Genomic DNA, 144,179 nt, shown 5'->3' with positions numbered 1-144,179 from the left:
GTGGTCATCTCAGGGAAGCAGTCTGAGGTCCCACACTCCAGCTCCTCCAAGTCAAGCACCACTGCCAAAAGTCCCTCTCACAGGAAGAGACATGAAATATAAAGGCTGTTCTTTACATCACTTCCTGTGTCTCACATGTACCAATGGTAGCTTAAACTTGGCTTTGTACAGTCCAGGGAGTCAGTCAGATGTTTCTGATTTGTCACTTGCTAGCACATGTGGGTCATAGACCTTTCTCCCCCACACTTAATCCTTAAGTGGGAGTGTTTACATTCCTGGTTGCTAAGATTCTAAAGCCTAAGCAAGGTGGAATAAATCTAAAATTCACAATCCCCCCTGATGATGATTGGGAGACTAGTCTCCCCAATTGATCACTAAACATAAACATCTTGTACTTCTAAATCTTTTAAGTACAGGTGCATACAAAATTTTACCTTCTAAGAGGAAACTATAATAGTTAGAGGAATAGAAGAGAGACAAAGCAAAACTAATGTTTTGCTGAGTGCATTGACAAAAAACAATTAGGGGACAGTCCCCTTTTGGCATAAGAGTATACATTCAAAATAAATGTTCAATCAACCTTCAGTTCAATTAACCACACCCAAAGTTCATTCTGGATCTTCTTGATGTAGTGTAGGTTTTTCAGGAATCTTCTACAAACAGTTCATTCTCTGGATTTTAGGAGTTAGTAAGCCTCTTTCCTTAAAGATCTTTCTCAAACAAAAAGGTCAAATCTTGGATTTTTATGAAAATACAATCCCCCCTGAAGTGGGTGTTGAGAAAAACACCCATTTCAGCTCAGGTTGCATGGTTGAGATATGGGAATGTATGAATCAACTATGAAAAGAGGAAAAAATCCACCCAAAACATAAAGAAAAATGGAAGAAAGCTAAACTTTGGGGAAAAAGAAAAAAATTCAAAGTCAGAATCAAAATATCAAAATTATATATATATATATATATATATATATATATATATATATATATATATATATATATATATATATATATAAAATTTTGAGTAAACAAGAATAAATTCAATAGGCCCTTGTATTAGGGTCCAATTAAAGTAATTTTCATCCCACAAGTCTGTAGGACAGAATGCAGCAATATTTCACTTACCCATTTGCAGCCAAGACTGCAGGAAGTTGCCAAACTGTAAGAGAGAAAAAAGGACTAGATTTCTGTGTGTGTGATAGGGAAGTGTCATTCCCTGGTCTGATTTTTTTGTCATTCTCAGGGATAGGGGGAACCAGGATGATATCCAAACTTCGGTACTTGTCTGTGAGTATTTCACAAAGAGGGTGGATACAAAGGAATCCTATGTCTTAACTTAATTAACTTAATTTTATTTAATATATATAAATATATATATGTAAATATATAAATATAAAAATAAATTAACTTAATCAAATACATCAAGCATTACGACCTCAAGTCTCACACTAGGTTCAAGTCTTTTCATATTGACTTAGAAGTTCATCAATCCTACCTGGATTGGTTTCTTTATTTTGACCTGTGTGCTCTTTTTGGCACTATTCAGGTTAAGTCAGTGCTTCTATGGCACTGTATAGATGAAGTCTGAGCCCCTTTTTTGATCCTATTTTCTAGAATCAGACACAAACATTAATCATAGTCCCATAACATTTATCAATAAATGGCAGGTTTCCATAGTCTAAAGCTTTTGGGTATGCATTAATATTATTGCAAGCATAAATTTTTTAAGTTCTCTTGCTGCAGAATAAAAAATAATATTGATCGTATGTACCTTAAGTATAAGAAATGAGAAAAGGGAAAAAATAAAATATTCTAACCAAAATAAAAGGAAAGCAAAAATAAAATAAAATTCAAGAATTCAACATGATCCCATGAACAGTATCCACTTCTATATAGATTATTATCTCCAATGCATGTGATAGGATACAGTCAATCAGTTTTAATAGAAGAAGCTCTCTTTACATGTGAGCAATGAATCCAAGAGTCCTTCTCTGCAATTTTTATAGATGTTGGAGTAGTTAGCAATATCTGGAATGGCCCTTCCCAGGAAGGCTGAGTTGCTCCAGTGCTCTGGAAGTTTTTTATATAAACCTTGTCTTCTGGGTTCAGGTCATGAAGTGAAAAGTCTAATGGTCCTGCTTGTACTTCAGCTCCGGATTCATGGAGTTCATGCAGTTTGTGCTGTAATTTCTGTATACAGGAAGCAATAGAAGTATCTCCTCCTAATAGTGAGGTATATGCAGGGGAGAGAGGATTAACCTGCATAATTGGATGTCCAAAAAACATCTCAAATGGTGAGATGTGTAGGTCTCCCCTGGGCCTGCTTTTAAGATAAAATAAGGCCAGAGGGAGAATTTCAAGCCATTTTAAATGTGTCTCAGTGCATAATTTGCTAATCATAGTTTTAAGCTCTATGTTCATTCTTTCAACTTCACCTGAGCTCTGGGAATAATATGGTACATGGAATTTAGGAGTTGTCCCCAAGCAAGAATATATCTGATTGAGAACAGAATCAATAAAATGACTTCTCCTATCTGAATCAATATGTGCTGGCAGGCCAAAGCAAGGAATAATTTCTTTTAAAAGCACCTTAGCAACAAAAGCCACTGTGGCTCGAGCTGTAGGAAATGCTTCCAGCCATCTGGTCAATTGACCTACTATGACTAGAGAAAATTTATAATGTCCAGCCTTTGGCATTGTTATGAAATCTATCTGCAGGTGCTCAAAGAGTATGTAAGCCAGAGGACACCCACCAAAAGCTTTGCCACAAAAGGCATGTTGGTTATATGCTTGGCAGGTAGAGCAGGCTGTACATACTTTAGAGGCTATAGTAGTTTTATCAGGGGCTATCCATTCTCTTTTAACAGAGTCTACTATGCCCTGGGTACAAAAGTGACCATCCTTACGAACAGATTGGCAAATTTGGTGATAGAAACTTCTAGGGAGCAAGGGTTTTCCTTCAGATGACACCCATACTACATTAATCTATTTTTCTTTTAATTTTTGCTTCCATTTTTCCACTTCTTTTTCATTATAGGAAAGTGATAAATTTACATCATCAGTGATTGTTAATGTTAAAATTAATTCCAGCCGTTCTATGGCCACTAGCTTTGTAGTGGTATCTGCCCAGTCATTTCCCTAGAGTCAGGGTCAGTGACACCTGTATGGGAAGAGCAATGAACCACAGCTAGGGCTTCAGGCAGCTGTAGAGTAGAAAGAACTTCATTAATAATTTCTGCATTAGCTATAGATTTTCCAGCTGAGGTTAAAAATCCTCTCTGGAGTGTGAGATTTAAAATGGTTGAGGTCTTAAACTATAGTGATTAAAATAGTGGAAGATGTAAATTGTGATAGATATAAGAGAGGGTGAGTAAACTTGACCACAGAAATATGCCTCACTACAGTGTCTTGGGTTTTTAAATCAAATATAAGGTGGTCGCCAGGGAAATATTCCCAATTATTCAAATACCCAAGTCAATTGGGTTTTATAGAGATTTTTAATTAACAATACAATGAGTAATCAAAGAAAGAGAGAGAGAGTAAGAAAAGGAATAAGTATGAAGGGCCTCAAGCCAATATGGCCTAGACCTGAGTCTTGAAAGAGAAATCAGTCAGTTTTTTAACACTCACCACAAGGTCTGACTAAACAAGGATACTAGTGACACCAGGCCAGCGTCCTTCCTCAAAGAGTCTTCCAGCCAGAGATTGTTTCAAAGGGCCTCTCTCAAGAGCCTCCAGAGCTCCTACCCCAGAGGGACAGAGCCCCTCAGAGGAGCTCCTCAAGGAGCTCTCCTTCAGAATGAGAGTCAGAAATTGTGATCCCTGAATGAGATCCAAGCTCTTATTTTTAAGGGCAAAATCTCCTCTGTCACCTCCCCTAAGTCCTTACATCTACCAATCACTATAGATGTTTCTAAGGGACCGCCCATTTTGAATTCACAGCTGAATAGTTTTTATCTCTTTAGTAAGTCAGGAAAAAATGCTGCTGTGTCGACAAATTTCATTACAAAAAACTTCTGAATAAGTTATCACCCTTTTAGGTTTAAGTAGTTTACAAGTTGCCCCACCTTTATAGGTACTTAGTATCCCATTGTATCAATTCTAAAGCAGTCATGACTCAAAGAACTTCCTGTCCCTTCCATAAGCATGGATCAAAGCACTTTCATTGTTCTGAAGGAGTTTTCTGTCCTAAAGCAGTCTTAAGTAGGGTGGAGTAGGGATATTCCCAAGGCAAGGAGTTTTCACACTTAAGTAGAATTCTCACTATCTGCTAGGGAATTTTTTTAAGTAGAAGATTCCCCAATGGGGAAATTTCCAACATTCATAAGTCTGAGAAATTTTGAGGTTTACAGGAGCCATAGCATACTGTCTGAGTGACAAATGCCAAAAGCATATCTAGAATATGTATAAATTATTGCCTTTTTATCCTTGGCAATTATACAGACCTGTTTCAGGGCTATGAGTTCTGCCCCTTGAGCACTAATATTAGAGGGCAGTGAAGCTGACCAATCAGTGGCAAATTCTGTGACTATAGCAGCTCTAGTGTAGTATATGCCATCCCTCATAAAAGAAGAACCATCTGTAAATAAGACTATATCTGGGTTGTCTAAGAGAGTGTCCAAGTGATTATCTCGAGGCTTTTCTGCCATGGGCACTAGTGTTTCACAACTGTGTAATGGTTAAGAGTTGTACAGCGTTTTAAAGTAAGATTTTCATTGTTTAATAGGGGTATTTTATACCTTGTAATTCACTGATCAGAAAATGCCTGTGTCCTATGCCTTAGCAACAATGCTTCTACCTCATGTGGGCACATAATTGTCAATGGGCATCCCAATACTAGATCAACAGTTCTTTTCATTAGTAAATCTGTTGCAACTACTCCGCTAAGACATGGTGGTGCTCCTGAAGCTACTGGGTTCAGTTGGGCTGAATAATAAACAATTTGGCACTGAGAAAGTCCCAAAGTTTGAGTTAAAACACCTGAAGCTACCCCTCTCCTCTCATGTATATACAAAGTAAATGGCTTGTTGTAATCTGGGATGCCTAGAGCAGAGGCAGACATGATAGCCTTTTTTAGATCTGATAGAGCTGACAGGTGTTCAGGCTCTAATTTAAGTAGTTCAGGAACTGAATCCCTTATTAGTGCTATAAGGGGCTTAGTCATTTCCCCATAGCATGGAATTCATTGTCTACAAAATTTGCTGTTTGCTGTTGCTCCTAGAATTGCTCTTAACTGTTTCTTAGTGGTAGGAACACTCAATTTTTGGATATTTTCAATTTATTTGGGAGAAATAGAATGGGTACCAGCAGCCAGAACAAACTCCAAATATTCTACTTTGGTGAGACATCAATGAACCTTATCCTTCCAGATTTTATGCCTTCTTTTGTGCAATTCCAAAAGAAGATGTTAACTATCTTCCTGACATGCTTCTGCATCTGTTGAAGCCAAGAGTAGATCATCTACGTATTTGGTTGATTTGCTGCTTTAAAATTTTTTATTATCTGTATCTTGACTCAAAATTTGTGTGAATAAACTCGGGCTTTCCACGAAACCTTGGGGCAAATGGACCCATGTATACTTAAAGTCCTTCCAGGTGAAAGCAAAGATATGCCTGGAATCCTCATGTACGGGTATGGAAAAGAAGGCTGAGCACAAGTGCACTATTGCAAAGTATGTAGCTGTTCTAGGAATAGAAGAAATAATAGTATTTCTATTGGAAACTACAGAGTGTCTCTTGATAATGTGATTGTTCATGGTTCTCAAATCCCGTATGAATCTATAGAGGTGCTTGCCATTGAGCCCCAATTTTGGTTTTTTAATAATCAGAATGGGCTTATTGTATTCATATTTACAGGGAATTATGATGCCCTGATTGATCAATGAGTTTATTACTTGGGTAATGTCCACTATTGCCTCCTTTGAGAGAGGGTACTGAGGAATGGAAAGAGGTGGGCTAGATTTAGTTTTAATCTGCACAGGAACAGCTGACTTAAGGAAGCCTATATTGGAAGATGTGGTCCAAAGAGACTCTAGTATATCTGCAGGTATTGCAAAGGTGGGATGCTCTTTTTTTCTCCTGACTCTCTGAGAGAATTACAGGGAGTAAATTTAAAGATTCCTCAGATACTTCCAATGATAAGGAACCATCTGTAGAGCAAGTTATTGTGGCTCTAAATTTGCATAGAAGGTCCCTCCTGTATTAAAAAAGGATACTGAGGAGATATTTATAGTTGTAATAAATGAGATACTCTGGCTGACTAGAGAGATACTAGGGGAAACCTGATAGTGCCTAGTTGTAATAGGGAGATACTACTACTAGGGGAAACCTCTAAGTGCCTAGTTGTAATAGAGAGAGATATACTAGGGAAATACTTGAGGGTGTCTACCAAATCCCTATATGGCTAATTGATTAATATTTTCCTACCCTCCTCCTCCCTTAATACCACCCTTCACCACCCTCTTCTGAAGCCTTTAGCTTCACCTCTCCCCCTCCTTCCCTGAGGGGAATATGAGATTTATAAGGAAAATACTCTTTTCCTTTCTCAAGTAAGGGGGTTTATTGGGAACAACAGGACAAGGATAGAAGATGAGGTGAGAGGGATGGGGTTATCCCTATTCTATAATGAGGATTAGGAGGATTTGGGGAAATGTCAGTTCTGTCACAGCTGTGACACAAAAGTCTGTCAGGGAGTTATGAACGACAATTGATTTTTCTTCTGTCTTCTTCTAATCGGTCCAGTATATAACGGTCAGTTACCAACATCAGCTCCACCAAAGCCTCAACCTAGGTCAGAAGAAGCCAGTCTCTCCCTTGGTCAGAATCCAAGGCAATTTCTCTGTTCATATTCTGGCTAGGCTCCAACTGACTTTCCTAGGAACATTCTATTTGGAATGTTCACCTTGATTGACAGATGATGTCCCCAGCTTTCTGTCTTGCATGCATGAAAATTCTCTCTTCTTTCATGCCTCTTCCACACTCCCCAGAAAATTTAAAGGGGAGTCAGGCATCAAGAGGAAAGAATGTTGTACTTCTAGGGGTCCTACAGACACCGTCCTAGGAGAAAACTTTTTTACTCTGTGGGGTATCCCCAACACCCCCATTACATTCTCTTAGGCAATGGAATTGCAATATAAATCAGGTGTACTCTTTAATACAGATCTGGAAGCTCCAGTGTCCAAAAGACAATCATAATAGGTATTACCCACCTTTAAGGTAACATGGGGCTCATCAGTATGGGGGGAGGGGGGCAGTGGATAGGGACAATAGGTAGTAAGACATCAGGGTCCAGAAAAATCAAAGGTTGTATACTCTGATTCCTATGCCCCAGCTCCCCCTCCCCCAGCACCTTCATAATATTTGGGAAGTTCCTTGGGCACCCTCTTGAGGGGCATTAGCACTCTGAGTATTTTTTGGATGAGTTCTACGTAAGATATAATGTTGTTGGGTCATTTGGTTTGAGTTATCATTTTCCCAATTTCTATTTTTAGAATCATCATTCCTAAAGTTGTGGTTTCTATTATTATTATGATGGTTATTTCTATGATAATTATTTCTGTAGTTGTTATTAAACTGCATGTTATTTCTGGTTGCCTTGAATAAATTTCTACACTCTATCATTTTGTGGCCCTTCTTCTCACAGAATTGGAAGGTAATGGATTGCTATAGGGGGAAAATGCAATTGGTTGAGTGTCATGCCCTTTTTCCAGTTTACCAATCTTATCTCAAATATTTCAATTCTTTCCTAATTGTCTCTATGAAATCATTAGTCTCTTCCTTTTTTTCTTTGTTTCCTTTTGAAACATATACAACAGTTTTTCTCAGATCATCAAAATCCATTTCATCCCATCTTGGGCAATGACTTCTATAATAAACCCTGATCACTTTGCAAGAGTTATTGACAAAGTATCTTCTAATTTATCTTATGTAATTTTCTTTAGAAAGGTCAAAATCTAGGTATCAACCTCCAAACTCAATGAGTCTATCCATGAATATGGAGGGTGTCTCATCATTTTGCTTAATTTTTTCAAATTCTGTCCATTTATCTGTGCTTTCAGAGCACTCTCTCTCATAGCAGTTAGAATGATCTCCCTATAATGATATAGTTGTAAATAATCTTTAGATTTGTTATAGTCCCATTTGGGAATTTGTGATGGTCAGTGAGCTACATTGCTTGTTGACATGAGAAATTATTTGATTTTTCTCACATTCCATTAAGAAAGCCTGGAGCAGATTTTCAATGTCTTTGTAAGACAGATTATACTGAAAAAATATGCCTGCCATCTTTTTCATTACCATAAAGAGACCTTGTTCATATGTGGGAACATTTCATGTGAATTCATTTATGGCTTGGGGAGTAAACGGTATAGGGTGCCTTAGAGTCACCACATCCCCATTGCGTCTTATTTTGGGTACTTCTCTTAGGGGAAAGAGGCCTCTTGTTGAATTTGGTAAGGGTAAGTCAGTTTGACTAGAAACAGCTTTGTTAGAAGGACAAGATTTCCTTGGGGCTGGAATTGGTTTTGGGGTGGGAAAAGGAACAGAAGAAACTGGTGTAACAGTTAAAAGAGTGGTTGGCATAAACTGTGACCTCGGAAATATGGTTTCAAATAAAAAATATAGTGGTCACCAGGGAAAAATTCCCAAATATTAAATATACCCAAGTCAGCTGGGTTTTATAGAGATTTAAATTAATACAAATTAAGGAATTAATGAAAGAGAGAGAGAGAGAGAGAGAGTAAGAGGAATAAATGAGAAAAGGGCTAGACCAGCCTAGGCTGAAGCCCTAGGAGAAAGATCAGTCAGTCTTTAATCATTCACCACAAGATTTGTCCCAAGCAAGATTCAGGAAGCTCAACTAAGTTCAGCCATCGAGCCCTTCCTTCAGCTTTGGCAAACTGAGTCCTCTTCAGAGAGAGGATTTCTTCAGAGAGCCCCCTTGCTCTTAGCTTCTGACCTCCTTTTAAAGAGAATTTTCTCCTATGTTACCTCCCCTAAGTTCTCACATCTACCAATCACAGTAGATGTTTTCACAGGACTGACCATTCTTAATTCACACCTGAGTAGACTAAAACCTCATACCTCTTTTGTTAAGCTTGCAAGTTTGCAAGTTGCCTAACCTTCATAGGTACTTAGCACCTTTCTAAAAATAGACTTAGCTTAAGGCTTTTGCTTCACTATAAGTATGAGTTAAGTGTTTTTTCATTGTTCAGTAAAGAGTTTACAACTTTATCTTTCCCTAAAGTATGCTTAAGTATGGGTGGAGTAGAGTTCTCACATTCCTGACTAAATCCCTTCATTGTTTAAAATGGGGAAGGGTCTTAAACAAGTGTTCTGAGGTAGGGTCTGAGAATTTTTAAGATTCACAATGAGATTTCAGGAGAAGGGTCTTGGGAAGTAACATCAGCCAAGAGTTGCAGACCACAAGAGAAGCAGTTCTGCAGCAGAGCTATAGGAGAGGTATTTTCCATCTCCATTTAGGGGGAAGGATTTCCCTCATTTAGAGGTTCAGAAACAGGCTTGTAAAAGTCAGACATGTTTTGGGTGGGGTCAGCATTTGCCATTTGACCCTGTAAGAAGTATTTAAAATTATTGAATTGGTTTTGTACGTCTACCTGCATTTTAGCTTCAAATTTTTGCAAAGTAGTATTTCTTGTCACAATATTTAGGAATATAAAAATAAAATGGCCTAAAATCATAAGGAATGGGAGACATTCTGAAATCATCAAGGTTCCTAATTGTTCAAATGCCATGAAAATTTCATAGAATGTAGTATTCATTTTTATATTTTTAAAAACTTATTTATAATTCTGGTTTTAGTCAGTAGAAGTTGCTACTGGCTAAGGGTTAAAGTCAGGGTGTGAAAACAAAAGGTAAGGGTGTAGTCTCTTTTTAAAAGCCTTTTAATCCAATCAACTCTTCTAGGGAAAGGAAGACAGAAAACAAAGCCTTTTGCATGAGTGTGAGGCTGAGATTTTTTCAAGTTTGGGAGGGGTCATAAGCTGGTCTCTTCTTCCCCTTCAGGGTAAAACTGCCAGGACCATGTGCTTCCCACTTTGAGCAAAGCCCATTTAAATTTTAAAAACTAGACAGGCTGGAAAACCGGAAAGTAGACTTTAATACAACCACTCTCTCTTAGAAAAAAAAAACAAAAACACACAAAAAAGCTTGCTGAGCTGACTCACTACCTTTACTGTGGTGGTCTAGCAATTTTTGTTGGGAGAGATCAAAGCAGGGCTCCTTTCTCCAGGTTTTCCTCACTGCTAGTTAAGAGCAATCTAGCCAGCTAGTGTTGTCAGTGAGGGTTGGCTTTTTGGGTTATTTGTTCCCTAAGGCAAGGGAGATTTGGAAACAGTTTCCCCAGCTAAGACCTCAGGGCCTTGCCGCTTAAGTTTAAAAATGGCTGTGTTCAATTCAATTTAAGGAGAAAAGGAAGAGAATGTTTTATACTTACCTGATCTAGCAGCTGTTTTAAATTATAGGCTTAAGAGTAGGTAGTAAAGACAGAAAGAGGAAAGAAAAATTTCCAGGAAATTGAGAGTAGTCGTTACAACCTTCATGGATTAGCCAGATTTTTTTTAAGAGTAAATTTTAGACACAATGTAAATTTGTTGGCTATTATGGTTCTCTAAGGTCTCTTGCAACTCTAAAATTTATAATCCCCCATAGAAGAGTTGTTTTTACAAGAAACAGAAGCACAAATTTCAGAATAATACATTTGATTCTCACAAAGAGCATTAAAAAGTAACACTGTTATCTTGATTGGGAGACACGCAATTCTTTCCTCCAGTTTATTAGCTTGTAATCCATGCATTGAAATTGCCATTTGGTCTTCTTAGGAAAGAACAGCTCTTGGTGGGGGCTCTTTCCAGACTTATTGACTGTTCTCCAATCATCCAACAACTTCTTGGCTTGTGCTTCATAATTTTGACTGCTGTCACACTTGCAGACTCATTAGCAATGCAAAAGGAGGACAAGCTGCTGAGGGCTTCAGGGGAAAGGAAAAAGCCTTCAATCAGCTCTGTCATGATAATGGCAGCATAGAGCTCCAAAGTCATTTCCACCTCTTTTGTGCTCATTCTTTCCTACTTTTAGGGAAGGAAATTAAATATGGCTATCATATTGTGAGCTTTGTAAGAAAGTTCAGAACAAGCCAACATATCTAGGAGTAGAGTCTGTGCAGAGTTTTGCAACCAGCCAATCCAGCATGGAGGACCGAGGAATAACAAAGCTCAGCAGGATCTTGAACCCATCTAGGAGCATGAATTTCACTGGACCAACATTATATAGAAACTGTGTTGAATCTAAGATTACTCTGTCTGAGTACCAAGGTGGTATGGAGTAAGTGTGTTCTCAAGTGTTGGAGATAAATGTGTAGACTTCTGTTCTTGTTCTATCTTTGAAGAAAATACCTCTTTGTAAAAAAAATAAAAATTTAAAAAAAGAGTAAATTTTAGGGTTGAGACTGAATATAATTTTTAGTGGTCACCAGGGATTTAAATTCTAAATCCCAATGAAATACTCAAGTCAGGATGGGATTTTATGGTGGTTTATTTACAATAGAAGGAAGAAATTTGGAATGGGCAGAGGGAAGATCTGCTCTGGCCTAGTCTGACACAGGGGGAGTTCAGAGGACTCAGCAAAGAGGCCTTCCCAGAGAATATTGCCTTCAGAAGGCTAAGAAAAAGGGGAGTCAACTTTATCCCTCACCACGTGGTCATCTCAGGTAAGCAGTCTGAGGTTCCATACTTCAGCTCCTCCAAATCAAGTGCCACCGCCAAAAGTCCCTCTCACAGGAAGAAGAGTGAAATATAAAGGCTGTTCTTTACATCACTTCCTGTGTCTCACATGTACCAATTGTGGCTTAAACTTGGCTTTGTTCAGTCCAGGGAGTCAGTCATATGTTTCTGATTTGTCACTTGCTAGCACATGTGGGTCACAGACCTTTCTCCCCCACACTTAATCCTTAAGTGGGGGTTTATACATTCCTGGTTGCTAAAATCCTAAAGCCTAAGCAGGGTGGTAGCAAATATAAAACTCACAATGTGAATGGAATGAACTTACCCATAAAACGCAAGCAAATAGCAGAGTGGATTAGAAAGTAAAACCCTACCATATGTTGTCTACAAGAAATACACATGAGGAAGGTAGACACACATAGGGTAAAAGTAAGAGGATGGAGTCAAATCTATTGGGCATCAACTGAGAAAAAGAAGGCAGGAGTCACAATCATGACAGCTGACAAAGCCGAAGTAAAAGTAGATCTAGTCAAAACAGATAGGGAAGGTAATTACATCCTGATAAATGGCAGTATAGAGAATGAGGAAATATCAGTACTCAACATATATGTACCAAATGGTATAGCATCCAAATTTCTAAAGGAGAAACTAGTGGAGCTCAAGGATGAAATAAATAGAAAAACTATACTAGTGGGAGAACTGAACCTTCCTCTATCAGAACTAGATAAATCAAACTAAAAAAGAAAAAAGCAAGAGAAGTGAATGAAATCATGGAAAAATGAGAGTTTGTAGATATGTGGAGAAAAATAAATTGACAAAAAGGAATACACCTTCTTTTCAGCAGCACATGGTACATTCACAAAGATGGACTAAGTACTCGGCCATAAAAACATTGCAAACAAGTGCAAAAGAACAGAAATAATAAATGCAACCTTCTCAGATCATAATGCAATGAAAATAATAAGTAGTAAGGGTAAATGGGGAAGCAAATAAAAAATTAATTGGAAATTAAACAATACAATTCTACAAAATTGGTTAGTTAAAGAACAAACCATAGAAATAGTTAATAATTTCATTGAAGAAAATGACAATGATGAGACATTCTTTCAAAACCTATGGGATGCAGCCAAAACAGTACTTGGGGAAATGTATATCCTTGAGTTCATATATTAGCAAATTAGGGAGGGCAGAGGTCAATGAATTGGGAATGCAAATTAAAAAACTAGAAAGTGAACAAATTAAAAATCCTCAGATGAAAACTAAATTAGAGTTCCTAAAAATCAAAGGAGAAATTAATAAAAATGAAAGTCAAAGAACTATTGATTTAATAAATAAGAATAGAAGCTGGTACTTTGAAAAAAAATAAAATAGACAAAGTACTGGTCAATCTAATTTAAAAAAGGAAAGAAAAGCAAATTGACAGTATTAAAGATGAAAAGGGAGACCTCACCTCTAACAAAGAGGAAATTAAGGTAATCATTAAAAACTATTATGCCTAATTATATGGCAATAAATATGGCAATCTAGATGATATGGATGAATATTTACAAAATATAAATTGCTTAGATTAACAGAGAAAGAAATAGAATACCTAAACAACCCCATATAAGAAAAAGAAATTGAACAAACCGTCAAAGAACTCTTTAAGAAAAAATCCCCAGGTCCAGATGGATTCACAAATGAATTCTATAAAACATTCAAAGAACAACTAATCCCAATATTATACAAACTATTTGACAGAATAATAAAAGAAGGAGTTCTACCAAATTCCTTTTACAATACTAATATTGTACTGATTCCAAAGCCAGGCAGGTCAAAAACAGAGAAAGAAAACTACAGACCAATCTCATTAATGAACATAGATGCAAAAATCTTAAATAGGATACTAGCAAAAAGACTCCAGCAAGTGATCATGAGGGTTACTCATTATGACCAGGTAGGATTTATACCAGGAATGCAAGGATGGTTCAATGTTAGGAAAACCATCCATATAATTGACCATATTAACAAGCAATCCAACAAAATTCACATGATTATTTCAATAGATGCAGAAAAAGCCTTTGACAAAATACAACACTCTTTCTTATTGAAAACACTAGAAAGCATAGGAATAGAAGGGCCTTTCCTAAAAATATAAAGCACTTTCCTGGATGCAAATCCCAGGCATTTATTATCCCTGTTTCTAAGACTAGGAAGCTGAAGCCAAGGGAGGCCAAATTCAGACAGCTATTAAATGTGAGAATTAAATTTTGAACCCAGTGCTTGGTGCCCTTGCTTCAATTTCTCACCAAGTAACTACTCATTTCATGCTGATTTTTCTGTTCACACAAGGAGAAGGTAGAACATAGAGTCAGAAAAGAAAAGAAGAGAAAAGCACACCTTGTGTTTTTGGATCAAATTCATTTCTCTAAGCTACTGGAAGAACTTGGGGGAGAAAAGGGAAAAGATTCGAAGAACAGAGAAAGGAAAAAAGAAAGGAATGAGGGAGGCCCTGGGCTAAGCCAGGTTACTCCAAAACAGGATAGAAGAGGTTTTTAAACTGGAGAGAATTCAAGTAGTAGACACCAAGGACAAACAATGTTTCTAGCCAAGAAACATAATATGCTCTTACTTTTTCTGTGAAGTCTAGAACTGAAAGTTTAGTAACTGGGACAATGAAAGTAGATGCTTTCAGTGCCTTTCTCATGAATAAATGAGCAGCATAAAGTGGTTTATATTGATATTTCCCAGGATAGCTTATATATTCTTTTAAAATATATTTTTCATACTCTATTAACTTTAGAACTATTAGGAACTTATGAGATTTGTTTGTGGTGATGATATTATTGTGTGAATATATTTTGTATGTATGGGTATATAAATGCATAGACGTGTGAAGAAAATTTATTAGTAGAGACAACAAAAAGTAAAACAAAATCTCTGAGTCAAAACAAAATAGGTTTATTGAGAGAAGGCTGGTCTCACAGACAATAAAGCCAGACTCTGGCTGGCAACTGAAGACCCCAAGCCTTGTGAGTATCCTCCTTATATAACCAAAACTGATACTAAAGATATCATTTTCTAGATATGTATAGTTCCCCAAGAATCACATATATTTATAGTTGCCCAAGAATCAAATATAGAGCTCCCCAAAGAATCACGTATCTCTATAGTTCCTTAGACATCATGTAAAATCAGATAACATAGGTGTGCTATCTTTAAAGGTATACCACAACTTTACATAATAGAGACAAGAGAGAAGTGACAGAAAACTCTATGCCTGCTGTGTGATTTTTCTAAATGATTCTTTCAGAATTATGCTTACACAAAATGCTTGCATGATTAAGCTACAGATAGAATTATATCTCGATTATTTTTAGAAAGGTTTAAGATCTATGATGACAAAATAACTAAATTAGGAAAAATTGCTGATACTGATATAATCATGAGTGGGGTACGGGATTTCACAGTCACAGACTTATACACACACATATGCAAGAAAGGAGGCAGCATATAGCTTTTTGAGTTCAAGTCTCACCTCTGACATATACAGTTTGTAAAGACTCTGGGCAAGTCACTTAATCTGTGAAAATTACTTTAGGTAATTTTCTCAAACTTTTTAAAAAATGTTTTTAAATTTTTAAAATTTTATTTAATTAATTTAGAATATTTTTCCATGGTTATAGGATTCATGTTCTTTCTTTTTTAAAAAATTTCATTTATTGTTCATTATTATTTATTTTTAAATTGGAAATTTTTATTTAAATAATTGAGAATATTTTCCCATGGTTACAAGATTCATGTTTTTTTTTTTAATTTCATTTATTGTTCATTATTTTTAAGTTGGAAATTTTTATTTAATTAATTTAGAATATTTTTCCATGGTTACAGGATTCATGTTCTTTCTCTCCCTTCCTCTCATCCCCCTCCCATAGCCGAAAAACAATTCCACTGGGTTTTACATGTGTTATTGATCAAGACCTATTTCCATATTATTGATATTTGCAATCATACCCCCATTGACCCATGAGATCAATTAGTCATTTTTCTTCTGTGTTTCTACTCCCACAGTTCTTTCTCTGGATGTGGATAGTGTTCTTCTTCATAAATTCATCTAGATTGTCCTGCATCATTGCATTGCTGCTAGAAGAGAAGTCCATTATGTTCGATTGTGCCATAGTGTATCCATCTCTCTCAGACTTCAAAATACAGAGAAGGGACTGACCTGAATCCACAGAGAGAATTTCCTCATCTGAGAGTTTCTTTAATCCATGAAATCCCAGGTCAGGTTTCTGTCTATTCCAACACACACACACACACACACACACACACACACACACACACACACACACATCTTTAATAATTAGCATTTACTTTAAAGTTTATAAAGCATTTTCTATACATTGGGCAGAGATGCCAGGCGTAAAGTTGAGAGAACTTGCGTTCAACTCTGGCCTCAGACACTTTTTAGCTGTGTGACTCTGGACAAACACTTAACCCCACTTGTCTAGTCCTCAGCACTCTTTTGCCCTGGCACCAGTATTTACTCTTGATTCTAGGACAGAAGGCAACGTTTTTAAAAATGCATATAGTAGAGTATCTTGAGAATATTCCAAAGTGCTAATGGATATTGATAGATATGGGCATATATATAAATATATAATCACAAATGCAATTTACTAGGTGTGTACATGTATGTATTGTAATATTTAAAGGGACTGTTGTGAATTGAAGAGGGACAGGGATAATATATAATTTAATATAACATACATAATATACACATTGAATATTCTGCATTCCTAGCTGTGTGATCCAATTGGGGATTTCACTGATATAGAAAATTCAGGACAGACTCTTTTATGCTGCTTACTTATTCAGGTCCCTTAGCCCCCCACACCTAACCCTTACCTCTCTTCTGCAAAGGACTGTGTTAGAAAAGCAGGCAAAGTGAGTGACAAAATACAAAAAATAAGCCCTGACCTCCAGGTGCTTCTATTCCACTGGAGGTCCAGGGAGGGAAGGAGGAGCATGCTGGATAGTGGATGGAGCTTCCCTTGCTATGGGATAGCCAAACTTTCTCTTCTTTTCTCAGATTTTCCAATTGTCCCAATGAATACCATCGGATGGTTCATAATTTAACAGAATAATCTGCCACTGAACAATGTAAAGCTTAAAATTTAGGGAAACTGACGCAGGTAGAAATTAGTTTCTCTTTGCAAGGAGTATTATATTTTTAGAGATTTATTGAAGATTAAGGATTAAAAAAAATACAGGATAAGAAAGCATGTGTCTAGGCCCAGGGGCCTAGACAACCTCACCTACATTATGAAAAGAGCCGTGTCTGCTTGCAAGGGGAAACAGGAAGGAAGAAAAGCCCGCCCGCCGTGGGCGGAGACCCTCTAAATAATGATTTTGCTCTCTGACCAGGTGAGAACCCAGTGAGATTACAAAGCACTCTGGGGAAGTGGGGCAAGGCCTTCTGGGGATTGAAGTCCTGGATTCAAGTCTATTTTTACAACAAGAAGGGGTTCATCAAAAGCTGTGTGGATGACATATTAATTCATTTACTGAGCATAAAAAGCCCAAATTAAAGGAAGAATTTTAGGTCTCTAATAGCTGAACTAATGTTCAGATGAAAGAAGTATTTCCTATTAATGACGAAATTTTTATGAATGCTGCTATTCACAGACTACATTGTACTAATTCCATCAGGCCCTGGAATACTATAAATCCTGCTCAATGCAATTCATAATAATACAAAATAGATTCACTTAAATATCTAAATTGAAGAAAATAAATTAAATGAAAAATGTCTGTTTCTTAGATTCTTATATGCAGCTAGTTAAACAGAATATCAAAACCTCTCACTATGTGTACCTTGGATAAGCCCTGTAGACAGATAATAAACTGGGCTTAGAGTTGAAGAGGAGGAAGTTGGCATAGATTACATTTGGGAAACAATGTGAGAGAATTTATTTCTAATATATACTGAATTATTACTATAATCTGGGTTTGGAATTAAAGGCTCCAGTTAGTCTATTGACATTTACATTTCCTTTGTTCTGTAGCAAGGGAAGGTAAAAGTTGTAAGAATGATTGGCAGGGATTGAAACTTAGAATCTTTCATGAGCTGGTTGGGTCAGAGTTCCAAGGAACAGTTTACCAACTGAGGCAGTCTGGAGCTGAAAGGTGAAGAAGGAAGGTATGTAGCTGAGACTTGTTGAAAATCCATCTATCAAGCAATTGGCCTTTGAGGATCAATTGGCTGAGGTTGAGAGGAAATCTCCTGTCTTCTGGTGGACAGATAGACTGGGAGAAGACCCCTACCTTGCTGAGACCATCTGAGGACACCACAGCTTGGATTCCTGATTATCTGACCAACCATTGACTTTGTGTGTGTGAGAATTCTGGGTTTGCTGTGGGATTTATTCTTTATACTCTTTAGTTAAGAATCTTAAGTTACAAAACTTAACTATCTTAACTTAAGATAGTTAGACAGTGTAAGCACAGATAATTCAATATGGTGGGTAAAAGTCAGATGCTATCCTTCCCCTTATTCCTTTCCCAACAACTTTCCCTTCTCTGTTAATAAATTCATTTTATTTATATGTGATTCTTCCCTTGTGTATAAACCTTTCCCCTTTCCTAAAATCACAATAAGTTGGGCAGACTTAGCTAGGTTAAGAAACCTTAGGTTATATAGAAAAACAGTTAAGTTTTATATAGAGAAAATCAAATAGACTGGAAGATTCCATCTAGCACTCAGCAAGTGGAACATTCCATGGGGAGGCCAGCGGAACTCTGGGACTCTAACTGAGCTGGGAGAGAGATTTAATTTTTAAATAACCTTCTGCCACATGGTCTAAGTGGCCATATTGGATTTTTTTTAAGTGTTTTCCCTTTCCTTAATTGTATATAATTAAGGTGATCACAGTGGATTATAATATCACAAATTCCATTATATATACATGATTAACAATGAGAGTAAAACATGTCTGAGGACATGTTAATGGATCTTTTGGTTGTATTGTGGGAGTGTGTTCTGCATATCCCATATATTGTATTCATTCTTTTTCCCAAAGTATGTTATATGGTTCTGGACTGTCAGTGGATGAAACCATGCATGGGAATAACTGTGCAAACTGTCTTGTCCCATATCCCCATACTATGTGATTGTCTCTCTGTGTTGTGTGTAAGTGTAGAGTGGTGTTCTTAGGAACTGCATGGAATGTTTTCCTCCAGTAAAATCTGGTTTAATAGATAAGGGAGATGATAATGCTTTTCCTAGTAAGTATGTGACCGCTCACCATCACCTATGGGAATGAGGTGGGGTTGAGAATTTTGATGGACCACCACCAATTAGATATTTACCTACTAGAAATGTCTTGGGATTTTCAAGGGAGGAACTAAATGATGAACTCCTAAAATAATATTTAGAGCCCTGCTCCAGAGGACTTGGAGGTCTTTGATGATTGAGAAATTATTTGACTAGCTTAATTTGTGTAGATACTCAGAAATACTGCTTCTTGAAATTTCAGTTATCACAAATGATTCCACTTTCCAGGCTATTGAAAAATACTAGTTTAATAATATTCCTTTTAGTGATGATACTTAGTTGTAAATCATGGAGCCCTATGATCTCACAAAAATCTAAATGATAAATAAACTAAAAGTTAATGGAAAGTGGCATGATAAACATACTCAAGCAATATACAGTATACAGACAGGTCTCAATTAGTTCAGATAATGAATCTGATGTAATGGTCACATTATTTGGATTCACTCTACATATTTTCATCAGGATAAAATAAATGACCATATTTTACACAGTTATAACTTTGAATAATACCATGTTACCTGTAGTAATTTGTGCATGAGGGATGAGTAAAAACGGAAAAATGGGTGAGTTGGCAAAAATGAAAAATAACAGACAGTAAGTTGAAATGGCACATTGTTATTCCAGAGATCCCAAAAGAATATGAGGAAGGCCACTACTGCATGGGAATGATCTGTGAAAGATTTATAAGTAAAAAGAGGGTAAGAATTGTACAGCAAGAGAAGGCATAAAGAAATTGCTTCTTTGTTGATATAACAAAGGGGAAGTCCATATTTATGAATGTTCCAAAAGAATCAAATGACAATTGGGGGACTATTGATCCAAGAAATCTATACAATCTTACATCTTCCACATCTTTAATTGTAAGACAGAAAATTATCTACTGTGTGGAACAGATATAGGTCTCTCTTCTGCCAGCACTAGATTAACTCTTTAAAAAATTATTTCTATCCAGAAACAGTTAGAAGAAATGATGGCAGATTCAAAGCTTTCCTGATGTGTTGGAAAAGCTTATTTTTTTTCAATCAATTCAATGAGTTATTAAGCATCTACTATGAACAAGATAATGTAGAGGGTGAAATGGCACAGTGAGTAGAGAACTATCCTTGAAGCCATGAAGATGTGGGTCAAGTCCCACTGTGGACACATGCTGGCTTTGTGACCCTAAGCAAATTGCTTATTATCTCAATGCTTTGGGCATATTTCTAAGGCTATCAGTTATGGGGGAAAAAGTGTCGACCTGCATTGGTAGAGAGTGTTTCCTTATCTGAGAGTTCTTTATATCATTAAACTGACAAGCCCAATCCCTAACCCTTATGAAAGAGAAGTCCAAGTCCTGAGAATACAAGAAAAAAAGAAAAAAGAAAATGGCCCCTGCCAATGAGAAGCTTACCATCTACTAGGGAGCCCTCCTACTTTTTGTGGGTGCAGAACTCACAGAATTGAAAGTCATATTCTCTTAATACATGCAACCATATAATACTGAGACTTAGGTACCCTAACAAGTGACTGATGCCATGACTAATAAAATAACAGTTCAATCCAATTCAATTCCACAAACGTTTTTTAAGCATCATTCGGGAAGTTGTGTTCTGTCACTTAAAAGGTTTTCATGAAAATAAATAATATGATTTATATTTTTTCTTAATAGTTGAGATTTAGTTAAAAGGCATAAATTATGTGTCGAGGTGTTTTAATCACAGGCTAGGTGGCACAGTAGATGGAGTGCCAGCCTAGAGTCAGGAAAACTAAGCTTCCTGAGATCAAAACTGGCCTCAGGTACTTGGTGACCCTGAGTCATTTAAACCTATTTGCCTCAGTTTCCTCATCTTAGAAATGAGCTGGAGAAGGAAATAGCAAACTGTTCCAGTATCTTTGCCAACAACACAAAGAAGGTGACCACAGCAACTACTATGGCATCTTCCTGCTCCTCAGAGCAAAGGAAAATAGAAAGAAAATAATGTCTTTGAGAGTAGCATTTTCTAAGTTCCTGAGGCTAATTTCCATGTTAGAGACGTGATTAGGTTCTCCTGTCCATTTCCCAACATTTAGTAGTCGTTAGTCTCTAAATGAAGTCATGTGGTAAACATTCGTGGCTCCGATGCCACTAAAAGGTGAAGGCAAAACTTGAAACACAACTCATTTTGGTGAGATTTACTGAGGGAAATGAGTTATTGAAGAGATTAATTACCACACTAGATGGATCTCAGCTGGATGGAGTACTTAGAGTCTGAATGCTGCTCTCAACACCCTCAGGTATTTCCTGATGAAGGACACACATCCCTCAAGGACTATAAGATTTCTTTTATTCTTGTGCCAGCTTTCTCCATGCCATTACAAGATCTTCAGGGTGACATAACTTCTTTACCAGCAACATGGTTCGAGGCAGAATTGCTCCTGTTTGTATAGTGGAAGAGTTTTTGCCTTTGATGTGAGCCCTTATCAGTGAAGCAAGCCCTTTGCTTTTCAACTCTTCTTGGAGATTTAGAAGTACTAATGTTCCAGATGGCACATGCCTTTGTGCCTTAAAAAGCTTATGAAAAACCTTTTCTGGGTGTTAATTGGCAAGAGCACATAAGCTAGCTTTTGGACAGTCCTTTTGTACTTGTGATTAGTCTCTGATACTCAACAGCCTTAGGTGTAAGCAGCTGTTCACAAAATTCACAAATCTTGAAAACATCAAGGAATTTTAGTAGCCATTTTGTCCAATTTGTGCCTGAAAGAGTGTATGTACACACACACACACACGCACACACACACACACACACACACACACATAATACAAGTAGCCATCTAACCTTTTTTGGAAGATGTCATGAGGGAAACTACTCCTAAAGGCATCCTCCTCCAATTCTGGATACATTTCGTTATTAGAAAGTTTTTCTTGACACCAGAATAAAATTTGTCTCTTTCCAACTTCCCTGTATTGCTCCCAGTTTTGTTCTCTGGAGCTAAAAAGAACAAGTCTAATCCCTCTTCCAGGTTATAGCTCTTCCAATTCTTGATAACAACTACTATGCCCTCCTTTCCCTACTCAAGTCTTCTCTTTGAGACCAAATAGCTGTTCCTTCAACTGATTCTCATGTGGCATGAACATAAGGCTCTTAACTAACCTTATTCCTCTCTTTTAGATTAACTCCAAATTATTAACATCTTTCAAAAAATATAATGCCCAGAAGTGAACATGATACTTCAGATCTGGTCCCATGAGGACAGAATCCAGTGGAGCTATCATTTCTTTGTTCCATTATGTTATGCCTCTCAGTGCAGCCCAAGATTACCTCAGCTTTCTTGGCTGCCAGATCACACTGATATTTCATATTGTGCTTGGAGTCCACTAGAACACATAGATCTTTTTCAAATAAACTGCTACTTCACCATGTCTTCTCTGTCTTTTCCTTGTGAAGCTGATTTTTTTGAACCCAGATTTAAGACTATATTTATCTGTTTTAAACTTCATTTCATTAAGTTCTGTCAGTTGCCATAGGCTGAGTTCGAACACTGAATAGGTTTTTATTAAGTACTTACTGCGTGCCAGGCACTGAGGTCTTTTTGGATCCTGATTCATCCCCCAACATGTTAGTAATTTCTTCAAGCTTTGTGTCATTTTGAAAATTGGATAGACATTCTATTTTGGACTGAAACATTAAATGGTATAGGGCCAAGTCCAAATCCCTGCAACACTCCACTGGACTTCCTGCCAGACCGATATGGATACATTAAAAACTACCCTTTGAACCTGTTCATTTCACCAGTACTATATTGTTCTGGTGGTAACTGTTTTGTAAAGTCTGGGAGTATGTAAAGATTAAATTAGTTTCTCTACTAAAAGTATTATATTTTATGAGGTTTATTAAAGATTATTAGAAATCAAGGATAAAGAAATACAAAATAAGAAGAGCACGTGCCTAGGGCACATTAGCCCATTCACAACCTACTCACTACATCTTGCCTGCCAGGTAGAGAGATGGGTGTGCTTAGAAGTGGAAGAAGAGAGAGCCCATTAAATACTAAATTGTGTTCTTGCACTCAGGTGAGGACTCAGGTGTGATTATAGGGAATTCTGGGAAGTACCAAGGACTTCTGGGGATTGAAGTCCAGGGTTCAAATTTCCATTTTTACAAGTACAAGACCTCCTTAATTCCATCTTAGTCAGTTGCCTATTTTCCCACAATTCTAACTTGCCATCTTTTGTCATTTTAATCAATTTGCATGGACTAAGTTCTTCATTATTTTAATTTGCATACCTTTCACATTAGGGTTAAGTCTTCATGTGGTTATTTGTAATTTGCAATTCTTTTGAAAAGTGTTCATATCCTTTAACCAACAATTTATGGGGGAATGGTGTTCTATGGATGTTGGTATTATATATTTGTGACAATTATCTCTTTATTTTGGATATTAAACTTTTATGGATATGTAATGGCATTTCCCCCTCCTATTGCTATTTCTATTCTAACTATATCTTGGCGACTTAATTTATACAAGCCTTTTAATTGTATGTACTCTATAAATTACTTATTTTATCTTTTTTTTATTTCTTCCATCATTTCATTAAAAATTCTGCCTCAAGTTAGAGTAGTAAAAGGTCACTGATCTTTTTTATTTTTCAAGCAGTATGACATTTTGTATTCAGGTTAAATATCTATTTTTATCTTATTATAGTATTTTGTTGTTCATTTCAGTCATGTCTGATTCTTCATGATACCATCTGGGATTTTCTTGGGAAAATACTGGCATGGTTTGCCATTTCCTTCTCCAGTGAATTTTACTGATAAGGAAATTAAAGCAAAAAAGAGTTAAGTGACTTGCCTGGGTTCACACAGATAGTACTGTAAATGTAGAGTAGTTTGGGGGATGTATTAGATGTTTTAATTATGGGTCAGTATCAGAAGAATAACTTTGAGAAGGCCATCTGTGGGTTTATAGGCCCAGTCCAGGCAAAGCCAGTTTTAAGGTAACAAACATAATCCAGATTATATCAAGATTAACTTAACTTTTCCATAGAACAGTACCTAAGGCTGGATTTGAATTCAGGTTTTCCTGGCTCCAAACCTAGCATTCTATCCACTGTTCTACCCAGCTGTTTATGGTGAAGATTTTAAACTAAACCTAATTTCTACCAAAGTGTTTTCTAGTTTTCCAGCAATTTTTTCTCAAAATTGCCCCTTAGTAATTTATGTTCTATAGTTTACCTAACACTGGATGAGTGGTTTTGATTTTTTTCTTTTTGTTGATTGCCTATCTTATATGTTTTTCACATGTAATTTGATAAATTGCCTGTACGCATTAGCCTTCTTGTAAACAAGTACCCTACTTTGACTACTAACTCAACCTTTTCCTTCTCATTCAAAATGTTTTTTTTTTCCAGAATTTTTTATCTTCAGCATTTTATTTTTAAGGTTATCCTCTACTGAAACATTTGAGTTGTATAAACAATTTCCAAGAGACAAAGTGAGACTAGGAACAAAATGATTCAAAAGCTAGATAGGGCAATCTGCCACAGTTTTCATAGAATCTCTCTTCACTCTGTGTTGGTGAAATCCTCTAAACTAATATAATGGTCTGGAAGCATAGTGCATTAGAAAGAACATTGAATTTGAAATCAGAGGACCTGGGTACAAATCCCAACTCTACCACTATACAACCTTGGGCAAATCATTTAATCCCTCTGGGCTTCAGTTCTCTAGTTTTTAAATTAGAGTTAGGCTAAATAATCTCTAAGGACTGTTTTAATTCTAAATCTATGATTCTGTGAAATTCAACAATAAATGTCTAAGCAACCAAAACTGTGTGAGTCTTTGGGGATTTAAAGACAAAAATGAAATCATCAACTTTTCAGTGTGACCCGTAACATTCTCTCCCTCTTATTTGTCCACATTAATTTTGTAATAATTATCTTGTGGAAATGAAAACTAAAGCAAGTTCTGGACTTTCTGCCACTGAGTTGGAACAAACAGCAGTTGGAGTGTTAGAGAGAAGATATTAACAAGACTGACAGTGGTGGGGAAGAGGCAACTGGAAGTGGCAGTTGGTCTTGTGACCAGTACTTCCTTACTGGCCCTGGAACTGGAAGGAGGCTCTCTCCCAGAAGCGTCTCTATTCCTGAAATTCCCAACTGTGATCATGTTCATCGGACAAAAGGACTTAAGGGAAGCAGTTTGGACTGTAAGGCCAGTCTTTAGGGCGTCAGCCTGAAGAGGCAGGCCCAACCAGCTCTGAAAGTCAGAACTTTTATTCATCTTGCTGTCTAATGCTAAGACTTTGCACTTAAGAAAACTAGCAGAGATTAGCTTAGACAGGAATAACAGAAACCATTCACCAGCCTGTGAGGCCTGGCCTCAGCTCAAAATCTGAGAGAGACTCAAGCCTCATCTAGGGAAATCTTTCTTCTCTCTTCCATACCTCCCCAATCCAAACTTGTTATTAAGATTTATCTTTATTTGAATATCACAGTCAGATAAGAGGACTAACATTTCAGGGGACATAGAGGGAGCTGAACCTCAGGATAGCCATAAAGGGTCCTTACTGGATCCCTGTTGGGAGGCCTTTGTCCGGGGAGGCTTGTCCCTCAGGAGGGTTCCATGCTTACCTGCTCTGGGGTATCTTGCAACATCAATCTATAAAGAAGACATCTCCTCAGGCTATCATAAGTGGCCCATTTCTCAGGAATCCCATTTTTCAAAAATAGCCTCTTGGTTTTTACCTCACCGGCAGCCATATTCCCTCTCTCCCTTCAACTCCTCTATTCCCTGCTATAAAACCTTCCGGATCCCCTGTTCATCAATCCCACCCATTTTTCTAGAAATATTACAATCTAATTCTACAAAGAAGTTAGTCTTGTGGTATTTTGATTGATAATGCAGAAAATATATAAATTCATTTGAGGAATATAATTTTTATATTTTCTATTTATTCTATTTTATTCTAATAATCCCACCAAATCTTGAAGTTTGTCCACCAGTTATTTTGTTGTTTGTTTTTAGTTGTGTATGACTCTACGTAACTTTTTTGGAGATTTTCTTAGCAAAGATATACTGGAGTGGTTTGCCATTTCCTTTTCCAGCTTATTATACAGATGAGGAAACTGAGGTAAACAGGATTAAGTGAGTTACCCAGGGTCACACAACTGTGTCTCAGGACAGATTTGAGCTTAGGTTTTCCTGACTCCAAGTCTGGCACTCTATCCATTGTGCCACTTAGCTTCCCATTTAGTTCCTCTCTTATTTTGATAGTTAATTTGGGTTTCCTTGATACTGCAAAAAGGTTTTCCTTTATACAAATCATTTTTTATCTTTATTACAAGTAAATAAGAATGTAGTTTTTTTCACTGATAATCTTATAGCCTGAGACTGCTGAAATCGTTTCTTGAATCCATTCATTGTTTTTGGTTGAGATGGCTAAAAGGTTCTGTCGAATTGAATTGATTTGTACACTGTATATTGGTACCTGTTCCCACACAGCTCCTCTTTCTGACAAGGGTTTTATAACTTTGTTTTTGCCATTTTAATAAATGTACAAATGCGACTTCAGAATTGTTTTAGTTAGCATTTTCTTTCAGCTGTTGTTGCTGTGCATTTTTTACATATAAACTGTCCAGCTTTTGAAAAAAACTTAAAAATTTTTAGTTCCAAATTTTCTCCTTCTTCTACCTATTGGCATGGCAAGAAATACATGCATAAGACACATATAAAATTCATGTAAAACATTTCCATCTTAACCATTTTGCAAATAAAAAAAAGAAAAAGAAAGGAAAAATATGCTTCAATCTGCACTCAGAATCCATTAGTTCTTTCTCTGGAGGCAGATAGCATCTTCAATCATAAGTTCTTCAGAACAGTGTTGAGTCATTGTATTGCTCAGAATACCCAAGTCTTTCACAGTCATCATTTCATTACTGCTATTATTGAATAATTTGTTCTCCTGTTTCTGCTCACTTTATTTTGCATCCGCTCACATAAGTCTTATCAGATTCTTCTGAAATCATCTCCATCATTCCTTACAGAACACTAGTATTCCATCACAATCTTATACTACAACTTGTTCAACCATTCCCCAATTGATAGGCATCCCCAGTTTCTAATTCTTTGCTAGAAAAGAGCTGCCATAAATACATTTGTACAAATAAGTCCTTTTCCCTTCTTTGATCTCTTTGGAATGCAAAGTAGTGGTATTGCTGGATCAAAGAGTATGCAGTTTTATGGCGCTTTGGGCCTAGTTCCAAATTGTTCTTCAGAATGACTGGATCACTTCACAGTGGGGTATTAGTATTTTATATTTTCCACATCTCCAGTTTCCTTTTTTTTTCCCTTATCCTCTCTGAGAGATGACAAGTGGTAATGCATTTCTTTAATCATCAGTGATTTGGGGCATTTTTTTCATATGACAATTGATAGCTTTCATTACTTCTTCTAAAACTGCCATGGACTATTTTTGGAGCATTAGTCAATTGGGAACCCCCACCTTCTTTGACCACCTGCACAGACAGGTCAGTTCCGAAGTCAGGCCGAGGATCGAATAAAGGGGGATGCAATAATTCCTGCCCGAGTCTTAATTACCTCGGCCTGGAAGCCGGCGTGTATCAGCAGCAGCTGGGCGTTATTTCTGTGGGGGCGGGACCAATCTAGGAAAGGAAAGGAAAGGAAAGATATCCGGATCCCAAAGTCCACAGATCGAGGACGTGGCATTAAGGGTATAGGGGCAGGGCGCGGCGCCCAGCCGGGGCAGGGGGTTGGAGAAGGGGGATTAACGTTTGGCTCTAAAAGGAGGAACAAGTCCCAGGAGGCGGAGACAGCACAGGTAGCGTGGTCCACACTTGGGCGTTTCCTGCAACCAGAAGTCCCGCCCCTAGGCCCACAGCTGTGCGGTATATGAAACGATAACTACCGCCTCCCGTCGTTCCCCGCCCCCTTTAGACCTGAGCGCCACCTCTCGAGCGAATCGGCTGTTCCCGCGGCCAAGAACGCGACGGAAAGTGACGGACAGGGCTGAGACGTTTCGAGCCGACTCGGCTCCCGTAGTTTTCGAACTTCTACCGCGGACTCCCTCTATGATTTGCTTCCTGGCCGCGGCGCTCATGGACCCTCTCGGCTAGTATGAATTTCTTCTTCTGCCTAATCGCTGTGGGGGGTGTTGCCGTCTTCGTAGTGCTGCGGCTGTGGCTGGTAGTCGGCTTCCGAAGAAAGGGGCTAAAGACAGTGTCCGTCAGGGTGCTGGTGGTGGCCGGGTCCGGTGAGTAGACAGAGGTCGTAGCCTCGCCGGTCACATGACAACCCTTCTTCTGGCTTCCCTTCGGACTACAAGCCCCAGAATACAGTGCTTCCTTGTAGTTTCTCCCCTTTTGCTTGAAGCGTTGCATGCTGGTCTATGTGGTTTTTTGAGCTACTAGTCCGGAATGAATTCACTCTTTCCAGGAAACTTTGAATTCAGAATTGTTAATGATCTGAGTGAATAAGATAACCCTTATGTTCTATCTTAGAATCGATATTAGGTATTGGTTCCAAGACAGAAGAGCGGTAAGGACTAGGCTGTAGGGGTTAAATGACTTGCTTAGGGTCACCCAGCAATATTTGAACTCAGGACCTTCTGTCTCCAGGCCTGGCTCTGAATCCACTCAGCCACCTAGCTGTCCCTCAAAGTGCATCGATTTTAAACATAGAAAATTGAAAACCATGTACCCACAGATGTTAAGTAAATTGACCAGGGTCACAGAGCTAGGATTCAAACTTTCCCGCCTTCTGCCCACTGTACCCTCCAACTACCTGTGCTGAAACTTTCTGATTCCTCCTAATTGAATACAGGAAAAGCCCCAAACATAGAACTGGGATTTAAGAGGTCTCACATAGATTCCTCCATGTGAGTTTCCACCCTCTTACCTGTGACTTGGGGTCATAGGACTGCATTTTTCAAGCTGGGAGGGACCTGGACCAATACTTTCCTCATAGAAATGAGGAAACTGAGGCCCAGTTAGGTTATGCCCGCCCTAGGAAGTAACAGAACCAGGCTTCAAATGCAAGTCTTCTGACTACAGATTCAGAAACTGGCCACTAGCTCTTCATATATATATATATATATACATATATGTGTGTGTATGTGTGTGTACAAATATACGCAAAAATACAAATGTATAAATATATGTGTATGTCCCTAAATTTTTGAAATCCATGAATGTAAAAAAATTTTTTATATATGTGTGTATGTATATATATTTATATCTAAGTAAATGTGTGTGCTAGTGTGGTTTGAGATAGAAAGGCAGAGAGAGTCCTGGTCCAGGAATTTGATGGAGAATTTCATAATACCACAGGTTACTGACATTCAGGTCCCCCCCTGCCCTTCTGTGTTTCCACACTTACATATGTATAAGACAGGTGATGGAACACATTTCTTTTCCTCTTGGTAGAGAGATTAGGAGACTACAAATAAGGAATATTGTATATATTATCAAATACTGTCTCCACTCAGGACCAGTCCAGGCCTTCATCATCTCATGCTGCTTGTTGCTTCCCTGCCTCAAGTCATTCTCCTCTCCAATCCTTCATCCATTTAGCTATCTTCTTGATTCCACCTCAAGTCCAACTTTTTCCTGGCACTGCCCTGTTCATTCTACTCCAGTCACCATTTGTTAAAATAAATCTGTAATAATGAGAGACTGAGACACAAAGTTGGACCTTATTTATTTATTGGCAAGGCTAGCCATTACCAATAATAAAGGTCACTCAGTAATTAAAGACCTTTGGCGTAGTCAGAATAGCTTTTTTATACTTTTTATACATTTAGTGACTACAGAAGTTCCAGAAATGTCCTCCAAACTAAGATTGTGATTGGTTCTTAATTATGCTAACTGACCACCTGACCATGAGTTTTCATCATTTTAACCAGAAAACCCAAATTAGGCCAACATCCTCTTGTAATGATCAATCCCACAGAACCCTCCCAGACCAGGAACTTTTCCAGAGCTTGTGGTGTTGTAAAGGGAGGTATCCAATTAGCCTTCTTTCTAGAACATTCTCCAGAAGGTCTCTTATCCACCTGCAGAATCCAGCCTTAGGAAAAAAAAAATCTTGTGATCGGGTGGAATCAATTTTTATTCATCTTTCTTATCTTACTGAATTGGCCTTTTGTTTTGCTCACTTATTGAAGGTTGGCATTAAATCTGTGCTATAATACTCTAAGTCTCCAAGACATAAAGCTTGGTTACAATGATAAAGCTTGATTTAATTGGTTACTATTATGACCTAACAAAATTTTAAACTATAAATCAATAATCAGCAATGTGGAATCAATTTCACACTCAATTGCCTCCAGGATCATTAAATCCTCTGGTTTTTCCTAACCTGGCCCTTTCCTGCCTTTCCTGTCTCCTTACCCTTTGCTCTTCCAGTAACACTGGCCTCTTTGCTGTTCCTTGAACAAGATGCTCCAGCTCCTGGGCATTTTCACTGACTGTCCCCTTTGCCTGGAATTCTCCCTTGCCTCATCTGTACTTTCTGGCTTCCTTCAGGACTCAACTAAAGTCTCACCTTCTGTAAGAATCCTTTCCCTGTCCTCCTCCACTTTAGTGCCTTTTCTCTGAGATTACCCCCACTTATCCTCTAAAAAGCTTGTTTGTACCCAGGCTTACATGTAGCCTCCTTTGTTAGGCTTTGTTAGGCTACACCCCTTGAGAGCAGGGATGGTTTTTTGCCTTTCAATCCACAGCATTTAACAAAGTGATCAGGATAGAGTAGGTACTTAATAAATGCTTATTGTTTCAATTTTACAAGTATGTATACATAATTGTATATATGTATGTAGCCATTCATTATTTGTTTTTCCTTGAGAATGTATGTTGGGGAAAGGTACTGGGAAGTTTTTTACACCCATTAAAAAAAAGACAAACATTTTCAGAAAAAAAAATAGAATAACAAAACTTTTCTACTCTTACATGAAATGTCCAGTGTTGGTAGATTATTAGGTGGAGTATTATGTAGGTAGATGGTTATCCAGAAAAACTGAGAAGCAAGGGAACTAGGTCGCTCAGTGGATAGAGAGCCAGCCCTGGAGATGGGAGGTCCTGGGTTTAAATTTGACTTCATTCACTCCTAGCTGTGTTATTGCTCTTCTGCCTTGGAATAGTACTTAGTATCAATTCTAAGATGAAATGTAAGGGTTTTTAAAAGAAAAAAAAACAACTGAGAAGCAACTAATAACTTAGGTAAACATAGACATTTGACTCTGTGAGACTGGAGTCTGCAAAATAAAGGAAAATTTACATCTAAGTCCTGATTAGTGCAAGTAACAAATCCTCTGAAGTGGTCACATGTATTTGAATTTGCACTATTTGAAGTTACCATTTTGTAAAATATGGACATTGGTTCTAGTTCAGTAGAAATATACTGGGAAAATTTGAATAAGGCAACCTCTTCATAAACTTCATTATTTATTTCTATTCATTGAGAGACCTTGCTGTGTGTAATACCTTTAAAGTTTTCTTTAGGCCTTTGTGGTGGTAGAGTTTTCAAGGATTAGCCTAGCTCTCAAGATAATGACAAGTGAGCATGGCTTTTTTATGTGGCAATAGAATTTGTGACTGCTGAACCCTGAAGATGTAAATTGTTAATTAAACCCTTTGAAACTCAGCCAAAAAACAAGGATCTCCACCAAGATTTTGTGTATAGGAAGAAAGGAAACAGGCATTTATTAAGCAACTACCATATGTGAGGCACTGTGCTAAACATTTTACAAATATGATATCATTTAAGCCTCCCAACAATACTTCCTGGCCAGTAGGGATGGCTGACCCACTGGCAGAATGAGCATAGCCTGTGCTAGGCTGAGAGGGGCAGAAGGATGCAAAGAGAAAAAAAAAAAAAAAACAGCTTCTTCCCTCCTGGACAGATAGACCTGCTGCTTGTCACCTGTTGATTCACAGTGTATGAGTAAATGTTATAAGTTATAGAAGTATGTGTTAATCGCTCTAATCTACACTATTATTTTCAGGTGGGCACACTACAGAAATTCTGAGGCTGCTGGGAAGTTTGTCCAAAGACTATAATCCAAGGCATTATGTCTTTGCTGACACCGATAAGATGAGTGCTGTTAAAATTCGTTTGTTTGAAGAGAAGAGAGCTGAGAGAGATTCTGAATCCTTGGTAAGTCAACCATGTTTCCCCTCTCTCCCTCTCTCCCTCTCTCCCTCTCTCCCTCTCTCCCTCTCTCCCTCTCTCCCTCTCTCCCTCTCTCCCTCTCTTCCTCTCTCCCTCTCTCCCTCTCTCCCTCTCTCCCTCTCTCCCTCTCTCCCTCTCTCCCTCTCTCCCTCTCTCCCTCTCTCCCTCTCTCCCTCTCTCCCCCTCTCCCCCTCTCCCCCCCTTCTATATACTTATATATCTGTATATAAGTTCTCACATTTCTGCTCTCTTTGCTTTGCATGAATTCATGTAGGTCCTTCCAAGTTATTCTGAAAACATCCTTCATGCCTTGTCAATTTCCTTTTCTAAGATAGGTTTAAGTATCCTATTTCCTCTTTATGTTGATCCAGACATTTTATATTTTTATAAATGTTCGTCTGTTTTACTTAGATCATCATGTTTTACTTAGATCATTCTATTCTTTGGCATATAGTTGGGCAAAATAGCAGAATAATTGATTTAATTTCTTCTTGATTGGTGGTGAGTTCACCCTTTTAATTTTTGATACTGCTAATTTGAGTTCCTTTCATTTTTTAAATCAAATAGCCAGGGTTTTTTTTTATCTTAATTGGTTTCTCTTTCCCTGCCCCCTCCACAAAACCAGCTCCTACTTTTTATTTATTAGTTTACTGGTTTTCTTACTTTCAATTTTATTAATATCTCCTTTGATTTTTAGGATTTCCAAGTTGATGTTTAATTGGGGATTTTAAATTGCTTCTTTTTCTAGTTTTTTAATTGCATGCCAATTAATTGATATGCTCTTTCTCTATTTTTTTGATCTACGAATTTAGAGATATGTTTTCCCCTAAGTGCAGCTTTTGGACACTTCCCATAAATTTTGATGTGTTTTCTCATTGTTTTCATTCTTTAGTGAAATTATTGTCTTTATGATTTGTTCTTTGACTCACTCATTCTTCAGGATTAGTTTATATGGTTTCTAGTTAATTTTTAGTCTTTTTTTTTCTTTGTAGGCCTTTGTTAAATGTAATTTTTTATTGTATTATGGTCTAAAGAGGTTGCATTTAATATTTGTTTTTCCACATTTGGTTGTAAGGTTTTTGTGCCCTATTACATGATCAGTTTTTGTGTAGATGCCTTGTTCCTTTGAGAGAAAGTATATTCCTTTCTATTCCCATTCAGTTTTCTCTAGAGGTCTATCATAACTTTCCTAAAATTCTATTTGTCTCCTTACATTCTTTCTTATTTCTATTATTTATATATGTGTAGTTTTGAGAGGGGAAAGTTGAAGTCCCCCTCAATACCTATTTCCTCATTTAACCTTTCCTTTAAGAATATGGATACTGTACCATTTGGTGCATATATTTTTAGTATTAGTTTTACTTTATTGCCTATGGTACCATTTAGCAAAATGTAGTCTCCCTGCTTATCTCTTTTAATTAGATGCATTTTTGCTTTTGCTTTGTTTGAGATCATGTTTGCCACTCCTGCTTTTTTTTTTTACTATAGCTGAAGCATAATAGATTCTACCCTGACCCCTTAACTTTACTCTGTCTCTCTGCTTCAAGTGTGTTTCTTATAAACATATTATAGGATTCTGATTTTTAATTGCATTTTATGGATGAGTTCATCCCATTCACATTGACAGTTATGATTACTATTTATACCTCCATCCCTTTTCTCCCTTGTTTATCCTTCTCTCTCTCCTTTAACCCTTTCCCTCCTCAAAATTGTTTTGCTTTTGACCACTGCCTCCTCCAATCTGCCCTCCCTTCTATCATCCCCTCCCCCTTCTCCATCCATCTTCCCTGCTTTGCTTTGGATCTGATTTTAGTTGAAATGCTTATGGTGTTTCTTCATTGAATGTTTTGTTGACTACTCTGCTATCCCTTTAAACCACGACTTGGCAATGTATGATGGATTAGGGAAAATATGAAACCATGATATATAAGAGCCTTGCCCTGACACATTTTGTGAACACCAGTAAAATATTTAACCTCCAATTTATACATCTGAAATACGGAGGTAGTAATACTTTTATTATGAAACTTACAGGTTTATAAGAAGGTACTTTGTAAATCTTAAAACTATAAATCTCAGCTTAAAAAATTATGAGGCAGCATTTTGGACATATTTTTGGTGTATTTATGGAAAAATACATGCCAAAATCATATCTACAAATACTTTTGTGTGCTGCCTTTTGACCAACAAAAATTCATAGCTATCTTTTGGGGGTGATGAGGGTTAAAATTCTTTCCCTATTTGCAAGTGAACCTACTTCAGATAAAAATAAAAGGAAAGACAAATATTCTTGCCTATTTGAGGCAAAGCGAGCCTTCCGAAAAGAACTGAGATAATTCTCCCTTCCTCTCCCCATTGTTGTGACCCATTTGAGTAGACCTGCTGTTTCTATCTGGTGGATTGGATGAAGTATTCATGAACTCTTCGTGAAGGTCATCAGGGGTTTGGTCTTTGTTAAAATTCTCTACATCAAGTCTTATTTTACAATTAGATCCTGTAATGCCTTGGGCCTCTAGCTGGATGTGCTGGTAGGTAGAGCAGACCAAGAAATCAGATGATGGCAGCATGGTTAGGGCTGCCAAGCAGAACAGACTGGCCAAGATGGTAAAAAGGGAAGAAGCACTGTCGCTCAGCTCCCCTGACCCTTGCATCACTTGCCTCTGACCACCATACGGCTCAGGCCTGGCCTCAGAGCCTGGAGAAGTCAAGCAGCAGAGCCTCAATGTGCTTGCTTTCATCACGATCCCCAGAAGGGAGATGGGAAACTCATCCCGAGCCAAAAAGCAGGGTGTTCACTTGAATCTCAATCCCAGACTGGGGAACTGAGCCTCAAGACTTGGCCATGAGGTGGAAGGGCCCATGGCTCTGTTGCTTTACTTTGAGAGGCGGGGAACGTGGCCTGAGCCCCAAGAAGAACAGCTATTATTTCAAGGGGGGTACACTAGGTAAATGATTATCTGATCAAAAAAAGGGAGGAGAATAACAAATAACCCGTTTCAAAAATGAAAACAGAATTCACATCAAAGGAAGATGAAATGTAGGTAAAGCAGAAACTGTGTTGATTAACATGTGCCAACAAAACTGACAGCTTAAGAAATGGATGAATATTTACAAAAAATGCAAAATACTCAGATTTACAGAACAAGAAATAGGGAATATAAATAATCTAGTTCCAGATAAAGAAATCAAACAAACCATAAAGGAAATCTCAAAGGAAAAAAACAGGAATAGATTGACTCACAAGTGAATGCTGTGAAGCAGTCTGAGGACAATTAATTCAATATTACACAAACTGTTTACTAAGATAGGAAAAGAAGTCCTACCAAATTCCTTTGATTTAATTATGATCTAGATACCTAGACCAGGAAGTCAAAATAGAGGGGGAAAGCTACAACTGTAAATAAAATATTAGCAAAGTAGCTAAAACAACATATCACAATGATGATGTGTTTTTTTTCCCCCTCTTTCTTGACTATGAGCAGGTTGGATTTATACACAAAATGCAGGGTTGGTTTGATATTAGGAAAAAAATCTAATTAAATGCATTAATAACTAGAATAGCAAATAATATGCCACTATAGACAGAAAAAAAGCTTTTGCAAAAAGATAACGCCTATTTATATTAATAACTAGCATTTCTGTAGTCTTAAGTTTTGAAAAGTATCTTATAAATATTACCTCATTTTATCTTTGCCACAACCCTGGGAGAAGATAACTATTCTTTTCCTCATTTTACAACAGAGGACATGAAGCAGACAAAATTTAAGTGACTTGCCCAAAGTCACACAGCCACTGAATGCTTGAAGCCTGATTAGAAATCAGATTTTCTGACCCCTGGTCCAGAGCTCTATTCACTCTGTACCACCTACTTGCTTTTAAAACATAGAAAACAAGACTTTTATTTAACATGATAAATAATATATGTTTAAAACCAAGAGCAAGTATTTTATGTAGTAGGGAAAAACAAGTTCTTTTCAGAAAGATTAGGAGAGGAAACAAGGAGAGTCACGGTTAACACTTCTCTTTGGTGTAGTACTAGGAACTAGTTATGGCAATAAGATAAAAAAAAGAAATTGAGAGAATAAGCATAGGTAAAGAAGAATCAGAATTAACTCTTTAGGCAAATAATATGATGATATACTTAGAAAATCCTAAAACACCAACCAAAAAATTATTTTAAAAACCCACAAATTTAGCAAGTCCACATGAATCATCAGCATTTCTCTATATTAGCAATGAAATGTATCAGCAAGAGATAAAAAGGGAAATTCCATGAAAAAACTACAGAAAAGCACATCATACAGTATTATAAGGCATACATTATAAGAATACAATTACAAAACACTTAAATGTTAGGAAATAAAAATGGGTCTTAGTAATTGGAGACATATTCGTTGTTCCTGGGTAAACCAAGCCAATGATTAAAAATGGACTTATATTAAGTCATGGAAATAATTACTGAGTCACCCTAGAATTCTAGAGGTAGAGAGAATGTTTTTGTTGTTGTTGAAAACAGTTTGATAGGGGCAGCTAGGTAGCACAATGGTTCAAGCACCAGGCTTGGAGTTGGGAGGGCCTGGCTTCAAATCTAGCCTCAGATACTTCCTAGCTGTGTGATCCTGGGCAAGTCACTTAACCCCATTTGCCTAGCCTTTGCTGCTCTTCTTCCTTAAAATTAATACTAAGACAGAATGCTTAGTTAGGTCTGTTACCAACTTTAAGCTTAACAAAACTAAAACAAAGGACTTCTTACCTCCTCTCTTAGAATTAATATAGGGTCCCACAGCTAGGAAGTATCTAAGGCCATGTTTGAACCTTCTGTCTTAAGGCCTGGTTCTTTATCTACTGAGTAACCTAACTGTCCTCTTTAAATTTACTTTTAAATCTTTATCACTTATTATTATGGGACAATATGGGTCATACTTTTCAACCATTCTCCGTATTATAAGCACAAGTTGGCCTTTCACAAATGACATTCCACAGGAGACCACATCTTCTTTCATGCATACATTTGTATGTGTGTATGTATAAAGTATATCAGATTTCTTGAAAGATATGGCAGCTGAGTTTATTCAGTCCTTTGAAAGTTAAAATTAAGCAAGGCATAAAACAGGGAACTTAATGTTGCTGAAGGTGTTCAGCAGAATCTTGAAGGAGCTGCAGCATGCCCAAGTCAAAGGAGGATTCCTTGTAGGGGTAAAGGTCTTATGCTTTCATTTTCACTTAACATTGGCTTGGTTGCATGGAGCTCTGGATCATTGCAGAGCCTCCTAAGTGAGCTGAATAATCATTCGAAGGGGTTTGGCCCAACTCCTCACACAGCGAACGCCGAGGCCGTTTATCCAGATATATACAGTTGAAGAGATGACTTGTTGGAGCTCAGCCATCCACATAGACATCTTGGACCAGAGCTGTAAATTGTAGAAAGTTGAGCACAGAGCTGAAGAGCGAAAGGCCAGGTTGGATTGTCTGGGAAAATGACAAAGTTTTTTTAATGACCCCCAGTTTCTTCTTGAACTAAAGCCCTATATTTTTAATACCAGTATTCTTCCATTGATAATGTAGATCAGTCAGTAATGGAGCTACCATCTTTGAAGAAGTGGCATTGTTAATTGTTAATTGTTAATCAATTATTATAAATAATTATATAAAAATATATATAATTATATATTTATATATATAAAAATATATAATTATAAATATATATAAAAATATATAATAAAAATATAAATAATTATAAATAAAAAATTATAAATAAATATTATAAATAAAACAATAATCACTTGTTAATCAAATGATAACAGAGAAGTATATGGTGGGTGAGTGGCAGTAACATTACAAGGAAGTAATTAAGGAGTGTAAGAAAAATTCCATGAAAGAAATAAATACCTGATTGAAAAAGATTGGTCTTTTGACAAGGGCAAGGGGAAAATAGTGGATAGCCCAGATGCTTTAATTGGTTATCTCGGGATATCGAGAGAACTCACAAAAGGCCCCTGACAGTTTCATTGGATCCTTTTAGAAATCCTGTAGCAGGATTCTAGCAAGTATGGAGGGAATGCCCACATATGAGATCCAATTCAATATATTGTTTACTGTCAAACTATGTTTGAGATTCTACATTTAAATGATGTTGATAATAACTGGCTATTATTTCTTTGGTTTATACATTCAAAGATTAATTTTAACTCTTGTACATTTTTTAGTTTAAACTTCCATGTTTTCTGCCACTTTTGGACCATTTCAGGTCTTTAATAAATAAAAATTACCCTGGTGTTTTTCTGAAAGGACAACTGAGCCAAATGCAGCTTCCTAACAATATGTTACTTTGGTATAAAATTAGGACCATGTTTCTTTCTTTCTTAATCTCAATTTATTAAGATGTTATAAATGAATCAGAAAATTTACTCCTTCCTGAATCATTTACGATAATGATGGTTTGTGTTTTTATAGTGCATTTCACTTAAGTATCTCACTTCAGAAATATTTTTACATTACTTTTTACAATGCCTTGGTGAGAAGTCAAGGGTAACATTTTCAGCAAAGCCTTCTTTAAAAAAATATATATATGAAGCAAAATTTTCACAGAACTTTAAGACAGAAACAACTAGCCATTAATCATTTATTTGGATGACCCCAGTGCAAAGGAATGCTTTGTAAGGTTTGAGTCATAACTAAATTTGGTGTAGGATGATCAGTCTAGAGATTGCAAACAGCTTTAGTAGTTTTCTAAAACTAATTTAATATTTAAATGCTGTGTTCTACCAACCTGTATCAGATCAAATGCATACCAAACTTCTTAGCTTCATTTTAAATTGGTAATATTATTTTATAAATTTAGAAGATACATTTTTTTATTAGAATCTAAAAATTATTTACCCTGAAATTAAGTCAAGGCTGATAACTTTGATTGCACTAGGTTCACAAAAGAAATGCTTTAGTTAAATATCTATGCAGTGATTCATTTATCTTCCTTGGGCTTGTAATTTTATATGATTTCATAAATCAAGAAAGATAAAAGAGAAGTGATAATGCCTTGCTTTAAAACCAAAAAAATGTCCTTTGACATCTTTGCTGACTTTCCTTGAAGACTTAGGTAACCTTCTAAAAGCAGGCTTCCTCTAGCAATGAATGAGACTATACAAGAAAAAGGAGCTAACCCAAAAATAGTCAGGAGAAAAGGGATAACTGTGAAATTACACATGTAAAGAAAATAATTTGAAATATCATCTAAAGAAAACAAAAACAATTTCCACTGGGATTAGCCAAAATGAAATTTTCCACTAAGAGTAGGGAACTGCCGAGCCAAAACTGCATCATAAGAAAGAAAATGAAGCATGAAACTAAATTTTTTTGTTCACAAAAGATTGTGATCACTTTCTTGGCAAGGCTCAGGAGGAAAGTCCATACCTGCTCAGTATGCAAAGAAAGGAGGTGACAACAATGAATGCGCTCATTGAAACAATAATGTCCTTTCACCATTCTGTCAAATTTGGCTGCCTCCCAACCACACTGGCTTTCTCTGTGTTCCTCACACAGGACACTTCAACTTTGTACTCTCCATCCCATATGCCTGCGATTAACTCTTTCCTTACTTTTGTCACATAGTCTTCTGCTTCTGTTAAGGTGCAACTCAAACACTATCTCTTATGTGGAAGCCTTTCCTGGTCCTCCAACCACTGCCTTTTCCAACTTACTTTTATATTATATAGTAACTAATGATCTCTTAAGTGCCAGAAGTGATATTTGGCAACTATAAATAAATAATAATAAATGCAATCCCTGCCCCCCAAATCTCATCCTTTTTGACCTTTCTGCAGCCTTTAAAACTGTTGATCACCCTCTTCCCTTTATTTCTCCCTTTTTCCAAAGTTTCTGTGACATTGCTGATTCCGTTATTCTCCTGCTTATCTGCCATCTCCTTCTCAGGCTGCTTTTGCAGGAACTTCATCCAGGTCATGTCCACTAGCCAGGAGTATCTCTCAAACTCTATCCTGGACTGTCTTCTTTTCTCCCTTTATCCCGCTCTCCCATTTCAATTGATTTCATCAGTTCTCATGGATTCAGTTATCCATCCCTATACCTAACCTCTCTCTTTATCTACAGTCTTGCATCTTCAACTACCATAGCAGGTGTCCTGCAGACATTTAAAATGAAATATTTCCAAAACTTAAATCTTATTTCCACCTTCCAGCTCCCCGTCCCCCTCCCCCCCCAGTTCCCTGTTATTGTGGCAGGTACCATGATCCTCCCCCTCCCCCACTGTTTCTCATCCTTGATTCTTCACTCTCTCTCCCTCCCATATCTAATTGGATGCCAGAGTCTGTCAATTTTACCTTTGTCTCTTCTCTCCTCTGACACTGCCTCCCCTTCTGGGGGCAAGCTGTCCTGGCCTCTTGCTACCTGAAGCCATTCTCCACTCAGCTGCCAAAATGATCTCCTTAAAGTGCAGAACTGGCCCTGTTATCCCTCTCCTCCTGAAACGCCAGTGACTCCCCTTCCCTTCCAGAATCAAAGAAAATTCTCTTCTTGGTATTCTGTCACTCCTTGACCTTTCTAGTGTTCTCACACCTCTTACCCCACTTCTTCAGGCCAGTATCTGGCCTTTTCCTTTTTCCTTAAAAAAGCCAATCCATCTCTAGAGTAAGGGCATTCTCACTGGCTCCTCCATGGTTGGAATGTTCTTGTCCCTCTTCTCTGCCTCTCGGTTTTTCTGATTTCCTTCAAGTTTTGGCTAAAATCTGACCACCTTCAGAATACCTTTCCCAAAACTAAATTCTAGTACCTTCCTTCCCTTAATTATTTCCTATTCTTTTTGTATAGATCTTGTTTGTACTTAGTTATTTGTATGTCATCTCCTCCCTTGGATGGTGAGCTCCTTGAGCACAGACTCTTTTTCTTTGTAATCTCAATGCTTAAGAATAGTGCCAAGCACAGAGTAGGCACTTAATACATATACACTAACATATAATACGTGTTCATTGCCTGACTGATTGTATGTATTATATATGAACTACTTCTTATCTCCCTCATTAGAACATAAACTCCTTGCAAGTAAGGGTTATTTCATTCTTTATATTTTTAGTGCCATCACTTAGCACAGTGCCAGGCATGTTGTAGGTGTTTATCAAACACTTGTTGATTATTTCATTCTCTTCCTCTTTGTATCCCATCCCTCTTTCCTTCTATCTTTGCCATATATATGTTATAAGATGGACCTCATTAGAAATTCTGCATACAAAAATTTTAAAATTTATATTTGCTGAATAAGAAATAAATACCCCATGCATTCTAGCATTGCAGAACACATTTTTCTTGGATTTTCATCACATTAAAAAAAATAGCACAAGATGTTATTCGCCCCTTTTCATTTCCAAGGCCCTGAATCAAATGTCCTAGATTAGTATAATGATCTCTAAATAAATATATACATTTGAATCTGTATATAAGAGTTTAAATAGCATTCTCTTGCCTTCCGGAAATCAGTTTTGTATTGAATAGCATTCCCCCAACAAATGCCTGGGAGAAAGGTAAATAAAGTACTGTGAGGTCTAAGGAAGAAAAAATCATTGTTAAATCAGGGATCATGGAAAGATTCCTGGAAAACATAACATTTTACTTGAACTAAAGATGCAATAGAAGTTCAACAGGAAGATGATAGGATCAGGGTGGCGGAGGGGAGAGCAAGTGTCATTCTAGGCCTAAGGATTATCAGGCCCAAAGGAAGAATGCAGATTTTATAGGGGGTGACCAGTATTCTGAGGACAGACTTCTGGCACATGGGATATGCAGGAAACAGGGAATGGACCAGTTTTGGAGGAGTAGGAGATAAAAATGGAGAGGAGGATGGCGGAGATTGTGGGCCGTTCTAAATACCAGGCTAAAGAGTCCAGACTTATCCTGTAGTCAGCACAGAAGAGCTGAACGTCTCGCCAGAGGGGTGATGTGGGCAGAGCTACAGAAAGGAAGATTGATAGGACGTTGTATAATGGATGGGAGCAGTGAGAGGCTGGAGCCTAACATAGCCTTGGGCAATTTTCCAGTGGCATCATCTTCCCTCTCTACTTTAAAAGGCTGATGGGAACAAGAGCCATAAATTCTGCTTCCTCTATAACCCTTAACTGCTGTTCTTTGATCCCAGAGACTAGGAAGGAGGTAGAAGGGTAACGCAATGCCGGAAGCAGCTTCAACCAGCATGATTCACCTGAGCCAGAAGCAGGCAGGCACCATTTTGTATGCCATGTGCCCCTTAAGCCATCTTGTGAAGCCTTCACAGAATGTCTTTAAATAATTGAAGGAAATGCTAAATTTCAGTTAAAGGGGAGTAAAAATGAGGGCTTACTCAGTTCAGTGAAAAGCTTTATGGTGAGCAGTTGGGATGAGGGATGTTATATTTAAAATAGTTGTCTGCCATAAATTGTGGCAGTTAAAAGAGTTGGGGTCAAACTGTAAGAGTTAAAATGGTTGAGGTTATAAACTGTAGTGAGTAAAATAGTGGAAGATATAAATTATGGTAGATATGAGTGAGTGAGTAAATTTGTGACTGCAGAAAATATGTTTTACTACAGTGTCTTGGTTTTAAATCAATTATAAGGTGGTCGCCAGGGAAATATTCTACATAAGTCAACTGGGTTTTATAAAGAATTTAATAATACAATGAGGAATTAAAGAAAAGAGAGAGAGAGAGAGAGAAAAAGGAAATAAGTATGAAGGGCCTTAAGCCAACATGGCCTAGACCTGAGTCTTAAGAGAGAGAGAGATCAGTCAGTCAGTCTTTTATCACTCACCACAAGGTCTGTCTAAGCAAGGATTCTAGTGACAGAGTTTCCTCATAGAGAGTTCCAGCCAGAGTCCTCCTCAAAGGGCCTTTCAGCCAGAGACTGTTTCAAAGGGCCTCTCTCAAGAGCCTCCAGAGGGACAGAGTCCCCTCAGAGGAGTTCCAGTGAGACCTCCTTAGAGATTGTCCTCCAAGAGCTTCCCTTCTCCAGAGCCTCTCCTCAAGAGATTCTCCAAAAGGATTGTCTTTCAAGAGATTCTGCTTTTTCTTATATAGGGGGTTTTCTCCTATGTCACCTCCCCTAAGTTCTTCCATCTACCAATCACAGTAGATGTTTTCCAAAGGACAGCCCATTCTGAATTCACTGCTGGGTCGACTAATCCCTTTAGTAAGTTTGAACCAGAAAAAACTTCTAAATAAGTTTTCACCTCTTTGCTTCTGGCAAGTTTACAAGTTGCCTGACCTTTAATAGGTACTTAGCACCCCATTGTATTAATTCTAAAAATAGGCATGGCTTAAAGAACTTTTTGCCTCATTATAAGTATGGGTTTAAGTACTTTCATTGTTTAGCAAGGAGTTTTCTCCCTTAAAGCAGTTTTAAGTATGGTGGAGTAGAGGTCCTCCCATTTCTGATCCAAGTAGAGTTCTCACTGTCAAAATGGAGAATTCCCCAATGTGGAAATTTTTAGCATTCACAAGTCTGAGAAATTTCAAGATTTACAGGGAAAAAGAGAGACGGAAAAGGGGATCCAGTATACTAACTCAGGCATATACACTAACATACAATATACCTCATGTAAGGGCAGCAGGACCCTGGGGAGCATAGAGATGTGCAGCAAGAAGGGGGAGCTCCAAGTGCCCTTTTGAGAGTGGGGGTTCTTGGATTTTTATTTCAGGTGCCCTACCCTCCACTCCAGAGCTGACCAATTTACATATTAGTTCAGGACAAAATGTTATTTTGAAGGATTGTTATGAAGAAAAAGGATGAACTGGTGGTAGATGAAGTTTTGGGGAGAAATAGCTGTACTGAACTTTCAAAGATGATATTGTCTATATTTTTCCATGAGTATGTTGTGTAAGCTTACAGATTCTCTTAATACCATCATGATGACTTCAAGACCATCAGGCCTAGTCTTATAAAGATGGCATCTCTGCATAGATTCTATAAGCTACAATCTCCCTAAAAAAATTATCATGGTGGTGCAGTCTGATTACGTGGAGTATACTTGTTCTCTGATTCTCTACAACCTCTCAAACTCTCTAAAAGAGAAATGATGTGCCACAGATGAATCCTCTTCAGCTGTTTCCATGGTCTGGGACACTTGGAAGCCAAAACAAGATGAAAAACCACCCTCACCCTAGGAAATGCCCTGATCCTGAGCTCACTGAGCCCCCATCCTTCACAGTAGGGGCAGGGAGGCCATGTCAGGAGACCCAAGGACACAACACAGGCAGCTTCCATCAAAATCCCCTCCTGCTCACTCCTCCCTCTTCCTGTGCCACAGTGATGGTGCCTGCAGGCTGCAGAAGCTGACCTGGAACTCAACAGCCTACTCTGTCACCACTTTTCAGGGGCTGAGGGCTGCAACCTGGAAGCACCAGTGCTGCAAAGCTTTGACCTTTCTGAGCTAGAGAAAGCAACTTCTCAACTGCCTGTGGCAGGCCAGATACCTGGAGAACAGAGGGAGTGAGACAGGTCACCAGGACACCATGAATGTGGGAAGAGCACAGCCCCTCACTGGGGCTATTTCTGACCTCCTAAAAGCCAATTGGGGCAGAGACCTAGGCTATGAACTGCCCATTGTGGAGGGAGCTTGAGACATTCCAAGCTCCAGCCCTGAGGAAACCACAGTCATTGGAGAGGAAGTCAGAAGTGACTGATAGGAAAAATGGAAAGGAGGGAGTGAAAATTGAAAGTACCGAAGATTTCATGAAGAATAAATCTCAAAGACCTTGCATTTTTAAACAGACAAATCAGTGGGAAAAACAATAAAAGAAGGAAAGTGGCTTCCAAATCTATTAAATGAGTTCAGGTATCTATGAATAAACATTTTTAAATGAAGAAAAGTAATCTAACACTAGCTTAGACAGAGGAAGTGCCCTGTAGAATTTGAGGAGAACATGGACCCACATTATGCTCTTCCTGAGTGGTTTAAAAGAGAAATGTCAATTTTGAGAGCAGAATTTACAGTCAAATCGGCAATGGCTAGCCTCGCCAAAGAAATAAAAGAGAAAATAATAGATTGGGAATGCAAATAAAGTGGAAGTGAAAGACAACTTAAAAGAAAAGTGAAAACCAAAAATGTTAAAAAAATGTCCACTATGCAAACAAAATATATGGATCTCAAAGACATATTACTTGGAGACCACCTAAGATCATAGGTTTCCCAGAAAAACATGACAGGACAAAAAACTAACACCATAATGAAGAATACTGCCTAGATCTGAAGTAAGCAGAAACAAAAGGAAATAAATAGGAAGTAGATAAGTTGGGAACAAAAACCCCATAGAAATGATAACACTAAAACCTGGTTTTTTGAAGAGACAATCTTAAGTGATTAAAAACAATCAAGAAGAAAATTACATCAATTAAATAATGAACAAGGTGAAATCACCAAAACCCAGAAGAAATAAAGACTAAAATGTAGCATGTAGTTTTATGCTAACAAAACTGACAATACAGAATACCTTCAAAATATAAAATATCACATCTATCAGAAAATCAGATAGAGATCTTGAATAACTCGATCTCAGAAAAGGAAATAGACATAACTGAAAAAGAAGCTATCGAAGGGAAAATTTAAATCTGAGGGATTCACTGGAGAATTCTGTCCAACTTTTAACAAAAGTTAGTCCACATAATTCATAATTTATTCAGAAAAACTGAGAAAGAAAGCACTTTACCAGAATTCTTTCATGAGACAAATATAATCCAAATACCTAAATTGGGGAAAGACTGTAACACAGAACACTAGCTCAATATAATTAATGAACAGGGATCTTTGGTGAGGTGCTAAATCTGAAAGTCTAGCAGAAATGTGGGCAGTTTAGATCTGTAATTGTTGGTTTTGAGAAGAAATTGATTGAGCAATGACAAAGCCTGTGGAGGTGAGTCAGGAATCTGGAACTGTTGGCCAAAAAGGAGAAGGTGTGGGGCGGCAGGTCCCTCAGCCCCTGCCCAGAGCATCCTCTAGAGTAGCTATGGAGCGTGCTATCTCAGGAGCAGCCACCAGATGGTGCTTCTAGCTGGAACTGCCAGCCCCTACCTCTCACATGCAGAAACCCAGCTTCCCACGATCTGCCCACTTTTTTCTCCACTTCACCTAGTATTCAGAACGTAAAGGAATTTTTATTGCATAGTATTTCACAAATCTGGACCTAAAAGAGTGCTCAAAGCGTTCTTCAGCACAGAGATTACTTGGAACTCGATAAAACAGCATTTGGCAGTGGGTTCTAGACTTGTCCGATGATTCTGAGGAAGTCCTTCGAGCTTCACTCTGTATGATAAACTGGGTAGAGCAGCGTTTTCTCTTTCTGAGACTCCTCCATTTGCTCGGTCTTAGTTTGGTTCAGATCAGCAAACCCTGAATTGGTCACCTTCGGCAGAACTCGGAGTTCTTGAGTTCTGAAGCCAACCAGGCTAGTCCTAGAACCACAAAGCGCAGGCTCTTTCACATGGCACAACTTCCCTTCGCAGAGGGATGCCCTGAAGCGAGGGAGAGGTAGGAAACCCACCGGGACCTGCTCCAGTGAGGGAAGGGTAACAAGGCACATCACTGATACTGATGCCCAGCTTGCCAGAGCAGATCCCTTTCCTTCCCTGCTGATTCTTGTGATCTGAAATCCTGAGCTCAGGCTCCTTATTCTGGAGGTCATGCTAGGTAATTAATTCAACCAAGTACTTCATTATAGGAATCCCACATATTGGCACTTGGACATTCCCTGTGCCCATAATTCTAATGCCTGCGCTCTCTTGATTATTTACGAGTTATCCTGCACATACCTTGTTTGTAGAGAATTGTCTCCCCATTCCGTGATAAGCTCCTCAGGAGCAGGGCCTGTCTTTGGCCTTTTTGTGTCTCCCTAGCACTTAGCACTGGGTCTGGCACAGAGTAGTCATTTTACAAATGATTATTGACCAACTGACAATGCCTAAAATAAAGAAAAGCATTTTTAAAAGTTTTTAAAAAACAATAAAATAATCATTTTTGGTTTGAAACTTCATCCAAATTTGACTATTCAAAAACTATATTCTTAGGCATCAAAACATATTTAAAAAATCTTAAAGTGGCTTGTGTCTCCACTTACCTGATTTCCTTCTTCCCAATTTCGGGTGCTTTCCACCCCACCTCAAATGCACACTGCCAAAGTTTGTGGGTTTGGCAGAGAGATTTTTTTTCCAGCATTCCTTCCCTCCCTCCCCCCAAATTTCTGATGGCTCTGTAAGCAGGCTATCAGAGGATTCAGTCTTGAGTCTTTTCCTACAAAAATTACTGTCCCAGACTCATCTACTCCCACTCCTCCTCTCTCCCTGCCCCCAGGCACAATTGGCACTGTCTCCCATCTTATCTGTCAGGTGCCTTGGGTGTCTCTGGTATCCAGGTAACTGTGGTCTCTCTCTGGCAGCTTGGACTTCCCCAGATGACTAAGGAACGCAGTGTCTGCCACCCCTGCAATTACAGTGACAGCAGCCCACACCTGGAATGTCCATAGGGCAAGCTCATACCATCTGTCTCCGCCTTGATTGACAGTCTTGTCTCATCTTTTTGTTTGAAAAGATCCTGGTCAACAGAACAATGAAAGATAGCACAGTCTTGGCCACTCCAGTTATGTTAATCCCTTGAGGCTACACAAGCCACAAACTTTCCTTCCTTCCTTCCTTCCTCTCACCCCTCCCTGAGGAATGCTAAGCAAGGCAAGCCTGCCTAATAAGGTGTAATATTATCCCAGAGTCTAGGTGACTTGTCCGAGGTCCCATATCTTGGGATCTCACCCCAGAGTCTTTTGTCCAGTGCTCTTTCTACAACCGGTGCTGTTTGGTGATCTGAGACCCAGGAGCCTGAGTGCGACATAGAATTGGCATATTTAATAGTAGAATAAACAATTTGGAATTCTCAAAAAAAAAATTAAAATAGAAGGCTCAGAAGAATGTTAGCTTTCTCTCAGACAGAAATGATAATTTCCTATCTAGATATTTGGGTTGCATTGATGAACTAATGTAAAAGTATACTTCTAACTTCCTTTCCTCATGAAGGCACCTCTTCCCAAATCCCTTTATAGCCAAACTACTTTAACCTACAGGTATTCTTTAATAAAGAAATTGGTTTGAGCCACCAAAATCATAAGCATCCTTTGCTTGAGTAGGTAGCAGAGTTCAGCCAATAGGAAAATTGTTGCTCTCTCTCCTAAAGGATAGGTGAGAATTCTGGAATGCAGATATGAGAAAATTGGGAAGAGCTGAGGATTTGGGAGATATTTATAGTGGAGAAGAAGAGGAGGAGAGGCAGGATGGCCAAGACTTTGAAGGGCTGTTGCATGGATGATAAAGTAAGATTGTTGTTTTGACCCCAGCAAGTAGAACCAGAAACTAAGAGAAGTTGCAGAAACTAGGTTTTTGATGTCAGAAAAAATTCAAAACAATTAGAGCCTCCTCAAAGTGGAGTTAATGAATTTAGGTCACCACCTCCCTTTAGTACTTCAGTAGTTAATTCAACATCTATTGTATGTGAAGGGGGAGAGTCAGGGGTTCAAAGAATTTTGTGGTGATGTCCTCCACATCTGTCTTTTGAAGATAACCCCTCCCCAAGGACTTAACACATTCAAATGGAGCTTGTATATAAATAAATATATGGTGCTTGATAAGCAATGGCTGGAGCAAAAGTGCAATGAAGGCATTCCTCTAAAAGAATTTGAGCAGTTTACTCAGGAGGAAAAAATTTGATTTCAGGGGGAAGCAGGATCAATCTGCATCCTTTTTTTAAGGATGGTGAGACCTGAGCATGTTTGTAAACAGAAATGAAAGGGTAATTTTTTTAAAATGCAGTCATTAGAGATGAGAAGGCAAAGTCCCTGAGGAGACAGGATCACAGGAACAAGTGAAAAGATCAATCTTGGCAAGAATGAAGGGCCACTTCATGCAGAGACCAAAGGAAGAAAAGGAAAAATTAAGTAAAAACAGAGACTAACTGTGAGGTGGGATAGGAGGGAGGGAGATGAGAATAAAGGATAGATCACTTGAATCTTCCCAGGAAGGGGGTCAGGATCTTGGAGAGTGGTATGTTGATATCTGTTTCTAATGGTAAAATCCATTAGGTTTCAAATAAATTTAACACATTGGAACTTTGGATCATAATTGGCTTTGATTTGATGGGGGATAATTATAAAAAAGGCTCACTTCACAATTGGTTTTCATGTGGGACTTCTGGGCTATTGAGGAATATACAGAAATGAATGTACAACTTACTGGGAGAAAAAAATGATGCACTTATAAACATTTGTAGACTAAAGAAGTGAATTGTTGGTGCCCCTGGAAGAATTCAATTTATGATCAAAAGAAGAGTTTGCTTCTAATTGAGCAACATGTATTTTTTATTTTCTATCACTTAAGCAGACTTTTCCAACTCTAGTTTTGTTTGGGATGTAAATTAATGCCCATTTCTACTTTGATAGGATCCAAATATTTGCTATTTTTTGTCAATACCTCAGAATTTTTAAACCAAAAATATAGTAACTCAAAATGATACTTTAAAAAAAATTTTTTTATTTAATTAGTCAATTTAGAACATTATTCCTTGGTTACATGAGTCATTCTTTCTCTCCCTCCCCTTTCCCCACCCCTTCCTGTAGCCAACACACAATTCCACTGGGTATTACTTGTCTCCTTGATCAGAACCTATTTCTTTGTTGTTGGTGTTTGCATTAGGATGTTCATTTAGATAAGCAATCATATCCCCTTGACTCATGTAATCAAACAGTTGTTTTTCTTCTGTGTTTCTACTCCCACAGTTTTCCCTCTGAATGTGGATAGTGTTCTTTCTTGTAAATCCCTCCAAGTTGTTCAGGATCACTGCATTGCCACTAATGGAGAAGTCCATTACATTCGATTGTACCACAGTGTATCAGTCTCTGTGTATATTGTTCTCCTGGTTCTGCTCCTTTCACTCTGCATCAATTCCTGGAGGTCATTCCAGTTCCCATGGAATTCCTCCATTTATTATTCCTTTGAACACAATAGTATTCCATCACCAACATATACCACAACTTGTTCAGCCATTCCCCAATTGAAGGGCATCCCCTCGTTTTCCAATTTTTGGCCACCACAAAGAGCGCAGCTATGAATATTCTTGTACAAGTCTTTTTCCTTATTATCTCTTTGGGGTACAAACCCAGCAGTGCTATGGCTGGATCAAAGGGCAGACAGACTTTTAGAGCCCTTTGGGCATAGTTCCAACTTGCCCTCCAGAATGGTTGGATCAATTCACAACTCCACCAGCAATGCATTAACGTCCCCACTTTGCCACATCCCCTCCAGCATTCATTGCTTTCCATAGCTGTCAAGTTAGCCAATCTGTACTGGGTGTGAGGTGATACCTCAGAGTTGTTTTGATTTGCATCTCTCTGATTAGAAGAGATTTAGAGCACTTTTTCATGTGCTTATTAATAGTTTTGATTTCTTTGACTGAAAATTGCCTATTCATATCCCTTGCCCATTTATCAATTGGAGAATAGCTTGATTTTTTGTACAATTGGTTTAGCTCTTTGTAAATTTGAATAATTAGACCTTTGTCAGGTTTTTGTAATGAAGATTGTTTCCCCAATTTGTTGCTTCGCTTCTAATTTTGGTTGCTTTGGTTTTGTTTATACAAAACATTTTTAATTTGATGTAATCAAAATTATTTATTTTACACAAAATGATAGACTTTAATAGTTTTAATATTAATAAATTTAATAGTGCCTCCTTTTCCCCACAAGGTGGAGTGCTAACTTCACATTACTGTACAGGAAGACTCTTTGTTTTAACATTACACCCTTTTATTCTTGGAACTTAAACACCGCTAAGATATATTGCTTTAAAATTTTGCAAGTGGTGCTGAAAAATAGACTAGTTTCTGCTCTTATCTGCTTTTAAGCTGGGTTGCAATTCATGATTTAAAAAAATATTCAGCATTTATATTGTGAGAACTAACATAATGTACACTTGTAACATTCTCTATCTTTGTAAAAGTTTCTTTTTTATCATGGAATTTAATTGTAGAAAGAACCATTTGACATATAAACTAAAATCTCATTAACCTGGTCTATTTTGTATTAGAGGACAGTAATGAAAACTGGATTTAAAAAAGTTTTATAATTTTTTAACTACTAAAATAGGGATTGGTCAATAGGAGTTTCAAGGATGCCTTTCTCATTGAAAAATCATGATTTGCAAATACATTTCTTAGACTCACAGTACTTGCTCTAGTCAGATTATATCTCTGAAGTATTATGTTTAGTTTGGGGCCAAGAAGGACATTGATAAGTTAGAAAGCATTCAGAAGAGGGCAACCAGATTTCATGTTACACAAAAATTGGTTGAAGAAACTGGGGACATTTAGCCTGGAAAAGAGACTTATGAGGGGATATGATGACTATCCTCAAGTATCTATCTGAAGGGCTGTCATGTGGAGGAAGGATTAGGCTTGTTATCCTTGGCCCTATGAAATTGGTTGGTTGGTTGTTATCCTTTGTACTCAGAGGGGACCAAAATGACATCACTATGTTGGGGTCAGTGTACTGTATGTCTAATTGTGGCCAGTCAGACCAATAGAGCTCAGCAGGCTCTGCCACCAGTTGGGCACCAAGTAGGAGCAGTAGGCAGAAGTTATGGAGGCAGATTTGGGCTTCACATAGGAAGAAACTTCCCAACAATTAAAGCTATCCAAAAGTGGAATGGATTGCTGGAGTGTTAGTAGGTTCCTGCTTCCTGGTGGTCTTCAATCAGAGCTTAAATGACCCCTTGTTGGAGATATTCTTATTCTGGTCCAAATTGGTACCAAATTTTGATTCTCTTTGATATGTGTCGCTTTTCCAATGCTTTTTAAGAACTGTTGTCATAAGGGCAGTTAGTTGGCTCAGTGAAATAAAAACCAGGATTAGAGATGGGCAGTCTGGGTTCAATGTGGCCTGAGACACTTCTAAGCCATGTGACCCTGTACAAGTCATTTAACCTCCATTGTCTAGCTCTTACCACTCTCCTGCCTTGGAATCAATATGTAGTATTGATTCTAAGTTGGAAAGTATGGGTTTAAAAAAAAACAACAACTCTTCTCTCAGGTAGTTTAAATATGCCTTCTGAGAGTTTGTTTGTTTTTTTTTTTCACTTCATTCATTTGCTTAGTGAACCCTGTTTGCATAAATAGGGCAAAGATAGATTTCATTTTGACCCCTGTTTGAATTATCACAAATGTTCAGGTTTTACTTACCTTAAAAAATTTTTTTTAAACATTGTCTTGACTTTGTAATTTCCTCAAGCTTCAGATCTATTTCCTTTTACTGCTAAATGTAGACTCGTCAGTGCCTCTGTTTCTTGACTGTCCCTTCACAGAATAACAAGATCTTGGAGTTGAAAGGGAGTTCAGAGGCCATTGAATCGAACTCAAACCTGATTGAGAATCCCCACTAGAGCAGGCTCAGCAAGTGATCCTCCAATTTTTACTTGGAGCCCTCTGAAGAGAAAGCAATACCTCCTCAGGCAGCCAGCCGTACTTTGAGGGGGTCTCTGATTGTAAAAGTTTTCCCCCTACGTTCTCGCCAAAATCTGCCTGCAACTTCATGTTTCTGGTTCTGATTGTATCGTGAGGTCCTGTCACCATTGTTTGCCGCCTCATCTTATAAACGTCCTTCGTAGAGTGTGCACCATCCAGAACTGCCCTGAGGGCTCCATATGTGCTTTAACCAGGGCATGGTGTGATAGAACTGTCACCTCTTTTGTTTTTCTCTTGTAGCCCTCAGCCCCTTATAATCCAGCTTGTGACCCATCAGTCTTCACCTTCTTAGTCCCCCAGACCTGAAATCTTTGAATCCTCTTTGCCTGTCCCTTCTCCCATCCAATAAGTGGCCAGGTCCTGTCAGTTCTGCATTCGTGCATGCCCCCTCCCGGCTCTGAGAGTGCTTTTCTTTCTCGTGACTTTAAAAAGCTTTCATACTCTGTCATTAGTAAAATGCTTCACCTCTCGCAATCAGCTTTGTCCTGTATAAAATGAAACTAATAACATATGTAGGACCTACCTACCAGATTCTCGTGAGAATTAAATGCGCTAACATATGTAGAGCACACTATAGAAGCTGGCTCTCATAGAGCCTGCCCTGCATGAGTTGTGATAATGAATCCTTCCGATAATCAGTTTTAGTCAGACAATCTGACATAGTTTACTTTGGAATATATATTACATAGGATAGCATTTAAAATGCAGTTGCAAAAGATAAGTAAAACCACTGCTTCGTTACATAAGGTTTATCTAATCATTTCACTTGGTTGTCACACCAAGTAAAGATTTTTTAACGTCTTCGGAGTTCCACCATAATGCTGTATTCATAAAGAGGATAAATTCATTCCAGGGAGCTGCAGGATTTGGGAAGATCAAAGGCATGATTTCATAGACCAACTTTTGATTTGTGCTTTTGTGGTTGATGATGCCGTCAGGATTCCTTGGTAAAATGATGTCCACATAAATCACTAGAATGTGCTATTTAATTCATGTTGTGGATCAGCTTCCAGAGAGCTCTGTGGTTCTTAGCCGTGTGGTCATTTTGAAGCAGACTCTTTAAATGACTCGCATTCATACAATACTAGTGTTTTCTTTAGCATCCCATTAAGGTTCAAGAAATCTTCAAGTTCTACAGAAATGTCCTGTTCTCCTTTAGGTGTTCACTATCCTTCCCCGTACTTGATCATTCCACTAACCAGTCTTCCCCCTGATACCATCTAGCATGCCACAATATGTGTGTTTAGTCAGTCATTTCACATGCTTGCTGTGGGAGTGGTGAAAGTCATTATGCTAGATTCGGAGGAGGCGATTAAGCCAAGGGATGGCCTCGGTGCCCTCGCCGAGTGCCCAGCTCCGTGGGGGAAAGTTACCCACGAGAGGAGAACGAGGAAGGTGAGCCCAGGTATGCCCATGGTGGTCAGCCTCCACGTGGACTGAATAGAGGGAGGTGAACCTTGATGGCAAGCCCTTCTTCGGGGGCATTGCCCATTGGCAGGGCCAGAGACAAACAAGGAGTATGTGGGGAGGGGACTTTTTAAGATGGGAGACCCAGATTCAGAAAGTCTAGGCATTTACTGGACTCGGCCCCTGTCCCATCAAAGCCTTTCAGAATGTGATTTGCCCAGGAGTCTGGAAAGGCATTGGCCAGCTGGAGGAAGGGGGATGGAGGGCAGGTCTACGTGCTCCTTCCTAAAAAAAATCTCAGATGTAGTGTCAGAAGGTACCTAGGGCTTTTATTCTGTTTTAAAAGTGGGAGCCACAGCAAGGTAGTGGAGGTCAGCCTAGTCATTCCCTTTGGCTTATTCATGGTGGCTAGAGCCCTGATTGCAATGCACACACACCTTTGATCTCGTCACTTTGTGTCTATTTTGAAAATGAAAGTTACTAAAATCAAAATACACTCCTCCGATTCTCCCTTGTATTCTTTTGTATCATGCACTGGAAAGAACTTATAACCGTGCCATCCTGGGGAGTAGCTCAGGACAAAGAAAAGGAGCACTCGGTCTCTAGCATAGAGCCATCGTGGCCCCACCTTCTGTCTTTCCCCAATCCTAGAGTTGGTGCTTGACTGTTCCTCCCTTCTCCTTTTCTGTTCCTCCCTGTTTCCACTGTCCAAGGCTGAGCGGGGGAGTTCTGCTGTATTTAAGGTGGTGTGTGCCTTAGGAGGCAAGATCCTTGAGTAAATAGCCTTTAGGGTTTTTTCTTCAATCTCCATTTTCAATTAATTATAAGATTCTGGAGTTGGTTACAATCTTAACTATCCTCTTGTCCTGGCCTCCCCTTTTATAGCGGAGGAAATAGAATCCCAGATAAGCCACAAAGGTAGTTTGTGATGGAGTAGCTGGATCCAGAACTTCTAAATCCAGTCGTCTTTCCTTTGCTTGATGGGGATTCACAGAGTAATGGAATAGGTAGGTCTGTATCCTGGATTCTGTTTTCTGAAGGGAAGACCCACGATAGCTGGGGGACCTCTTCCGTTTGGGAATCAGCTTTCCTTCTCAGGCATCTGGGAGAGAGAAAAGGTGAGACTCATCATTGGCAAAACTTTTCCCCCTAAACCCTTACCTTCTGTCCCCTTCCGGCCTTTCCTCCAGCAAGCGGATCTCAGCTAGTTTTAGGAAGCCACCCATCTAATTACAGGGATGCCTGGGAAGGTCTGTTCAGCTGGCTTGTCCTACATTCGTTACCTCCACATGCAGCTCATTAGAGCCCGCATCTGAGTTCTGAGAGATGCTGTGCTGTCCTCCCCACGGGCCCTCTGCCGAGTGTCAGCCGTGGGACCGGGCAAAGGAAGCGCCTGCCTCGGTGATGATTTACGTCGGCGACAAACACGAGGAAGCTTGTCTCCCGGGCTCCTTCAGAGCCTCCAGAGGAGGCTCGGAACAGCTTCCTCTCTACGCCGCTGACCCCAGAAAGACTTTTTTGGTCTGAGTTCCTAGCACCCCTTTGCTCGTTCCTCGGGCTGGCTTCCAGCCATTTTCCTCTGTCCTCCAGGACCCGCTCCCCAAGGAACCTGACTTTTTTCCCCCCATCGGGTCCTGAGGGATGGAGGTTCCTGTCCTCATTCCCACCTGCCCTGGGAGGTGATCTTGTAGTGGCTAAGATGGGAGGGAGGACCCAGCCGTGCCAGCCTGGTGTGCCTCCCCGAGCCACTGATAGGGTGCACCGGAGCTCTTCATTTGTCATCCGCTGTCCACGAGCTCGTGGCTTTGACAATTTCAACAAAACATTATTAACCACTTAGAATTCTTGATGAACATATTACGTTTAGGAGGCAAATGGATGGTTATAAGTAAAAAACAATCTGTTTTTAGAAGTTCAATAAAGAAAAATCATAAACATCAGTCTCCTAGGTGTAGTAGTATTAATGCGAATCCTCATTGGTCCGGAGTTTCATTCTTCTAACAATAGTATTCTGCTTATGTTTTCAGGAATTCACCCCTTTGCATACATGCAGATAAAATTCCTTTAATAGTATGTTGCCTGTCTGACTTTTCTGACTTTTGCTTTAATAATTCTCAATCTCCGGGGACACAGTAGATAGAGCCTCCCCAAGTTCCCCAATTCCACTATGGAATGTCATAGAGAATCTGTTAAAAGAACTGGGAATCTGTAGCCTGGAGAAGAGAATGAATGCATGAAGTCATGATCCTAGTAACAGCATTTATAGGGCATCGGCTGTTAGATCCTATTTGATTCTCACAACTACCCTTGGGGGAAAGACATTCATTCCTGTTTTATAGATGAGGAAACTGAGGCAAATGAAGATTAGGTGACTTGCCCAAGAGAGTTAACTAATGTCCAAGGCTGAATTTGAATGCAGTTCTTCCTGATTTTCCAGGCCCAGCACTCTACCCAATTGTGCCACTTTATTATTATTAAAAAAAATTTTTTTTAACCCTTACCTTCTGTCTTAGAATTGATACTAAATATTGGTTCTAAGGCAGAAGAATGGTAAAAAGGCTAGGCAGTGGGCGTTAAGTGACTTGCCCAGGGTCACATAGCTGGGAAGTATCTGAGGCCACATTTGAACCCAGGACTTCCCGTCTCCAGGCCTGGCTCTCATTCCACTGAGCCAAACTTTATTATTATTAAGCTTTTCTGGGTAGAATGCTCTGTGCTAAGTACCACTGATTCTGATTAGAACAGCCAAACAGACCCTGAATTGAAGGAGCTCACATGCTGCTGGGGGAGATGACACATTAAGAGAAGACTCCAAGGTGACCTCTATGGCAGTCTGGGGTGTTTCACCTTGGAGGGTATAACTAGGAATCAATAGGTGGAAATTACAGAGAGATAAATTGAGGGTTGAGGATTTATGGAAAAACATAGAATTAGAGCTATCCTAAAGCAAAATGAGTTTCTTTAGGGAGGAAGGGAGCACCCCATCACCAGAGGTCTTCAAGCAAAGGCTGGATGACTATTTGTTCAGTATGTTTTAGAGAGGATTATTTTTCAGGGGTGTGCTGGGCTTGATGGACAGCTCCAGAGTGATTCCATGACTGCAGAAGTGTATTGGGGTCCCATATGTTAAGGCATTGACATTCTAAGAAGGTGGAAGAGGGATTCTTCTTCCCCTTTGAGCTCAAAAGCCCTGGATTTCCTCAAGCCCAAAGGACAGAGTCATGCTGACTTGTTTAATCCTTGCATTACCTGGAAATTTAGATTTTTTACCCCATTTTTTGACTGAGATTAAATGATTGCAGAGATGCCTTCTTCCCTTAAAATTATTTGCTACTGAACTTTTCAGTTGTGGCCCAGGTTGTTTTATTCAACTCAGTGAATCAAATAAGCTTTGTGTTTTAAGAGTGTTCAGACAAGAAAAAAAAAAAACTAAGCAAAGGAGAGGTTCCTGCTGATGCTAGCGAGTGGTAATATTTCACTGTCGTGGCAAAATAAGTCAGGTTGGGTGTTTTTTTCTTTCCTCTCAGTACACAACTCACCGCGTGCCCAGAAGTCGCGAGGTCCAGCAGTCTTGGAGCTCTTCCGTGTTCACAACCTTGTATGCCGTGTGCTACTCTCTTCCTCTGACTTTTCGACTCAAGCCAGACTTGGTACGTAAAATTGGGGGGAAGAGGGGGGTCACGGAGTGAAAATAGAATAGAAAATATCCGTGAAGCCTCAGGCCAATAGCCACGTACCTCGAGGGTCTCCTGTGCTGACTCTTTGCCCAAAGAAGTGGGGGACAGGCACCACTTAGGGAGCCTCGCTGGACAGCAGAAAGAGCACAGGCTGGGAAATGTGGGGGCCCTTATTGGCCACAAAAGATTGAACTATCGCTTGTCAACAGAGTCTTCCTTGGGAGGCAAAGCCTATCTGCCAAACATGGAATGTGTGGACAGAATTTTGTAGCTTCTCCTCTCAGAAAAGAAAGATTGAAAGTGAAGCGGTAAATACTGTAACTGGCCCTTCCTCTGTAGTTTAGACTTGGATCTGGAGCCTGGAGCCTGGGTGGTTAAGGGACTTCCCCAGAGGCAGAACTTGAATCCGGGTCTTCTGGCTCTGAGGTCAGCTCTCCATGCGCTATACCACATGCCTTCTCTTTTATTCTATTTATTATAGAATCTACTTCATTGGAACAGCCTAATGGGAACTCTTGGCCTCTGGGTTTTCAGGCATTCAATGACGAGTACATATTGGCATAGCTCCACCTAAGTAGATTTCATTTTAGTCATTTGAAAGAACAGCATCATTTCGGTCATCAGCCATTGCCGGCTACCCAGGCTCAGTCTTACCCTTCTTCTGAGGGAGAACTTGTAAATCTAAGGTTTCTATTCCTAGATTTCTCCAATTATTGATGAAGTTGGGATTTATCACCCACTTCCCAGACATGTCTTGGGGATCCAAGAAAGCATCAGGCGTTTGAATTAGGATTAATTCAGAAGAATTAGGCATTTAAAGTTGTAACTCTTCTTTGGGAGTTGACCGTCCAAGTCAACATGTAAGTCGAGATCCCAGCACGGACCCTCTAAACTGGAAACATTCCATGCGTGTTTATCAGACTTGTAAATTGACATATAAAGGATACAGAGGGGAGGTGGGATGACGGGGGAAAGGGAAGACCAGAACACTCAAGGAATTTCCAGAGAATTAAGAAAATGAGAATTGTCTAAACCTGCATTAAACTTTGTTAATCAGAAGTGAGCATTCCAGATTGTAACTAGGAGGAAGGTTGCATTTACCTTTGACAAGATGTGCACATCAAAAAGGAAATTCTTTCCTCTTGATGAGACTAATTTATAGGAAGAGATTTCTCAAAGCTGCTTACTAGAAAAATGACTTGTGCCTGTATTTAAACTGATTTTATTTACTACTTTTTAGAATAAAAAACTTTTTTAGAATAAAATAACTTTTCTTTGGAATAGAATGAAAGTCCCATTTTGGGGGAAAAAATAGCCCTTTGGGGTTTGAGATGATCTGAATTGTCTAGTTTGCTCAGATACACTGGCAAGGTGTGCACAGTTTGTTTTGACTTTAGCTGGGTTGCCCCTAAATTACCCCAGAAATATCAGTCAGATATTGCTTTTCCTCATTTATAAAATAGATACAAAAATATACATTGACTTTAGAGGCCTGATGTGAGTGCCAAATAACTGAAAGTCTTAATACTACTTTGAAAATAGAAATGCTAAGTAGATGGGGTGGCCTGGTATATAAATTAAGAATGGGCACTTTGGGAAGTACATTTCAGTCAAGTCAAGAATTCATTAATTCCCTTTTTAGTGCAATAAGTAATACCCTAGCAGTCTAAAAAAGTTGATGTTATTTTCTAGAAGCCTTTTTCTCTTCCTTGAGAATAACTAATGTTGAGGATATTTTAAATAATAATGATTGGTCATATTTTAAAATTAAATAGAGCTATATGTTGACTCTTCAAAACACATTTTTTTCCCTCCTTTCCCTTCAAAGGGAGGTACTCTTTTTAAAAAGGCGAAACATTAGAATCATAAGGTTTGAGCTCAAAATGCTCCATTTGTGATTTACTATTTGACCTTGGGCAAAGCTTTTCGTTTTTCTGAGTCTTTTTTCAAGAGTTTTGGTGGCTCAAAAATTCATCTCCTTCTTTTCAACTGTGTGTGTCCATTAACAAAATATTTAATAACTCAAAGTTACCTCCAAGATGAGCCATTAGAGTGAGGCTTTAGTATAGACCCTATAGATAAGGTTTGTAAATTCATAGCATGTAGAATATTCACCAGGGAATGGAGGATATCTAGCCTATACAATAACTACTCCCATGGTTACCTGAATAATTAGTAATTAGTGAGTCATAGCTTTCCATATTCTTATCATCTGACCACTCAGTAGTTTTCAAAAAACTTAGCAGAACAAGGACTAGAATTTAGTCTTTGTCTGAACCATCTGATACAACTCAGAACCCTAGTTTCTGTTTAACTCGAACCTTTCTTTCTGCCTTTCAAATTTGTTTGCTCCACAGTAGCTTTTGAAAATGTTAACTGACTTGAAATCTTTAGCATACTACTTAATAAGTACCAAGAAATTTCTTTAAAATTCCGTTTGTGGAGTCATTCAACACCAGGTGGACTTTGATAAGTTCTCCAGTGGACCTATTTTCAGTAATCCTGCTTAAGAGCTACAGCTCCCAGAGAGTCTTGTAGAATTCTGCAGCCTTGTTTCCTCAAGATTTCTCAGGGTACACAGACTTTTTCTCAGTGTCATTTTTTTGGCTGTGGGAAATGGAAAGAACTGGAGCCTTTTCATTTATCTGATTATTCTGTGATGAATTTTTTGGATGCTAACAATTCACGAAACTGTATACTAAGGCATGCTGGGATCATGATCTGCATCAGTGGAGAAAATGGGATGATATCATGGCTTTCCTAGAGTATTAAATAAAGCACAAAATAGGAATAATGGAAAATATCAACTCATCTGTTTACCAAGCTTGAAAACCATAGTTAAAAGTAGACAAGAGCTGCCAAATGGTCTGGTTTTATTATCAGATCATCTGTAAAAGAAAGATAATATGTACCCTGCTTCTATCACTGTTGTTATGTGGTTGAAATGAGATATTTATGAAAATGCTTTGTAAATTATAATGTTCTATGCAAAGGTAGTGATTATTGTCATTATTTTGTTATGTTAAGGTTACAGAAAAGAAAGCTTTATACAAACTTGCCTTTATTATTATTATTATTGCCTCTCTCAGCCACGAGGGGGCATAGGCCAGACAGTCCTGTAGATCTACATTTTTATCTGAGATTGATTCCTACTTGGTAGGAAACTCTGGCTGCCTGTTTGTTCCACTAGGAATTCTTGGATGCACTTGGCTGCTCCTCCTGATCCCTTCCTTGGTGGCTCCCGTCATCCTTGCTGTTGGGATTAGACTCTTCCCCTCAGTGTCACACAGTACCCAGCTGGGCCAGAAATGCTTCCTTTCTAGGACAATGCCTCATTTACCCTTCCTTTCCATTCCCATTGCTGCTGCCCCAGGCAGGGGCATTCTCATTACTTCTCAGTAGGACTGGCATGATACCACACTAACTAACTGGTCTCCTTCCCTTCAGCTGCTTCCTTCTCTATTCAATTTCATATGCTGATCCACAGGGTTTAGATAGAAGAAATTATATCATAAACAAATGAGAGTAGAAAAGGAGATCCTTTTCACAGCTATGCATAGGAAAAAAGTCCTTGACCAAACAAAGGAGAGTGAGATCATAGTAAAATGGATGAATTTGATTACATAAGATTGCAAAGCTTGTTAACAATCAAAGTAATTAAAGTAAAAAAAAGTAAATAAAGAAAAATTTTGCAGCGAATTTTATAAATATAAATGATATATGTATGATTGTATATGAGTTTATATATGTGTGTACGTTATCTGCTATCTAAGATTCAAACAGGAGAACAAGAACTCTTTCCTTGATAAACATCCAAAAGCTATGAACAGGTAGTTCTAAAAACATGGAAAGCAAGGTATCAGTAATCATATCTAAAAGGCAACAGGAGTTTACGATGGTAGAGGGTATGAGGTAATTTCTGCCAGACTGCTTTCCAGTTTTCCATCACTTTTTGTCAGTGAGTTTTTCTTAGGAGTTTGTCCCTTTGGATCTATTGAGTACTTTTCTATTCTTTTGCTTAAGGGTCTTGTACTTCTAGTTTGTCTCATTGATAACTTTTTCTGCTTTTAACTATTACCAAATAGTGGTATCCAATACTGCCAAACCCCCCTTTCCTTCCTACTTTTTTTCATTTTTACCCTTGAGACATTTGATGTTTTGTTCCTTCCTATGAATTTTTCAAATTGTTTTCTAGAACTACAAAACTAACTCTTTGGTAGATTGATTGGTAAGGCATTAAATAATTAAAATAATTTAGGCAATGTTGTCATTTTTATTATATTGGGATAGCCTAACCATGAACAATTAACATTTTTCCATTTGTTCAGGTCTCTTTATTTTGGTAGAGTATTTTATAGTTGTAGCCATATAATTTCTTTGTGTGTCTTGGCAGGGGGATTCTCAGGTATTTCATATATTCTGTAGTTATTTTGAATGCAATTTCTCTTTTTCTCCATCAGCTGTGTTGACAGAATACAGAGAGGTTAATGGTTTGTGTGAGGTTTTTTTTGGACATTTTTTTCCTTTGGAAGGTCATTTATTAGTTGTTTTTTTTTTTGAGATTGACTTATTTAATACTGTTTAAATGAGTTTTTAAATTTTTCATGAATATCAATCCATTTCTTTATCAGTTTTGTTGGTATATGGCTAGGCAACATTCTTTATAATTTCTCTTTTTATCTTCATTTTTCAAATTCTCCATTTACATTTTTATGTTATTTTAGTTTCTCTTGTTTTAGTCATAGTAGCTGACATTTTATCTAATTAATTTTTTCTCAAAACAAACCCCAGACTGTATCTTACCAATTCACCAGATTTTTTCTTTCATTTTTATCTTGCTTGATTTTACAGAATTTTTATTTTGTCTTTAGTTGAGCTTTTAAATTTACTTTTCTAATTATTTTCTTTAATATGCTCAGTTCATTGATATATTCCTTAATCTCTTGTTGATGGATATTTAAAGATAAATATTCCTCCCAGGTGTGAGATTTAAAATGGTTGAGGTCTTAAACTGTAGTGAGTTAAATTGGTGGAAGATATAAATTGTGATAGATATAAGGGAGGGTGAGTAAATTTGACCGCAGAAAATATGTTTGACTACAGTGTCTTGGTTTTTAAATCAAATATAAGATGGTCGCCAGGGAAATATTCCCAATTATTTAAATACCCAAGTCAATTGGGTTTTATAGAGATTTTAATTAACTATACAATGAGTAATCAAAGAAAGAGAGAGAGAGAGAGAGAGAGAGAGAGAGAGAGAGAGAGAGAGAGAAAGAAAGGGCCTCAAGCCAATATGGCCTAGACCTGAATCTTAAGAGATAAATCAGTCAGTCAGTCTTTTAACACTCACCACAAGGTCTGCCTAAACAAGGATTCTAGTGACACCAGGCCAGCTCCATCTCAGCTGACTTCACCAGAGAGAGCTCCCAAGCGATCCTCATCAGAGATCCTCCAAAAGGATTTCTCCAAAAGGATATCTATATCCTCAAGAGATTCTGCTTTTTCTTATATAGGGGTTTTTCTCCCATGTCACCTCCCCTAAGTCCCTACATCTACCAATCACTGTAGACGCTTTCCAAAGGACTGCCCATCTGAATTCCTGCTAAGTCGACAAATCTCCTCAGTAAGTCTGAAACAGTGAAAACACAGCTGAGTCAACTAATCTCATTAAGACAGAACTTGCCCGACCCTTTTAGGTACCTAGCATCTCATTGTATCAATTCTAAAAACAGGCCTGGCTCAAAGAACTCTTTGCCCCACCATAAGCATGGATCCAAGTACTTTCTTTGTTTAGCAAGGAGTTTTCTGCCCTAAAGCAGTCTTAAGTACTGGTGGAATAGAGGTCCTCCCATTTCTGATCCTGGCGAGTTCTCACATCAAAATGGGGAATGTTTCTCAGTAGGGAATTTGTTCCAATTAAGAATTCCCCGATGGGAAAATTTTTAACATTCACAAGTCTGAGAGATTTCAAGATTTACACAGGACTGTTTTGATTGTATCTCATAGATAGTTTCCTCAGAGAAAATAAGAACAATGAAGCAATTTGTCCTTTCTGTGAATTTATTCTTTGACCCACCAATTCTTTAGGATTAAATTGTTTAACCTCTAATTACATTTGAATCCTTTCATCAAAAGCCCTTTTTCAAGTATGTGCTTAATATTTTTTCCTGCATTTTGTTTTATCTATTTATCATAAAGTCTAGCAGATGGTCATGCACTTCTGAAAAATATGTATATTCCCTTTCAGTCCCATTCAGTATTTACCATCTAATTTTTCTAAAGTTCTATTCAGGTCCTCGGTTACTGTATTATTTTGGTCTAAGAGGTATATTGTACTCTTTAATTATTATGTTTTTACTTTCTATTTCTTCCTATAATTAAATTAACTTTTCTTTAAGTTCTTGGACACTATACTATTTATTTCATTTTGACATGATATCATAGCGATACTTTTAAGCATAATTTATTTTCTCTACTTTTCTTTTTAAATCATGCCTATTTTTACTCTTGGCCATAAGTGAGCCCCTACTTTTTTGAGTTCATCAAAAACATAATTAATTTTACTCCAACTTCTCATTTTAACTGTAGGCAAATTTTATTTTGTGTTTTAAACACATTATTGTTTCTACCTTCTAATAATCTTCCTCTTCCATTTTACATGTGAATCTAATCCCATTCACGGGAAAGTTTTTTAAATTAATTTTTAACTTAAAAATCCATCATCTTATCCTCCCATTCCTTCATTGGAAGAAGAGGGCCACTAGTAATAAATATGCATATTTAAGCAAAACTAATTTGCACATTGGCCATGTCTGAACTTAGTCTGTACCCCGAGTTCACATCTTTGTCAGGAGGTGAGTAGCATGCTTCTTCCTCAGTCCTTTGCAATTTTGGTTGGTCCTTTATTGATCAGATTTCTTAATTTTTTCAAAGTTGTTTGCCTTTGCATTGCTATTAAATGTATTGTTCTCTTGGGTTCTGTTTCCTTCACATTATATCATTGATATGTCTTTCTTGTTTTCTTTGAAACTATCCTTTTCATAATTTTTTGTAGCATAATATTTCCATTATACTCACATACAATTATTCATTTCACCATTTGCTACCGTAGAAAAGCTGCTATAAATATTTTTGTACATATAGAATCTTTCCTTCTTTGACCTCTGGAGTATAGGTCTAGTTGCAGTATTTATGGGTTAAAGAACACACAGGGTTTAGTAACTTTAGGGGCATAGTTTCAAGTTGCTTAACAGAATGGTTGAAACAGGTCATATCTCCACCAACAGTATTAATGTACCTGCTTTCCTGCATCCCCTTAAACATGTCATTTTCCTTTTTGCCAGTTTTGTCACTCTGATGGATATGATGTAGAACCTCAGAGTTGTTTTAAGTAAAGATTGTTAATGTTTCCTTCTTTTGTGCCCCCATTTTCTTCTGTACAGAAAGGGAAAAAATTGGTATAAGAAAAACAATGTAGTCTCTGGTGAATGTTAATTGAACTGATCCACCTCTCCTAAACAATCCCTCCTTCCTTCCTATCATCACCAAGACCTCAAAAAATAATTGATTCTTTTTTTTTTAATTGATTCTTACCCTATTACTTTTTTCTTTTTAATACTACTTTATAATCTGCCTTTCCTCCCTGCTTGTTTATTTTGAGTATCATTCCTTCCCTGACACAACCTGCTATTTATTTAGCCTTTTCTCTTCTTCGCCTGTCTGTTTTCTTTATGAACACAACTATACATACATATCTACTGTTAGCTTGGAATCTGGAGACCCCAAGTTTGGTCAACTTGAAAGCTGGAGACCCCCAATTTTCCCTTTGTCCCATGAGAGTTCACCTTGAGGGAAGTCTCCTCAGACTGCCATTTTAGAGTGAATAATAGACCTTAAGATACTTAATGGCCCAAGTTAGGTGGAGCTAGTGGACCTAATCAAATGTTAGATACTCTTTTTTTGTCCTGGTAGTTTCTCCCATTCAAGATCTTCTCCTGGCTAGCCAGGCCCTTGGCTGGACCCTTTCCTTTGTATACATTGTAAAGTGTCAGCCTCTCCCTGATAATCCTGTCTGGGGCTTCCCCTTTCCTTGTAGCCATGGTAATGTCCATCAGTCATGCTCTCGTGTCCTTAGTTCCCCCAAAGGTATATAAGTTCCCCAAATTCTATTGTTCCCCGGAGAATGATCTAGGCAGTTATCCTCTCAGAAGTCCTGTTGCCGGAGTGTAGGACTCTGTGTAGCAGCCAAATATTGAACATTATCTCTTTCCCTATTAAAGACTTGGTTTTTCAAGTTTAATTATTAGTTATTTATTATTATTATAATATATGATATTTTATTAATAATTTTATCTATTTAGTTTTATTTGTTAATGTATTTATTATTATTGAATATTAAATTGAAATTTAAGTGTTTATTATTAATAATAATATTATGATAATATATAATATTGTTCATATTAATTAATTATTGATCCCGATGAAAGACTTTTGGTAGTTCTGTTTTTTTATATATATAAATGTAAATTGGAAGAAATATCAGAGGGAGAGCACAGCAGGTAGTGGGTAGAAGAAAGTAAATAACAAAAAAGGGCTTTGCAGAAGATTTGAGCTGAGTTTTGGAAGGAGCCAAGGAAATCTAGGTGTCAGAGATGAGTAGGAAGAGCGTTTAGGGAGGCAAGGACATCCAGAGAACATGTCTAGAGTCAGATGTGTGAGGAACAGCAAGACGGCCACTGTTGCAGCATCAGAGTATATGGAAGAATCAAGTGTAAGATGCCTACAATAGAAGGAAGGGGCCAAGTTGTGTCTAGAAGTCAAACAGCATTTTTTTTCTCTGTGATCCTGGAGGTAATCCAGAGAAACTGGAGCTTATTGAATAGGGGAGTCAGACTTGGGCTTCAGGCAGAGCATTCTGGAGGAGGCTTGACTAGAGTGGAGAGACAGTAGAAGCAGGAAGACAAACTAGAAGGTTCTGTCCTAGGCCCTCTTCTTCCATTAGACTTTCTCTTGGAGATCTCATTGGCTTTCATTGATTCAGTGAGCATTTCTTGGCAAATGATTCTCAGACTTTTATTGATCTCAGACAGCCCCAGACTCTGTCCTGACCTCCTGTAGACATCTTAAATTTCTTTGTTAAGTACCTACTAAGTGCCTAGCACTGAGCTAAGGTCTTTGCAAATCCCTCATTTTGTATTCACAACAGCTCTGGGAGGTAGGCGCTATTTTTATTCTCATTTATAGTTTAGAAAACTGAAACCAAGAAGGTTAAGTGATTTGCCTAGGCTCATATGGCTAATAAATATTTGAGGCTGAATTTCGAATTCAAATTTTCATGACTCCACACCTAGTGCTCTCTCTGTGAGCCAAGAAAGATTCCTGTAGGATTATAATCAATCCCACTGGTAAGTTATTCTTGATTGTCCTTTTCTTTTGTCTTTTGGAATATCACATTCCAAGATTTTTCTCCTTTAACTATAGACCCTTTATGGTCTTGTATAATCCAGATAGCATTTTTGTTTGTTTTGGCTATAGTGTTTTTTCTTTGTTAAAGAAGTCAAAGAAATTCATTTGGGAATTTCTAGATATGACTAGTGGATTGAATTCTTTATATTTTCACTTGACCTACTCATTGTAATAAATCTGAGAAGTTTCTGGAAATATTGCATCCAGCTTTTTTGTGGAAAATCTGGATTTCAGGGAGTTCATTGATTCTAAATTTATTTCCTTGATCTATTTTCTTTCTTTCCTTGCTCTATTTTGCCAGAGTAGTTTTTCTTAGTAAATATCTTACATTTTCTATTTTTTCAGTCTTTCAAATTTGTTCTCTTATCTTCTCATGGAATGATCAGTCTGTTTAATCTACCCTAATTTTTAAGGATTCAGTTAGTTGGATGATGTTTTCTTTTGTTGTTGTTCCTAGTCATATATTCTTTAGTTCTTTTCTTCTGAACTTCATTTAATTTTTTTATATTTTACATCATTTCTTCTAATTATTCTTATATTTCTTATGACCAGGCCATATTTTTTCCCCTCCAGTATCTGCTTATGGTTGTTGTACAGTTACTTTCTTCTATTGAGTTTTCCTCTTGGGAAACTTTTGACTCAATGTTTCTTGATGACATTCAGTGTCTTCTTATCTCTTTACTCATACCTCTAGCCTCTTTGATTTGGGATTTTTATCTAGACTAGGCTTCCTCCACTTCATGAGATGATCAGCTCCTAGTTTTTCCTGGCCTCACTTTTCTGAGTCCCTACTACTTGATTCTACTTTCCATCCTGTGACTGGACTCAGTTCTGGCAGGCTTCAGTGTTCCCATCACAGCTCATCAGTTGGCTGTTCCTTATAAAGATACTACTGGCGACAACTGGTCCCCCTGCCTCCCACACTTTTCCTGGTGATGGTGCTATCACATCTGTGCTCCCCAGGGTGTCCTCCCTAGGAGCCTTTGGACTGCTTCCACACTCTGGGCTTCTGACCCATTTTCTTCTCTTTGTGCTGGCTTCTTTGGCATGACCTTTCCCTCCACTGTCTGTAATTTTGGATTCTTTTTGTCAATCCTAGGCTGGACATAGGAGCTTAGCTGAAGTTTTTCTTTGGTCATTGTGTTCCTTTTAGATAATTGCTAGCATCAAAATAGAAGAATTGGATACCCCTGCACCTTTCACATGACCATCTTAACAAAAAATAGGATAGTCTATTGAACCTATTGATTGGAATTAAGAGGTAGGAAGGAGATGGGATAATACCTTGTGAGGACAGCAGGGAGGGAGAAAGGAGTATTAGGATTTGGAGAACTGAAACTATGTTGAAGATGACAAAGGAATCAACAGATACAAAAAGAGTAAAGATTCAAGGAAGAGAGGGGGAAATTGTTGTTGGTTTTTTTTTCTAAAACTTCTGTTTTATTTATTCAGAGCCAAGTCCACTTCAGTGGGGATATGGTTCTTCCTTCAATCCAGAGCCATTAATGAATGTGTTGCTTTTTACCAAATCTCCTGGTCAGCACAGAGTTGAATTGGGAGACTACAGTGTTACGGTGTGCATCAATCTCTGATTCTGTGAGAATCTTGAACTTAGGCTTTTCAACCATTACTACTCAGACTTCTAATACTGCAGTTTTGAAATCAGTGGATAGAACAGTAGACAGGCATGTGATTGTTTTCTCTACAGTTTATTCAAATGTCCAGTCACATTTTTTCTTCACTATCTTTTCAAGAAAACTCTCTTGGAGAATAAGGAAGAGAAGTGTCTTAGAGAAAGGAAGGAGCATACAGGTTAGCCCTGAAAAGGAAAACTACTCCATTCCTCTGAGATAGAAAGCAGGTGAAGACTGACAGCACAGATGAATTTTAAGATGAGGACAGGAATTTAGGCTGCCTTTTTTTTTTTAGATGGCCTTTATCTCCGTAAAGTATGAACTGAGGTTATCTGTCAAAGGTAATAGGGATAGAGGAAAGGTTAATGGGAGTGAGTACTTGTAAGTAGAAAAGATTGTAAGCACGAAGTAAGGAGAATTCCTTGTAGTGGATTCAATAACAAATTAATATGAGCAATAAAGCCCAGGAGAGGTCAGATAGGAGGCTTTAATTCTGTAAGGTCTTTGCATGTATCATTTTCCCTCAATATATTAAATATTATAAAGACATGCCAATTTGAAAATTTTAATCAGCTTAAAATCTTTTCAAATTAAAAATGCCTTGATAACTTTTGGTATTGTACCTATTAATTCAATCACTTGACAGCACTGAGTATGCACAATGTTCAGATCGCTGTCATAGAGACTAAAGGAGAAAGACCAAAAAAATGGGGTGGGGGGGAGGTAGATAGGTAAGGTGAATAGTAGAAGTTCACGTTCTAGTTCCTACTAGGTCATGAATTGTAATCTTGTTTTCCGTATCTACACGATAAGAAGGTGGAAGCAAAAGTTCCCTAAGGAACCTTTCAACCCTACTATTATTTTTAAAATAATTGTTACTGATGCCTTTTATTTTTCTATCACCTCCTTTTCCTGGGGATTACTTTCTTCCTCCTATAGGAGCTAACTCTCATAAGAATTAAAAAGGGGGCAGAGGTATTAAGGGGACTTCAGCAAAACTACTAAACAACTATGCCGAACAACTGTTCCACTTAATAGTCCCTACCTAGCTAGCCTTGGAGAAAGGACATCAGAGTTCAGGATTGGCCTCTAGCTCTGAGAACCAAGACAAGACATTTAATGTCCTGGTATCTTATGCAGCTCTCTTAACACTTGGAGTTGCAGAACAGTTGCTGATATTTTCAGGTAGAAGGAGTTTTTCCACTGAGAATTAGCCACATCGATAAAATCCCAGGTCCAGTGCACTAGATCCTTCAAGGAAAACACACATATCCCTGCATGCACGCCCACACATGCAAGCATGCATTTATATTAGCAAACCCTAAATTTAATTTCTTTTCATATAAAAAGTAAATGTCTAAATCTCCCATGTGTTACAAATTGGAGGGAAATGGACCATTTTGGACTAATAATTTGCCTCTGTGCCTGAATCTTAAGCTGGTTTAATTCACCATGACAAATTCAGATATATTTACTACATCTCCACTCATGCTTTGTATGAAAGGAGGCCATTATTTCACTTAGTCACTTTTCCCATGATCCATACCCAGTTAGAACTGTGAAATGTCCAAGTTCACAGCATGGTTTAGCAAACTGCTGAGATGGATAATAGATTATTGTCCATAACTAGTATACTGTGATTTTTTTTTTTATTAGCTATTTTCTCTGGTGAGCCGCAAACCTGGGTGGTGCCTGGATTATCACTGTTTGCATAGTCTATAAAGTTTTTATGAGTCTGTTGATTGACATGTGTTTTTTACATTAAAAAGAGTCAATTATATTCTTATTGGCTTGCCAGAACACCACTACAGGAACTATTTTTTTCCCTTAACTATTGTTGAGTTTCATTCTATGTAATGACCTTCATCTGGCTTTATAGTTTTTGTCATCAAAAACCATTAAACATATTCAAAGGGAAACTAAAGATAAGGTCAGCTCTATCAAGATGCCTATCTATAAAAGAATCCAAACTGCAGAAGGTTTTTACAATAAACCAACTCATGTCAGACATAATTAAATCTCAGTTTTTTCCTTTAGGTCTGTCTAGTTCCTCCATTATCCAGTCCTCCCCAAAATTCATGGATATAATCCTTCTGTTCCTTTCTCCCAATTTTTATTTCCCTCTCTACATGTACCATGAATTTGGTTACCTTTGTAAAGTGAGAGATGCCCAAAATCTGACATTAATGGTGTTCCATATGGCTGGTGATTTCATGGGCACATCCCCTCCAGTGTCTGGCTTCCTATTACTGGCAAGCTGCATTTCCTACCTGAAGGCTGAAAATCACAGCTGGGTCTGGTTGACAGCCTGTTGCAGAATACACATAAAGCAAAATCAGGAAGGAGATGCTTAATCCCACAATTCTTCTTCTACACTTAAATCCAGTGGGTCTAATGCAGACAGCCCCTCCATTGAAAATGGTTCTATATTTTTAGTTGTTGTCTTTGTTTTGTTTTTTAATGTGCAGATTTTTTCCCCTATACTTTTATTGAAAATGTCTTAGATGCTTGAAAGTGACTTTTCTTTCCTTTCCAATTGGATCCTTTTTTCCACTTGGCAAACACCACATTTTTTCCCCCTCCACAAGCCAACATGACATCGCCTGCTACATCGCTCTTTATTTTCCTTGTTGCCTGCTTTACTGTTCGAGTTGTCAGGGTTCCAGCATAATACAGTGTTACTTTTCTTTATTTGGTGTGGCTTCCTTCATTTGAAGAGTTTTCTGAAATGCTTTGAATTTAATCATGTAGATGCCAGGAAAACAAAAATGAGAGTGAAGGGGAAAGAAACTGAATGGTGGGAATAGGAAATTTTTGTGGCTTACAGAAATATTTTAGAAATTTTAAATTATTGTTTCTGATGAAGATCATGAAATGGATTCCATATCGATGAAATTTATAGAGCCTGCCCTAGCAATAATAATTATTTATTAAAGACAGTGAAATAGTAGCTGTTGTTAAGGGAAAAGAGAGAGTGGAATAAAGGAAGATCATCTGTGGAGTAGGATTAAATAGATAAATACTGGGATTTTGCATGGTTCCTAGTGCCTTTCAATGATTTCAGTCCAAAACTGTTCGTCTGGAGGGAAATTTGTGTGTATAGCATGGGTAGTTAGCATAATTTTGTCATCATATGATGCAGTGGAGAATTTCAACAGAGTGAGACTACTCTAGAATGAAGTTTTGGTGGTTTTTTTTTTTTAAGTGATACATATGACATGATCCCTCATGGCTGTTTTGAAAAAGGAATAGAGAAGATAAGAGTGTGTAACTTATTAGTTTAGAAAAGAATAAAGGATTGTATTTTGACTGATATAAAAATAATGGAAGATAACTGTTTCTAGGGACATAGTTCAGAGGTAGTGGAATATTTTTTCTAAACATGAAGATTGGAATTTATAGATTTGTTTGAAGAAGAAAGAAGTCAGAGGATATTAAACTTCCTAGTGGTTATTTAAAGTTTTGAGTTATAAAAAGAAATCGAAGGCTTTCTTTGCCTCCACAAATAGACCTCTGAGATTAGTTAATGTGATTGGGGGTTGGTTTTTGTGTCCATTTCTGAAGTGTTGGATATCATTGTAAAGGCAATTGAATAAAGGGGGAAAAAATTGCCAAAGTTTCCATTTCCTAGGAGTCATAGACCCTGGATTCTTTTAAAAAACAAACAAAAAACCTAAATTGTATGGAACCCACTTAAGCTTTTTAAGAGAGAGAAGATTTTTAAATGAACTCCAAGATTCTTGCCATCAGCCCCTAGAGATCAAAGGCGTGTTCCTGCATGGCCCTTTTGAATCTCTCTTTTCACAGGGGAGCATACAGTAAGGACTTTTTCTGATTTCAGATGTCTTCCTGAGTAAAGTTTCTGTTGTTTTGTTTTGATCCTGGAGCAGTATTGAGTTTTATATAGAATTTCCCTTTCTCTTTGGTACAGATGTCCAGAGATTGTTGATGATGGACCCATTTTCTTAGACTTAATAATTCCTATAAAGTAAGGGTTTGTCATCTTTGTTGCATGCTTGAAATTTAAAATTTTGCTTATCCCAGAATGTCTTTTGAAAGAGGACTAAACCCAACTGGCTGGCTGCTTTCTTACCTTCCACAGCACATATATAAGAAGCTTTTATGGGCCAAGGGACTAACTAAAAAAAGTTGGTTTTTTTTTTTCCCCTAGTGTAGGAAAGTCAGCAATTACAGAAAAATGGTTCAAAAGAATGTCACCCCCAAGTTGAGAAAAATTGCATCCAAAGACAGGATATTGTGACGCATTGCTGAGCACCTTGAACACTTCAAACATTGCTTTGGCTTACAGTAAATATTTTAGCACTGTTGATAAAAGATCTGATAGGATCAGGTCAAGCAGTTTGAACTGGTTTTACATACTGCCCATACCAAGTAAAAGAGAGATAGCCGATAGGATCTTTGGCTTAAAGAGAGAACACGCTGTGACTGAGCACTCCTTTGATGAAAATGGGAATGCCAGATTCATACATTTCATATGTGATTATATCAAAATTTCCATTCCTTGCTATACAAAATGAACTTATGCAACATGATCAGTTTTAGCATTGAAGAGAGCAACAGATTCTGTTTTTTGTTGTTTTTTTTTTTGTTTTTTGTTTTTTCAGAAACTGTCTTGCACACACGTCTTCCAGAATATCTGTTTCAGCCACTGGTAGAAGTCTTAGATGAAGCATATTTTAAAAACACAAACATAGCACCCAGTATGTGGGAGCAGGTTTATTCTTATTGAGTAAATAATGACTTTTCTCTGAAAACAGGTGTTGCATACGGTCATCAGCCATCTCTACAACTCCATAGCTGCAGGTGCCTTTTTTCCCCTAAAAGATTTGTTTACATAAAATAGTATTTTGTAGATAAGACATGGGTAGAATAGATAACTAGAACTCGAGGGACTTGAGCCTACTCTGTTGCCTTCTGATTACGTAGTTTGATTCTCCTTTTCTAGCTGCATGTGATATTGATGCTAGGGAACGTCACTCAAAAAGTAGAGAATGGCATTGGCCAGGAGGTTCAAGTAAAATTCCCTTATCTCCATGTAAATCTGTGAGGCAGATGTCTTGCCTGAGTTTGTGCTAATCTCATCTATAAACCTGCGGGTCGCAAAATCAATTTTCCTAATATTAGCCTAGATTTCCTTGGAAGTTCATCACATGCAACAGCTTAAAGATTTTTCCTATCTTTCTTTCGATTCCTAGGGCTATTTCAGCCCTAAATTAAATTATTTAATTAAGTTAGATTAATTAAAGCTGTGGTGGTGTAAAAAGCAAGTAAATTTCAGACCTTGCATTAAATGTTTTTGGGATTCAGCATCCTCATCTGTAAACTGGGGATTGTATTAGATAATATCTTTCTCTTCCACCTCTAACACTCCATGATGGTATAATAAATTTAGTACATCAGAAAACCATTTCCCTCACTTCTAAGGGTCAGTGCAGCTGACCTAATTCAAATAGATATTGAGTAAATGTAAATATAGGGGTAAAACATGAACTAAATTCACAGATGCTTAGTGTTAATTGGTGAGAAATAAGCCATTCTATATTCCATTGGCCACTTAGGCCATAGAATCGCATAGAATCAAAAAAACAATTGAGTTAGAAAGGACCTCAGAGGTCATTTAGACTTCTTAAAATGCCCCTAATGCCATGTTATTCTATTGCATACTCCATTTAGATGGTAAACTTCTTGAGTCACCACCATGTGTCAGCCAATTCCTAGCACAGTGGCTAATATGTAGTTGGCACAATAAATGCTTCGATGGTGATGGTGGTGGTGAAGGTTTTAGCTTTCAAAAGGCTACCATGATTCTACTGCCTATGCTTCCCCCCCCCCCCCTCTTCACTCAATGTAGCTTTCTTTCCCTTTTTTCCCTTAGTATTTTTGTTCTCTTTCTCTATTATCCATTTCTTTCTGAATTTCTTAAGCAAACACCCAGGGATAATGTTTGTACCATCAGAAGTTAGAATTACTGATCCCTCTGTTTATGAAATTGTGAAATATGGCACTTTCTTTTTTTTATACTGGCAAATGTCAATCTCCTAATTGGAATACATTGGATTGAAAATCATTGGAAGTATAAGCTTCAAGATAGCAGTATTAAATATTCCACATAATAAATCTATTTTAATTACCCATATTTTTGGAAGGGCCTTTTACCAGTATTAGTAATTTACTGAAATTCTGTCCTTTCACAGATTCATTAGAATTATATGTTGCTGTAGGGACAGCTGGGTGGCTTAGTGGAGTGAGAGCCAGACCTAGAGACGGGAGCTCCTAGGTTCAAATATGGCCTCAGACACTTCCCAGCTGTGTGACCCTGGGCAAGTCACTTAACCCCCAGTGCCTAGCCCATACCACTCTTCCACCTTGGAATCACAGTATTGATTCCAAGACAGAAGGTAAGGGTTTAAAAAAAAAAAAAGAATTATATGTTGCTGTAAAACCCAATGGAGTTGCTTGTTGGGTGGGAAGAGGGCAGGGAAAGAACATAAATCATGTAACCATGGAAAAATATTCTTAACTAATTGAAAATTTTCAAGTAAAAAAAAGAATTATATGTTGCACATAAGAAACCAAGACCCAAAGAAGGCTTGCTTAAATGATTTACTGAACAGGTAATTAGAGGCACAGATGAACTAGAGTCCAGGTCTTCCAATTACGAGTCCATTGATTATCCCTCTATACCAAGCAATTTAATTTTAATACAATTTAATTTTTTATATAACCTACTTAAAGTTGAGTAGCATCCTCAGAAGACAAGGAAGAAAAAAATGAAGTTTAATGAATATCTAAAAGCAAAATGCAAGCAATTTCTACAAAGTGCGACCAAATTGACTTGGTAAGAACCAATATTTTTTGTTGTTTTATAATTTATTATGTATTAATTACATGGAGTTATGGTATATCGAACACCTGTAGTTATTAAGACAGCCCTAAATTTGCTTTCTGTGGGGTATTTTTATCCCATAATACAGTGGAAAGAATACTGGATCTAGAGTCAAGAGATCTGGGTTTGAATCTTGCCTCTGCCACTTGGTACCTGGATGATCTCTGAAAGTCACTCACTTTCTTCATCTTTAAAATGGGAATAATAATAGTATATATGTTACAAATCTGTTAATAATAAAATTTAAATATGAAAATATAAAATATTTTATATGTATACATATACACATACATATACTATAGTGCTTTGCAAACCTTAAAGAACTATATACATTTTAGAGATGGTGATAATAATGTTGGGGTAGGACTAGATCAGTGGTGTCAAACTAAAATAAAAATGGATCCCTGATGGCTATATATTGACTTACAATTTTGTAGTGTGTATTTTTATTTTATTTACATCTTAATCTGATTATGGGCTGTACTTGCCCCATGCAGAGAGTTTGACTCCTTCCTCTGGACTCAATAGCTCTCAGGTCACCTCAAGTTCTAACTCTTGAACCCTATAATTCCAGTATACTGTTTAGCTGTATTAGTGTTCCTTCCCGGTGTATCCTGGTAAGATCCCTTATGAAGCCTTCCAATACTGTCAGCCTGCACTAAATTTAATTTTTGTGATCTCTTATCATATTTGTATTAAATTATTCTCTGATTGTTTCATTGGTCAGTTCTGATCGTCTAGCTAGATGGGAAATTCCTTGAGGGCCATGACAATGTCTTCTACTATATGTGTATCTCCCACAGCATGGCACTAGGCACTTATATAGATGTTTAGTTAAATATTTTATTAATTGCCAAGAACTGCTGCTGGATTCCTTTCCTCTTAGTCTGTGTATCTACTTTAACCCCACTGAATGGAATCCTAGTTTGAGGATCAGGCTGCATGGGTTCCCTCTTTAGCTTAGTACCCAATAAGTTATAAAAACTATAAAATGTCTCAACCAAGTCAGTTTGGTCACACTTTGTAGAAATTGCTTGCATTTTGCTTTAGGTGTTCATTAGAGTTCATTTTTCTTCCTTATCTTCTGAGAATGCTACTCAACTTGAGTTTGGTTTAGACCTTAAATCAGATTTTCTCACGTGGCAACAAAGTACTTCCTTTCTGTTTCTTCTCCATCATAATCATAGTATTTTCATCAGCTATCACCCTCTCTTCTCTTCCTTTTCATTAACACTCCTTCCATTAGTTTTATCTGTTTATAAATTTTTTATTGATTGGTCTTTGAAATAGTGTTATCAACACACATACACATCCTGCATTCTCCTTGTAACAAAGACTTCTAATTAAGGGAAAAGGGAGGATGAATTGGATACATTTGTCATCTGATAATATGACTCCTGTCTTTATGGTCTACCACTTCTTGCTTCCACATCAGTCTTCAGAAATTCAGATCTTCCACTAGTGTTTGTCAGAGGGATGAGGGAGGGACTCTTTCCCACTTACAAATATGTCGAGTCAAATGTATGAACTTTACTAGAATGGTGTAGAACAAAAAAGTATTGGAAAGTGCTGGCATAAGTAAGCCTTGTCTGCAAAATGAGGATAATATTTGTATTAAACATATCACAGGATTACAAGTGAGGAAGCTTTTATAATCCTTAAAGTGTTATATAAATGTGCTGTTATTCTCCAAGTCTTATTCTTAATCCAGTCTGGATCCAACTTCCAAAATCCTTTGAGGACCATTTTTACTTCTGCCCAACTATTCCACTAGAAATTCAAAATGGGTTTCCTCCTAGACATAATTTAATTCTAAGGATTTTTTTTCTTTTTAAAAAAAGTGGGGGAAAAAGTAAAATCAGTGAGAAGGTACAAGTGTGAAATTCCTTTCAAATACTTTTTTTTTTCCGAGAAACCTAACTGAGGTTCTAAAACAGGACTTTATATTGCCCATCCTTATCTATTCTAGTCTTTAAAATCACTTGATCCCAAAAATGTACTAAAAATATAGAAAATTTTTTGTTAATCTCTAGAAGATTACTTAGTAAAACCCTCTGCTCAGAGACTTCAGGATACTTTAAAGAATAATATCAAAGCATTGTTAAGAGCTAAAAACAAAAAACAAAAACAAAAACAACCTCAGAGTGGCAAAGAACAAATTAGTCTTGAATTCAGTTTTTAAATCTGTAACAGATTGAGTAGTACATATATCAAGAGGAAGTGTTTCACAGCCAGACAGCTAACAATGCTAAAAGCTTAGGCTCTCACAATCTCTTGGGAGTAATTAGAACTTGCTAAGTAATCAGCCAATTTGGATTTCTGAGAAAGATTTTTTTTCTAAAGGTTTAGTAAACTAAATCAGGCTACTGTATTTGGAGCGCCTCATAATTCTAATTAGAGAACGTTCAAGAGGAAATGGTATGTTTCAGGAAAGTGACTTGAAGGCACTACTAATACTATGAAACCAAACCATATGGCTGAAAATACAAGCCAAAGCATTTGATCTCCATGGAAACCTGAAAACAGTAAACCCATCTTGGCAGTAGGATGGTCTACACTAGGCCCCTAACTACATTTTGGATCTTTCAAGTAACTTGTTTGGTCCTTTTGTCTTTTTGGCCAAATTGAATTATTTTAATTAACTGCTGTTGAATCAGTTCACACAGGGAGTTGCCAGATTTTAGATTGTAGAACAAGGGACATAAACATGAAGACTGCTTTAATCGGAGGGAAGGAAATGGAAGGTTAGGGGAAATTATGTGCAAACAGTAGTTGTTGGCTGTACCTAACTATTCAATGACATGGCCATTAGTTCAACCTGTTTTTAAAAAAAAAGCAAAAAAAAAACCCAACAAAGACACATAGTGAACTGGTCTTGGAGTGAGGAAAATCTGTGTCCAAATCTCACTTCTGACCCTTACATATGATAATGAGTAATTCATTCTCTATGCCTCAGTTTTCTCATCTGTAAGAATAGTCCCTATTAAATAATTCCAGTCCCTATTAAATATACATATTTGCATATATAAATATATGATGTTTATATACAATTATAAATATGTAGAAATTTTAAAATTCATTCTTTATGTTCATTAACTTCAGGTAAGGACTTTCTGGCAATGTAGAGTTCCAGAAGTAGCAAATGGCACTGAGATATTGACTGATTCCTGGCTTCAGGGCCAGCTCTTGGGCTGTCACTCCATGGTCTCTTTCATCTGTAAAATGAGTGTCGTAGAACCTCAGAAGACCGAACTGAAGTGATGCATTTAAAATGCTTTGCAAACTTTAAAACGCTCAACAAATATCACTTGTTGTTAGCCTAGTGATACTGACAATGAGACAAAACACTGAAATGTTGGAACAGTCCTAGTTGGACTGAAATTTGGTGGATGATCGGACCAGATTCAGCTCTTTAATTTTTAATCTTTCTTATGTAGATTTGAACAAGTAAACTTCAATTATTTGAATCATTAGTTTTTCTTCTGCGACAGGACAGAAGATATTGTACACTGAGACCATCCTGGTACAGGGCTATCTAGGACATTCCCCAATGATCCACGTAGGTAAACACCATGAACAGGAAATGAGGAAATGCTGGTATCCTCATGTGACTGTCATTTCACTTCAGGGCATCACCTCATACTGGTTTCCCCTCCAAAACATTGCCAGAGGTAGAACTGAAACCTCCCCAGCAACAAATCAGAATTTTTCCCAACTCAGCTTTTGCAGAGGCTGTAATCCAACATGGATGAACCCAGCCTTCTCAGCATAAGCTAATAATTGTAAATAATGCTAAATCCTATTGTTTACCGTCCCAGGAAGAGGCAAAGTGGGAGCAGAGAGAGTTGGAAAGAGGAAGAGAATTTGGAACTCCAAAAAAAAATTTTAATAGCAAAATTAAAAGTATTAACTTTTTTTTGGCAATGGCAAAAAAAATAAAAAATAAAAATAAATAGTAAAAGTAAAAAAAATAGTAAAAAAAGAATAGCAAAATATTGTTTTATATATGTAACTGGGGAAAAATAAAATATTATAAATAAGTGATAATAATATAGGTCTTTACGATAAATTGGGAATATCATCATTTTGTTAGATTCAACTACAGTGATGTAGAAGCTTGACCTACTATGAAAGAAACTGGGCCAGAACAGTAATGTTCAGTTTAAGCTCGTCATAGTTAAAAAGAGAAATGGTCAGAGGACGGAGAGGTGGCTTAACTGGCTGTTCAGCCTGAACTTCTTGTGTTGGCCTTGGTGGGGAAAGTCAAGGGCACTGGTCCTCTCTGCTCCAGACTTACAAACTTGATTTTTACCAGTCTACCCAGTGGCAGTCTCTGAGGAAACTCTTAATTCTAATCAGATGCATAGACAGAATGGTAAATTTCATTTTAACCCTTACCTTCCATCTTATAATCAACACTGTTTATTGGTATCAAAGCAGAAGAGTGGTAAGGGCTAGGCAATGGGGATTAAGTGACTTGCCCAGGATCACACAGCTGGGAAGTGTTGGAGGCCAGATTTGAACCCAGGACCTCCCATCTCTAGGCCTGACTCTCAATCTACTGAGTCACCTCACTGCCCCAGTCATTTATTTTTAACAAGACATTGAAATGCAACATGGACTAGGTACTCACATTGGCAATCTAGAGATTCTCTTTTCAAAGGGAAAACAAAATTCATAATAGAAATTATTTTCTGAGTGGAGAGTGGAGACAAAAAGGGAAAGATGACCCCATTGGTCAAGGAAGACAAATCCCCTTTCCCCTTTGTGCTTCTCCAGTCTTCTGACTCCCTGCTTTTTCCTATATATCCTGTGATCCAGCTGCACTGGCCTCCTTGCCAGTCCTCAAACACACTTCCCCATCTCCAGAATCCCAGTCTTGCCTCCGGCTGGTCCCAATGCTTCAAATATTTCTCTTTCTCATTTCTGCCTCCTGGCTTCCTTCTACATTCACCGCACTACCTTTTCTGATCCCCTTTCTCTCCCCTTTAGAAATATATTAACAGGGGGCAGCTGGGTAGCTCAGTGGATTGAGAGCCAGGCCTAGAGATGGGAAGTCCTAGGTTCAAATCTGGCCTCAGACACTCTCCAGCTGTGTGACCCTGGGCCAGTCACTTAACCCCCATTGCCTACCCCTTACCACTCTTCTGCCTTGGAGCCAATACACAGTATTGACTCCAAGACGGAAGGTAAGGGTTTAAAAAAAAAAAGAAATATATTAACAGAAATGGCCCAAAGCTATAATTAAAATTTTTGTCCATCATATTTTGCTTCTGTATCTTACTTATCAGGCATCATAATAGCATAAGCTTATAGTGCTACCCTCTTGACTCCTATTGAGGCCATAACAACAAAATGAAATCTTGGTAGGGATAAAATAGCACTTTATGCTGAAAAATAATCATTTCGGTACTGATATAATACAAAGGTTTAAAAAATATTTCCTTCAATTCAAATAAAGATGTTTTTTTAAAAATTTTATCAACATTGCTCCCTTTTATCTTGTTACTTATGCTATTTCTTTGTTTTCCTCGAATCCTACCACGGACACTAGCTGTCCCTGGGACGGTCAGCTAATCATTCCATCTGTCTTGACCTCAGTTTAGATGGCTATAGAGTGCAGATAATGATGCTTGTATTTCTTTTGATGTGTAGCATTTTTATAAAGTTCAAACGAGTTAACTTTAAATGCTTTGCAAGTACACAAGCACTTTATCAGTGTTGCTTTACTGTGCTATTCCCTTGCCAATGGTACCGTTTCAAGCTTCACTTGAAGGTTGTGTAAGCCAAGTGAGGATCTGGTCCTTAAAACTGTAGTTTAGGTCATCTGCATGTCCCCTATCGTCTCTTTCTTCTGAATTACCTTTCTGATGATAGAATGACCAGATTAGTACAGTGTTCCAAATGCAGTCTCAATTAGTCTCAAATCATTTCCTGACTCTTTCTAAAATCTTCATTTACATAATGAGGAATTGTTCCCTGTTTTTAATTAAGCCAAGCCCTGTAACTGATTGGATTTTATCCTCTGCAACTTTCAAAACTCCCCAAAATGATTGGTCCTCTGATTAAAAAAAATTTTTTTTTCAATTATGCCTTCACTTCCTTTTCCATACAGGTCTCCAAATCAGCCTGTTGTAACACTCTCCAAATCTGTATCAACTATGGAGCAGATTTGGCTGGTAGAAAACTCAGTTTGGTAGCTTCCTCATACCTTTCGCTTTCCTTTACTATTTCAGTACATTAATCTAGTATCTGCTCTGTGCTAGATGTTCTCCTAGGAGGCAGCTAGGTGACTCCAAGCCAAACTTGGAGGTGGTAGGTCCTGGGTTCAAATGTGACCTCAGACACTTCCTGCTTGTATGTATGACCCTGGATAAATCACTTAACCCCAATTTCCTAACCCGTAACACTCTTCTGCCTTGAAACTGATCCTTAATATTGATTCTAAGACAGAAGGTAAGGATTAAAAAAAAAAAGATACTTCCCTAAATTCAATAGATACAAGGACAAGAAGTCAATAATCTGTGCCTTCAAGGTGCTCATATTTTACTAGGTTGAAATGATAACGTATACATATAAGTAAAGACACATTAATTTAGAGAAATATAGTTGAGGAGAGGGAAAAACAAACAAACATGTATTAAATACCTACTATGTGCCAGGGACTGTGTTAGGTGCTTTATACTCATTTGATTCTTATACCAGCTCTCGGATGTAAGTGCTATGCTTACCCCCCATTTAACAGTTGAGGAGACTGAGGCAAACAGAAGAGCAGACGTGCCTCTGCCTATTCCAATTCATGTTGCATGTGTCCCCTGAGGGAAGGCATCAAGGTATTGGGACTTGCCTCTGAGCCCCAAGACTAATATGTTCCATTTTGACCATCTCATCTCTAGCATCTACTCATAAGTTTTGTCTCACTATTTTCATTTCTTGGATGAATTTTTTTTTCTCTTTATTCTTTGACCTACCAGTGCTTTAGATTGTTATTTAGCCTCCAATTACTTTTAAATTCTTTATTTGGGGGATTCTCATTGAATAATATTTTTATACATTATGATAAATAATGCGCTTTTTTATTTTCTGCATTTTTGGTGAGGTTTTTATGCCCCAATATATAATCTGTTTTTGTAAAGATGTCATATACAGATACAGTATAAATTTTGTCTTATACCCAGTAGATAAAATGGTAGGTGGTAAATAATAGATCCCAGAGAACTTTCAACCTTAATTTTCTCAAAAGTTCTATTCAGATAACTGCTTTCTTATTCATCTTTTGGTTAGATTTGCCTAATGTTGAAAGGAGTATATATTAAGGTCTCTCACCATTATAATTTTACTATTTGTTTCTTCCTCCAATGAAATTGACTTTTCAGATATTTAGATGTCATGCTGCTTTGTGTGCATATATCAAGTATTGATGTCAATTCATTATTTATGGTGTCTTTAAGCATAATGTAATATCCTTACTTATTTTTTATTATTCCTAAATTCACTATAGCTTTATTTGAAAATATGATCACTACCCTGTTTTGTTTAACTCAGTTTATTTTTGAATCTTAATAGATTTTGTCATAGCTCCTCATTTTAATTCTATAAAAGGAAAAGAATAAGCTTTTTTTATAGTACCTATTCTGTGCCAGGCACTGTACTAAGTACTTTATAAATATTATCTCATTTGACCCTCGAAACAACTCTATAAACTAGGTATTACTAGATTCTCCATTTTAGAGTTGAGAAAACTGAGGCAAACAGATTAAGTGACTTGTCTAGGGTCACAGGGTTAGTAATTGTCTGAGGCTGGATTTGAACCTCCAGGCCATTTTCTCTATGCACTTAGCTTCCTTTGTAAATCATTGTATTTCAGGAGTGTCTCTTTTAAATAACATTGTCAGATTCTCTTTGCTAATCTACTCTATCTTCCATTTTATGGGTGCATCCATTTCATTAACATTTATTGTTACTTATCCTATTATACATTTTACTGTCACTCATTCTCATTGCCTGTACATATAATAATTGTTATAAGACTGTTTGCTTGAAACTTATGATCTTAAAAGAGACAGACCTCTTCTTCCATATTTTAGCTCTTTTCCTCCTATTTTCCATGCCAGATCCCAAGTCTTTACTTTTTTTCAAACTCCCCCTTCCCATTCCTTTCCAACATTTGTGTTTGTGTTGCTTAACCTTACTTAACCTGCTGTCTCTTAGATCAATTTTCCTTTATTCTTATCTGTGCTCCTCCCTTTCCTTTTTTGATTTTGATTTATTTTTGTACTGATATCTCTGTGTATATGTGTGTAATTGTGTTCAATATTTCTCATTTCAGATGAAAGTGAGATTTGTGTTCCTTATATTCCCCCACCACCCTTTCTCTATGATTATAGTATTCATCTTATGCATCTGTTATGTGACAATGATTTCTTTCCTTTTCCTATTCCTTTGTTACTGGTATAGTCTTCCATTCTTTTCAATTGTGACTTCTAGGACCATTCAAACAGAATAAAACCACCCTATGGACTGTCATTTTCACCCTTCCCTGAGTTAAAATTAAAATTCATGTCAATAATAAAATGTTATATTTTAAGGGATTTATTAATGATCATTAGAAATAAAGGAATAAAGAGGATACAAAATAAAGACCATGTGCCTGTGGCTGATTAGCCATTTCAAAATCCCCACTCACTACCGCCATGCTCCCCAATAGGGCCAAAAAGAGCACGGGACCCTCCATGTCCCAGCCTAATATCCCCTGTCTGCAGGAAGTACATAAGTACAGGAAGTCAGTGGGCTCCCAGGAAATGTGGTTCTTTTTTAGGGTAACAGATTTTCAATTATACACCCCCCCAGATCTGTGGAAGACTGGTCTCTCCAATGGATCTTGTAAACATAACCAACTTTTAAATTACAATAATTTAGGGGATAAAAGGAAAAGAAAATAAAACCAATGATTGCTAGTCACATTGACAAAAAAGCCAGTTGGGGGCAATTGCCTGTGGCATAAGGGTATACATACAAAACAAATGCATTCAACCCCACACAGTTCAAATCACCACATCCCAAAGTTCACTCTGGATCTTCTGGTGCAGGGTGTGGTCTGTGGAGACATCTTTCATGGTTACCATCTTCAGACAGTTCATTTTCTGGATTTGGAGAGGTAGCATGTTTCTTAAACTAAAATTACTCTCAAAAGAATTTAAACTTTGCATTTTAGAATAAGTATACACCTGTGTCCTTTAAAGATATTAAGATTTTTAAGACTGCATATTGCTTATTTCATTTTCTTTTAAGATATTCTTGTAATCCTTAATGCTGACATTTTTTCCCCAAAGCTTTGCTCGAATTTCTTGTTGGATTGCTATACTTATGATAGTTGATTTTCTAGGCTTGGTTATCTTATCAACCTCTAAGCTTGGGTCAAACCTTTAAATTAATAGCCTGCCCTGTCCTACAAATGATAGCCAAGGCTAGGCCCTTCTTCAAGGGATTCCTTGTTGGTGCTAGTGGTGGATGGATGGACTTTGCCCAAGAGCACCTCTTTATATATTGGCCTCTACCTGAGGTCCTTCCCCACTGCTATTCTACACTTAGCTCCTGCAGTAGGCCACCTAGAGCTGACTTCTGCCCAGGGCCTTTCCTCTCCCTCTTGACCTCAACCTTTAATGCACGGTGCCTTAAACTCCATAAAGACTCCTGCCTACTGGGGGCCCCTCCTTCCCTTCAGCTCCTGTTGGTCTTTGCCTGTCAGCTTTCTTTTGGCTACTCTTCATCTCCCTGAGGCTCCCCAGACTTCTCACCGTGGCAGCCAGGCTGCAGAGTGGGTCGAGCCCTGGATCTGGAGTCAAGAAGACCTCAATTCAACTCCAACCTCAGAAACTCTGTACTCTGAGCCAATTCCCTAATATTTTCTACCTCAGTTTCTTCAACTCTAAAACAGGGATGGTAATAGTAGCACTTATGTCTGTTGTGAGGATAAAGTGTGGTGATATTTACAAAGCGATTTGTAAACATGAAATTGTTATATAAATGCTTAGTATCATCATTATTATGAGTCTCAGTGGCTACTTCCTGCCTGTGGCTTACGTCCAGCGCATGCCCTTGGACTGGCAAAACACTAAGCTTGTTTGTCTTCCCACTTAGCTTGGCTCATCCTCCAAGAGTCCTTCCGTGGATCCTTGGGATAGGGAGCAGAGTCTGCTTGTGGGTCTTCTGCTTTCTTTTTAGATTGGTGTCCATGGGGTATTTACAAAGGAAAGTCTACATTCCTTTATATCTTGGCTTCTTCTCAGCTGCCTTCCAGGATTTTCCAGATACTTTTCAAATATGCCTTTCTCTACCCTATGAAACCTTTGCCTTTGATCAGCAGCTGTAGTGAAAACATCACCTGTACCCCTAAGATGTTCTGTTTCTTGCTTAAGAACATAAACAGCAGTTTCGAATATTTTATGTTTTGAATATTTATCAACTTTTCAATTGTTATTTCTTTCAGTGTAATAACCTTTTCTAAGCAAATCATCATTTTTCTTTAAACATGATGTTTAAAAGGATTGCTGTTCAGTCATTTTTTCATTGTGTCCAACCAACTTTTTGTGACCCTCAATTGGGGTTTTCCTGGCAAAGATACTACACTGATTTACCATTTCCTTCTCCAGTTCATTTTACAGATGAGGGAACTAAAGCAGAGAGTGTTAAGTGACTTGCCCAGGGTCACACAACTCACAAGGGTCAGAGGCCAGATTTAAACTCATGAAGATGAGATTTTTTTTTTTGCCACATGCTCTATCCACTGTGCCATCTGACTGCTGTTTTTAAAAGGATTACTGCATTCCTAAATGTCATTTCATTTTAGCTTGTGACCAGGTCTTTATGTATAGGAATCTCTTTATAATGGCAATCAAGGTGGCAAAAAAAGATTTCCTTATTATTATTTTTACTTTAAAGGTTATTTCTCAGAAAACACTTTCATAGTTACTGAAAATCAGACAGTATTTCTCTGTGTGAAAGCTTTAAATTTTAACATGAGCTTCCTGAGGCTCTTTAAGAATTCTTTAATCACTCAATCCCCAGTGCTTTGCACTTCCAGTTCTATGGTTGAAAGCTCAAATGAGTGTACTTTTCAGGCTCCAAAAGGCTATTTGGCTGCCCTGCCATTCATGGTATTTCATAGGAACAAAAGACCTCCTGTAGAATAAAACCATCTCCCAGTGTTTTGTAAGGAATCAGTGACTAAGACATTCTTACTAGGGAAAACAGGATGAGATGGAAATGAATGATGTGGACAGACATCCCAGTAAAGTTTTTGAATGTATTATATGGGGAAATAAGAAATACTTCAAATGTTTTTGCTTTGATTGAAAGTGTGAGTTTTATTTGAACTTTTATATTCCTCTGCGATTTATTTTTTTATAAGTAACAGTTATTTGCTAGTATGAAGATGGTGTTCGGATTATATGTTCCTTTAGTAGAAGAGGAGAAAAATAAAGCTAGCATCAGTACAGAACTTTTTCTGATTGACCTGTTAGCTTCTTATGCTACTCTTTCCTGCTATGGAGGACAATATGGTATATGAGAGAGAAGGAGACCAAGAGGTCTGGGTTCAAGTTCCCACTCTGACATATGCTGGCTGTGTGGATCCCTTGGTGCTGTCTTTTGTGCCAGGCCATGTGTATTGGATACTTTGGGCAATGTCTTTGTTGTTCAGTCGTCTCCAACTTTTTATAATTCCATTTGGGGTTTTCTTGGCAAAGATACTGGAGTGGTTTGCCATTTCCTTCTCCAGCTCACTTTACAGATGAGGAAACTGAGGCCCACAGGTTCAGTGGCCTACCCGGGGTCATGCAGCTGGGACCTCTCTACACTAATAAAATAACAAGCCTTGATCATTGCATACTCTGTAGGTGATAGTCTTAAATTTTTAGTTGTGAGAGCCATAGTTCTCTAAATTTTTCTGGCCGTGCTTCTAAATCATTCAAAAAAGAAATGGAGTATGTATCCCCATTTGAATATTTTTGCTTATTTGTAATTTATAAATATATTTGGCTATAACAATTTTACATCATAAATCCTATACAAAATAGTTATTAATAAAGGATGAGATAAAAGTAAAAGAATATTTGATTAGTAGGGAGCCACCAGAATTTATTAAATAAGAGTAACATGGTTTTACCTACCCTTTAGGAGAATCCCGTTAGTGGGTGTATAGAAGATAGAATTAAAGAGAAGCAGGGACTTGAAGCAGAGTCCCCAGTCAGGAAGATGTAGTAGTAAGCTAGGCCAGCGGTGATGAGGATGATGGCTGTGTGACTGGAGAAGAGGCGGTTCTGGAGGGAGAAATGGCAAGATTTGGCAACTGATATAAGGCACATAGACCTACTCCAACTAACATTGTTCATTGGTTCCATGAAATCACTTCCCAAAGGTAACATTACAGACAGTATATCGTTCCTAGAGAACCATGTTGTAAATGGACAACTGGCCAGATGATACAAAGGTGGCTTCTGACTTTGTGATCGGAATTGTGGGGTTGTGAGCCGGGCTTACAGATGGGTTCAAACTGGCTGTAGATACTTCCTATAACTGTGTGACCATAGGCAAGCCACCCCTCATTGCCTGGCCCTTATTGCTCTTCTGTCTTGGAACCAATACACAGTTTTGAGTCTAAAACAGGACATGAGGGAAAAAATTTAAGGGGAAAAAAATATTTTTAAGCCAAACATTAACAATTTGGTTTTGGAAATCCCTTTGTGGAGTTTGCCTGTAGATATTATAGTTAGGGGACCATTTATTCTTATACTTTATTTAGACATTTATTCAGTAACCATACAGTAAGCATCTATTATATAAAATGCACTATGCAAATATTGGGAGAAATATGGAGCTTCGTAATATCTTGCCTTGCCATCAGGGAGCTTGCAATTCAACACACATTGCCTAACCTTTACAAGTAATATTTGTTACAGGAAAGGTGCCATGCTGCACAGTGAGAGACATGCAGAGATAAAAATATGAAAAGGATTTAGACTAGATGATCTCTGAAATCTCTTCTTGTTCTGAAATGCTAAAGTTACAAATCCAAAACAAACTTTCCAGCCTCATGAAGCTTCACCATTATCTGTTTTGACATTTAAAAAAGTTTTGCTGTGGTAAAAGAAAAAATAATTTATTTTTTCCCTTCACCTTTTGTAGGTGTTTTGTTAAGCCACCAATTTTATGAAATGACTAAACACCTAAAGTCTACTGTGGAAAATCTTATGCTTGGAAACTTGAGATTTTGTTTTGCCTTATATCTCCAAATCATTAGAGGTATATAATGTCACTGTCTCCCTGGGTTTGTTAATTCTAGGATGATGAAGAAAAATGATTGTCAGATAAACCAAGATCAAATAAATTCCTAAAATATCACTAAAATAAGTCCCAATTGAATTCACTTGATAGACAAATAGTTCCACATTTAAAATCCCAGTTTTTGTTCATCTTGTAAACCCATCACTTTGCTACATTTGGCCATTATTATTTTTACATATCTATATTACACAATGTAGAATCATTTCATGAATTTTTTAAACTTTTCCAATTTCTTGTTGGCTTTTTCCCTTGACCTTTAATAATTCTGGTTACACCATTTCCAGCTAGCAAATGTCACTCTGATAAATTATTGCATTCACTTTCACTTAGAGCTTTTATCTACAGTGGGTCAGAAGATTCTTTGGGTGGCAGTATAGAGGAGGATTAAAAAAAAAACAACTCAGACTTATGTGTAGTCTTTTCAGTGAGAGTAAAAAGTATAGGAAATCACTTGTTAGATTTCAGACCACACGAAGCAGCTGTCTACCAGAGTCACTTAAAAGTATTGACATCAGAACAGAAAGCTCTTATCTTCCAATTGTAGTCACATTCAAACAGCCTTCCCCATCTTTAAAGTGATGGGGGAGGGGGGGTGAGTTAATTCCACTTTTTGCTACAGCCCCTAAAGCATTTTCACTCTCAGCGTTTCACTTCTGAATTCCTGGTGGCTCCTGGCACACAAGTAAGCTGTCACTTTTTATTATGTTGAGAAGAAGTGGAAAATCAGTTTGTGTCTGCTCTGGCAGACTGTTTATGCCTGTCCTTTTATCTTTCTCCATTTTATAGTCTTTCTGCAGAAATGTTTGTTTCCCATCATTCCATCTTCTATTCTTATTTTTTCTTTGACTCCTCTTCCACCCCCCTTCTCAACATCTTTAGATTGTGTTGGTTCTTCCTCCTTTTGTTAGCTTTCTGGTTTCCCTCACTCCTTTGTTCATTTCTGTCATTTCATTCTTTATTGCTTTCCTTTCTTTTCCCTTCCTTATAACATATTACTTCTGCTGCACCTCCTCTTTGTTGGACTTCTAAAGTCAGTATCCATTCAGGGTAGCCTTGCCTTAGTCCACAATATGTAATTGTAAACACATACATAATCTAAGCTGTGTTAGACTTGTATATAATGGGAGCATGTTAATGGCCACAACAAGTAGTAGTTCCTGTATTGTGGCAGCTAAGCAGATATGGATTGTGGGGAGCGGAGCAGATCAGAAGAAATCATAAAGAGGGCTGGAGTCACTGCTCTCTAGAGCCCAATCCCTGGAATTGGGGCGGCTCGGTGGCATAATCAGTAAACATTTATTAAGTGCCTACTTTGTGGCAGGCACTGTGCAAATGCTGGAAGGGCAGTTCCTGCCCTCAAGGAGCTTACAGTCTGACAGAGGAAGACATTTCACAAAAGGAAGCTGAACTGGTGGAAGGAAAGCAGAGAGTACCCAGCATGGGCCATGCGTGATGTTTGTTCATGGAGCTGAAGCCAGATTTTCCCTGTAGAGTTCTTGGCTACTTCTTTGAAATTTGTGCAGCCCAAATCTAAAGTGCAAGTCAGACTCTACCCAACTTCCCTCTTCTTTCCTGTCACAGATGCTCTTACCATTCTTCTGCCTTATAAATGGAAGGTAATGGTTTAAAAACAAAATAAAACTGAACAAGGGAACATGTGTCTTATACTAGAGGCACTAGGAAGCCACTGGAATTGATTATGGGAGTGATAGTCAGATCTGTGTTTAGGGAAAATTACTTTGTCAGTAGTATGTAGAATAGATTTGAGTTAATAAGAGCAACCAGGTGAGAGCCACAAATTAAGTGTGTGTTCTCAAGGAGCTAAATAATTTTCTTTAAAAAATTAAGAAGCTCCATATATGCAAATATTTATAGCAGCATTTTTTTGGTAGCAAAGAATTAGAAACAAATTGCCCTTTGATTGCAGAATAGCTAAACAAATTGTAAAACATGAATCAAGTTGTATTAATACAATGAATTCAGAGAAGCATGGGGAAATTTATATGAACTGATGCAAAGTGAATTAAGCAGAAGCCAGAAAAAAAAATTGTACCAAATGACTACAACTATACTTAGAAAGAAAAACAGCAAAACATCGAAAACTGATGGTTTAATGACAAAGCCAGCAGCGAAAAAATAGTCAGGAGAAAGCACATTCTCTCTCCCTGTGCAGAGAAATGGGGGATAGGAATTATGGGGATGGAGCACTGTACATTATGCCAGGCCTTCTTTCTATGTTGATTAATTTTTTCCAAATTTCCCTCTCTTTTCTTTGTTATAAAAAGTGTTCTGTGGCAGTGGAGAAGAGGCATAATGAAGAATGTAGGTGATATACAAATATTAAAGTATCAGTGATTTTTTTTAAAAGATAGAAAAGGAATATTCCTTTCCAGGTGAAATACTGAAGAAAAGATGTCAGTGTGAACAAAGGAAATATTTTTAGCAATTAAATTAATAGAAAAAATCATTGTAGACTCACTGTCTTTCATTGTGCAAAGATAAAATAATTTTGCATAGTGAAAAACAGGACCTCAAAAATTAAAAGGAAAGAAACATTGAGGAATATATTTGTAGTGAACAAATAAGATAAAGCTATACTATTCAGAATCTCATAGAAATTCATACATGTATATCTAAGACTATACATATAGTCTTATGTCCTATACATAGTCTTCAATGAAGCAGTCCAAAAAGATTACGAATAGATAATTTTTAAAGGAGATATAAACCAAATGGGAAAAGCAAATAAATAAAATTAATTCCTTATCAGAGAAGTACAAATTGAAGCAACCTTGATATTCCATCTCCCACCCACCAACGTGACAGGAGTGATGGACAGTGTTAGAGGTTACTTTTGGCATTGCGACAGAGAAGAAGCAGGCATTTTAATACACTGTTGATGGAGCAATTGACTGGTACTCTCAAATGGAGTAGAGAGTCTTACATAAAAATACTCACAAAACTAATTGGGCCATTTAATCCAGTGATTTCATTGATAGAGCTTTATCCTAAAAATATCATCCGGAAAAAAAGGACCTTCCTGTACAAAAATATTCATTTGCTACATTTCATTCTAATAGCAAAAACCTGAAAACAACATACATGTCTAATGATTTGGAATGACTGAATAAATCATGGTACAATAATTTAATATTTATGATGTCATAAAAATTATAAATGTGAGTACAAGTACAAGGAAATAGAGAAAGATCAATAAAGTAATGCAAAGCAAGATCAGCAAAAACAAAACATTTATACACATTAACTATAGCAAAATGGTATTTTTAAAGGATAAGAGAAGGAAGCCAAAGATAATTGGCTCAGATATCCTTGGATAAAGAGCCAGAACATGTTTGCTTTACTTTTTTGTTCTAAATTTGTTAGATGTGAAGGCTTTTGAATAAGCTTTTATTCCTTTTTAAGAAATAATTGTCTTTGTTGATAGTTTATAATAATTTTAAATTTTGAGATATTTCTTTCAAACCTAATGAATTCCACTTCTGAAAGAATTCTTTCTCTACCTCCACCCCCACAGACATTCAGAATGACTTCAAATTTATGAACACTGTAATATTACTAAATTTCAACCTACTTAAGTAAATAAGTACTAAAGCATGACACAGACCTGAAAGAATAGTTTGAGGTACAATTAAGTTCACAATGAATTGAGGCTGGTGATAAATGCTGAAAACAACAAAAAGGAATTTTGAACTGTCCTTGTTTTTTTAAAGTATTAGGAAAAAAGAATTGAAGCCGAGAGTGAATAATGAGGACAAATGAGGGAGAGTCAAAACTACGCAACTCAGTTTTTTTCCGGTTTCTCCTAGAAAAAATGTAATAAAATAAAAACTGTTGAAGATATTGAACCCATGGGAAGAGAGGACTGTGATGCCCTCTATGTATAACTTCCAGCCACCAAGCTCAAGCAACCTAAGTCACTACCTTTTTTTTTTTTAAACCCTTACCTTCCATCTTAGAATCAATACTGTATATTGGTTCCAAGGCAGAGGAGTGGAAAGGGCTAGGCAATGGGGGTTAAGTGACTTGCCCAGGGTCACACAGCTGGGAAGTGTCTGAGGCCAGATTTAAACCTAGGACCTCCCATCTCTGGGTCTGGCTCTCAATTCAATGAGCCAAATGACTGTGCAGGCCTTTCTCTTAATCATAAAAAAGTACCAGAATTTGAGAATTAAATGGGACATTGTGGGCTCTCATTGGAAATGAGGAGTATTTTGACTTCCAGATGGCAACGGTTGAATCGGGGAAGGAGAAAAAGTGTAGCCAGTATGAGAGATGGTGACCAGGTCTGCGGCATTATTGAGGAGCCTCGTTTCAGGGAGGACCACAAGAGGAAAAGAGTGAGAATTAGATTGAAGACGCAGGGCAGTTTGCTCTCAGGGGCAGGCGTTCCATAGGACACAAGGGGGAGTTGGGGATGGGGGTCTGGGAGTCTGGGGGTAAGGTGTGTGTTCCTGCTATTCGAGATCCCTGAAGTGGGGGGAGTATGAGGAGACTGGCATAGATTCACCATTGAGCAGTGAATCCAGGCAGAATGTCCGTGGTTGAAAAGAGCTTCAGTGAAGAAGGCATGAGATTAAGCTATTTCAAGCCTTCCCTTAAATTCCAGCCTCCTGGTAGGGGAAACTTGTGTCACCCCAGACAGGAGCACCAGAAGTTACATGAGAGATGATGTGGCCCTGTTAGGTACATCTGGTGATGCACTAGGATTCTTTTTGTTTTTTTAATCAGCTACACAAATCAAGATGGGGAAGGTATAGTTAGATAACCGTTCAAGAAAAATATCAGGGATTTTTCATGGATGTTTCCCAGAATCCATTGGCGGTATCCCATGCTAGCAAAGCCAGTGCTAATCATTTGCCCTGTCTCAGAACTGAACACCCTGTAGACATGCAATAAGCACTTGTCGAAGGAATTGACCTCCATGATAAAATTATATTGCTGAGACCTACCAGAATCGCCCAACCACCTGCTAAAATGACCGTGTAGGTGTTTACCACATGGGGTTACTATTGCCAAAATTTCCTAGGTGTCGGGGCAAGCTAGTGAACGTTTAAAGATGTCACATCCGCGCTCTGCCCTTGCTACAGTCTCCCGGGGGACACATTGGCCAGGACTCTCTGGGAGAGGAGGAGCCTGATTACTTTTATCTGAGGCCTGCTTTCTTTGTTAAAGAATCAAACTCGGGGAGAGCCACATAGGGCCAGACAGCTGGTAGAGGGAGAAGCCCTTGACAACACTCCCAAGGCAGTGTAAAAAGCAACAGGGAGCGCTCTCCTTGGTGACTGAGGAGGGTGTGCACATCAATATGTAGGAAGTTGTCTTTCAGGCAGGATAAGAAAACTCCATTTCAGATCAGGGCATGGAAGATCCATTTCCTCTAACAGAATGTCATTTCAGATCTTGGCCTTAGAAATCCATTTAGTAACTTATATCTTCTTTGCACATGGGATGAAAAGTAGCAGGTTGATTATTCCATGATTATTCCTCCTCCCCTTTCCATTAAAGAAGGGCTTAGCAGGGATGGGAAGCTAGAACTGCCACGGCAGTAAGATGCCTGGACTATGGCACAGCCACCACCTCAGCTGGAAGAAGAAAGGCCAGAATTTAATTTTTTGAGTTTTGTTTTTTGAAAGGGTCAATGTTGGTGTACTCAAGATATCAAATGAGGGGGGCAGCTGGGTAGGTTCAAATGTGGCCTCAGACACTTCCCAGCTGTGTGTCCCTGGGCAAGTCACTTGACCCCCATTGCCTAGCCCTTATCACTCTTCTGCCTGGGAACCAATACACAGTATTGATTCCAAGATGGAAGGTACGGGTTAAAAAAAAAAGAAAAGATATCAAATGAGTAGTGCAGTTGCCACGATGAGCTTCTTCTGTCTTCTGTGCTAAAATCCATCTTTAGTCATTTGTAGACATAGTGGCTGTTCTTTCTATGTAAAATTAAAGCAACAGATGCTCACTCTTATTTATGAGGTACAAGCTTTTGAACTTAGGAACTCAGTGTTCCATTGTTGAAAACAAGAGAGCGGGAGGTTCAGTGCTCCCAGCAGCATTTGGAATCATCTTCTCTAACTGTCAGACTCAAGTCTAGTGACCTTTGGCTGTGAAAGAAAGAGCATTTCACAGATTAACTGCTGGCGTAAGACCTCATATTGACCTACAAAGAGACTGATGCTTTAATATTAAAATAAAGGCCACAAGGGCGACTAGATAGCCAAGCAGAAGCATGCCAGGCCTGGAGTTGGGAGATCTGGTCCCAGACACTTCTTAGCTACATGACCCTGGACAAGTCACTTAACCCCAGTTGCCCAGCCCTTACCACCCTTCTACCTTGGAATCGATACTTAGTATCTCTCCTAAGACAGAAGGTACGGTTCTAACAAACAAATGAATAAATGCCATATCTAATCTGAACTGTTCTGTGCCAAGTGGATCCCCAGCTTCCCCACTGATTTTCTTGTCAGATGTCCTAGTCTGTAAGACCAAGTGGAATGCAGTCCTATTTCTATGTGTTGACCAGGGACTGGCAACCCGGGCCACACAGGATAGTTAAGCCACACGGGACAGCGTCGGTCCAGGGCCTGGTTTTGTTTTCTACTCGTCCTTCTCCCACACTTTCTATGTACAGTCCTTTGCCAAGTCATTCTTTTGCTGTAATATCAGTGACATCTGTACCCTCCCTTCTATTCCCACTGCCACCTCCCTAGCTCAAGCCCTCATTACATCTCATCTAGGATTGTTGTAAGGAGCCACCTAACCAGTCTCCCTGCTTGCAATCTCTTCTATGAGATCTGACCTACTGACAGTAATTTTTCTAATGACACAAATTGAGGCTTTCACTCCCTTGATCAAAAACCTTCAGTCATTCCTTATTGTTTCTGAGGGAGAAGGGGGAAACAGAAGAGGAAACAGAAGAGAACATTGGGTCAAAGAATAACTAAATTCTGTCCATTAAAACAAAACAGCTAATATCTTGATTTGCCTTGAAGATAATCTTATCCTTCAAAAGAAGGAAAAACCATCAGAGGTCCGTTTTATTCTAGATCTGATTCTTATCAGCAAATAGTGGCTCTGGAGGTGGAAATGTTGAGAACCTTGTGGGGTGGGGAATGACCCTTTCATCATAGAATTTGTGATAATTGAAGAAAGCCATGAATTATCTGACACGAAGCCTAGATTCTAAGACAATAGATTGCAAAAGATTCACAGAATAGGATCCAATGAACTAAAGTGGTAAAGAAGTGACTTCAGAATGAAGGAGTCCCTAGAATAAAAATAAAGAGAAAAAATTCACATTAAGAAGGAAATAAACATTTACCCAGAGTTGACAAGAATTCCACTGAGTTATACATTTATTATCACTCAAAACCTATTTCCATATTATTCATTTTTGTAATAGAGTAGTCTTTTAAAACCAAAACCACAAATCATATACCCATGCAAACAAATGATAATGCATATGTTTATTTCTGCATTTTTATTCCAAAAGTTCTTTGTCTCCATGTTGATAGCATTTTTTTTTCACATTTGATCACCCCACAATGTTTCAGTTACTGAGTACAATGTTCTCTTGGTTCTACTATTTCACTCTGTTTCGTGTAGGTCTTTCCAGCTCATAAAGAAATCAAGCACACCAACCTCTCTTTTTAAGAAGTTGTATATATTAATAGAAGCATGGATAGATAATAGAAGAATAGAGAAGTATAGTATGGTTTTATAATAATAGTGTCAATCATGCTACAGTTCAGAATGAACTGAACCTCATAAGGAAAGGTAAGGATAATCAAAAAGTTTTGTTTTTGTTTTTTTCTTGTCTGCACTGGGGAAAAAAAGAGAAATGACTAAGACCACTGACAATTCAGAGAATACATAGCTGTTGAACATTTATTTTACTTCTGTTTTCTATGTCAAGAATTCTCTTTGGACTTGAAAGAACAAAATAAGGGTAGATTAAAAATGCAAATGCAGAGATAGTAAAAGGACTTGGATCCTGGAAAAATTGGCAGATAAAAACTGAAAAGGAAGGGGGATGGAATAAAGAGAAATCTACATATATTCACCCAGCTAGATTTCATATGGACTCTCCATAATGTAAGATGTAAACAGTTGAAACATTCATAAATGTTTAGGAGACAAAGTCCTAGGCAGGAGCCAGTGGGAAAGTCCTTGATCTCAAATGTCACAGATGTCCCAAAATAGATCCAGTATAGGCAACAAGCAAGATGAACCAGAGGTCTTACCAGAAAGAGACAAATTTGACTTCATATGAGCCTTAATGCAGTAAAACCCATGCCTAGGAGATGGCTCTGAATGGATATACTTTATTCAGAAGGCAGGTTGAATTAAAGGGGCCACAGCAACTTTGTACATTGTGTGTGTGTGATATAATATTCAGGAACCAGAGGATAAAGCATGACAGAACATTTAAGTGAAGATCTTTGGAAATTGTGGGGTGGAGTAGAGAAGAGCAATTCTGTCATCAGATTATGCAACAAACCCCCTAGATAGAAGAGTTTAGGGAATAGATTATAAAGTTGACACATGATATGATAGTGATGGGATGTCCGTTATCAAGCTATCTATTGGACTGCTCCCTTTGCCAAAAAGCAGAGCAGATGATAATTTTTTGACTTGCCTTAATGATAATTTCATTCTTCAAAAGATGGAAAAACCAACAAAGGAAAAAATTTTTTTTTTCTGAATCTTGATTTTCATCCACAGGGAGGAATCTTCTGGTATGCATGTGATAGAAGTAAGGACAACTGAACATCCTTTGACATTCAACCTAGACTGGAAGAAAGTCATTTGAAAGGGTTTATAGAAAGTGTATGTAAATTCTCTAAGCTAATATTCCCTGACAAGGGAAGTTAGTTCAGGAAACATGGGAAGTTTCAGCAGTAAAATTCAGGAAGACACAAAGAAACAATTCTGATAAAACAAGAGAACTATCTAAAAATATCAGTGTGGACATTCAGGACTAAGTGGACTCTTAGATGTGTTTTTTTCTTGGTATAAATTTTGTTTTTTGTTTTTATTTTTAATTTCTTATTTGCCTTGCCTCAATAGCCTGTTTACAGTTGGAGAAGCATCCTTCGAAGTCTTACTATTCATTTAGTAGGCTTTTAGAAGACAACTGAGAAACTGACACATAGATCTCTTTACTGCATGGCTTAAGAGAGGGATTAATTTTTAGCCATCTGGGCACCTTTGACCATGAGTTATAAGAACAGACTCTGAGGCCAGCACTCTTCCTGTATTTCCATTCTCTGCAGGAGGAGGATACAACACGTCTTTTCAAGAAAGGCATGTTAGCATTGGCAAATTGTCACTTCCAGAAAAATCTAATTTGGATTTTTAAAAAGACACAACTCAGCTAATTGGCAAAGGTGACAAAAGATTCAAAAAGTGAATATTGAAGGAGTTGTGCCAGACAGGTGTGTACTACTACATTGTTGGTAGAACAGTCACCAAAGCCCAGTATCCCAATACATAAGATATTAATGGTAACTGGAAGAACTTATAATCTTCAAATTTAGGGTTTATTTGTTTGTTTCCCCCACCTCCGTTCAAGTCTTTTATTTGTGTTAATTTGTCAGAATACTTCTGTGAGTCTATGCATTTTTGTATTTAAAATAACAAAGACCAGAAGTTATTAAGAAGATTCCTGTGGATTGAGTTGGCTCAAAAGTATAAAATTAAAGAACCCTGTATAAAAATTCTTGAGTCCTTTTTTTGCTGATGAAGTTGACTATGGACAAAATATATCTGTAAGAAAAACTGCCAGCCAGTGTTTATTTGAAGATAGCATGCCTTAAAAAGAAAATAAAGGTCAGGAGAAAAATATCACTTACCTATTTAACACTGGGCCTTGACAGTATTCAAGAGTTATGTAACTTCTTTGAAATCAGACCAACTCTTCCTGCTTAAGAGGGACACTCCCCTATTCCTTTGAAACTGTTAACTGTTTCCCCACTTAATCCTCTGAAAAGCCTTCTTAATCCATCAAAACTAAGTGGTATGTTAAAAGTAGTCCCTAGCCTTAGTCATGTGAAATATTAATACTTGCCAACTTCTAATTAAACTCAGTTTTATAGTCTCCTCTGAAGCCACTGATTGCATGTCCAATAGCATCAAACTTAACCATGGAAGTAAACAAACAAAAAGAATATTTTAAAAGATCAAGTTGGCAGGAAATTGCCACCTTGACCTTCTGATCCAGGGTACAGGAAAACCAAAAAACTCAATTTCCTTAGCTGAAAGCACTAACAGCCTTCAAAGTTAAAGGGACAAATGAGATTAACCTGACAACATATTTAATAATTACATTACCACTATTCTTTCAAGTTTTTGATTGGCGTTTTAGAATTCTGGAATGAGGTCAGAAGTAGCAGAAGGAAATGGGACATAAAAGTACCTGAAAGAAGCAGCAAGACCCTGAAGGTGTTGACAGTCCTTCTGTTCCATTTGCCAGTTTGGCTCTGGCAGGGAGTTGGGAAAGCAGTGGAAATTTGTAGCCTGTGTGTATCTTTGGAATAGTTGAGTGTCCCCAGGGAACAACCACATGCCTTCTACTATTTCTGAGGTGTGAGAGAGAGACCAATTCAGAACACTTCTGCCCTCCTAGCCAAATTTTAAAATCAAGATTTAGGTCTGGAAAGGACCATAAAGACCATATAGGCAAACCTTCTTATTTTCGAAAGAAGGAAACAGATGAAGAAATTATATGTTCTAAGGTCACATAGGCAGTAAAGAATAGAATGAAGATTTGAAACTAAATCCAGTGATTACAAATCCAGAATTCTTTCCATTTAGCATCACCCCAGAATTTTAATACAAATTTAATTAGTTCATCTTTTGTATATAGTCAGGTAGTGAAAGTGAAGTAGACTCTCACAAGAGCTCGGCCATTTTTGAGGATCTTTTGGAGGAGAAAATGTGAAAAGAGATTAATTTTTCCCTGAGGTTTCTGCAGCTGCATCCCCCCCCCCAAAAAAGACATCATCTCATTACTGTCATTACAGTTAATGAAATTATCTAGTATTTCTATTACTTGTTCTTAGACACATTAATTCTGAGGGATTATTTTGTTTCATGGGGATTTTTAATACTTTTTTAAGCAACCTTTTATTTAATATAAGTTTTACTCATTGTGTTCAGAAAAGGATATATATAGAATATTCCTGCTTTTCTTCATTTGTTCATGAGGTTTTTGTGCCCCAGTACATGATAAGTTTTTGTAAAAGTGCCATCTACAAATGAGAAATCTGTATATTTCTTTCTATTTCCATTCAGTAATCACTAGAGGGCTGTTATATCTAATTTCCCTAATATTCTCTTCAAGTCCTTAACTTTTTTCTTGTTTATTTTTTTATTTGATTTATTTAGAGCCAATAGGGAATAAATTGAGGCCTCCCACTATTATGGTTTTTCTAGTTCTCCTTGTAATTAATTTAGTTTTTCCTTTAAGTATTTAGAAGCTGTACCATTGGATGCTTATGTATAATAAGTATTGAAATCAAGTTCATTATCTCTGTTATCTTTCAGCAAAATAAAGCTTTCCTCTTTATCTCTTAATTAAAATTATTTGTGCTGTTGCCTTATCTGAATCATAATTATTACCCCTGCTTTTTTGTGTTCAACTGAGAGTATGAGTGCTTCAAGGAAGTTTTGTATAAATAATATATTACTGGATTTTGCTTTCTAATCCATTCTAATAACCTTTTCCATTTTATGGGTAAATTCATTTTATTCACATTCATAGTTATGATAATTCTTTCTTTCCCTCCATCCTATCTTACTCTTTTTCGTTTCTATACTCTTCCACTCTCTATTTCACTTACATTTTAGTTTTCTCTTCACCATTCCTTCTGCAGACTTAGAGTTGGTTTTGCTTATGACTAATCCTGCATCTATTCTCCCTCTTTCTTTCTTCCTGATGCTATCTGTCTCTAGAATCAAATGAATTCCTACACCAAACTATGTCCTTTCTTATTTTGACCACTTTAGATAAATGGGAAAGAACCCTTTTAACATCTACCCTATTAGAATATAGTTTATGCATATAAAGTCTCTTCTTACTGTTCACTAGTAAATATCTTTTTTTAATTTTTCCTTTGACTACTGTGTTTGTATTTCATAATTTTTTTTTAGCTCTGGGTGGTGCCCCCCCCCCCATCATGAATGTTTGAAAGTCCTCTAATTTCAATGAAGTTTCATTTTTTTTTCCTATGAAGGATTATACTCAGTTTTGCTAAGTAAGCTATCCTTGGTTGTAGACCTCTGTTTTTCCTTTGGAATATCTTATTCCATGTTTCCCACTCCTTTATAGTAATGGTTGGTAAATTTTGTGCAACCCTGATTATGTTTCCTCCATACTTGAATTCTTTCTTTCTGACTACTCGTAGTGTTGTCTTCTTCTTTTTTCTGAAAACTCTGGATTTGGGCAGTAACATTCCTAGGAGTTTTCATTTGGGGATTAATTTCAGGAGGAATTTTTTTTTCTATTTTCACATTGCCTTCTAATTCTAACATATAGTGATAATTTTCTTAAGTAATTTCTTTAAATGTTCTAGACAGATTCCTTCTTTTGGTCATAGATTCTAGGTAACTCTATGATTCTTAAGTTATCTTTCCTTTAAATTAACAGAAAAGAGAGCAGATTAATGAACTGAGAATACAACTAAAAATAAAGTTTAAAACCAACAAATTAAAAAACCCTAGTTAAGCACCAAATTAGAAATCCTGAAAATCAAGATTAACAAAATTGAAAACAAAAAACCAATGAATTAATTAAAATGAGCTTAAAAAAAATAACAAACTAGATAAGCCATTAGTTAATTTGAGTAAAAAGATGAAAAGAAAAACAATTACTGATATTAAAAATGAAAAAGAATTCATAATAAATAAGCAGGTAAGAAAGGATATTATTCAAATCTATTTTATATGACTATGTCAAATAGAACTGACAAATGAAATAAATGAATTTTTATAAAAATATAAAGTATCCAGATGGACAGATTAAGAAACAGGGAATCTAAACAATCCAATTTCAGTGGAAGAAATTGAATAAACCTTAGATAAACTACCAAAGAGAAAAGTTCCAAGACCAGATTGATTCATAAGTGCATTCTGTCAAAACATTCACAGAATAGTTATTTTTCAATATTACATAAACTGAAAAAATAGCAAAAGAAGGCTTCCTATTAAATCCCACCTATGACATAAATGTGGCCTCAATACATAAACTAGGGAGATAAAGAAAACAATTGACTTAATATTCATCCTTAATGAACATTGATGCAAAAAAATTTTTTAAGTAAAACCTTAGCAAAGAGATAAAAATGATGTATCATAAATTTTATGTGGTATGACCAGTTTGGATTTTTACCAGAATACAAGGTTGACTTACTATTAGGAAAACGATTGACTAATTAACTAGATTCATAACAAAGTTATAATTATGTTATTAGTTTGAAAAAATAACATTTGTTTCTGTTTAAAAAAAAACACTAGAAAAGGGAATTTCCTTTCCTTAAAGTGATAAGTTGTGTGTGTGTACACACACATATATATATAAAATCAAGAACTACTGATAAACATAAAGGAAGTAAACTAGAATCCTTTCTAATAAAATCAGAGGTGAAAAGAGAATGTCCATTGTCATCACTATTATTCAACATAGTAATATTAATGTTAGCTATTGTAATAAAAATAATAATTTTAAAAACTTGAGGGAATAGGCATAGGTAAAGAAAAAACAAAATTATCATTTTTTTGCAGATGATATGATGATGTACTTAAGTAACCCTAAAGAGTTACCAAAACCATTAATTGAATCACTTAACTTCACTAAACTTGCAGATTATAAACCAAATCCATAGAAATCATTAGCATTTCTAGATTCACTAGAAAAAGATAGAAAAAGAAATTCCATTTAAAATAACTCAAATTGTATAAAATATTTGGAAATTTTCTTACCAAGATACATACAAGCATTATATTAATTCAACTACAACTCATTGTTTATAGAACTAAACACAGGCCTAAATAATTGGGAAATATTCATTGCTCATTGTAGTTAATTCAACAAAATAAAAATAACAAACACTGCCTAAATTACTTATTCAGTGCCATTCCAATCAAACAACCAAAGGATTACTTTAGAACTATAATAATAATAATATTCTTGTACAAATAAGTCTAGTAAAGCTAAGTTGAAAAGGGAAACAATTAAATGGGGGGGAGGAATCTTTGCAAATTTCTCTGATAAGTCTTATTTCCAGTATTTATAAAGAATTGATTCAAACTTTTAAGAAGAGCCATTCTTCAGGTGATAAAGTCTTAAGAATATGAATAGGCAGTTCTCAAGGGAAAAAAATTAGGCTAATTATAGTCATGTGAAAAATAATTGCTTCAATTTACTGCCAGTGAGAAAAATGCAAATTAAGAAAATCTGCAGTGTGCCTCATAATCATCAGATTTACAAAAATGGCCAAAATGTGAAAATAATAAATATTGGAGGGATGTGGGAAAACCAGCCCAATGATTATTGTTGATGGATCCATGAATGGATATATCCACAATGGAACCATTCTGCAAAGCAATTTAAAATCATACACAAAAACTAGTAAACAGTGCATGCCTTTTGACTCTCCCATATGATAGGTATGAGCCCCCCAAAAAGATAAAAGAAATGGGAAACTGCCCTAAATGTTAAATAATATTTTTGTGTTGGCAAAAAACTGGGAACAAAAGAGATGCTAGTCAGCTAAGTTGTGATATATGAATGGGATAGAATACTATTGTACTGTAAAAAATGAGGAAATAGATGATTTCAGAGAACATGGAAAGAATCATAGCATCCCATGCAAAGTGAAGTAAGCATAACCTGAACAACTTAAAATAGTAGCAACAATATAAAATGAACAATCATAAAAACTTCAGTAAACTGGTGAAAAAATGAACAGAACCCTTAGAATTTATACAGTAATAACACTGTAAAGACCACTTAGAAAAGTTTTAAGAAATACAAGCGATAGGGGCAGCTGGGTAGCTCAGTGGATTGAAAGCCAGGCCTAGAGATAGGAGGTCACAGGTTCAAATCTGGCTTCAGACACTTCCCAGCTGTGTGACCCTGGGCAAGTCACTTGACCCCCATTGCCTAGCCTTTACCACTCTTCTGCCTTGGAACCAATACACAGTATTGACTCCAAGACAGAAGGTAAGGGTTTAAAACAAACAAACAAAAAAAGAAATATAAGCAATACAATGAACATCTATCCATTATTCCAGAGGGTCAGTGATGAAATATGCTATCCATCTTCTGGGGGGAAAAAAAAGTGTTCGATTTAGGATACAGAATGAGACGTATATTTTTTTTTACATAGCCAAGGAAAGAATTTTTATATTGCCAAGGAAAGAATTTGTTTTGCCTGACTACATTATTGCTTTTCTTTTCTTCCAATGGAGTGGGATATAAAAGATAAAATATACTTTTTTTGTTAATAAAAAGGGGGGGTAGTAGGCAGTATGCTACAGATATGGAATGTTGCAGGCATTTTCAGATGAGATCACTATATTGTGAGTTCAACTTAATTGTTTTATGTTGATACAAGAGACCTCCTGCAGAATATATATAAACAGAACACATCAATAGAATTTTTTTAAAAGAGAAGAGGGTATGAGAAAAAAGCCCTCTACTGAGAAAAGGGTGTCTAATAACTAGCTACTTTACTCTTAAATCCTTGTAAACTCCTAGTTGACATTAAAAGAGTGAGTCACAGTATACCTGATTGAGACTGGAACACAGATCCTGGCCAAAAAAAGTTCCATAATCTGGTTTCAGTCTGCTTTCCAACCTTATCTTCCACGACTCCAGTAGCCAAACTCACTCCAGCTAGATTTGTCCCTGAAAGTACCCTTTTTATCCAAACCTTTTTCTTTTCTTATGATATTTTTCCAGTCTATATCCCTTCACTCTGCTTAATTCTTCCTAGTCCTTCCTTCTGGCTTGGAGCCCATCTCTTTTGACAAATCTTTCCTAGTTATTCCAGTCCATAGTTAGCTCTCCCTTCTCTGAACTTCAATATAACTTATATCTGTGCCATTCATTAAACATCTGTCTGTATCACTTTATTAGTTATCTTTTTATAGATGGATGGTGTAAAAATTAAAATTAAATCTCAAATAATAAAATGTTATATTTTAGGAGATTGATTAATGATCATTAGAAATAGGGATAAAGAGGATAAAAAATAAAGACCACATGCCTATGGCTGATTATCCCATTTAAAATCCCCACTTTTTCCACTGCCACAGTACTCGCTTCAAGCCAAAGAGCCCAGGACCCTCTACTTCACTGCCTAATATCCCTTGTCTACAAGAAGTACATAATGACAGGAAGTTGGTGGGGAAAGGGCTGTTGCAAGCATGTACAGATTTCCACATTGTCCATGTCCAAAAATAAATAAATGTGTAGGTGTTTAAAAAAATTTTTTTTTAATCCTTACCTTCTGTCTTAGAATAAATACTAGGTATTGCTTTCAAGGCAGAAGAGTGGTAAGGGCTAGACCAGCAGTTCTCAATCTCTCAATTTATAGCAATGAAAATACATAATGCATATCAGGTATTTACATTCCGAATCATAACTGTAGCAAAATTACAGTTTTGAAGTAGCCACCAAAATAATTTTTTGGTTTGGGGTCATTGCAACATGAGGAACTGTATTGTGGGGTCACAGCATTAGAAAGGTTGAGAAACTACTGGGCTAGGCAATGGGGATCAAGTGACTTGCCCAGGGTCACACAGCTGGGAAGTGTCTGAGGCCATATTTGAACCCAGGATCTCCCATCTCTGGACCTGGCTCTCAATCCACTGAGCCACCCAATTGCCCCTGGGTGTTTAAAATTCTGTAATCTGAGTCTTTCACTTTTCTGTCTGGTGGTAGATAGCATGTTTAATCATTAGTCTTCAGATTCATGGTTGGTGATTACACATATAAGAATTCCTAATTCTTTGAAGATTTGTCAGACAACTTTGCTACCAGTGTATTCATTATTCTCTTTGTTCTGTTCACTTTACTCTGTGTAACAATTAAATTTAGGTTTTTACTCAATGAGAGTTATAAAAGTGGTCATAAATATTAGCCCCTAAGACAAAATGACTGTTAACAGCTTTTATTTACAATAAGGTAGAGATATCAAAAGTGGGAAATGTAGGAAGGAGACAGTCTTGTCTAGCCTACCACCCTAAGTGCTGCTCCATCCAGTGAAGGAGAAGCCTCGCTCAGCCCCTGGCAGGGGCTCCCTCAAGGCCCAATCTCCACTTGGATTTCCCGGTGGTGTCTTCAGCCAGAGTTCCCACCAACGCAGAATGACTCCAAGGAAAAGCGTGTCTCTTCAGCTCTACTAACCGACACAGAATCCAAGGAACCAGTCTCTCCAAAAACCAAGAAAGGAAAGAGTCCAGACTATGTTGGTCTCTTCTTTTATACCCCTTTTTTCCCACATCACTTCCTGTCTCTTCCCCCTCTTCACAGGAACCAATTGCAGTCTTTCAATTTGCCTAGCACTGCCCAAGAGGACAGTGCTTGTGGCCTTTGGGGGTATAAACTAGTAAGTGACTTGTGGGCTCTCTTCCCTAATAGTTAGCTAGTTACTAAGTAGGGGTACTTTAAGTTATTGATTTGATTAACTAAAAATAGACAAAGGGAGTGTTGGAGTGACAGCTCAACAGTCCCAGCTACTCTAGCTCTGCTGCAGCCTTTTTCCATTTTCTCTTTCCCACAACATTACACTATTCTGATTGATATTTTTCCTAACCTTCATTTCCACCACCCTCTCCACCTCTACCCAGTAGATTTGTCTTACCTTCTATTTCACTTTTCTGAATATCACCAAGATAGAACAGAACCACTCCTAGACCTTCTGTCTAATTAGATTCCCTCTGTGACCCCCGAGGATAAAGTAGGGTTCTGTGGAGTCACATGCATCATCATCTCATATTAGAATGTAAGCAGTTTGGGTACAGCTAGGTGACTTAGTGGATTTAGAGCCAAGTCTAGAGACAGGAGGTATCTTGAGTTCAAATTTGGCCTTAGACACTTCTTAGCTATTTTAAGAAAGCTCTGTTAATCCCTCTTGACTCCTTCTATTAGCAGAAATAGTTTTCCTGGACATTTCTCTGAAGGCTTCAGAGCCAAATGGTTGCTGCTTAGGCAAGTTACTTAACCTCCATAGCCTAACTCTTACCACTCTTCTACCATAGAATCTATACACAGTAAGCTAAAAGGTAAGGGTTAAAAAAAAAAATTTAAGTACTTTATTCTGTTTATCATTGTCATTATTCACTCATGTTTGCCTTTTCATCTCTCTCTTCAATTCTGTGTTTGAACTTCAGAGTTTCTATACAGCTCTGGTCTTTTTATTAGGAATGCTTGGAAGTTTTCCACTTCATTGAAGATCCATTTTCCCCCTGTTTTACTGGGTTAGTTATTTTTGGCTGTAAGCCCTTATCCTTTGCCTCTAGACTATCATATTCCAAATTCTCTACTCCTTTATAGTGGTACCTGCTAAATCATGTGTGATCCTAACTTTGGCTCCTCTGTCATTTAATTCTTTCTTTCTGGCTTCTTTCAATATTTTTTCTTTGACCTCTAAGTTCTGGATTTTAGCTATATATTCATGGAAGTTTTTATTTGGGAGCTCCTTTCATATGGTGAGGATTTTATTTCCATTTTGCTTTTGGTTCTAGAACTATGGGCAGTTTGTTTTGTTTTGTTTTTTCACTGAAGAAAAAAATGCCTTTATTTTTTTAAATCTTGTTTCCTTTTTTTTTTTGTTAATTTATTTAGTCAATTTAGAACATTATTCCTTGGTTACAAGAATCATATTATTTCCCTCCCTCCCCTTCCCCCACCCCTTCCTGTGGCTAACATGCAATTTCACTGGATTTTACATGTGTCCTTGATCAAAACCTATTTTCATGTTGTTGATGTTTACACTAGGGTGATCATTTAGAGTCTACATCCCCAACCATATCCCCTTGACCCATGTAATCAAACAGTTGTTTTTCTTCTGTGTTTCTACTACCACAGTTTTCCCTCTGAATGTGGATAGTGTTCTTCCTCTTAGATCCCTCCAAGTTGTCCTGGATCACTACATTGCCTCTAATGGAGAAGTCCATTACAATCGATTGTGCCACAGTATATCAGTCTCTATGTACAATGTTCTCCTGGTTCTGCTCCTTTCACTCTGCATCACTTCTGGAGGTTGTTCCCATGGAATTCCTCCACTTTAATTATTCCTTTGAGCACAATAGTATTCCATCACCAACATATACCACAATTTGTTCAGCCATTCCCCAATTGAAGGGCATCCCCTCATTTTCCAATTTTTTGCCACCACAAAGAGCGCAGCTATGAATATTCTTGTACATGTCTTTTTCCTTATTATCTCTTTGGGGTACAAACCCAGCAGTGCTATGTATGGCTGGATCAAAGGGAAGACAGTCTTTTAGTGCCCTTTAGGCATAGCTTCAAATTACCTTCCAGAATGGTTGGATCAATTTACAACTCCAGCAGCAATGAGTTAATGAATGTCCCTACTTTGCCACATTCCCTCCAGCATTCATGACTTTCCATTGCTGTCATATTGGCCAATCTGCTAGGTGTGAGGTGATACCTCGGAGTTGTTTTGATTTTCATCTCTCCGATTATAAGAGATTTAGAACACTTTTTCATGTACTTATTAATAGCTTTGATTTCTTTAACTGAAAATTGCCTATTCATGTCTCTTGCCCATTTATCAATTGGAGAATGGCTTCATTTTTTTGTACAATTGGTTTAGCTCTCTATAAATTTGAGTAATTAGACCTTTGTCAGAGGTTTTTGTTATGAAGATTGTTTCCCCAATTTGTTGCTTCCCTTCTAATTTAGATTTCATTGGTTTTGTTTGTACAAAAACCTTTTTAATTTGATGTAATCAAAATTATTTTACATTTTGTGATTTTTTTCTAGCTCTTGCTTGGTTTTAAAGTCTTTCCTTTCCCAAAGATCTGACATGTATACTATTCTGTGTTCACCTAATTTGCTTATAGTTTTCCTTCTTTATATTCAAGTCATTCACCCATTTTGAGTTTATCTTTATAGGCAGTTTTCTATTAACACTTCTTGAGGAGCAGCTGGGTAGCTCAGTGGATTGAGAGTCAGGCCTAGAGATGGGAAGGCCCTAGGTTCAAATCTGGCCTCAAATACTTCCCAGCCGTGACCCTGGGCAAGTCACTTAACCCCCATTGCCTAGCTCTTACCACTATTCTGCTTTGGAACCAATACACAAGGTAAGAGTTAAAAAAAAAAAAAAAACCTCTTGAAATAGAAAGATATTCTTTTTCTTTTCTTTCTTTTCTTTTCTTTTTTTTTTGTAATGGTATTCAGGTAGTCCAATGATTCTTCATTTTTTTTTTCACCTTGATCTGTTTTCTAGGTCAGTTGTTATTGCTGTGAGTACCTTACATTGTCTTTTTTTTTTTAAGTCTTTTGACTTTGTTTTAATATTTGTTGTTTCATTGGTACATTGGCCACCATTTAGTCCATTCAAATTTTCTGAGAGTTTGTTGCTTACGTTTTGTGCCAAGTTGTTACTTCCCTTTCTAATTCTTCCTTCCTTTGTTTTACTTTATTTATTTTATTATCATTCCTCATTGACAAAAATATTTTTAAACTTTTTTTTAACTTGGCTGGTATTTTGGAGTTATTCTCTTTTTCTGGGCTTGTATCTCAAGTGTCCCATCACCATAATAGCTTTTTATAAGGGGATTCTTTCTTTTGTTTGCTCATTCTTTCAGACTCCTTCTTAACTTTAGACTTGATGCTAGGACTGTGCTTTGTGCACTTCTGGAGGGAAGATCGGGGCTGGTCCTTTTGTAGGTTTTTTAAAATATTGTTCCAGAGTCTCAGGAACAGTTCATGCCAGAATCCTATAAGCCTTCCGTGCTCCCAAAATGATTTGATGTAGGGTGCAGTCTGATTGCTTTCCCCCTGATCTGAGCAAGAGTAGACTGCTGCTGGACTAGGTCCTCTATCAGCCAATGGGGAACCTCTGTTGGTCCCCATTGTCTCCTGCCAATAGCAGTCTTCTTTTTGGCCAGGAACTGTTTTCCTGGCTATTTCTCTGATGGCTTCAAAGCCACGTGACCTCTGCTTGCTTCTGAACCTACTTCCTTCTCAGCTCACCATCCAGCACCTCCCTACCCAGGAACGGCACTCCTGAATATAGGTTTCTTTATCATTCCTCCTTATATCTCTCACCCAGAATGGGGTAGTGGTTTACAAAGCTGCCAGTTGACACCACTCCTAGTCATGGTTCTCCATGTGGGTCTGGGGCTGCCCTGCAGTCCAAGATCTCAGTTTGCTCTTAGAAATAGCTTCTCCCTACTTTGGAATGCTTCCTGCCTATATTTCTGGCCAGACTCCATTCCCAGCAGACTTCTGTTTCTTCCTTTGCTCAGACCTAGGCTCAAAAAATGACTTGCTGTGACTTTGTCTTGGATTTTCCTATTATGATTCAATCTGGTGCATTTTCTGGATCTATTTGGAAAAGTTTTAGTGGGGAGCTCACTTCACTGTTTCCTTCTCTACCATCTTGGCTCCCCTATCAACCTTCTCAAATTCAAATAACCTTTTTATGCAGCTTGTTCTTAGTCTTAGCTCTACAACTTCTTCTGTGTACTCCAGATCCATATCATACTATCCCAGTCTTTCATAAACCTGAAAACATAATTACTTAGGAAAGAACTCTATTGATAAGCACTTTTTAGAAAGCTAAGGAGCACATTGGCAAGAATTAGTTTAAGAAAAATCTAATATGTTTCATGATAAATTCAAAATGTATGTGTGACATGAATATCAAAAACCATTATATAAAAAAAAATAACAGAAACGCCATATGCTCTAAGTGGAGGTCATTGTTTTTTGGTCCTGTTCTTTAAAGAGGCTCCATATGGTGAAAATATTTAAAGGAGAACTTTCTGTGGTGATGAAGAACTTTTTCTCCTCCTCAACTCCTGCCCTCATCACAGGGAACTTCTGCATACATATTAATTCTCCTTGAAATATCCTAAGCACTCAGTTCCTCAACCTCCTGACCGCCCCCTACCCTACTTCTATCCCAGGCCATTTCCCTACATTAACCACTCTCTCCTCTTCTTGACTCCTCCAAGAGGAGTCTGTCCTCTTTTGAATCCTAGCTCCTACACTCACTGATTATTCCCAGCCAAGCCTCGGCCTTGGATCACTCCCCTCAGTCACCTTTGCTCCTACACACGTTTCTCAGTGAAAGTGGAGAAAGTTGTTCTGACTGGGTTCATTTCAGATTTGGGCCAATGATCATTTCAAAATTTTCCCTTAAAAAATTATATTTTTACAACAAAGTACAGCTTTTGTTGTTTTAGAAAGTATTTTCCCCAACATGTTAAATTGCACTTTTAAAAATCAGTCCTACAGATGAGAATAAATGGCTTACTTTAAAGAAAGTCATTAAAATAAACAGACTTGTTGCTTTGGTTGATTGATATGAAAAGTGGATGAATCTTAGTTCATACTAATTGGCCCTAGAGAGTGACAAAGAATGTAATGTAAAACTTAGACTTACCAGTGAATTTCTTTAACATTTGACTGTCCTGACATAAAAGGCCTAAACTTATCAAATGTTTGGCTTGACACTCTGTTTGAACTTTACCTTTAACGTTTTCTCTCTCTCTTTTTTTTAGGTGTTGTGTAATGGCCCAGGAACATGCGTTCCTATCTGTGCATCTGCCCTTCTTCTTGGGATACTAGGAATAAAGAAAGTGATCATTGTCTACGTTGAGAGTATCTGCAGAGTGGAAACCTTATCCCTTTCCGGAAAGATTCTTTACCACTTTTCAGATTACTTCATTGTTCAGTGGCCAGCCCTTAAGGGAAAATATCCCAAATCTGTGTACCTTGGGCGAATAGTTTGACAGAGAACAAATGATGTTTTCAGATTCCTACAGTCATCTATGGTATTTTTTTATAATAGGTAAGAAAAGAGCTATAAATACAGACTTTCTAAGATGTCAAGAAAATTACTAGCCTTTGTAAGGCAACCGTATGATTAGTAAACTCAGCAGCCTACTTTCCAAATTGGATTTCAGTTAAGCAAGGAAATAAACTTGAAAACAATACCGTGAAATATTTATGGAATTGTTCATGAGGTCTTCTTTCTGGATTTGAGTGCCTATCATTAACTTCAGATCATCTCCTGATTTTCTTGTTATTTTAGGAATATTTTTTTGTCTACAACTAAATATAGAATTTGTATGATTTATAACATTTCCTGTCCTGCAACTTTCTGTAGTTGTCTACATTATAAAAAACGAGTCTTCCTTGTCTCAGAATAGACCTTATTTCCTGTATGTAAGCAATGAAATCCCTAGGGAATCTTTTGAACATAAAGGAAACAGTCCTATGAAGTTGGCCTCATGACAATTTGCCTTCTGCAATCTTCCAGAACCCTAAAAATGAAACCAATACCTTTTTTCCCAGCTTACCCCATGAAAACTTCACCTGCTTAGCATGTTTGCTTGTGAGAATCAATGCACAGGTGGCAAAATTAATCTCTCTCACTTAAAACGATTTTGCATCCCAAAGGTCTAGTTCTCAAACATACCTTATAGAAGTATCCATTGACAAAGGTCCCGCTCTCATAGTGGTGTTCTGAGAAATTGGGACTGAGCCACACACGCATGAAAGGACCCAAATGAGCGATAACAAGGCCAAAAATGGAGATTTATTTCTCACAGAATGAGTTTCTACTTTCTTCCTACTACTACTACTGTACTCAGCTGTCCCATTTTGTAACTGCGCTATCTATATCACCCCAGAGAGAAAGGAGTAGATGTTTCCCTGAAAATGGTATCCTTCCTCCTGACTATTTAAAAATGAACCCGAGGCAGAGAAAGAAGCACATCCTAGGCTGGTTTCACATTTCTCATTCTTTTGGCAAAATACCATTCTAAACCCAAAGTACCATAAATCCATCTGTCTTTGGGACGTATAAGAATACATTTTTTGGCTGGAGAAGGAGGTCTAGAGAAAGAGATCCCAGAGCAGAAAGAATAGCGAGGTAGCCCACTGGAGAGCGTGAGCCTGGAGTCAGGAGGACTTGCTTCAGTCTGACCTCCAATACGTCACAGCTTGGTGACCCTGGGTAAGTCACTTAACCCCAATCGCCTAGTTCTTGCTGTCCTTCTGCCTGAGAATTGATTCCAAAATAAGCTAAGGGTTTCTCTCTCTCTCTCTCTCTCTCTCTCTCTATATATATATATATATATATATATATGTCTCTGTCTGTCTTTCTGTCTCTGTCTCTCTGTGTGTCTCTCTGTCTCTCTCTGACTCTCTCTGACTCTCTCTGTCTCTCTCTGTCTCTCTCTGTCTGTCTCTCTGTCTCTCTGTCTCTGTCTCTCTCTCTCTCTCTGTCTCTCTCTCTCTCTCTGTCTCTGTCTCTGTCTCTGTCTCTCTCTGTCTCTCTGTCTCTCTGTCTCTCTGTCTCTGTCTCTGTCTCTCTGTCTCTGTCTCTCTCTCTCTCTCTGTCTCTCTCTCTCTCTCTCTCTCTGTCTCTGTCTCTGTCTCTGTCTCTCTCTCTGTCTCTGTCTCTCTCTCTCTGTCTCTGTCTCTCTCTGTCTCTGTGTTCCTCTCTCTCTTAGATGGAGTGACCATGAAGTTGTAGCTCATGTGGCAACTTTGAAAATTCCAAGTTTCCAGTAGTTGCCTTGTTTCTACTGGCCCCAGAATATCTGACGGGGGTTTACTGTCATTATAAAGGAGGCTAAGACTGTGTTGGCCTCTGCTCCGGTGATGATTAGCTGGGGATCCCGCATGCCCCCCTACTTCCTAATGCTTCATCAGACCATTGATTCCGATGGTTCGTTAGTGAAGAAACAGATGCAGGAAAGATGACTTTTTTTTTAACCATATTCCAAGTATTTCGCAAGCCTTGACTTGGACAGTAGCTCGCTGATGATAGATTCTCAGAAAGGGATTTGGAGGGGAACTCTCACCCCGGTTATAGAGTTGTCCGTGCGCACATTTTCTTTGGAAAAGCTGGGCAAACGCTCATGCCGTCAAGGCTGCCTGCCCCTGCAGACTGTTTGGTAAACAAGAGCAGGGCGGCACTCTTTGATTTTGTTGTGGCTAATTCCCTGTCTCGGCATCAGAAGAGAAGAGGCCTTTTCTGTTAGATGATAGCAGGGACACGTCGGTTCCAGCTGTGCACTTGGGGAATATGTTGACATAGAGTATTGCCAGAAAAAAGGGCATCCTTCGTGTGTCGTCTCTACCTGAGCTTAAGGAAATCGGAAGCAGAGCTGTGCCTGGGAAGGGGCTCTGGCACGCAATTTCTTCTCCATCACAGGAGACTGTTTATAAGAAATTGACTACATCAGTCTGCACATCCTACCCTTCAAAAACACACGTCCTGCCCACACCTGTCTCCTTGGGAGATTGTTGTCTTTGGTTCAACCGGACCTACAAGGTCTCTGCCTCCTTCCAGGTGTTTCAGGGGAGACATCCAGGGGTCACAGAGGCAATAGTGTAACAATCCGCGACAACGATGTTGTGCAATTTCATCATTACAGCAAAAGGACCAGTGAAGGAGAATGACACAAGCATTTTTTTTTCAGTCGTCTTAAAATGCATTGCCTTTAAGACTGCTTAGGAGACTCTTCAGAATGGAGACTTTGTTTCTTTACAACCACTTGTTTTCTTCTACTCTGTGTGATACACAAATCTCCTTAGTGCTGCTCACCTTCCCTGCTTGCTCCATTCCTACGTTCGTTGTTGTTCAGTTGTATCTGACTCTCTGTGACCCCATCGGGGTTTTCTTGGCAGGGACACCGGAGTGGCTTACCCTCTTCTTCTTTAGCTCATTTTACAGATGAAAAAACGGAGGCAGACAGGAGTAAGTGACTTGCCCCGGGTCACACAGCCAACAAGTGTCTGAGGCCACATTTGGACTCAGGAAAATGAGCCTTCCTGACTCCTGACACCCCAGCATCTGGTTGGTAGAGGTAGCTTCTCCCAATAAGCCCACACGGGCTAAGTTTGGAATAGTTATGCTTCCTCCATCCTGTGGCCTCCCAATCCTAGCTTCTACTGTCTCTCCAGGCTCTTAATCATAAAACTTTGGAATCGGTTTTTTGATCTTCATTATTGTCTTCTACTCCATACATCTGCCGGTCCTCAAATTCCTTTTCTTCAAACCATCACCTGCCTCTGCTCATGCTATTCTTTATTGCTTAAAGTCTCCTTTGACTTTTGTGGCCTCTATTAAAATATTTCTGCTCCTTTTCCTTTCCAAGTGCCACCCACCTAGGCCTGAATTGCTCAAAAAGTTTCCTTCCCAATTCAGACCAGCCTCCATTCTCACCCACCTAACTTGCCTGCCAGGACCAGACTGATCTCCTGGCCATCCCCCCTTCTGTTCAAACCCTCACAGCAGCAGCCATCCTCTGGCCACACTGCAGAGCTCTCCATCATCTGGCCTCACTTGACCTCCCTGACTCTATTCTCTGCCACTGATCAACACGGATCTTCTGATTACTCGAGCCAGTGTCCTATTTATCCAACAGACAACCATGCTCCTTCCCTCTTCCATGCTTTTGTTCAGGCTTTTCCTCCTGCCAGGAATGCCCCCTCCTTTCCCTTCTCTGGCCCTCACCTAGCATCCAAAGGCCCGTTTACACCTTGACTCATCCACAAAGCCTCCCATGACCAGCAGCAGCAGATCTCTTTGATCTACCCTTTCTTTGAACTGCCAGAATCCTCACAGTTCCCTTCTCATAATTCTGCAATTAATTGTATCCTGGCATCCTCGCCAGCCCGTGTGTGCCGGTCTTGTTTCCCAGCCAGATGACGAGTGAGGGCAATTTTGTCTTATATTTCTATTCTATTCCCCTCACGATGCCTAGCACAGTCCGGGGCGCACAGTAGGCATTAACTCTAAGATTGATTCCTGCAGCCACTGCCTTGGAGGATCATAGATTTAGAACAAAGGAGGACCCTCGAGGCCATCAATGTTTCTGTAGCCTCAGCACCTGGCACAGAGGAAGAACCTAACCTGTGCTTGATCGATGCATTGATCTTGCCTTCCTAATCATCTCCACCTGTATTATCTCTGTTTTACAGAGTAGGAAACTGAGGAAAGGAGAGGAAATGACGTGACTCTTGTCACACAAACAATAAGTCAGAGGCAGAATTCAAAACCGTGTCTCCTGCCTCCAGCTCCAATCCTCCAGTGTCCCGCATTGCTTCTTCATTCCCAGAGGGGAAGGTGCAATTCTTTTAATTATACATGACAGCTAGGAGGATACCACATGCAGAGAAGTATGTCAGGATGTTTTCTGATAGGGATGTGACACACAGACAGGCATTGCATGGATCATAGAAGTCCTAGACCCCCAAAACCTCCAGAAAAGTGCTAAATGAGTGAGCAAAGAGACATGGGCAGAGTTGAGAGGTCAGGGGGAAAAAAAGCAATCTTAGCAAAAGTATCACCCAAGTACCCGTATCTTTTTTAAAGAGTCTGTTAAGTGGGTCTCATAACTACCCCAAATTGCCTAATGAATGTTATAGGACAAATGCTTTCCCATTCTTTGGGGGCCAGGAGGACGGAGTAGAAGACAGTTTTATAGCTGTTTGATGCCCCATTTCTAAAATTCAGCCCCTTGCCTCCCTCCTAAATCACAAAGGGGAGATATTTCTAGGCTCCCAAGGACAGGGGAAGAAGATGCGCTTCAGCTTCCTGGCATCTTTTATTCTTCTGCCTGCACATAGCAGTAAAAGAGAAACCTGTGCATTCTCCTCAATCATTTAACCATACACAGATATGAATAAGCAAATGATTTGACTTGATTCCTAATCTCTTTTCCTTTCCCGTAGAACTGAGTAACTTTTTTCACTAATAAAACTCAGCATTTGAACAAAATTCACGTGACAAATGATGGTTTACAGCAAGAATGTAGAAGAGGAGAGTTAGTCACTGAGCATCAAGCCCTAATTATAAGTTAAGCTGTTCAAGTGAAAATAAAAACAATATTTCTGGCAAGAAAAGTGGAAGAAATGGAGGCATTTTATGAAATAATTGTACCTTAGAGCTTAGAATTGTCTCTCTTGCTTCCCTTTTAATGAGAGAGGATAGTGTATTGGAAAGAACTCCGGAGTCAGGGTTCAAATCCAGCCTCTGGTAATGATTTCTTGTGTGACCTCCTGTCTCATTTTCCTCAGTCTGTAAAGGGAGAAGGCTAAGTTGCATGAATTTTGAAGCCCCTTCAAACCCTAACTCGGTGATCGGGGAAGACAAAGGATGAAGTCTTCATTTGAATTCTTGTGGCGTTTACACATGCTAACTTAAAATAAAATTATTATTCTTTCAAAGTCATTGATCCAAAGCCTAGCCCAGGACCTATAACACAGCAGGTCCTTAATAAATGCTGATAGAATTGAATGCCACTCCTACCCCAGCCGAAGCTCCAGGATGGATGTGTTGTTTGCCATCAGCCTACCTGGAATGAATTTAATGTAGAAAGCAGCCATGAATGGTGAAAGAGACTTAGATTAACAGGGTGTAAAGGATAAAATTATGGTTGGACTGAATATTTAAGAGTTTGGTCACCAGGAATTAATTACTTAATTCCGAATGAATGACTTTTATGGTAGTTTATTTACAAAGAGAGAGTGAAAGTAAGGAAAATGAGAGAGAGAGAGAGAGAGAGAGAGAGAGAGAGAGAGAGAGAGAGAGAGAGAGGGGAGAGAGAGAGGGGAGATAGAGAACAAGAACTATTCTTGCCTGGTCCGAACCAGGCAGGGCTTCAGAGTCCCCAGCAAAGGGGGGCACAGAGGTTAATTAAACAAGGCTTCTAGCCACAAGACCTCCTCCACAACTGAAACCAAAAGGAAAAAAAAATTATTTTTTCAATTTTTGGGGGGTGGAAGTAGGAATTCTTCAAAGAAAAGGGAAGAAAAAACAAGACTTTTATGGAAATACCATATACTGTATTGGCAGGGATTCAGGAGGGGCCAAAACAGTATCCAAAACGTTCCCTTATTCAGCTCTAGTCTGGCAGCCAAATCTTAGAAGCTCAATTTTCAAGCTGTTTCTGACCTTAAGCCTCACTGAATGTCTAAAAAGATCTCTAGCTAGCATGAACCCGGTGGCAAAAGTAGCAGGAAAGTTTGCTTATCCTTCTAAACATGAAATTTCTTCTCAAAATCATATACAAAGTCTTGGGAAACCAAAAGATCCAGTTATGAGTATATTGCTGCCAAAATAATAAAAAGATAAATGGAAAAGATAAAAATGAAAGTAGAAAGAAAATTAATTCACTTCTGCTTCACACTGGGCTGAGGAATAAAATTTGGTGTTACTTCAAATTTCATTCCTCTGAACCAAATACGTTCTCATAATATAAAATATTTGCTCCAGAGCCTCCTGGCACTGCCTTATTAGTATAAAATGTCACCTTATTCGCTGTCCCTCTAAAGACTGTGTTTCCCTCATTGTTCTGTAAATATTTGCAGTGTTCCAGCAGCAACTTGAAAAAAATCCATCCAGGTGGCTTATATAATTCAAGGTCACATACTCTCCTCTTTGTGTTATAAGATTGCTAGATTACTAGTCAAGTAGGCAGAGAACGAACGTGTAGTAGTTAAATTGAAATGAACTGCTGTTACAGAGAAGTGGATAGGATATGGTTTAGTGAAAAGATGCAAGGAGACTTGGGTGCTAATTTTTGGCTCCACCATCTCCTTAGTGCTAGGGCTTGGAGCAAATCATTTAATCCCTTTAGACCTTAGTTTCCTTCTTTATAAATCGAGAAGACAGAATTAGACTCTTAAAATCCTTTCTAGCTCTGATAATCATTTTACAGTATTGTAAGAGGAATGAGATTCTTTTCTTCGAGACTTGGAGAGCAGAAACAGTAGGCAGAAATTGCAAAGAGGCCAATTTGGGTTTGTGCAAGTAATATCTTCCTGGGAGCTAGAGCCATTCCACAGTAGAATGGGTCCTTTGAGGGAAGAGTAGGTTCCTCCTCATTAGGGCTCTTCAAGCAAAGGTCGGATGACTGTGTGTTGGGTATCAGGTAGCTAGGATTCTTTGGAGAATATAGGTTGGACCACATGATTGCCCATGGTTCTTCTAACTCTAAAATTCTGGGATTATGGAGTTCAATTTAAGGACCATTATTCCCCTCCTACACCTTACCACTCTGGATATGGCTAAGACATTTCCAAGTCTCCATATTCTCATCTCTAAAAAGGGAATATTTCTTGTACTACTACCTACCTCACCAAGTTGTTATGAGGATCAAAGTCCTTGTAAACTACAAAGTATTGTATAAATGTAAGGCCGTGTTATTCTGTACACTCAGATGCATCATTAAAATCTGTAGAGTCTTCAAAAGCCCATAAAATATCGGTGATAGGGCACGGAGCAAAAGCCATCTTCAGTCCCTAAATTGTTTTGTTTTGTTTCCATTTAGCATTTTGTTTGTGTCAACTGAAAATGTAGCAGATAGCAGCATAAGCAAAACTCATCCAGAAAAATTAGGATAGAAAGCTGACTAAACAGAGAAGAATTTGAGATTATAGTGTGACAAAGTTAATCCTAGTCCTTTGGTCCTGAACTTTCAACCTTTAGTTCCTAGTGCGAGCAGTGAATATCAGGAAGAGACATTAACTGAATCTTACTCTGTTCAGCAAGTGGTCAGCCAATCAGATCAGTGGGTCTTTGTTTATTTCCCTTATATTCTGAAGCCAGGAAATTCCTTCTGATATGTTAAGATTTTTTTTTTCTCCCAAGGGCATCTTAAGGCACAAAAGAAAAAGCAACAACACATTTTACAGAAGTCATTGAATGAAACATCATGCATAATTATAGGGAGTTTGCACTGTACTTTTCAAATAAAAGCCATATAATGCCATAAAAACACTCATAATACTTTAGGAAATAGAAGGCATAGACATTATACCAAGCAGCCCATTTAGTTACATTTTATAGCTCCATTTAAAGATTGAACCTTTTAAAAATATTTCAGTGGACCATAACGTGGGAAGAAAACATGGAGAGATCAATCTGTATTGCAGCAACCTTCAAGGAATGTCAAATGTGACCGTAGTATGCCATCTGTGACCAGCAATAACATCGAAGGGCTTGGAATTCTCCAGGGCAGGGGCAGTGCTAAGTAATTAGCTATCCTGCAGGAATTCTAACCTAACCCACTGGGTGTGAATAAATATGGCAGAAGAATGGGAGAGTTTCCCAACAAATCAGTAGAAAGAATTAGATTAAGAATCTAAAGACTTGGGGGCAGCTGGGTAGCTCAGTGGATTGAGAGCCAGGCTTAGAGACGGGAGGTCCTAGGTTCAAATCTGGCCTCAGACACTTCCCAGCTGTGTGACCCTGGGCAAGTCACTTGACCCCCATTGCCTAGCCCTTACCACTCTTCTGCCAAGATGGAAGGTAAGGGTTAAAAAAAAAAAAAGAATCTAAAGACTTGAGTTATGGGCCCAACTATTCTACTAGCTAGTTCTGTTACCCTGGCCAAAGTACTTGAGGATGATCCAAGGACAAGATATGCCAAGTTTGGAGTCAGAAAATCTGGACTAGAATCCTACTGCTACCATATTTGTTTACAACCTCAGGGAGGTCACTTAATCTCTCAGACTCAGTTTCCTCATCTATCAATGAAGGGGTTAAACTAAATGACCTCTAAGGGTCCTTATTAATCAGACTCTGTGTTCCTGGGATCATAATCTTTCTGAACCCACATCCTCATCTCTAAAATGAAAGGAGGGGCAGAGAGATGACTGCAGGGATAGAAAGCCAGCCTGGAGATGGGTGGTCTTGGTTTCAAATCTGGCCATAGACATTTCCTAGCTGTGTGACCCTGGGTAAGGCACTTGACCTCCATTGCCTAACTCTTACTGCTCTTCTGCCTTGGAACTGATATTTAGCATTAATTCTAAGATAGAAGGCAAAGATTTAAAAAAAATAAAATGGAAGGAGTTAGATGGTGAAATTAATTCCAGTACCAAGTAGCAGGGAAGAAAGTCCCCCATATATAGATGAACACCCTCCACAGAGATATTTGTTAGCAGAATTAGAGTGGTATTCAAACTTACTTCCAGTTCTATGGTTGCCATTTTTTGCTTGGCAGCATGGATATCTCATGCTGTGGCATGGTTTGTACCAGAATGAATTAGGGCTTGACAACACCAGGTATGATGTGATAGAGCACAAAGCAATATGGCAGATGGTCCCTGATCTCAAGTAGCTGATGGTATAATTGTTGACTGAGAATCCAAAGATAACAAGCAATACCAGGTCACATGTAAGTGCCCAATGAGTAGCATATGCAGGGAAATACTAGAGAGGTTCAGAGGAAAAAGAAATCACTGTGAGCTTGGATGGTGAGGGAAAAGGGAGTGTGAACTTAAACATTCATCAGGATGACTGCCTTCTGAAGACTTGTTGTCTTTTTCTAGAGACAAAAGCAAGACAGTTCCTGCCCAGGAGTTTTCTTTCTACTGAGAAATACACTGTGTACACACATGATTTTAATAGATATTTTTATTGCTAGCTTTTGATTTTATATCACTCATACTTCCACTGTATCCCTTTCTTTTTCCTGGGTCTCTTTCTTGCCCAGTCTAAAAATGCAAGGTCTACTCATGGGCCTGGGCCTGCTTTGATTGGCACAAGAGTTTTCTCCTGTTTCCTGTCCTCAGCCAGTACAACCCTCTTTAAGCAAAAAAGAATGGACAACTCATTCCTGGAGTCTCAACATATAAAAGTTATTGACTTACAAAATTGTAGCTCAAAACTCCTGAGCTCAAGAGATCCACCAACCTCAGCCTCAATCTGAGCGAGGATTACAGGGATGCACCATCACGAACCACCCATTTTCATCTCTCTCCCTCCCTCTTCCAGAGAACTCTCCCTTATAACAAAGAATTTCTTTTTAAAAGAAACAAAAGAGGAAGGAGAGGAAAAAATTCAGCAAAACCAATTGATACATTGAACACAAATATCAAATTATATGCAGTGTTTTATACCCATTCCCCCCTCTGCAAAGAAATTGGAGGTGTCTTCTCGCGTCTCTTCTTTGAGTCTAAACTTATTCTTTATAATTTTATAACATTCATTTTCAATTATTTTGTGGTGATTCTTCCATTTGCATTACTACAGTCAATGTATAAATTATTTTTTCTGGCTCTGCTTACCTTTCTATCAGTTCATGAAATATATATGCACAATTAATACCAAGTAATTTTGAGAAAGGTGGCACTAAGATCTGGGGGAATTAGGAAAGGCTTCATAAAGGAGTTGGTACCTGAGCTTCATGCAGATTAGTGACTTGCTCAAAGTCACATAGAAGAGAAATGATAGGATCAATTTCATCATAGATCCAAAAGAAAAAGAAACTATATGTGAGGAAGCTGATCAGGGAAGTCCTTTATCAACTTCACGAGTTCCCTAACCAAAAAATATTGGATATGGGCCTTTGTTGGCATGTGAGGGGCACCCTCCCATGGAATATAGATGTGCCCACTGACACCTTGCTGGCAGGACAAGAAGAACTTGTCTCTTCTCTCCCTTCCCTCCCTCTTCCTCTCTCCTCTCCCTTTCTTCCCTTGATTTTCCTCTTCTCTTCCTTTTCTTTCCCTCTCCATCTTCCTCCCCTCTTTTTTTATAAACAGAAGAGCAGACCTTTTGGGGGGAGAGGCAAGGAGGACCTATACCTGTATATAGTTCCAGGAACAGTTGATAATCTGTGAAGTAACACATAGCAAAGACTGACCAGCTTTTGTGCTGCCCCATGGTAGTTTAGTAGAAGAATCTGCAACCTCCAGTCCAATGTGCTTTATTTCCATTCATCACAAAATTATCAATAGTTATATTTTTTAAAAATTTATTAGTGGACATCTAGAATTTCCAAGATCCAACCTCTGATGCTTAGCAGCTTAAATGACTACCCTGTACTCATCCTCCACATCTACAAAGTGAAAATAACTATAGTACTCACCCTACAGGTTTATTCTGAGGTCCACATGACACATGGCCAACCTCAAAAGGCTCATAAATCTCAGCCACTGTTGTTATTCCTTTGGTCTGAGCCTGCGACCTCATCAGTGTAGAGGGCTCTCCAATGCAGCAGTCTTCAGTATTTCTCTCTCCATCCCTCCACTTTTCCCCTCTCCATCTTCTTTTCTCTCTTTTCCCCTTTTTTTTAGAAAGACGGATTTGTTCGCTGAAATATTTACCCGGAGCTCATCCCAATGATAGAAGTTGATAGTGGCTAGAAGATAATCCACTGGATGAGATCCAGAAGATAGTTGTCACTGTCAACCAGTCATCCAGCCAAGCTGGAGCTTCCCATTGAGTGCTGTGCTCTCACATTGTGCCTAATGCCTGTAGTACCTTCAGACTTTTCCAGTCCAGTCCAAGAAACTTTTATTTAATATCTTCTATGGGCAAGGTATTGAGCTAGTCACCAAAGACAACCAAGACAAAATGAAAAACACTCCCAGCCTTTAAAGAGGTTACATTGAACCAAAGGATATGATATTTAAACAGATAAATATGCTCGTAATCATCCGAAGAAGAGAGAACACTACGAAGTAGAGACCTCAAAAAAGGCTTCCTGTAGAGGGAGATGTCTGTGAAGACTTCCCCCAGCAGAATGAGTAGAGAACAGTTTGTTCCAATGGCCCAAAAGGCCCTGTGGAGTGCTGGTTAGATATCAAAGATGCCAAGATCATCCTATGCATCCTGGGCCATCATCTGTCATCCTGGCTTTTGTCTTGCCACTGGCCTTGAATGACTCTGGAAGCAAGAGTGAGACTGATGACTTTAGGTTGTGCCTCACTTAAGTCATCTTTGAAACAAGGGCAAACGACAAGGCAGGTGCCAGAGGCAAGCCGACAAGCATTTATAAAACACTTTCTTTGTGTTAGGTGTTGGGCTAAGCCCTGGGAATCCAAAAACAATTGGAAAGAAAGACATTCCTTGTCCTCACGGAGTTTACATTCTAATGAAAAGAAGTTGGGTTGTTATCCTTCATACTTGAAGAGGACCAAAATGGCGTCACTTTATTGGGGTCATGTGACTAATCCAACCAATGTGATCTCAGAAGACCACCCCAGGTTGGGCACAAATAACCATCTGAACATTTGAAATGAAGATTACTCTAAATTTGTGCATCTCATATCTTTTGAGGTATCGCAATTCTGCTTTGCTTATCGAGCCCCTTTGGATGTGGGCACCACATGCAGGACAGTTCTGTACCAGTGTCTCCCACGTCTCACAATTGATACCAAACATCTTCAAAGAGACCTAGAGAATTGCTTCTTCTGACCTCCATGCCTTGTGTGAGTTCTCCATAAAATAGCCTTCAAGGCAAATGTATCATTGGGGTTTGAACAGTGTGGCCAGCCCATTGGAATTGTGCTCTCTTCAGCAGAATTGGAATGCTTGGAAGTTGGGCTTGAGAAGGGACCTCAGTGTCCTGGCCTTTATCTTCCCAAGAAGCTCTACGTCAAATCTCTGAAAGCTGTCCATTCCTTTTCTCCCCTCTGATGCCAACTATGTGTTGGTTCAACTTTCCCTCCAAGTCGACGTAGAGCATCTCAATTACTCATCTGGGTCAGAATACTGGCAAACATCAGGATTGTTTGGTGAAAACATGGGAAGAAATAGCATAAGATAGAAGCTGAAGGGATTGGGAGTGGGAGGTGGACAGGAAGAAGAAGGGATCTGAGAAGAGACATGGTCAAAAAGTCTAGAGTCAAGAATGGAATCTGGAAAAGAATGGAATGATTTAGGAGGAATCATAGTTAGAAGAAGGTAGCATGAGCACCTGAAATTAGAAATCAAATCCTTCTGAAGTTTTCAGAAGCCAAGGTAGGGACTGCCATCCTGGTGGTTTGACCCACTTGGATCACTTCACTCCTTTCTGGTGCTGTGTTTCTTGGCCACCACAAGCTCCTGCTCCATTTTCTTCTCTGGGAACTCCTGCTTCTTGCAGGTGAGTCCTAAATGGAACTGGAATCCCAAAGGGTGGAGGTGAGCAAATGCTCTAGGCATGAGAGGCAGCTTGTTTAAAGACCAGGGCAAGGGGATGAAATGCAAAATTTGGGGAACAAAATCATAGGATCGTAAGGTTAGAGCTGAAAGGGGCCTTAGAGTTAATAAGTCCAACTGAGGAAGTTGAAACCCAGAGAGATTGAGATTTGCCCAAGATCACATAACTAATAAGTGGCTGGAGCAAGATTTGGACGTAGGGCTTCCTGACCCCGTGTCCAGTGTTCTATCTACCACAGTTTGACTGGAAAGTAGAGTGAAGGGAGCAATGTACAGGAAACCTGGAAAGATAAGCTAGAGACAAGGTATAAAGGGCTTTAAATACTAAGCTTAGGAATTTGGATTTTGTCCTACAGGCAGGAAAGAGTCATTGAAGCTTCTGAGCAGGAGAACGATAGGGTCATATATGTGCTTTAAGAAGATTATGGGGGCAGCTGGGTAGCTCAGTGGATTGAGAGCCAGCCCTAGAGACGGGAGGTTCTACGTTCAAATCTGGCCTCAGACACTTCCCAGCTGTGTGACCCTGAGCAAGTCACTTGACCCCACTCTTCTGCCTTGGAGCCAATACACAGTAATGACTCCAAGATGGAAGGTAAGGGTTTAAAAAATAAATAAATATATAAAAAAGAAGATTATGATGGGGGGCAGCTGGGTATTGAGTATTGTATTGAGAGCCAGACCTAGAGACGAGATGTCCTGGGTTCAAATATGGCCTCAGATACTTCCCAGCTGTATGACCCTGGGCAAATCACTTAACCCCCATTGCCTAGCCCTTACCGCTCTTCTTCCTTGGAACCAATACACAGTATTGATTTCAAGATGGAAGGTAAGGGTTTAAAAAAAAAGAAGAAGATTATGATGGGGGGCAACTAGATGGCTCAGTGGATTGAAAGTCAGACCCATCTGGGAGGTTCTGGATTCAAATCTGGCCTTAGACACTTCCTAACTGTGTGGCCCTGGGCAAGACACTTAACACCCTTGTCTAGTCCTTACCTCTACCTTAGAACCAATATACAGTATTGATTCTAAGACAGAAGGTAAGAGTTAAAAAATTAAAAAGAAGATTACGATGGCAGCCATGTGGACAATGGATTGGAGAGGGTAGAGCCTGGGAGTCTGAATTTTTTAATTAGCAGGTTAATGTAATAAGTCAGACAAGAGGTGATGAGAGCCTGAACTAAGGTGGTAGCCACTTGAGTGAAGAGGAAGGAAAACTCTCACTAGCAGATTCTCCTCCCCAAGAAAGGACATAACCTAAAACATGTCAGTACACATGTGAGCAAGTCTGGAAAAAGAAAAAAAATTATTCCACATGGCTGAAAAAGGAGACAAAGAACAAACAGAGGAGAAAAGCAAAAGGAAGTTAATACCGAATTGAAATTGTTATATATTCTGGCCAAACACGTGTAATAAAAATTCAGATGTCTTTAAAAATGGAAAATGTTCCATTTGCAAATATGATTAAGGTAGTAACTTGCCTGCCTCACAGCATGATTTAAGGTCTGGGGCTTAGCAAGTTCCCCTTCTTCCTGGCCCCCTTATTGCATCTCCTGTCTCTCTCACTTACTTTAGTTCCCTCCTCTCATGTCCTTTATGTTTAGGATTAATATTCTTGGAAAGCCTCACCACTCCTACTGTCTGTTACAGGTTTTTTTTAAAACAAACCATTTTTTAAAAGTTCCTTTTTCTTAGCAATCAGTGAGTCCCAGTGGAGGCTTCTCTAACAGGTCAATGCAGGTTTTCTGTTTCTTTGCCCCAAAACCATTTGGGTAAGTGGCAGTGCATCTTTGTAGAGCTTCCTGTCCAGGACAATGTTGGCTAGATTTCTTTGGCTGGACACTCCGATGATCACCAGATTTTTAAGAGCTTCCTTTTAAGTGTAATTCTTGTTAATTAAGTAAATTCTGACTTAGTATGACATGGTTTACAATCATTTTTCATTTCTTCCTGCTGCTGTTATTAAATTTAAAGGGTAGAACTCCAACTTTTGGGAGCACATTTAATATAAAAGCATATGTAGAAGACATGCTCTGGTCATGAATAAGTGAGTGACCATGGGAGGTGGAGATGCTGGTGATGTGGTTCATTATAGATTTGTGTTCTAAATCTGTTGATCCTGAGCTTTCTAAATCTAGTTTGTTACCATAAGCTAGATATCAGATAAAGCAACTATTTATTTATTTCCTAATCTTTATCCACAATCAGTGTTTTAATGAGAGAAACAACCCTTTCCTTTCTTGATTTCCTTTCCTTCTATGCTTATCTTTTCCAGTTTCCTACTTTTATCCAAGAAATGGCAAATCTAAAGGGGGATGGGGATGACATCTTAGATAACATCTAAGATGCTATTGAATTTAAAGGGAGTCTAAGAATAACAAAGTTTATAGTTTTCAGAGCATGTTAGTAAAAACTCCTCTTGAATTTATTTCTTTCCTGATTCTCGTGTTTTTTGTCTATTGTTTCTTAGTATTCTTCAGTATCCATTCTCTTGTGGATGGGAAATTCTCCGTTCTATTTTAACTAATGGAATTCAGAGGAGCATATGAAACAATTTAAATTCTGTTATGAATTAAGTGATGGTGATGACATATGCTTAGTGGTCAAAGCTGACATGCAAAATAAATCAAATTTAATCATTCGAATATCATATTTGGGCAGAAAACAAACCATTTTTAGAGTAGAAATAAAAGATGGAACTATAGACAGGGCAATTTTCCAGTACCCAAATAGCCTAATTATGTTTGCAGTCAGAAAAGGAATTTCAACAGTGATGTTCAGTTTACTAAAGTTGTGTCATTCTTCCTTTGATTCTCACTGGAACCAAAAAAAAAAAGGAGAGAAGGGTTTATAACTCAGCTGAAAAAACATAGCCTTATAGGTGAAATCCCTGGCAATATAGCTCTCAGGCCAAAAAGGAAACTGATTTTTATTAACTTCATCAGGAACCTTTTCATAACTTGGAAATAAGCTTAAACACCTCAGTGATTCTTGCACGCATTTTGGGATTGAGTCTCTATCTGTGACTGCCCTGCTTAGAGACTGCTAGGCTCTTTTAAGCAACTGAATGTGAATCTCCTGTTCTGGTTCTTACAAACCTAACATTTACAAAATATCTGTCCCATACCAGGAACAGTGAAGGATATAAATACATTCCTTGCCAACAAGGAACTTTTAGTGTGTTGGAGATAAGACACGTTTACAATAAACAATAATGGAATATTCAAAGTATATGGAAGAAGGGGCAGCTGGGTGGCTCAGTGGATTGAAAGTTAGGCCCAGAGATGGGAGGTCCTGGGTTCAAAAATGAGTGACCTCAGACACTTCCCAGCTGTGTGACCCTGGGCAAGTCACTTAACCCCATTGCCTAGCTCTTACCACTCTTCTGTCTTGGAACCAACTCCAATATGGAAGGTATGGATTTAAAATAAATGAGTGAATGGATAAATAAAGTAGGATTGAATAGTCAAAATAAAATTTAAAAAAATAAATTTTTTAATTTAAAATGAATGAATGAATAAATAAAGTAGGATTGAATAGTCAAGAGACTAGAGGCCACATGAAACTAAAATGCTATTGTAATAGTTCAAATAGGAGCTTAGTGAAGGTTATCTTATCCATTGTAAAAGGATAAGAGAAGAATTTAAGGGAAAAGTAAAGAAGCCAGATGGAGAAATAGGAGGAGATAGTACTAATTGTATTAGAACTCAAAAGAAAGGGGCAGCTAGATGACTCAGTGAATTGAGAGCCAGGCCTGGAGACAAGAAGTCCTGGGTTCAAATGTGACCTCAGACACTTCCTAGCTGTGTGCCACTTAACTGCCCTAGGGATGAATACACAATATTGATTCTGAGATGGAAGGTAAGAGTTTTTTGGTGTATTTTTTTTTTTAAAGAAAAAAGTCCGAAGAAAAATGGCAGAGACAAGATGGCAGAGTGAAAAGAAACAGTTCTGTGAGCTCCTAACCACAAACTCCAAACCAGAACTGATCATGATAGGGAAATCCCAAAAGTTGTGAGTCCTTTGTCTAGCCCAGCTAAGCAAAGGGAGACAGATAAGCTCTCCCAACAATGGGAACCACAGCACCCAGAGAGAGGCTAGGCACTAGGGCACTGCAATGGAGCCAGGTATAAACTGGCAGCTTTATGCCCATCTACACAGGGCAGTGGCATTCCTGGGTAGAGAGACCCTGGGAGATCTTCAAAGAAAGAAGAATTCCAGAATCCAGCAGGAAGTGGTTCAGACCCCAACTCAGAAGAGTCTCCCTTCCAGCGTCTATTTCTGCAGAGGAATAATGAAGGCAGGAATCCCAACAAATAGGGAGCCTAGAATTCTGTCACTGAACCAATAGACCTTTCAAGTTGGCTGATGGGTTGAGTCCAAAGCAATCTGCTTTTACCCAGACCCAAACCTTGGTGAGGAATATGCAGAGCTAGGGCCAGAGGGGTAGCCATCCGACTTTACCCTGGATCAGACCACTTTGGGAGCACTGAAAGCTTGCGGGTCCCTAGCCTGTCCTTGAGATCCTGAAATAACACAACAAATGCTCCAAGAAAACAATAGAACTACTTTCCCCCAGAAATCTGACAAAGACCAATCCCAACATCAAGTCCAAAGTCAGGAAGTAGACTAGAAGAATACAAAAAACAAACCCCACCAAAATGAACTATTTGTTTCTGAAGATTCAAACCCAGAGACAGACACAACTCTTTTGGGCACAAATTTAAGTAGAATTTCTGGAAGAGATGAAACAAGCGTTTTTAAAATAATTTTAAAATATGCTTATAAATGAAATGAGATGGCTTAAACAATTGGAAAAGAAATGAGATCTGTGGAAGAAAGAATTAGAAAAGAAAATAATAGCTTGGCAAAAGAGTTCAAAACCTTAATGAAGTCACAAACTCCCTGAAAATTAGAATGGATCAAATAGAAGCCAATGACCTGATAAGACAATGATTAATATTAAAACAAAGTCAAAAGACTGAAATAGGGAAGAAAGTATGTGGTATCTCATAGAAAATACAACTGACCTGAAAAACAAATTAAGGAGGAAAAAATTTAGGATGGTTAAACTATCTGAATACCATGATTTAAAAAAAGGCTTTGAGCATATTTCAATGAATATTAAAAGAAAATTGCCTATATCTCTTAGAACCAGGTAGAAAGCAGAAATAGAAATAATTCATTTATCACCTCCTTTTAAAAAAAAAAGAAAAGAAAACTTCCAGGAACATTATAATGAAAATCTAGGTCAAAGTAAAAATACTGTAAGCAGCCAGAAAGAACAAATTATCAATGAGCAGCTACAGTTAGGATCCAACACAATTTAGCAACAACCACTGTAAAGGAGTGGAGAACTTGGATTATGATATTCCAAAGGCAGAAGATGTGGGCTCACAGCCAGAAATAACTTATTCAAGAAAACTGAGTATAGTGGGGGGAGGGGGGGCGCAGAATTGAACCTTTAGTGAAATAGAGGATGGCTAATTATTCCTGATGAAAAGACTAGAACTGCAGAGAAACCTTGAAATTCAGAAACAAGTAAAAAGAAACATAAAAGGTAAAACATGAATGAACACTGATAAAAGACTAAACTTAGATAAAATATTTACATTCTAATATGGGGAAATAATATGTGTCTCCACTGGACCCTATCATCATTAAGCTTCATAAAGAGAGTCCAGTTACACAAGGCTTGGGAGGGATCTATTTCTTGATGATCTAAAAAAAAAAATAGAGAAAGGAAGGGAAAAGAAGGTTAAGGAAAATCATCTCAAGTAATCAGGGTCCACAAGGAGGCATCTAAACCAACAAGAGGGTGAGGGAAATGACTGATACTTGAACCTCATTCTCATGTGAACTGTTCAAAAGAAGGAAAAATATATGTACACCAAGTTGAGTACAGAAATTTTACTCAACAGAGAAATAGGAGGAAAAGGGAGGGAGAACTAAAGGGAAAGTAGATTAAGGGAAGAATTAGTCCTAACCCTAATCCTTTTAGGTTGTACAAAAATATTTATAGCTAATTTAGGACTGGCAAAGAATGGGAATCTGAAGGATAACCCATAATTTGAGGAATGGATGAATAAATTCTGATATCTAAATCTAATGGATTAGTTATGCTCAACTCTTATTAGCATAATGACCAATTAGGATTCCAGAGAATTGATAATGAAACATGCTACCCAACCTCCTGATAGAGAAGTACAAGACTCAGAGTGCAGAATGAGACTTATTTTTTTTATGGCCATTGTGGAAATGTATTTTGATTTACATGTTTGTAATGGGATTTGTTTTTCTTATCTTCTCAACTAGGGTGAAAGGAAGTTGGTTTGGGAGGGTGAGGAGACAGATCTTGGCTGATTAAAACAAATAAAATATTCTTTAAAAAAATAAAATTAAAATTGCCTCACATTCAAGGAATTATCTCACTTTTATTTCTTTAGGGCCCTCTCTGGAGAATAAAAATGCCTGCAAAATTTCTGGGAGAGTTCTGGGAAGACAATGGAATGAAAGAGATTGCAAAGAAGCCAGATTCTTAATGACCTACCTCAAAAATCATAGTAGAAATGCTGTAAACAAAATTACCAAAAATTTTACAAGAAAATTAAAGCTTACCAAAAGACAGTGATCAAATCCAAGAAAAACTGATGCTTTTTTAAAAAAATCACAGAGTAAGAGAAATAAGGAGGGAAATATTAGAAAGTAAATAGAGACTCAAATGATAACAGAATAAAATAAAAAATGCACATATCTTTCCCCCACCTGAACAACAATAACAAAATCACAAGGAATTTTAAAGATAGCTGAAAGCAAAGTTTAAGAAACCTCTGGAGAAATTAAAAGAAGAATTGAATGTAACTAAGGAATCTCTAGAAGAGATCGTGGAAAAACTTCTGAGGATGGATAATAGAATTTTGAAAAATTCAGGGGGCATGCATGGCCAAAAACCAGAATTAATGCAATGGAGCAAAGAACATAACTGATGTGGAAAAACAAGGTCAGAAAATAACCCAACTGGAAAAAATGTTTGGAAACCATGCAGGTAGAAGTTTCAGATTTGGAAGACAACTCTAAAAGAAGAAACCTCAAGATTGGGAGAGGGAGGAGGGTTGCTAGAAAATAATAGGGATTTTTACCTCCCCAATCAACCCCCCCCCATTTTTTTACAGAGCCTTGACGATGACTCATATAAACCAGAGGGCTTTAATCATGAGCGTGAGTAACCATAGACAAATCATATAAGCTGTCTGAGTTTTAATTTCTTAATCTGTAAAATGAGTAGTAGAAGAAAGAGATGGGACAGGAAGTGGGATAGCTATAGAACTATCTTTCAAGATTGTGAAGATCAAATGTGATGAAGCCATTATTAAATATCATTTCCTAAGTTAATTTAATGCCAATGAAGTACTTAAATTAAGTAAAATTTATTCATCTTGTTAATAATTTCTGTTTACTTTTTATAATACTTCAATGACCTTTTCTTTTTAAAAAATTTTGCAATCTCCCAACTCTTCTCCCAGGTCAGACCATGTCCTTCTTCTATGGAATCAACTCTACTGGCTCCCATTAAATACACATTCCTCCAACAAACTCCTATGCAACCTGACCCCAATCCTCGTTTCTAGCCTTATTACATATTACTCCCTTTCATGAGTACTAAACTCTTGCCAAACTTAAACTTAAAATTCCTTATACTCCATCTTGGGTCTTTTGCAGTGACTGTTCCCCCAGCCCAGAAAGATGTACCCCCAATTTCCTCTGTGCTTTCATTCAAGGCTAAGCCTGAATGCTACTTTCTACATGAAGGCTTTCCTGATTCCTTTAGCTTCTAGTGCCTGACCTGTATTCCCACCCAATTATATTATATCTGCATTGTACACACCTACATATACACAGGTTGTCTCCCTCAACTAGATTATAAGCTCCTTGAGGGGAAGTCTCACTTTTGTCTTTATAACTATGCCTGGCATGGAGAAGATTGTTAGTAAATACTTGTCCAGAGAGTGACTGGCAAAGGAACTCCATAAATAATCACTGATTTTTTAAAAATGTAAATTGTTCTAAATAGATGGTCTTAATTGAAATTTTTTTATATTTTGTCTGTATTTGTTGAGTTTATAAGTTGGGGTTTTTTTTAAGATTACAAAAGGATCCTTTTAACTTTTCATAGTTTGGGTATCAAAGTCACAATCTCTTTGGACATAGTTTTCTTAAGAGCAAATCAAAAGTTACCCTTCTTAAGTTTCCTGAATGCCTTAGTTAACTGAGATAAAACACATTCACACACACTTTCCCCAAGCATATTTAATATGTGTGTTTCCTATAGATTTGAGGTTACTTTCCTCCTTATTTCCTACTCATTCCTTAGAATGCACTGTGTTAGCATGTTTAAGAATGTCTCCAGTTAGCCACATCAAGACCCATCAGTAGTATTTCAAGGAACCTGTGACTGCCCAGGGCTCCTTGAACTTCAGGGCACCTTGACATGTTCTAACAAGGACTGAAATAGAAGAAACTGGAAGCAAAACAACATTCAGCCAAGAAATACTTGGCTTTTTTTTTTTCTTTTACCATTAAAAAAATATAATAAGGGATATTGTGTGTGTGTGGCTCACAGGGAGGCAAGAATATACATCTCTAGCATCTCCTCCCCCAACTCTTCTCCAAGACAGATTTTGTTTCCTGCCAGGAGGGGAAGCAAGTGGTTGGGTAGACTAGACTAGAATTATATCTGTCTGCTTCCTTAAATATTGTTAGTCTAAGGGTATACTTTTTAAATTCAAGCTAAACTTCTTTTCTCTATTTCTTAATAGGGAAATGGGGACCCCCATGCTCTATATCTAAGGCTTGACCCCTTTCCCACCAGATGCCAGTTCCACAATGAACACACATGTAGCGAAGAGCAGAGAAACCCACTCATCCAAGTCAACAGCAAATAGAAATCAGAGAATATGTACATAGGAGAATATAAACCAATGATACAGATTGAAGGAGTTCTCTCCTTAGGAGCCTGGTAACTTAGCTCACAAGAGAGAGTCCCAGATCCCACCCAAGGAGAAAATTCCCCACAGTCTCTTGTGTAGCAAGCTCTAGATAGTGGCATGATAGAGACTATCCACTTCTTCCCAAAGTCTCCTTTTTTCTTTAGCAATATGAAAAGAAGTTAGCAAAGACAAAAAAACAAAAAACAACCCTTTAACAAAATACAACACCCATTCCTATTAAAAACAACCTCCAACAAAGTTGAAGATTATAAATAAACTGACGTAAATCAGCATATTATATTAAGTCCAACTAAATTCAGTAGGAAGAGAGAGAAATTCCATTTAAAATAACAGCAGACAATATAAAATACTTGGGAATCTACCTTCCCCCCAAGACAAAACCAGGAATCATTTGAACACAGTTTTTGCACAAATAAAGATTTGGACATTTGGAGAAATATGAATTGCTTATGGGTAAGCCAAGCCAATATAATAAAAATGACAAGTCTTCCAAAGTTAATTTACTTACTCAGTACCATACCAATTAACTTACCAAAGAATTATTTTATAGAGTAAGAAAAAATAATTTAATTCTTCTGGAAGAACAAAAGGTCAAGAATATTAAGGGAATCAATTTTTTTAAATGTTAAGAAATCTAATTTAGCAGTTTCAGATGTCAAATTATGTTACAAATTATAATCATCCAAATAATCTGGTCCTGGTTAAGAAAGAGTTGTGGATCAGTGGAATAGATTGGGTACCCAGTATGTAAATGACCATGGTAATCTAGTGTTTGATAAACCCAAACATCCAAGCTTTGGGGGTAAAAACTCAAAATGTGACCAAAAAAAATTGCTGGGAAAACCGGTAAGCAGTTCAGCAGAAATTAGGCATAGACCACCACCTCACATTGTATATCAAGATAAGGGCAAAATAGATAAATGATTTATACATAAAGGGTGTTTTATACATAAAGGGTAAAGTAAATTAAGGGGGCATGGAAAAACGCACCTGTAAGAACTATGGATAAGGGAAGAGTTAATAACCAAACAAGAGATAGAATTGCAGGAAATAAAATGGAAAGTTTAGATTACATGAAATTAAAAATCTTTTGCACAAACATAATTAGTGCAGCCAAAATTAGAAAGAAAACAGGAAACTGGAAAAAATGTGAACTGAGTCAAATTTATAAGAATACAAATCATTCCACAGTTGGTAAATGGTCAGAGGATATGAATAGTCAGTTTTCAGAGGAAGAAATTAAAACTATCAATATTTACAAAATATGCTCTAAATTAGATTTAGATTAGAGAAATTAGATTAATGAATAGAGAAATACAAATTAAAACAACTCTGAGATACCAACTAATATATGTCAGATTTGCTAATGTGACAAAAAAGAAAAATGAGAGAGATTTGAGAGTGTGTGGTACAATTGGAACACTAACGTACTGTTGGAGATGTGAATTTTTCTAATCATTCTGAAGAACAATTTGAAACTAGACCCAAAAGACTATAAAACTGTCTCTACTCTGACCCAGCAATACGACTGGGTCTGTTTCTCAAAGAGATAAAAGAAAAGGGGAAAGGAGCTATTTGTCAAAAAATATTTACAGCAGCTCTTTTTGTGTTGGCAAAAAATCTGGAAAAAGAGAAGATGACCATTTTAGGAATGGTTGAATGAATTATGGTGTATGATTGTGATGGAATACCATTGTGCCATAAGACATAAGTAGGAGGGTTTCAAGAAAAACCTCGGAAGACTTCCTTGAACTCATGCAAAGCAGAACCAGGAAAACATTCTACATAGTAGTACTGTAAGGATGAGTGACTATGAAAAACTTAGCTACTCTGTTCAAGACAATGATTCAAGGGAATCCCAAAGGTTCCTTAATGAAAAATATTATCTTCCTCCAAAGAGAGGACTGAATGCAGATTGAAACATGCTTTGTTAAACTTTGGTGGGTTTTTTTCCATCTTATTTTGTTTATTTTCTTTTGCAGCATGGCTAATATGGAAATGTTTTGCATGACTTTATGTATATAATCAAATTGCTCACCTTCTTAAAGAGGGAGGAAGGGCACAAGGGAGAGATAATTTGGAACACAACAAAAAAAATGTTTTTAATCTGCCTTAGAATTAATACTATATACTGTTCTAAGACAGAAGAGTGGTAAGGGCTAGACAAAGGGAGTTAAGTGACTTGCCCAGGGAAGTATCTGAGGCCAGATTTGACACTAAGACCTTCTGTCTCTAGACTTGGCTTTCTATCCACTAAGTCACCTGGCTGCCCCCAGAACTCAAAAAAATTTTAAATGATTGTTAAAAATTTTTTTTATATGTAATTGAGCAATATCTAATGAAATAAATTATTTTTAAAAATATATCAAATGGCTATCTCCTCAAGTACATTTTAAATATAATTGTAACATATATAATGTATAATTATATTTAATTTATAATATATTTTAATATATGTTTCATTTATATAGTACTCGGGAATATATGTAACATAGATTGAAATACTCTCACAGTGATTAGTGTAGGTCAAAGATAAAGGCTAAAAATCAATTATTGTGAAAACTGTTTTAATCTAAACCTAGATAAAAGAATTAAGATTATTAAATAAATGCTGAGATACAGTTGTTTTTCTTGTTAATATGACAACTAGGTAGATCCCCACATTTGCTAGTCACATCTTTTAGTCCTAAAATGCTGAGGATTTTCAGTGGAATCAGAGATTTTCAAAAATTGGAAATGCCCCACAGATCCTGCCCCCACCCCATCATATCCCAACATCTACAGACCTCTCCTGGTCGTAAGGCCAAAGACTATCCTGTAGGAGACTCAGCTCAACACAGAGGCTGAATTCCAGACCAACAGTAAGAAATACCAACTGTATCCCAGCCAAAGGAATTGTTTAAAATTTCAGCTGATTAGAAATATCCACATCTCAAGAGGATATTCTGAAAATATTCAGATAAATGGGAAAACCAACCTCACATTTGAGCTTACTGGCTGAAGAAAACAGATCAGACAGTAGGTGATGTGAGTGGGGTTTCTTTTGTGCAGTGACTTTAATGTTCACAGTAGGGAATTTATGGATGAATTAACAGAATAAAATTCTTTAGAAGGTTATGACAAACAAGCATGAAAAAGATTGCTTTAAAATTTCGATTTCTACCTCCTCTTATAAAGGTCAGGCTGAAGAGGTAAGGAATTTGGAAGGACAGAGGAAAAGGAAAAGAGACAAGAGAAGGGAGGAATCAGCAGAATCACTGACCTCTAAAATTCAGCCTCCAGGATCAGATGATGAAAAGAAGAGAGATTACTAGTTGAAAATGTTTCATGCATCATCAGATGAGATCGTTGTGGGGGATGTTTGTGCTTAATTGTTTTTCTTTTTTTTTCCCCCTTAATTGTTTTCCTGTTACAAGGGAAGGTTTGATTGGAGAGGGCAGAATTTCCAGAAATGATTGCTAGGAAAAAAACAAAAACAAAAGCGTCAATAAAACCTTTTTTAAAGAAATTGAGTTGCCAGGTGAGTTGCTAGGACAGAGAGTTCACAGGAGAAATATAATGCTTCTATCCAGAGTCTACAATAATCTCTCTTCTGTTCCCAGAGTTTAGTTTTAGGAAGTAAGGCATATTTGCAAACTCTGGACTCTTTCCTAAGCCTACCAGTAAACAAGCCTGTTAGCAACAGCAGTCATGCAAATACCTTTTCATTAAAAGACTGACAGAGGCTGCCAACTTGAGTCCCAGAAGCATCTAACCCAGTGGCAGCAGCATCAGATGGGAATTGTGGGTTGCTCCGAGCCTGGCCTGACTCTTACCTTGAATCCTGCCCTGCAGGATTAAAGTGGGCATCTCTCTTCTGCATCCCCTGAGCAAAGCCCTTTCACTGAGATGATTTCCCTAAAATTCCTGGTCCTAAACTAGAATTTGATGAGTTATTAAGAGTGTTGTTGCTGCTGCGGCTGTTCTAAATATAGAGTTAGGTTAGACTGGAGGAAAGAGACCTAAGAATAAACTCAATTGGGTTAGCCCCCAAAGGCAGCTTCAGAGCAGCCTATATGCTCTCTAAGGCCAAAACTCTACAGGCAAATAGTCCATGCAAAAGAGATGTGTGGGTGAATAAAAATGGCCTTCTAAAAATAAGAATAAACCTGGTGTTGTTGAAAATAGCAAGGTGAAAGTAGAGGATATAACTAGTGAAAATAATATACGGAGTGTTGTATAGCTGTTCCAGCCAGGGTATGCTAGGCATGGCTTATATCATCTAAAGAGAGCCCATTGTCCAATTGTCAGGGTGAGCATTTACACCTTGAGCATCAGTAAATGCTATCCACCAGGGGCATACTTTATGGTTTTGTTCATTGTCCAGACTTTAAGAAAGTGATAGAGAAAATGTTGATAACTCAGATGAAGCTTAAAAGTGGGTCCATACTTTTTTTTTCTCCCCCAGAGAGCTTGTTATTAAACATTTACCAGCAAACCGCATTAAATTTCCAACACACTTTCTCTATATAGGCTCCAAAGAACTGACAATGAGTACCACACTGAGCGATGATGAGGCAGATGGTGCCTATGAGCAGACTACTGTACGTGAATGTAAATGATGCCATTGGAGAAATGTAAGAGCAAAAAAGGTTGATTTGTCTCGTGGTAAAAACAAGGGATGAGCAATAGACACATCCCAGAGGCATCTTCCATGTCAAGAGAAAGCAAAGATGGACCTCGTGCAGCAGGGTGAAAAAACTTGGATTATGTATGTTATAGAACATTCAAAAAGAATTGTTTTCCTGATGGAGAGAAGGATACAAAATGCAAAGCACACGGTTTTGATGACTGAAAATTGCCCATTGTTTTGCAGTACTTTATTATATCGAGAGTGTTGTCTTTCTTGGGCTTTTAGTTAGCTGCTGAATGAATGCATTAGACACATTCGGGTTTTAGTTGGGATTTGACATAGCTTGCATTTTAATTCTTTGGTTCTTTGCTGTTTCTATTACCCCATAGAATTATTTTATTTACTTATTTTTAGTTAACTTAGATTATTTAATTTTCATTATTTATTTATTTATTTTGATAAATAAAGTAAAAGAAAACAACCTAAAAAAGAAAAGGAAAAACTTGGATCCCAGCAGATGGATGAGCTCAGATGACTTGTGGTGTGCCTCTCTGGAATGAGCACCCTCCAGGATGCATTGGGCTATTTGAGTATTGAATCTAATCCCAATGCAGCAATCGCACAATTCTCACTATTTATCTGCCCTTTCTGGGGGATGCACTTACCCTGGCAACAGAATGTGAAATAGTCTGAAAAAAAATTCCTTAAACATGCTGCTTTCTCCATGACGTAATGGATTCTTCACAAAGGCACAGGGGGATTCTACATCAAATCCACCATGTGTGTAGGAAAGGCTATGTGACTGCTGGAGTTTTTATGAACAATTTATTTCCCTTTGCTTGTCTAGACACCCAGTAGCCATGATTATCACTTGGGGGCTGCTCCTGCATGTAAGTGGCTAACCTTGCTCAATGAAGTGATACTCTCATTAAGAAGAGTGTTTAAAAGGAGAGAGGTCACCACACTCCTTCTGTGTATATGTAGTGGTTTACTTTTAAATCCTCCACATGAATAGTACTAAACAGGGCTAGGCCCAAAGGAAAGGGGAAAGAGTAGAGTGCAAGACAATGACATAAGCAGCTTCTCTGATAGTTAACTTTGTAGACAATAAAGAAGAAACAAAACTGAAAATATTTCTCTATCAGCATTTATTAAGTATCTGCTATGTGTCAGACATTGTGTTAAGTAACTGCTTTACAAATAGTATCTCATTCAATCCTCACCACAATCCTGGGAGGTAGGTGCTATTATTATTCCCATTTTACAGTTAAGGAGCTGAAGTAAATAGACGTTTAAATGACTTTTTCAGGGTCACCCAACTAAATAAACATGCAAGAATATCAACAGCATGGAAATAAGTTCTGATCAAGTACATTTAAGAGGCTACAGGAAGGGCAGGGGGAGGGGAGGGAAAGAATATTATTTTTGTAACCAAGGAATAATGCTCTAAATTGACTAAAAAAAATTTTTTTTAAGCTTTAAAAAATAATTTTAAATGTTTTATGATACATACAAAATACAGTGGAATTGCTCATTGGTTCCAGGAGGGGGAAGGGAGGAGGGAAGTGTAAATCTTAAAATTTCACAGACTTATGAATGTTAAAAATTTTACTCCACATTGAGGAATCCTCCAATTCCCTACTTGAAATAATTCCCTACCAGATAGTGAGAACTCTACTTGAATGTGAAAACTCCTTGCTATGGGAGGACCTCTATTCCACCCCTACTTAAGACTGCTTTAGGGCAGAAAACTCCTTCCTAAACAATGAAAGTACTTGAAAACCATACTTTTAAAGGAAAGGAGTTCTTTGAGCCATGCCTGTTTTTGGAATTGATATAATGGAATGCTAGGTGCCTATAAAGGTGGGGCAACTTATAAACTACTTAGACCTAAAAGGTGAAAACTTTCTCAGAGGTTTTCTCTTAATGAAATTAGTCGACACAGCAGCATTTTTTTCTGACTTACTAAAGAGATTAATCTACTCAGCTGTGAATTCAAAATGGTCAGTCTTTTGGAAAACATCTACAGTGATTGGTAGATGGAAGAACTTAGGGGAGGTGACATAGGAGATTTTGCCCTTAAAAATAAGAGCTCGGAGAAGAGCTGGAGGATCATTCTGAAAGATTCAGATTGAAGAGGACTCATTCTGAAACATTCAGATTGAGGAAGGACTCATTCTGAAACATTCAGATAGAGGAGGGAACTGGTGAAAGCAGCTGAGATGATGCTGGCCTGGTGTCACTAGAATCCTTGCTTAGGCAGACCTTGTGGTGAGTGTTAAAAAACTGACTGACTGATCTCTCTTAAGACTCAGGTCTAGGCCATGTTGGCTTAAGGCCCTTCATACTTATTTCCTTTTTCTCTCTTTCTCTCTTTTCTTTAATTCCACATTTGTATTAATTAAAATCTCTATAAAACCCAGTTGACTTGGGTATTTGAATAATTGGGAATATTTCCCTGGTGACCACCTTATATTTGAATTAAAAACCAAGACACTGTATTGAAACATATTTTCTGCAGTCAAATTTACTCACCCTCTCTTATATCTATCACAATTTATATCTTCCACCATTTTAACTCACTACAGTTTATGGGCTTCACTATTTTAAATCTCACAGAAGGGAAAGACCATGAATTGTGTAACCATGGAAAAATATTCTAAATTAATTAAATAAATAAATTTAAATATAAATAAATAAGCATGCAAGGCTGGATTTGAACTCTGGTTTTCCTAACTTCAAGTTCAGTGCTCTATCCACTAAGTCACCTAGCTGCCTCTATAAAGGGAACTCCTTGATAAATAAACTCCCTCTTCCAGTTCAGGGCAGCACCACCTCTGCAACTTGTATTCCTAGAGAGCTCCCAAGAACTCTGAGAAGTTAAATGCCAGGAGCCACCCAGCCAGTATGTGTCAGAATCAGGACTTGAATTCAGCTCTTTCTGGCTTCAAGCCCAGATCTGTATCCCTTATGCAATACTGGAACTGGAAATACAAAAGCAAAAATGGAGCCATCCTAGCCCTCAACAAGTTTGCATTCTATCAGGGGAGGTAACATATACATATAAAAGTATGTGAAGACTGTAGAATAAACTCAAGGTAGTTTTGGGGAGGGCAAAGCTGCTAAGATCAGTAAAAACTTCAAATAGAAGATGGACCTTGAGCAGAGTCTTGAAGGAAGGGAGATAACATCAGACATCCTGAATCCCCTCCTGAAACAAGAGAATAAAACTGGTTTGGTGACAATAGATCCCTTGCTTAAGAGTGTTTCATTCCCTCTGTGTTGGAGATATAAGATCATATATCTCCAACCAGCAGGACTGTAGAAGTCAATTAATCCAATTCTGCCATTTTATAGATGAGAAAACTGAGATCCAGGAGTGAAGAGATTTACCAATGATCACACATGCAGATGTGAGGACCGATAATGAATACATATTGGAATGGAATAGATTGAGGCTACTCATCCACCCAGAACAGATGCTTTTCAGCAAAGGATAGATTCCATGCTCTGATGTTGTCTTATAGTTGCTCCCATCCATCAGAGTTCCCACTATCAATGACTGCATAGGGGAATTGGGGGTTTCCTATGCTGACGTAGCCCATGATTCTATAAACAGCCAAAGCAGCATACTTATAGGAGGATAATCACCACTGTTCACTAGGGAACCTGGGTTGGCTGTCCTCCATGGCTTCCTCAGCAGCAAACCTTCCCAGAAACTGATGGAAAAGCACTCAGTCTGTAAATCCTGTGGCCAATGGGTCACATCCATCATGAGTGTATCACTGGCTGGGGTAACCCTTCTCAGTCTGAATTTACCCTCTGAGTCCCTGGTCTTTGTTGCACTGGGTTCACCTCTACCCTGAACTACATACACCCTCCAAAAGTACTTGCTTGCCATCAATAATCACAAATGGAGAGGAAGAACACAGTTTGGGAGGGTTTGTGTCGGTGAGGTTGCCTGTGTCTCAGGTATATGCCCTAGAACTGATATAGGTCTTCCTTTTATACCATGGTCTTACTGCTGCAACTGAGTCACAATGAGATACAGTGCCCCTGGCCCAGGATCTTATCCCCACATGAGGGGAAGAAGGAATGGGAGGGCAGGGAATGTAGCTGACACAAAAGACTTTACAGAGAAGCAATCCATTCTTGCAAAACCTAGATCTTTTATTCTAATCTAGTACTGATCTTCTAATCCAAAATGTTTTTTTGGGGTCGTTTTAGCCCCTTGGACTTACATTCCTTTAAAATATGTCTATGTGGAATTTCTTTGATGACCATGTCTTGGGAGGCACTTGGTATGTAATGGATTTCAAGTCAGAATACCTGGGTTCAAATTCAGTTTCTAACACTTTCTAGCTGAGTGAACTCAGACAAGAAATTGAACTTTTCAAAAGCTTTTCTCATTTGTAAAATGGGGATGATAATACTTGCACTAATTACCTTAGAAGGGTGCCTCCTTTATGGTAAAAAGGTATATAGTTAATCAGAACAAATCAACACATTAGCCATATCTGAAGTAAATAAAACATAGTTAGATGCCATAAAAAAGATGGCAATGCTTCCATCATATATGTAATGTAAAGACAAGTAGGGCCTCTTCCATTTTTCTCAGAGGAACTAGTTTCACATAATACAGTCGTACAAATTTCCAAATAAACAAAACCCCTGAAGATCACCTGTGTTGGCCTTTTAGTCTATGCTTGTTCAGCTCCCAATTTAGCTTTAGAGAATTCTAGATTTGGGGCGGAAAGAAACCTTAGAGACCATCAAACCCATCTTACAGAAGGCAAAACTGAGGCAGGCAGCTAGGTGGTGCAGAAGATAGAGCTCCAGGCTTGAAGTCAGGAAGATTCATCTTCCCAACTTCAAATCCAGTTTCAGTCACCTTACTAGCTGTATGACTATTTCTATAATGATAAAAGGCACTTACTCTGTTGGTCTCAGTTTCCTCATCTGTATAATGAAGTGACGAATAAATGGTAAACCACTTTGCCAGGAAAATCCCAAATGTGGTCATTAAAATTCAGACATTACTGAAAACAACTGAACAATAACAAAACAGATGGGTGAAAATGACTTGCCCAAGATCATACAACTAGTAAGGGTCTGTTACAAGGGAATCACTTTAAAAGACTGATATATATTAATTTAAGGTCGCCAAGGAATCAGCTATGTAATTCCTAAATGAAAAACTCAAGTCAGCCGTCAGCCTTTTTTTGGAGTTTAA

At 37.9% G+C, this 144,179-nt stretch overlaps 1 protein-coding gene and 1 pseudogene across 2 annotated transcripts; one reads left to right on the top strand and one right to left on the bottom strand.

Annotated features, from left to right (window-relative positions):
* Positions 1-28,143: 28,143 nt before the first annotated feature.
* Positions 28,144-136,680, top strand: ALG14 (ALG14 UDP-N-acetylglucosaminyltransferase subunit). Of its 2 annotated transcripts, XR_008916739.1 has the most exons (5): positions 28,144-28,279; positions 32,030-32,181; positions 57,651-57,773; positions 111,936-112,225; positions 131,773-136,680. XR_008916739.1 is itself a non-coding variant. In XM_001381783.4 (4 exons), the coding sequence occupies exons 1-4, from the start codon at positions 28,144-28,146 to the stop codon at positions 112,164-112,166; spliced, it is 642 nt and encodes a 213-aa protein (XP_001381820.1). In that variant the 3' UTR covers positions 112,167-112,378. The 2 variants fall into 2 exon arrangements, 1 of the variants encoding a protein (XP_001381820.1); XM_001381783.4 differs by lacking the exon at positions 131,773-136,680 and having other exon boundaries at positions 111,936-112,378.
* A 6,792-nt stretch (positions 136,681-143,472) lies between these two features.
* On the bottom strand, positions 143,473-143,586 carry LOC130457821 (U6atac minor spliceosomal RNA; annotated as a pseudogene).
* Between the last annotated feature and the right edge of the window lie 593 nt (positions 143,587-144,179).

The sequence above is a fragment of the Monodelphis domestica genome, chromosome 2 (assembly GCF_027887165.1).
Source record: "Monodelphis domestica isolate mMonDom1 chromosome 2, mMonDom1.pri, whole genome shotgun sequence".
Taxonomy (NCBI): Eukaryota; Metazoa; Chordata; class Mammalia; order Didelphimorphia; family Didelphidae; genus Monodelphis; species Monodelphis domestica.
This window is presented reverse-complemented; position numbering and strand designations above follow the sequence as displayed.

Bases quoted from the DNA above. Each gene is read 5' to 3' on its own strand.
- ALG14 (XM_001381783.4), top strand. From the start codon at position 28,144: ATGAATTTCTTCTTCTGCCTAATCGCTGTGGGGGGTGTTGCCGTCTTC. The intron at 28,280-32,029 runs GTGAGTAGACAG...TATTATTTTCAG, and splicing joins GCTGGTGGTGGCCGGGTCCG to GTGGGCACACTACAGAAATT. The intron at 57,774-111,935 runs GTACGTAAAATT...TCTTTTTTTTAG, and splicing joins TTCGACTCAAGCCAGACTTG to GTGTTGTGTAATGGCCCAGG.